General features: G+C 40.6%; 9 protein-coding genes across 13 annotated transcripts in view; 3 read left to right on the top strand and 6 right to left on the bottom strand.

Annotated features, from left to right (window-relative positions):
• Positions 1 to 875: 875 nt before the first annotated feature.
• nme9 (NME/NM23 family member 9) lies at positions 876 to 10,584 on the top strand. The gene is made up of 17 exons (XM_026295659.1): positions 876 to 1,044; positions 1,147 to 1,204; positions 1,943 to 2,046; positions 2,136 to 2,207; positions 2,933 to 3,049; positions 4,002 to 4,080; positions 4,235 to 4,317; positions 4,499 to 4,591; positions 5,230 to 5,384; positions 5,716 to 5,912; positions 6,167 to 6,311; positions 6,388 to 6,495; positions 7,175 to 7,326; positions 7,405 to 7,549; positions 8,785 to 9,047; positions 9,251 to 9,346; positions 9,765 to 10,584. The coding sequence occupies exons 1-17, from the start codon at positions 1,012 to 1,014 to the stop codon at positions 9,800 to 9,802; spliced, it is 1,938 nt and encodes a 645-aa protein (XP_026151444.1). The 5' UTR covers positions 876 to 1,011; the 3' UTR covers positions 9,803 to 10,584.
• On the bottom strand, positions 10,409 to 19,597 carry smarcal1 (SWI/SNF related, matrix associated, actin dependent regulator of chromatin, subfamily a-like 1). The gene is made up of 16 exons (XM_026295658.2): positions 18,530 to 19,597; positions 18,245 to 18,295; positions 17,892 to 18,152; positions 17,748 to 17,798; positions 17,479 to 17,662; positions 17,088 to 17,238; positions 15,633 to 15,794; positions 15,421 to 15,486; positions 14,420 to 14,560; positions 13,546 to 13,764; positions 12,485 to 12,555; positions 12,176 to 12,278; positions 11,691 to 11,873; positions 11,210 to 11,310; positions 10,899 to 10,995; positions 10,409 to 10,766 (listed from the first exon to the last, which is right to left on the bottom strand). The coding sequence occupies exons 1-16, from the start codon at positions 19,182 to 19,184 to the stop codon at positions 10,623 to 10,625; spliced, it is 2,640 nt and encodes an 879-aa protein (XP_026151443.1). The 5' UTR covers positions 19,185 to 19,597; the 3' UTR covers positions 10,409 to 10,622.
• A 12-nt stretch (positions 19,598 to 19,609) lies between these two features.
• Positions 19,610 to 33,169, top strand: marchf4b (membrane associated ring-CH-type finger 4b). Its single transcript, XM_026295660.2, has 6 exons — positions 19,610 to 19,795; positions 21,977 to 22,331; positions 22,705 to 23,411; positions 28,276 to 28,431; positions 29,242 to 29,434; positions 30,889 to 33,169. Exons 3-6 carry the CDS (start codon positions 22,980 to 22,982, stop codon positions 31,308 to 31,310), a joined length of 1,203 nt encoding a protein of 400 aa, XP_026151445.1. The 5' UTR covers positions 19,610 to 19,795; positions 21,977 to 22,331; positions 22,705 to 22,979; the 3' UTR covers positions 31,311 to 33,169.
• A 7,616-nt stretch (positions 33,170 to 40,785) lies between these two features.
• LOC113123253 (collagen alpha-2(VI) chain-like) lies at positions 40,786 to 51,335 on the top strand. 3 transcript variants are annotated; one of them, XM_026295091.2, is made up of 30 exons: positions 40,786 to 40,968; positions 41,150 to 41,195; positions 41,960 to 42,284; positions 43,313 to 43,474; positions 43,619 to 44,229; positions 44,347 to 44,367; positions 44,495 to 44,560; positions 44,663 to 44,716; positions 44,830 to 44,874; positions 44,975 to 45,001; positions 45,112 to 45,138; positions 45,254 to 45,298; positions 45,384 to 45,437; positions 45,709 to 45,771; positions 46,673 to 46,735; positions 46,818 to 46,871; positions 46,968 to 47,003; positions 47,098 to 47,160; positions 47,622 to 47,684; positions 47,996 to 48,058; positions 48,195 to 48,257; positions 48,353 to 48,403; positions 48,482 to 48,580; positions 48,968 to 49,030; positions 49,120 to 49,155; positions 49,243 to 49,288; positions 49,386 to 49,538; positions 49,825 to 50,280; positions 50,378 to 50,416; positions 50,488 to 51,335. In XM_026295091.2, the coding sequence occupies exons 4-30, from the start codon at positions 43,324 to 43,326 to the stop codon at positions 51,087 to 51,089; spliced, it is 3,114 nt and encodes a 1,037-aa protein (XP_026150876.1). In that variant the 5' UTR covers positions 40,786 to 40,968; positions 41,150 to 41,195; positions 41,960 to 42,284; positions 43,313 to 43,323; the 3' UTR covers positions 51,090 to 51,335. The 3 variants fall into 3 exon arrangements, with proteins under 3 accessions (XP_026150876.1, XP_026150874.1, XP_026150875.1); XM_026295089.1 differs by having other exon boundaries at positions 40,788 to 40,968; positions 43,313 to 43,483; XM_026295090.2 differs by lacking the exon at positions 40,786 to 40,968 and having other exon boundaries at positions 41,044 to 41,195; positions 43,313 to 43,483.
• On the bottom strand, positions 51,225 to 59,218 carry LOC113123254 (X-ray repair complementing defective repair in Chinese hamster cells 5). Its single transcript, XM_026295094.2, has 21 exons — positions 59,159 to 59,218; positions 58,730 to 58,843; positions 58,457 to 58,640; positions 57,061 to 57,109; positions 56,807 to 56,929; positions 56,476 to 56,655; positions 56,183 to 56,297; positions 55,908 to 56,046; positions 55,707 to 55,819; positions 55,522 to 55,584; positions 55,306 to 55,443; positions 55,118 to 55,205; positions 54,292 to 54,422; positions 53,887 to 54,083; positions 53,560 to 53,647; positions 53,360 to 53,429; positions 53,111 to 53,220; positions 52,807 to 52,903; positions 52,604 to 52,671; positions 52,402 to 52,476; positions 51,225 to 52,151 (listed from the first exon to the last, which is right to left on the bottom strand). Exons 1-21 carry the CDS (start codon positions 59,171 to 59,173, stop codon positions 52,137 to 52,139), a joined length of 2,172 nt encoding a protein of 723 aa, XP_026150879.1. The 5' UTR covers positions 59,174 to 59,218; the 3' UTR covers positions 51,225 to 52,136.
• Positions 59,219 to 61,552: 2,334 nt separating this feature from the next.
• Positions 61,553 to 65,125, bottom strand: tmem169b (transmembrane protein 169b). The gene is made up of 3 exons (XM_026295355.1): positions 64,932 to 65,125; positions 63,946 to 64,357; positions 61,553 to 63,575 (listed from the first exon to the last, which is right to left on the bottom strand). The coding sequence occupies exons 2-3, from the start codon at positions 64,217 to 64,219 to the stop codon at positions 62,944 to 62,946; spliced, it is 906 nt and encodes a 301-aa protein (XP_026151140.1). The 5' UTR covers positions 64,220 to 64,357; positions 64,932 to 65,125; the 3' UTR covers positions 61,553 to 62,943.
• Positions 65,126 to 69,763: 4,638 nt separating this feature from the next.
• pfkla (phosphofructokinase, liver a) lies at positions 69,764 to 79,141 on the bottom strand. Of its 2 annotated transcripts, XM_026295353.2 has the most exons (22): positions 78,779 to 79,141; positions 78,030 to 78,103; positions 77,831 to 77,908; positions 76,734 to 76,923; positions 76,347 to 76,512; positions 75,735 to 75,779; positions 75,523 to 75,631; positions 75,174 to 75,269; positions 74,752 to 74,844; positions 73,514 to 73,639; positions 73,355 to 73,419; positions 73,148 to 73,211; positions 72,893 to 73,039; positions 72,725 to 72,795; positions 72,554 to 72,641; positions 72,306 to 72,458; positions 71,808 to 71,972; positions 71,653 to 71,714; positions 71,070 to 71,181; positions 70,867 to 70,966; positions 70,661 to 70,766; positions 70,432 to 70,579 (listed from the first exon to the last, which is right to left on the bottom strand). In XM_026295353.2, exons 1-22 carry the CDS (start codon positions 78,861 to 78,863, stop codon positions 70,432 to 70,434), a joined length of 2,343 nt encoding a protein of 780 aa, XP_026151138.1. In that variant the 5' UTR covers positions 78,864 to 79,141. The 2 variants fall into 2 exon arrangements, with proteins under 2 accessions (XP_026151139.1, XP_026151138.1); XM_026295354.1 differs by lacking the exons at positions 78,030 to 78,103; positions 78,779 to 79,141 and adding an exon at positions 77,576 to 77,634 and having other exon boundaries at positions 69,764 to 70,579; positions 77,831 to 77,886.
• A 466-nt stretch (positions 79,142 to 79,607) lies between these two features.
• Positions 79,608 to 109,198, bottom strand: map3k13 (mitogen-activated protein kinase kinase kinase 13). 2 transcript variants are annotated; one of them, XM_026296328.1, is made up of 15 exons: positions 109,120 to 109,198; positions 97,849 to 97,928; positions 89,011 to 89,714; positions 87,943 to 88,126; positions 87,618 to 87,809; positions 86,621 to 86,779; positions 86,304 to 86,462; positions 86,097 to 86,205; positions 85,857 to 85,966; positions 85,472 to 85,588; positions 84,693 to 84,836; positions 83,796 to 84,528; positions 83,615 to 83,685; positions 83,108 to 83,399; positions 79,608 to 82,980 (listed from the first exon to the last, which is right to left on the bottom strand). In XM_026296328.1, the coding sequence occupies exons 3-15, from the start codon at positions 89,645 to 89,647 to the stop codon at positions 82,879 to 82,881; spliced, it is 3,009 nt and encodes a 1,002-aa protein (XP_026152113.1). In that variant the 5' UTR covers positions 89,648 to 89,714; positions 97,849 to 97,928; positions 109,120 to 109,198; the 3' UTR covers positions 79,608 to 82,878. The 2 variants fall into 2 exon arrangements, with proteins under 2 accessions (XP_026152113.1, XP_026152115.1); XM_026296330.1 differs by lacking the exons at positions 97,849 to 97,928; positions 109,120 to 109,198 and adding an exon at positions 96,739 to 96,816.
• Positions 109,199 to 110,709: 1,511 nt separating this feature from the next.
• trpm2 (transient receptor potential cation channel, subfamily M, member 2) overlaps positions 110,710 to 121,896 on the bottom strand; it is a 16,735-nt gene continuing 5,548 nt past the window's right edge. Inside the window, exons 7-35 of the mRNA XM_026294679.1 lie at positions 121,528 to 121,694; positions 121,249 to 121,429; positions 121,067 to 121,128; positions 120,795 to 120,995; positions 120,133 to 120,235; positions 119,556 to 119,677; positions 118,905 to 119,271; positions 118,580 to 118,713; positions 118,102 to 118,231; positions 117,873 to 118,018; positions 117,639 to 117,751; positions 116,862 to 116,960; positions 116,398 to 116,623; positions 115,947 to 116,065; positions 115,699 to 115,831; positions 115,369 to 115,540; positions 115,085 to 115,265; positions 114,718 to 114,899; positions 114,083 to 114,215; positions 113,532 to 113,619; positions 113,242 to 113,323; positions 112,995 to 113,128; positions 112,833 to 112,897; positions 112,524 to 112,553; positions 112,339 to 112,425; positions 112,174 to 112,252; positions 111,971 to 112,072; positions 111,433 to 111,549; positions 110,710 to 111,337 (exon numbers count right to left, since the gene is read on the bottom strand). Of these exons, the coding sequence (XP_026150464.1) occupies positions 111,221 to 111,337; positions 111,433 to 111,549; positions 111,971 to 112,072; positions 112,174 to 112,252; positions 112,339 to 112,425; positions 112,524 to 112,553; positions 112,833 to 112,897; positions 112,995 to 113,128; positions 113,242 to 113,323; positions 113,532 to 113,619; positions 114,083 to 114,215; positions 114,718 to 114,899; positions 115,085 to 115,265; positions 115,369 to 115,540; positions 115,699 to 115,831; positions 115,947 to 116,065; positions 116,398 to 116,623; positions 116,862 to 116,960; positions 117,639 to 117,751; positions 117,873 to 118,018; positions 118,102 to 118,231; positions 118,580 to 118,713; positions 118,905 to 119,271; positions 119,556 to 119,677; positions 120,133 to 120,235; positions 120,795 to 120,995; positions 121,067 to 121,128; positions 121,249 to 121,429; positions 121,528 to 121,694 (3,872 nt within the window). The 3' untranslated portion in view covers positions 110,710 to 111,220. The remainder of the gene's footprint in view (positions 111,338 to 111,432; positions 111,550 to 111,970; positions 112,073 to 112,173; positions 112,253 to 112,338; positions 112,426 to 112,523; positions 112,554 to 112,832; positions 112,898 to 112,994; positions 113,129 to 113,241; positions 113,324 to 113,531; positions 113,620 to 114,082; positions 114,216 to 114,717; positions 114,900 to 115,084; positions 115,266 to 115,368; positions 115,541 to 115,698; positions 115,832 to 115,946; positions 116,066 to 116,397; positions 116,624 to 116,861; positions 116,961 to 117,638; positions 117,752 to 117,872; positions 118,019 to 118,101; positions 118,232 to 118,579; positions 118,714 to 118,904; positions 119,272 to 119,555; positions 119,678 to 120,132; positions 120,236 to 120,794; positions 120,996 to 121,066; positions 121,129 to 121,248; positions 121,430 to 121,527; positions 121,695 to 121,896) is intronic.

The raw sequence follows: 121,896 nt of genomic DNA, 5'->3' as shown, positions 1-121,896 counted from the left end.
GTTTGTGAAAGAATCTTCCAGGATAATGTCAGGGAGGCGATCCACCACCTAAAATAAATCTCCTACAGAACGACAAAGAAAATCTACCTTATAGAGGGGTCTAGTCAGAACCAAGACTTTACCCCAATGACTTCAAGGGGTCCTGAGATTATAGCTAAGCTGAAGCAGTTCTCTAAGGAAGCCACTACAGATGTTTGATTTCGTATTCACTACCATCAGGGAGGTGTCTGATTGGTCCCAAATTCAATCTGCAAGTCAAATATGAACCTCAAACATACAGCCACAATCCTAAAGAACTATCTTCAGTGGCAACTTCCTGATGTTTCAAGTACCTTGAAAAACTGTGGACATGAGAATTGCTACACTTTGTTTGAAGTTAAGTAAAACTATTGCATTACTTTTGATAGCATCCTCATTGTATCATATTGTATGATACAATACAGCATACAGAATCAGCACTGATTACTCAGTTGGTAAATTATTTAAAACTGGCTTATCTTATCTTATATTATATATACCTTATATTATGTCATCTTATCTTATATCTCATGTCATCATACGTCTTATATCTTATCTCATCTCATCTCATCATATCTTATCTTTAGTGTGATTTCAGTCCAGGTCCCCATGTCCGTCATCTTAATGCAAGAATAACAACATGGATATAACGTTAGTTAACTGGGCTAAGGCTTTGTTCCCTGTACAGCTTAAAGACAAGAGTTTTAATTACGACGTGTGCCATTTAGCCTAATTAAACTTCGCATGCATATGAAAATCCTACAAGAACCGTCTCTGATTAACAAAGATAAAAACATAATTTAACTTATCCTCATCTCCTCCGGAAGCGGAAGGCACCGTTGCCCAGCAACCAAGGGGCCAAACAAGCGGAGGTCGAGAACGGGACACGCTGTAATTAGCTTCTCCAGATTATAACATTTCCACTCATTTAACTGGTCTTTATTCTTTGTAACCCGTTATCATTTAGCGTATTTCATCTGACGGGCTAAGCAAATGGCAGGCAAGAAGAAAGAAGCCAGTCTGCAGGTTGGACAGCACATATTTTAACGTTGACTGCAGTCTTACCTTTGTGAAGGCCTGAGTTAATATTAGCTAGCTAGTTAACTTAATTTGCCTTTTCTCGTCCAGGCGTCTGTCACAAATCAAGAGCAGTGGGAGGAGATGCTTGCGACTAAAGGTCTGACAGGTAAAATCTTCAGAAGCAAAAGATTTGTGGTAAGATTGTACAATAAGGGAACAACTCATAAATGAAAGTAATGTTTAACTAAGGCATGGATTAATGCAGAATATATCATAAATCCATCATAGCTACTATTAACACTTTATGAAGACACTACAGCTTTGTCTTGATTCATGCATTTATTGATATGATACCAAAGTAGCTGCATTGCAATTATGCAAAAGTTCATTTCAGGTCATGCATTTAGAAGTATAAGGACAACAGAACGCGCTCTATTGGAAATATGACTCTGCAATGCAGCTTATTTAGTAGCATATCAATAAATGCATGAATTAATTGTGAACTAACATTTCTTGAGCGATGATCTATTAATTATGAACTAATCACGCAAAGCTGCAGTGACTTCATAAAGTCTTAATACTAGCTATCATGAATTTATGATATATCCTGCATTAATTCATGTATTGAGCCATTGTAAATCATGCCTTAGTTAAACATTACTTCCGTATATGAGTTGTACCCTTATTGTAAAGCGTTACCAGATTTGTTTTAGTGAATATTTACAATCACAACACTGAGCATCTGCACAATGCTGTAAAGTTCTGTATGAGCTCTATCTGTGTGATTGTAATTTATTGTATGCTGCTGCCCCACTGTGTTCACTAGAGTATCTGCAGCTTGCACCAATCTACCATTCTTCCTCTCCCTCTTATTCACCAACATGTACCATCTCCCCACCTCCAGTTGTAGATGTATATCAGCAGTGGTGTGGTCCATGTCGAGCTGTGGTTAGTCTGCTGCGAAAAATAAAGAATGAACTGGGTGATGACCTTTTACATTTTGCTACAGTAAGGCCAAAGTGAATTTAAACTTAAAGCATTTAGATTGAAACCAAAATTTGCATGGAAGCATCCCTACACACACGTGTGTGTTGCAGGCCGAGACAGACAGCATTGATGCTCTGGAGAAGTATCGAGGGAAATGTGAGCCCACCTTCCTCTTTTACGGGGTGAGTGTGTGTGTGGTCACTATATGCTGTATGTGGATGCATGTTTGTACAGTGAAAGTGTGTTCATGGTGCAGCACATATGAGCTATCAGGTTAGTTTCAGTAACATTTTCTAATACAGCTCATGATTTCAGGTCCCAATAAAATACTTACTGGTTCCTACTGGTAGTTAAATTGAGTTATAGTGGAAGAAACAAAACAACTTAAGTCACAAAAGCCCTTTTCTTACTGTGAATTAAAGAGAAACGGGGGGGGGGGGAGCGCAAATTATTTTTGCAGCCCACATACAATATTCTTACAATATAATGTTAAATGCATGTTGTTGTACTCTGTACACAATATAATACTGTGTATTATCACATTATTATATTGTGTTAAAGAAAAAGAAATATGGAAAAGGTGTGCTTCATTTAGAAGTTTGCTTTCAGCCATTGTACCTACATTTAAGTACCAGTAGGAGGCAGTAAGAATTTTATTGGTACCTTATTCATGCAATAAGATTACACAGTAAATTATGGGCAGCATAATTAAGTGTTAAGTGTTACTTTTCTCTTTTATCCTCACTCTGTATTGCTCAGAGGCAGTAATGTTTTCCTGCACCTGTACTCATATTTTTTGCTGCTCACTGTGTTAGTGTATGTTTGTAGAGTGCTTTTCTTAAGTTAAATATAATTTTTATAAAATGGTTAGAAAACACATGAGAAATTCTTTGTGTTGAATGAACAGAGTGGGGAGCTGGTGGCTGTGCTGCGTGGCGCCAATGCTCCTCTGCTTCAAAGGATGATTGTAGAGGAACTGGCCAAGGAGAAGCTGGTCCTGGAGCAAGGTGGTGAACGCAGAGCGGTGAGCAGAGACACGCACATACTCACACAGACTCATTCACACATTCTTTCTAGAGCTTTATCCCAGTAAGCCAGGGGAGTGTGATTGAGCAAGCATGCAAAGTTAAGGGACCCTCAATCCCGAAGCAGAAATTTCCCAGTATGATTTAAAAGTAGTAACTTCAAGGCTTCAAGGTACAATGTATAATATTTATAGTGGTCTATTAGGAGAAATTGAATACAGTATTGATCAATATATTGTCATTATTGTGTAATCACTGCAAAATTATTGCATTTTCTTAATCTTAGAATGAGCCTTGTGGATCTATAAAGGGAGCAGGTCTACTATCACAGAGGCTACAGTATCCTATTACACAGGCACCTGTGACAGGCACCATACCCACTTTGCACCTGGAAACAGGGTTGGGGTGTGAGCACCCCTATCTCAGATGGTTGCATTCTGCAGTCTCACTACTAGATGCCACTAAATCACATTTTACACATTGCACCTTTAAGTAGTTTAAATAAACCATACAGACAGGCATGCTTAGAGGGGCACATAAATCAATCTGTAATACTAAGTTGCAGCCCGTTGTCAAGGTAATTTACTTATTGACAATATCTGTCAATTTTAAGTACTTTCTCAATAGAAATACCGAATAATCTGTGATTTCAATTTCTCAGCCGTGTGAGGATTTGCTGCTTTTTGATATTTCACTGAATGTTTGGATTGTTGGTCAAACAAAGTTTGCAATTTTTTACAGATTATTTTAGGTTGTTAGGATTGCCAATTTATCTATTATAGTAGTTTGTACATCAAAAATATATATTTACATATTATTTAATATATTAGAATTATCAGTACGTGTTGCCATAGTTCAAGAGTGTCTGTATGCAAGTGTTTTTTAGACAGCCATATTCTGTTGAAGGGATTGAGTGATTGCAGATTTTGAACTGTTTATTGTCTCTGTCAGGTTAAAGATGATGGCCTGGTAGATGATGAGAAGAAAGAGGTGGAGGAGGTGCCGCAGCAAAATGAAGAAAACCTAATTGGTATTATGGGAACAATATAATGAGATTTGTGGTCAATTTTTTCTTGTGACTGGAATTATTGTTCATGTAATTACCACTGTTTACTCGTGAACCTGTGTACCGTTTTGCATTTTCGCCTACAATACTGATCACCCCTTGCTCTCTTCTTCTCAAGTTCCTGCTAGTAAATCCTACACAGTTGCAATCATCAAACCAGATGCTGTTGCTCATGGCAAGGCAAATGAGATTATTATGAAGGTACAAACAGACTAACACTACTCACATACTGAAAAGACTGGATTGTCTGAAAACCTTCTGCTGACACTACCTGTCAAAAGTTTGTACACACTTTCACACTGAGTTGAATGAGAAGGTGTGTACAAACTTTTGACTTGTATTGTTTATTAATTCATTATGCTAACGTTACTCCTCTGGCTAGATTCAAGATGCTGGGTTTGAGATCCTGGCCCATGAGGAGCGCACACTGGCTGAGGCTGAGGGTCGAGAATTTTACCAGCACAAAGCAACAGAGGTATGGTGTAGTGGATCTACTGAAATCCAAAAGAACAGTATAGAATCATAGCAAAAAATAATGCAGATGTATATCAAGACAGTACATTTGACAGATTCGGTCACTTATAGTTAAGCTTCACTATATACAGTACCAGTAATACCAGCTGATGGGTATAGCATATGTTTGTGAGGTTTTTCTGGGCAATCTGCATTCTGACCTAACAACTGAATGGGAAAGCAGCCACAACCAGTGCAAGAATCATTTCAATTAGTTTGCAATATATCATACTTTCATCTGCATTTCTGCACAGGGCTCAAAATAGAGCTGCTGTGTAAGGAATTCTTTTTTTTTTTTTTTTTTTGCTTATTGCGCTGTTTGTGATGATACTATGTGGTTAGAGATTCATAAATACAAAGTAATGTGGAAAAAGGGGGTCAGGTAAATCAATAATGCTCATGAAATTATAAAATCTTTTCGTGCAGTATATTTATTGTATGTTCCTATATGTGAATTTATACTTATTTTCTTCTCTCACATTTAAGTATTCAAAGAAGGATCATGGTATCTGCGTCATAAATCTGAAGGACAGACCTGTTCTATGTGTTTATTAGATTAACATTGTGTATCACTCTTATGTACTTGGTGCTGGTTTTTAGGCTTGCTTTGAAGACTTGATACAGTTTATGTCCAGTGGTCCCTCCCATGTTCTGATACTCTCTCAAGCAGAGGGCTCAGCCAATGTTGTACCAGCATGGCGTGAGTTCATTGGCCCAGCAGACATAGAGGAAGCAAGGAGAGAAAAGCCAGAAAGGTTAGTTACTGGAACATATACATATGGTCCATTTAGAAGAAAGAGTTCAGGAATGATCAAAATCATTAAAAACTATATGACGCAATATGATGAAATTATCCTTCATGCATTGTTGTAGAAACAAACCTTTGTTCGTAGCATAGGTATTTATTCATGCACCATTGACTGAAACAGTATGAAACATCCTCAGTCTAATGTCTGGAAAAGAGAATGAACAGCACATTCTTTCCTGCTCGGTCAGACACACCCAAACATTATGCTTCTCTCTGGTTGAGCACCAACAGAGCAACCATCTGCTCTTCTCTCCTTTCTCCCCCCTGGCTTCCTGCAGCTTGCGGGCACAATACGGCACACAGACACTGTTTAACGCAGTGCATGGTAGTGAGGACAGCGACCAGGCCAGCAGGGAGCTTGCGTTCTTCTTCCCCAACTTCAGGACGGCCTCAGTAACGGAGCAGGATGGGGAGGAAGAGCATGTGGAGAGGACACTGGCACTTATCCGGCCTGACGTTGCCAGAGAGAACAGAGGTGGGGCCTGAGCCAAATACAAAGGCACAAGTATACATGTATGAGAGCACAGATTCACAAAACAATGTAGTTCATATTAACAATGGAACTGCTCTTTGATTCCTTCCACAAACATGTTGAATGACCCAGGTGCAATTGCAGATTTTTTTGTAATTTGCAGAGACTGGAATATGTAGTAGAGACTATCGATATTGATAGAATAAATTACTACCGGTATGTATGTATGTATGTATTTCATATCTATTGTTTTGCAGAGGAGATTTTGGCTCAAATCCACAAATCAGGCTTCACAGTGGCCTTGCAAAGAGAGGTGATGTTATCAGAGGAGCAGGTCAGACAGTTTTACTTCCAACATACTGAGGAGGATTACTTCCCTGCACTGCTCCGAAGCATGACCAGGTAATTTACACATGCTCTAAAAAATGTAAAGAGTAGTATTACTGCAAAGGTTTATTTAACCTATATATATTTACAGCGGACCAGTGCTAGCTTTGGCTCTAGCCAGAGCAGGGGCTGTCCATCACTGGAAGAACATCCTTGGTCCTTCTGACATTAATAAAGCCAAAGAAGAGAGTCCTGACTGGTGAGTGATGTGTGGTTTATTCATTCATACACTGAAACAAGCCCAGTTAGACTGTAAGTCACAGCGGTATAATTACCAGTATAAAGATTTTCACTGCAAATCCATCTGACAGCTTATTAGAAACAATTAGGTACTTCTCTTTCAACCTCTCGTTTGAACCTTGTCCAGTTTTTCAGGTTATTCTAAAAGAATGTGAGGAAAGTTTGGACTTTGTGGTGACATTCTGCAATCACAAAGACAAAATCTTTTAGGTAACAGTTTATTTTCTGACAGCTCTGTAGTCACTAGACAGAGTAGAAGTTTAGAGACACAGTGGTGAAGTGGTTAGCACTGTCACTTAACAGTATAAAGGTTCTGAGTTCAACCTTTTAGTTTGCATGTTCTCCCAGTGTCTCCGTGGATGTTCTCCCGCTTCCTCTCACAGTCCAGACACATGCAGGTTGAGTCGACTGGTGGCTCTAAAATGCCTGTAGGTGTGAATGTGGGTGTGAGTGTTTCTGTCTGTCTCTATGTGTCAGGCCCGTCATTAACTGGTGATCTGTCCAAGGTGTACCCCGCCTCTCTGTCAGCTGGGATAAGCAGTTAGCTGATGGATGAATATATATGATGGATGGACAGATAGAGATGGTACCTAACAGTCTAATAACACCTGCTGGCTTCTGTGCCTCTCATCACTCAGTCTGAGGGCCAAGTTTGCTGTGGACAATGAGCCCATCAACCAGCTGCACGGCAGTGCAAGCCATGAAGAGGCAGAACGAGAGATCAACTACTTCTTCCCAAAACAACAAACGCTGGCTGTGATCAAACCTGACGCCATGGAGGAACACAGAGGTCTTTATAAGAATATTATAGAAATATTCAGATATACTTTTGTTTGTGTATAACATCTTATGATATTCACTCTAACAGAGAATATTTTGGAGGAAATCCGTGGCAGCGGTTTTTGTGTAACACAACTGAAAGAGATGGTGCTGTCAAGGCAGATGGCTGAGGAGTTTTACAAGGAGCACAGGGAGAAGCCTTTCTTCAGCCAGCTGGTGGAATTCATGTGTCGGTTAGTTTAACCCAGCATACACCCACAGGAGGAGGGGAAAGTGACCACAGCAGACCTGTGCTAATTCCTGCTGCTGCTATAAGTTTTGACAGCACTTTTAACAGTAATCCTATCATCTTAGAATCAAAGCAGCCTCAGGCAAGTGGCTAGGAAGTCCATTTCAATTTCCTCCTCAATTCCACATCTAGATTTTAGAGTTACCATCTGCTTCGATTAGGTCCTTTTCTTGGTTGTTATACAACAGCACAGACACTATTATTTTCCAATTAACAGATTTTTCCTATTAAAGTTTATCTGTAACCTTTTTTGTAACCTGATTTGAGGTTCTAAGGATAGATGGGGTTGTATGCTGTACAGATTATAAAACCCCTTAAGGCAAATTTGTGATTTGTGATATTGAGCTATATAAATAAAACCTCAGTTGATTTGACAATGGGCAGAAAGATGGCTGACCATTGGAAGTAGAATACTAAAAGAGTAGAATATTTTTCAGATTACTTAGCTAAGAAAATCATACCTTTTACGATGTCATCCATTAAGCGATAACTTGGTCATTTACAGCTACATTTACTCACATAGAGATACGGGTTAAAACAGCGCTAGATCAAATTAAGAGGTCTATTTTAGATGAATGAAAGGAAAGGTGTACAAGACCAGCAATGTTGTCTGGTTTAGAGACTGAGAAAAAGACAGGAGGCAGAGCTGGAGGTAGCAGAGCTGAAGATGTTGAGGTTCTCTCTGGGAGTGACGAGGATGGATAGGATCAGGAATGAGGACATCAGAGGGACAGCTCATGTTAGATGTTTTGGAGAAAAAGCCAGGGAAGCCAGATTGAGATGGTTTGGACATGTTCAGAGGAGGGACAGTGAATACTTTGGTAAAAGGATGCTGAGGTTAGAGCTGCCAGGAAGGAGGCCTAGAGGAAGACCAAAGAGGAGGTTCTTGGATGTAGTGAAGGAGGACATGAGGATAGTTGGTGTGGGTGAGGAGGATACAGAGGATAGGGTTAAATGGAGGTAGATGATGGCCTGAAGGGAGCAGCCGAAAGGAAAAGAAGATTTTGATGTGAAGCAGCCTACATTATTTGGGGTGATTTCTGTATGAAAGTCTTTTTGTGTTATGTTGCTAAATGTATATCCATAGAAAGAAAAGCAACCGTACTGTAGTCCACAGCAGAACTTTGGTCACAAAAGATGACACGATTCTGCTATACGGTCGTCCTGTTATTGTCTCAGGGGGCCCTGTATGATGCTTGTCCTGACCAAAGAAAATGCTGTGGAGGAGTGGAGGGCCATGATGGGTCCCACTGACCCTGACCAAGCTAAGGCAACATCCTCAAGCTCTCTGAGGGCTCGTTTTGCCTCCGACATCCTCCACAACTCAGTCCATGGATCCTCCAATGAGCAGCATGCAGAGGAGAAGATTCGCTTCATCTTTAGTGATATCAGTTCAGACACAGAGCCAAAGACGGACAGTAAGACTGAGAGAACCATTTCAGGTAATTATATGATATATATCAGTCATTTCCACGTCACACAACCAGGTTGTATATGAATAACAATTTTGTTGTGACATTTGTGTTTGTGTTGATTTTTATACCCTATTCCGGCAAAAAACGATATTTTAGTAAAGTATGCATGATATGAATTATATGTAAAATACTTTGAACTTTAGCTTGAAATAAATATCACATTTCTTCAGCAACAGAGCAAGACAGTTCGACAGATAAAGAAAACACAGAAATGTCGAGATCTCTAACTGAAGAAACATCCGATAACCATCACCAACATCAGGAAGGTATGCAATTAGTAAGAGCTTCACTTATTTATGACCATGATCCTTCAAGGTTTTCATTTTGAGTATTATACACGCTACCAGTATCTGCCTTTGCACTCCTTGGTAGTCCACAATCAATTGTGCACTAGTCAGCTTGAGCAAAGGCAATTTGCTTTAGTCATTACACCAACAAAAAACCCTCTTCAATTTGTAAATAAGGGAAACCAGGCATTAATTCTAGTTATATATGAGGTGATTCCAGGAGATACAAAAGACTAGTGCAGGGCCTTCTCATGAGCTCATCTTCCTGAAGTACAAATAGGTTTAGTAGACAAAATATTGCACTTGTGCAAGTTCTTTGGCTGAATTTTAACCATTCAACATTACTAATCTTTTCGTAAGTGGCAAGAGCTTAACCTGATCATTCTTTATTTTGCAGGTGATCATTTGACTCCTTACAGTCCACAGACAGAATGATGATCCAGAGCTCTTAATCAACACTCTAGTATTTTCACATGTATTATTGTCTTTTCCTGCAGCATTATGGGAGCAATGTCTTTTTCTATCCATCTTGAAAATAAATATGTGCCATTTACACCTTTTGTAGGGAAAAGTTCGAACCGACATGGTTGACAGCCACTAAAAAGAGTACTTAAAGACAATGGGTACAGTTCTCTTTGCTGTAGGGTACATGACTAACAGGGTTGTACAATCACCACAAAACAGCCGTTCACATAAAACTTTGCTCAATTCAGAACAGCCTGTCACCGTCACCTCAGCCCACAATAAATTGTCAGTATTAGTTCAGCCACTACTGTGCTGTCACAAGTGAGTGGGATTAGGCTCAAATATTCTCGAATGTTTTTGTTATTTTAGTAATGACAGAGTAGGTTAACAAATGAGGATAAATGGCTGAAACTGTTTTACCTGTTTGAATGTTAAGAGTAAACCTCTGAGAAATGCTTCATTATTGGCTGATCACTGGTGAATCAGTTGAACTGGGATTTATGAGTTAAACTACAAATTGTTTATTTCAGGGTTAACCTGAGCGAATGTCATCCAGTCACTGCAATAACCAGTCAGTTTCAGTTGTCAGTCAGACGTTTATTAATTATCTCCTAAAAATATGTTTGACTATTTGACTTCTATTCAAATTATTTACATATTTCTTTCCATTTACAAGTTAACATTAGTTAATCCTAGAAACTAGGATCTGTTCCAATAAGCAAACCAAAGTAAAATATTTCCACATCATTGTCTCAAACAGTCTGACTCTTTCTGCTCAGGATTTGGCTGACTATGCCATGTGTTGACCAGCAATGTCTTTAGATGGAATGTCGTCCCAGTCGTTTGCAACCTTCAGTAAGATGTCTTCGTCTACGTCGTCATCTGCAGTGAAAGATCTCTGGAACATCTCCGTGATGCTCCTCTGGTTAGGGTCCTGAACAAAATCAAAATAATCAGGTTCAAGACTGAATCTACAGACACACATTTGGTTTAGCTGTATAAGCTGTGCTGCCCTGGTAGTCTCATGTATCTATGCATTATACATATACAGTATATACATAATTACCTTAGAGTGGAAGCTGGTGTTCACTGCGTTGTCTGAGAGGTTTGACTCAGACAGACCAACTTGCTCCAGGACATTCATTTTTTCCTGAATCATTGGCCTGATTAACATATGAATAACAACAGAGCAGGTACAATTCAGTTTGCGGTCTATTCAAAAACATGCATTAGATAGGCCACATTAAAAATACCCCCCACTACAGTTTTGGCTCAGTGGCTAACGGCAGCAGAAGACTAGTAAACATGGGAGAAATCCCAGTCTGAAAAGTCCTGATATTCCTGTAGGTGGGTTACCGCCCACTGATTGACACATACCACAGGTGATCATCAGCAGTTCCCTTGGCAACCAGGTAGTGAATGTTCACATTGCTGGTCTGTCCAATACGGTGCACCCTATCCTCTGCCTGAATGAGAACCTGCAGGACAAAAATCTCCTTTATAGCAATGTAAAAGAACATCTGGGGTGTCTTAGTATTGCCAAATAGCATATAGGTGTCAGATGAAGTAGCATTCATCTGGAATAACCTGAAAGTTGTCCTCCCCACTTTTATTTAGGCTCAGGACTCCAACTCAACAGCAAAAGGTTTTACTATGTCTAATCTTTTCTGTAGTGTCTGAAATTGTGGTTTGGCAAGTAGATTAAAATGGGTTTAAAGCAGCTGCTTACAAGGTACAAACAAAAATAATCTGACTCTTACTTCTGGTATATATGTATGCCTTAAAAACCAAAAATGGGGCAGCAAAATTTTAGTTGAATTTCCTATTTCCTAATAAAGTGCTTACAATAACCACATACCCCAGGGTTCCAGAAAAGCTCAGCAAAGATCACCAGGTCGGCAGAGTGCAGGGTCAGACCCATGTTAGCCGCAGTGATGGACAGAACAGCCACGCAGGTCTTAGCCGAGTACTGAAAATTCTCACAGAGCTGCTGTCGCTCAGCTGAAGGAGTGGTCCCATCAATACGGATGAGACTGATGCTCTGTGGAGGAAATGAAAGGCCATTACAGTTGCTATGCCATAACAAATGAACAAACCAACAACCCTAACCCTTTTAAAAGTATAATAATGGTAAGTTATAGCAGTAGCACTAGGCTCAAACATGCTCAGATCTGCCCACACTTGTTCCCTGCAGCTACTGATTGAGTTGCCCTACGCGTTGACTTTAACTCCCACCAAAAAAAAAAAAATCACATCTAAGTAAAAGTTAAAATGTACGTCACAGCTGTATTCCTTTGCTTACATGGCCTTTTGTATAGTGTAACATCTGTTTGATTTACACACCTTTTTCCTCAGCTCAGAGGTGATATGGTCCAGCACTAACTTATGATGAGCGAACACGAGAAACTTCTCCCTCCCACACTCCAGCATGTCTGTGATGTACTCCCTGACAGTGACAGAAACCACACACAGAAACCGCTCTCAACTATTTCAAAGATGCACATTTTAAAAATTCAGTCTTTAAGGGAAAACTCTAAGTTATCGCAAATCCAATGACAGTCTGACAAAAGATTCTCATTCATTTTATATTTTAATCTCAGTGCTCATTAAATCTAAGCTGATTGAACTTGCTGATCCCCCATCATTACTTACATAATGGCTTGTAGCTTGGCTTCAGCTGTGTGGTTATAAAATACGAGGAGGGCTTCCTTCTCTTGTATTTTCTGAAAAGGAGATAAGGAATAACACAAGATAAAGGCTGACAGGAGATTCCGTTTGATGGTTCGATAAGACTGCCATTACTCTGAGGAGCAGTGTGATTATGCGCAACCAAGCTTGGCAACTCACTCCCCTCCGAAGTGTATAAACACTCCTTTATTTAAAAAAAAAAAGGCTCACTGGAATATTATGAGTCAGTTTAAAGACACTTGTGTGCTACTTGTGTTTGAGCCCTGAAAGGATTCACTCATGTGAAGAGGACAATACATCTGACATCCTTGGGCTCCATATGGATTCCTCAACTTTTTCTCAATTGTGATGCTTTTTATATACAGTACAACCTATTGTATATTATTGGGAGTGCATTTTATTTTGAAGAACCAGGACAAATTCTGGAATGTTGTTGAATTTTTAGATTATGAGATATACCTCACACCTGTCTATGTTATGTATAATGATCAATACAATGGTGTTTTACAAAACTGAAATATTAATGAATCAGACTTTAAAATCCTCCGACTTCACATGGAATCCCAGTCCTCCTCTTATATATCTCTATGTACAGGTGGTATATATAGGTAGTTTGTTTCCAGGTTTTTGTAAACATCATCTGACTTGTCAAATATAGCTTTCTTCATATTGACATTATTAGTAAAATGATTTAAAACATATCTGAAAGGAATGGGTTACAAAAAACATTTCAGGGAAAACAGGATCTTAGAATATTCAGTACTTAAAACAACTCACTCTGGCTTTTATGAAGAAACTGATGCAGCTGGTTGCCTTCTTTAGTTGTTTTACATCTTCCAATTTAGAAAACTAGGACATTTTGATAATACTCCAGATTGATTGTTACATTAATTCCTACAACTCCAACACTGTAAATATCTGCAAAGATCAGTTTCATGTTTTTGCAAATATTTATTTTTCAAAACTTTAAATTCTGGTACCATTTCTATGTTTTTCTGGGGTCCTGAGACTCATTTGTCACTTACATTGTGGTGTCCTTTGGCCAACTCCTTAGCAGCAGCTGACAAAGCCGCTTTTGTGCGGGTGTTGATCCCATCTATGGTCACTGTGACAACCTTGCGTTGTTTAGCAGGAAGCTGAGAGAGGACGTCGGACTTGAGGCGGCGCAACATCAGACACTCCTCCAGCAACAGCTTCAACTCCCCGAGGTTACATGATCCTGAGTAGTCCCAGCCCCAAGCTGACTGGAGAGGATGGGAAGGAGAAAAATACAGAAGAGATGGATCACAGTGGGAAGGAGTAATGGACATATCTAGAGTACTGAAGTTGTAAGTGTTCTATTTAGAAAGGGTTGAATATGAATATCAATATTTTTATCCTATAATGGGATTTGCTTTAATCAAACACAGGCCTAATTGGAAGACTGAAAAGCCCAGATGACATTTACTGAAATTAAATACGTTTCAATATTAGTTTTTATTGTGCCATCCACAATCTTCAGAATTAGTCATCATGACCAAAGTAACGATGTAATGGGCCTTTAAATCCATTATGCAGTATATTCTCTACTTGACCTCACTAAAATCAATTGAGGAAATGTAAATGGTAAAGAGGATGAAAAATCTAAAACCCACTTTAAATCAGTTTTTATGTATTTGCTGTTCACCAACAAACACTGAGATGTTGAGTACTTGTCATCAGCAAACTTTCCCACCCTAATGCACAAACTGGAGACCCTGTTTAAGGAACTGCAGGCTATATAATGTAAGTGAAACACAAGTTTTTTTAACCCCACACCTAAAATCTGCTCTGTCCTCTGAAGCTTCCTTTAATTGCAGCGAATTACAGCTCAACATTAAGCATCACACCTGAACAGACTAGTCTTCAGACTTAAGCTACCTGTTTGGCATCACAGTAGCGTGTCCCAAACTCGTGAAAGCGAGGGAAAAGTGTAGGTCTGACAGCGAGAATCTGGGTGTAGAGCTCAGCGGGTCGAGACATGGCAGGGGTCCCAGACAGAAGAATCACTCTCTTCGCTGCCTGAGGATGAAAAAGAAAACACCTCTCAGTGCTGACAAGGACTAGGAAACAGAGCCAGAAACACAAGAAATGAAAGCACACCATGAGCCAAATCCTGCATTGTTCTGGCTTTGGTTGGTTTGCAGATCTTTATCATTCATATACATAAATATATCTAGAGAGAAAACTGTAAAAAAAAAAAAAAAAAAAAAACTGATTCATCAACATTTTAAAAAGGTCAGCTGGATATAAAATGATACTCAGACATTTTCAGAAACTTCCGGAGAGCAGCACCAGTCCTACAGGTTATTTTAATGCAATAGCAGGTTACCATCTCATGGTTTGAATAGACAGTTATGTAAACCTGTTGTTTACATTTGGATGGACTTTGTTTTCATTTAATTGCATGTATAACTGCACAAACTTTGCCTCTGTTTTAAGTAAAAAAAAAGAAAAATATAATTGCTTAATGGCAGAAATCCCAGATTTGGTTTGCTGTGAAAATCGATTTAATTGTCCAACTGGCCAGAAGTCTATCTGACACTCAACTTTATGAAAATCTGGGGATTGTTCCAAAAGTTTTAATGACTTATCGGCTTGCAAAAACTAAGACACTCACATTAGATTTGCAACTTCATGTAAAGGAAACCTTTCCAGGCAACACTTACTAAGTAAAGTTGTACCTCAAAATAACACAATGGTTCGAAGCAGCAAAAGTACTGTACTTGGGTATTGTTTTTTTCCAGTGATGTATTTTTGAGATTTCCCCCTGAGAGCCAGGCAATATCACTAACAAGTAAACAAATGACTTCGTGGGTTTATGTTGTAAAATTGTGGAGAAAATAGAAAATTTGAGGAAAGAGAAAACAAAGCAAAAGCACCTTCAGCAGAGGCAGGGCTGCTTTACAACGAGCAGTCTTCATGTTTTTCAAGAAATGAGACTCATCCTGCACAGAATGACAGAAAAACACTATTTTTAACCACACAGTTCCTTTTGACAACAAAATCATTCCTTTAGCAGTTAATTAACCAGCTGTGATGATTAAGGAGGAATTAAGAAGCCAACAATGCACAGTTTAACTGTACCACTGACCATTATAAGAACACCGAAGGGGCTTCGTGTTTGCTGCTTGTCCATCCTACTCAGCAGGTCGTAGCTGATGATGTTGACCAGACCAGACTGCAGCCTGTCTTTGGCCTTCACCACGACGTTGATGCTGTCAGGACTCAGGGATGGGAGCCAGCGCCTGAAGGCCTGCAGGCATAGATACTTACTCATGTCAAAGAGAGAAGCAACATTTCTCAAAAGATGAGTATTGGTTGTCAGCCTGTACATTTCCCCAGACCACTAGTAATATTTCAGTCTTTAAATGTGTTAATCGTGGTCAAAGACAGTTGTTTTGAACATTAATATTGACTAATTCCTCCAATTATCTCAGTTTTTGGATATAGAAACAATGGTGGTCTCGAAAAAAACATTTGCTGTGGCCCAAATATTTCTGACAACTCACTCACTCGCTCTCCCACTCGCCTGTCAACCTGACTTAAACTCACCGAGTTGTCTCTCCCAAACTTTGCAGTAGATTTGGCCAAACACACAAGACTAACAGTGTAGATAAGAGCCAGGCCAGACAGAGTAAGTGTCCTTTAATGGGACAACATCCTGTGACTAAACTCTGCTCTGTGATTCCAGCTCCTGATTGGGGGACTGCATTTGATCCAAGATGTCTATTTAGAGGGGCAGACTGCTTTGTCTAGTCAATAGACAGAAGGCCAAGTAAAGCTCTTCTGAAAATTCACTGCCTATGAATGTGCAGCCTGTTTATTCTCTGCCTCAGTTGCAGCAGCATTGATGCCACAGAACATTAAAAAAAAAAAAAAAAAAAAAAAAAACACTTGAGATGAACGCTGAATTAGACCGTATTAAAACTGTAGAAGAAAATGGCAACAAAGAGGCACTAACATTTTAATAGTCACCAGTGTGGAGGTGTTACAGGGACTTGGTGGTACTGTATAAGATGTGTTGTGATGTTTTATAGAGGAAATGACTAATTGCTTGGTTAAGAAAAGAGTGATCAGATAAATGGTGCTGAGTTGCATTACTAGTAAACAATATATATGAAGCATTAATGTGGGAAAAACAGATACCAATAACACAAAATTCAACAGACAAATAAATAACCCCCATTGGTATTTTCATCACAGATCAATGTTTCACAACAATCATCTGCGCCCATGAGACAAAGAACGGGAAGCATGAAACTCTATACCACCATCTTCTGAAGATAAAGTACCTAATAGAGTGCAAGCTGTCCTTGGGGTACAGTATTAAAATTCCTCAAATGCAGAGAGCTTTAAACAGAAACCAGCATTAGGGCAGAGCTTTTGTCAAAGGGAAGTAGGAAGATTTCCTTAAGACAGCGCCTGCTGATTTAATGTACCATTAAATGAAAAAAGTGATATACTCTAACACCTACTAAGTCTTGAGCTTTTCCTCCCCTAAGCACAAAACCTTTATTGACTGAAATGGTCTTTCGACCAATTTTACCTCTGCCCAGGTGAATCGTACAGAGGAAGGAGCCACCACCAGTAATGGCCAGTCATTTCTGTAGTAGGCTGCTATGCAGATGGCCTGCACTGTCTTTCCCAGGCCCATGTCATCAGCCAAAAGGAGGCGGCCTTGTTTAGACACAGCAAAGCTATGGTAACAAAGAAACATCAAAATGAACAGCTACTGCAAGACAGTGAGATGAAGTCACACTGGCCAGTCCATTCCAGTCTACAAATGTGATATCACAGAGGAATGGCAATAAATACTAACTTATTACAATCATGTTATAGTAATAGTGTTCTAAGTATCTCTTCATTTGCACAAGACAGAGCAAATTGTAGATAAGTATCTGTCTCCTGGAACTGAGTTACTGGCTAAAGGCACCTACTTGACTCCCTCCCTCTGGAAGGGCATGAGGCTGCAGGTGAGCGAGGGGTCGATGCTGGAGAGGTCTGCCTCAGGGACGTCTAACGACCTGGCTTCACTCCCGTCAAACCTGGCAGAGAAAGCCTGGATTACTGCCCTGGGCAGAGGCTCCACCTCCACTGCTGCTACCCCACTGAGGAGATCCACTGAGTATGGAACACAGCACAGTCAGACAAGATGGTAAGTGTAACATACAGAGACAAACCTACAAAATAAAGGAACGCTACTCACTGAGTCCCTTGTAATCCTCAAGTGAAAAGCTCCACTTTCTTGTTTTCATGTCTGCCACAGAACCAAAAACAAGCCATAAAATGAAAATAATACAAAAGTGATTGCAAAAAAGACAGAAAAACGAATTTAATAACATCAAGTTACCATAGCTCTTTGTTGGCATTTGTTTGAACGCTGCAATGACATCAACATGATAACCAATGTCGACTTCAAATTTTGTCGGAGACACCAGGATGCACTGGCCCTGCAGAATAGCTCCAGGTTTCTGCCAACCACTACACAGCTTCAGCAGAGACCCGAGTGCTGCACCATCACGAGCTCGGCTGGCGGCTGCTGCGATGTCCACCGTTTCCATTCCCTCCAGAGGCCTCAAAGACACAGAGGCAATGGAGACTGCCTCCTCCACTGAAACAAAGGGTTGATACAGAGATGATGCAGCAGCAGGCCAGAGAAGACGCCTTTAAATTGAGGCTACTTCTGACAAATAGCATACATACTTAGATGATGATGGTCCTCCAGACTGAAGTTCCACATCTTTGTGGCTGGATCTAAAATAATGCAAAATACTTTAAGATGGTACAGACATTGAGATGACCATACAAAAACACACACAGTATAGAATAACTAGGTTTGGGAATCGGATATTATTATCCAAGAAACTGATACTGATTGTATTTTATACCAGAGGTATTTGTGGTCTTCCCAAAGGGTGAAGAATGGTTCGGGGCTGCAAAATAAAAACTGATCAGCTGCAAAAGATATATACACTGGCAGATACTTACCATAGTTCTTGGAGGGGATGGATTTGAAAACAGCAATGAGATCTGCATGGTAGCCCACTTCTACTCTGAAGCGGCCTTCTGTATGAGGAACACATTTTCCTCTCACGGAGATGGCAGGCTTTTTTGCACACACAGCATTTACAGTTGAGGTGTTTGAGGGATGCTTTGCCACAGGCCTGTGGGTAGGTTTACTAGCTGCTTGCTTGTAGAAGGAGCCAGCTGCACCAGCAGAGCTGTTGGAGGTGAGGTTAGGCATGTGCTGAGCTGGTTTCACACCAAAGCTTTGCCCACTACACAAAACAGGGTTTTTCACGTGTTGACTTGCAGAAGCAGAGCTACACAGCGTGCCCTGGTTGATTTGCCTGCCACTGCAAGGTACCTGCTGATACCCTGGGGCATGATTTTGGTTAGAGGTCGTCTGTGGTGCAGAAATCGGGTTGGATGTGTCTCTGTGATGAGCGAGGGTAGCAGGATCCGTAGCAGCGCTGTGTTTAGGAGGCTGTGTCTGTACCGAAGCAGAGCTACTGTTGAATCCTGCTGAGATCTGTTTATCAGTGCTGACAGTTTGTCCTAGTCTTTGGGCTCTTCTCTCCAGCGCCTTCCGCCGGTTCTCCTCAATCTTTCGCTTCTGCTCTGCAGTCAGCTGGTTAGACATATTCAGGGACTTCGCTGTCGTTTAACAGCTACGTTAATGCTAACTAGCGCAACTTCAGAGGACCACCAGTCACACCTCAGCACAGACGATGTATCTATTTACCTCCAGACAAATGATCTACTAGACCCATCTTTGAGAACAACTACGACGGTGAAATTATGCAAACGCACTACCGTAACTTATTGCACTGAAACTGCCCTGCTAACGATAGCGGCTAACAAGGTTAGCCTGGGCGTCAACAGTAAAAACAATCAACTAAATACATCACATCGCAGCATCACAGTGGTAGTACGCATATGTGAGCATTCATTCGCACAAGAGTACATGAACAACAGTGTGATCTACAAACGGGAAATATCGTAAAGTTTGTAACAAGGAAACAGGACAACGCTGGTTGTTTTGCTGACGGACTGGTATCTGCCGCGCAGGAAGTGACGTAGCAAAACAAGAAGGCACGTGGAGGTCGTGGTATCTTGGTGATGAAAAATAACCGTTAAAGATAACCGCGACTCAGTGTAAAGCTTTAATACTACTTTTTGTTTTTAAAGTTATTTGGTAAATAACTTTGATATATTAACTTGAAAATAATAAACGGTTTCACTAAAAACAAGGTAAGATAACCATTTAGTTAGCTGGGTTCAACCGTATTTTTAATGCTCTAGCTGCATTACATCGGTAAATGGAATCGTGAGGTAGCTAATGTAGCTAATTGTACTTTCCTCCAGTATTTTTGTTTTGTAAGATTTTACCCGCCGAACTAACGCTAATTCTACCTTTTACAGGGAAATATTGTTAACGCTGCTTTTCACTCTGCCAGCGTCACATTTTATACTATCCGACAGCTAACTAGTTAGAGTGTAGTTAGCTTGTACTATGCAGCTTTGCAAGGTTTTCATACTAATTAACGCCAACTCAAGGATTAACGAACATGGGGCATTTTAGTTTGTTTTTATTAAATCAGTTACCCACCTACCTTTATATAACAGGGGTGGGCAACCCTGTTCCTCGAAGGCTCCTATCCTGCTTGTTTTCCATCTATCTCTACCCTACCCACTGCTGATTACCTGGATCAGGTGTATTTGTAAATGAGAAACTGGACGATACCATCTCAGATGAGGGTGGAATGGGGGAATGCAAAGTAAATTGGTATCTTCCAGCTTCTGATTGACTAACACACCTGATCCAGGTAATCACAAATGGGTAACTTAGGGCAGCGACAAAAAGCAGGACATTGGCCTTTGAGGAGCAGGGTTTCCCACCCTATACCTGAAATTAGTTAGCTCCATATCGACCAGTAAAACGCTATACGTACAGATAATACTGATCCGTATCATAATAATGAAGTATGCATATGATATTAGTGTAGTTAGCTGTATTTCAGCTCAACAAGTATTTTCACTTTGATATTGTAAGTACATAGCTAATGTTGCTACCTATAATGGAGTATATTACACTGTGGCATTGTTAATTTTACCTAAGTGAAGCATCTGGTATCTTTCCACCATTGCCGTTAGCCTGTAATTCAGGTTTGTGTCTAATGTTCTTTTTTTCTGTATGCCAAACCTAAAGTGATCTGCTGTCTTGATTGATTTAGCTGTTTAATTTGGCACAACTTTACACCTGAGATGCAGTGTAAGCGCAATCACTAACAATTACCTGCCAGAATAGAAAAGCAGCAGGAGTAAGAGCGCCATGTTTAGTGTGTCAGTTCTCTGTTGGTAATCCATTAAGTGCTCCCCATGGCCACTAGCCTGACCAGAGTCTTATATAAATTTTGCCAAAAAAGAAACATATTTCTGCTGGCTGAGACAATCCAGCCACAGGTGTTGTTCATTTCAGTTATTCAGTCACCACAGCTGCCTTGACAAGCCATTTAATTGTTCTCCCCTGTGTCTGTCTTTCCTGTCCAGCTTCAGCTGCTTTCTTCTTCTTGTCCAAAGCCAGTATCATTCATCAGCAGTGAAAATGAAATATATGTTCAGTCAATGTCTGTACCTAGTGCTTATTTTTCAGCTTCAAAAGAACCATATCAACTTATATATTATGATGCATTGTTATAGATTAAACTGCCAAATGTTGCCTTTACAATACTAACACTGCCTACATGGTAATGCTTAAAGAGAATAATAATGCAATGAAATTATATAGCCTATATAATGATATAGCACTCGGAAAGGGTCAAATGTGTCCTCTGGTTTTCAAAATCATTTATGTTATTATACTCAATATCAAACCAAGTAATTTGAATAAGCCTACTGATATATTGTGATTATTATTGTATTATTTATCGTTTTCAGATGATATGATTATTTTATGGAAATTGTTCAATAGATGAATCAGTATTAAAAATAACTATAGTTTCAGCCCTGCTGCTTTAATCTAAGAATCTCAGTTCTTCTTCTAAACAGTGGTTTAATTATCACATTTTTATGCTGTTAAAAATGTGATAATTTAAATGTTTTAACTAATTTTTACTCTTTCAGACTTGATCATGTTTAAGGTTTCAGTCAGTTTCGACCTAATTGATATTTGTGTTGAGCAAAACGCCACTATTAAGCTGTTCTGTTCTGAATAATTTGTGTTTGCCTGGGATTGTTTGGTAATTGAATTGTTTAATTATTGATCACTAACTATTATACGCGAATTTTCCGGGGTCAGTTTGTATGATGAATGGAAATAAACATCTCATTTTTTAGGAAAAAGGGGAGAAATAGTGTCATCCTTAATTTAATGTCTCCTTCTATAATGACCTAAAATAAGTAATTAACCATTTTCCTGTGTATTGGTCTCAGCCCACAGTTGTAGTAATGAGTTGGCGGCTTGCATCACTGTGCGGTGGTGACGTGTGGCGTCTGGGAGCTGTCCCAGGAATCATGGTGCTGAAGCTGCAGCACCAGTTCAGCAGCCAATGATCACGGGAGAATCCGGGGCTACGGATGTTTTCACCCGGAGCAGGACTGTCCGGCAGTCGTGTTGGATTGTAACTGAGGGATGTAAACGGATCGGCTTGTTCCTCGGACACGCGAATTCGATAATTGGGGATGTAAGCTTCACACAGACTTGCCAGCGACCCGCAGTCTGGTTGGATCAGTAGGAAAAAAAAATCCTGAAACTGTGAGTCGTATAGAAATCGGTGTAGCTGCCCAGGTAAGACAGATTTCGCTTCCTAATATGGTACGCCATCGATTGACCAGATTTGCTTTGAAAGCCTTACTAGACGCGACAGTAATCTGAGCTTTGTTGATTTAAAATGTGACATTCGTTGTTATTAGGATATTTGAATTTTAAGATTGAGCGATGTTTTGTAGTATTTCAGTCCATTGTAGCGCAGGCAGATTGGATTCTTGGTTTCTACACTCGTGAATCTGGAGGGAGAAGCCTGTCTAGATAGTTTATGTCGTACAGAGCAGCCAGACTATTAGGGCCATGAGATGACAGTGGACACTGAGTGAACGGGCCATAGCCCTTATTACTTGAATACACATTCCTATCAATCTAACATTTGACTTTCCTTTCTTAGCTTTCCTATTCTTTGAAGTTAATGGCTTCAGACACTTGTTTGCATCGATGGGATTTATTTGCGTTTTGGATTTACATCCTCCTGGGAACACAATAAAAGACATTCAGTTAGAATATACGGGAACTAAAAGGGTAATTTAAACGCGCCCTGCATCTACTTTCCCATCCTACTACATATGAAGAAGTGTTTGCTCATGACGGGGACACATACAGTACGTGCTGTTTTCTTCCAGCACCTTTGCATGGTGCTGTGAGTTTCTGGCCGGAGACAGTCTGATGCTGCGCAGCCAGGGCATGCTGAAGAGCCGCTGCTGCGTCCTGCTCGGTGACCTGAGGGTGCTCCTGCTCGGGCCACCGGCACCTCCAACACCGCTGCCTCCGCTGACCCCCATGAGCGGCCAAATTACGGAAAGCCATGAGACAAGCGTTACCGTCCCCGACAACAATAACACGTTGATGCGGAGCCACCAGCACGCTGGGGACCGGACTGCCCCGCCTGCGGCAGGAGCCATCGGGCCACCGGGCGGAGAGCGACCGGTGACGGGCTGGGTTGATGCTGCAGAGCTCTCGGCGGCCCTGCGCGGCTGCAGCAGTTCCTCTGATGAATGCTCAAAGGGCAAACTAGAGGAGAGGTTTTCCCTAACCAGCTATACGGAAAGTGGCTTCAGGACGCCTGTGTGCAGGATCTGTTTCCAGGGACCAGAACATGTAAGTCGAGATAAAAAAAAATGTTAACATGAATGTTGGTTAAATAAACCTATGCATTAAATCCAATATTCTATGTAGGTGCATATAGTTTCACTTAAGAATAAATAGTTTGTGAAATGTGTTTGCCCATTTAACAAAGAACCAGGTGATGGTTCATATTTGCATACAGGAATCACCCCTTCCTGGTGGAGCTTATGTTAACATGCAGGCTTTCTTTTACCTGAAGATTTAGTGGCCAAGCTTCCTGTCCACTGAGAAAACCCACTCACAGTGTCTGCTTAAGGCAGCCATAAAGCTGGAAAGCCCCCTGAACAGGGATCACACTGCATTCTGCACGCTTCCCTTTGCATGACTTGAAAAGGCAGCCCTAGCTAAAAAGAGGGTAATGAAAGATTTTGTCCCCAAGGCTGACAAAGGTACAATACACAGTAACATCTCATTATAACCAAACACTGTAAATTTATATGGAAAAAAACAACAAATAACCTTTCACTCTGCTGCTCACATGCACCACCTAGAAACAGTAAAGGTAACAATAATAATGACAATAATGTGCACACGATCGAATGGAAGAGTTCTTAAGTTAATCACACTGTGCCTTTGCCTAAGGGGCCATATTGACAATAATGTCACAGTAAATCAGTCAGGAGAGGAAAAAAGTGAAAAAAAGATGGCTAAGGTGTGCTGCAATAAACATTATTAAATTATAACAGAAGCAGGCACTTAGCAATTTGCAGACACATTAGTTACACTGTTTGACAGAACCTTTGAGACCACATTGACAAATATGTCACACATCACCAATTGTAACAGAGGTAGAGAGGTTATAAAAATGTGACGCAAGATAACTGAGGTGTAGAACATAACTTTATATCCGACACCACCTACTGTTGCTTTTCCTTTACCCAAGCAGCAGATTTACTGTATCATTTTATGGTCATTGCACTGTCTATGGCCCATAATCTCTGTATGTATTATCAACTAATTACTCTAACAGCAATTTTGTGCATCATTCCACCTCTGAGCTTAGACTTTATAATTATTACTGACATGGCGTCTAGTTATGAGATTGGAAGACAAGGCCTCATCCTTGTTTTTTCAAGAACTCCACAGATAGTCAACATACTCTGCAGTGCATACAAATTACCCCCTTCAAACTTTGCAGTTTTTCCCATGGTCTTTTTCACCTCATCCCATCAGTGCTTCCTGGAGATATTGCAACTAGTCAATAGCTCTTGATTTCATGCCGTCCCATTATTATGCAAGTTCTTATCCATCACCAGCCTTCTTCTCATCTCGGCTGTTGGTTTGGATGAGGTCCAGATATGGGTCTGCTGTGCAAGTGGGTACAAGGAGAATGAGGCTTATTTGAAAAGAGAGATGAGTGGACTGTCTGTGTGATACAGGCAGTAGGGACATTAGTTTTCTTCTATTCTCCCGTAGCCTCTGGGATGTCACATAGACCAAGGCAGCTAGTATCTGATGTGACAATCCACCTCCAAAACACTTCCATCCCCAAGGCTGAGGCACCGAAGACAGAGTAAAGAAGGAGTGAGAAATATCGCTTTCCTGAAGTATCCCACTAAAAAAAGGGCCTTGATTGTCTGACACAAGCAACAATTTGAAAAATGGCTGTATTCTGATTTAATATGGCACCGGGCAATGTAATAAGTTTGTCCAGTTGAATTCATGTCAGTGGTTTTGGTTCCATTTTATTTGAGGTGCCCTTTGTGATTTATACCCAAAGTCCTGCTGTTTTAAAGGATAGGCTCACGAATTCCTTTCCAAATCTGTCTTAATATAATACTCATGCTCAAATGTATCCTTCAAAAGTGATTGGTTGCTGCAGTCATTCCTTGTTTGCTTAGGTAATATGAAGCAAATCAGTATCTGTGTGTTTTGCTCTCCGTTTCATATATTGAAATCACAGAAAGGGATCTTTCCATGGCCAAGATCAGTGACTACAGCAGTCAAGAAGTCTTTTAATGTGTATATGGCATAAGAGGATTTAAAAAATCTTAAACAATCCTTCAAGCCAGACTACTTCTGTTAGAGTTCATTCAGATCTCTAGACATACAGATTGTACAGTATATATTAATATCCAGTACCCAAGGCTATTCATCTGTTTTTATATACAGCTAACTTGAGACATATTTCAAATTGGTTCTATTTAACTAAAGGTCAGCAAAAAGCTATGTAGTGCACATAAATATAAGCAATAGAAAAAGAAAAGCCATGAAAGATTTCTGCATGTGAGGGATCCTTTCCTGAAGTGTCATGCACTATTAGACTGAAGTGGCCTTTGGGGCTACATCTCTGCTGTCCGGTCCTCTCTTCAGCTGAGAATACAGGAGTCTCTGCTGAAAGAAAAAGAAATATTGACTTTCCTTCCAAAGTCTTATCGCAGATAATCCACAGCATGTTTGTCTGTAGGACAATCAGAAGCCGTCAGGGATCACGCTAGCATTATTCTTTCTATAAAGGCAGTATGTTTTCCTATGCTGGATGTCTCCTCTGCCACTTGTTGGGATTGGTATATAAACAAGTTAGATAAGCACATGACATGTTTTGCTGAAATCTATAGAGACAAGCTGCTAATTCATGGACCTATATTATAAACCCTGGTTCCTCTTTGGGAATGTCCTCCTGGATGTGTTTTATTAACAGTTATAAGTAAACAAATTTGAAATGATATCACCTTCAAATTAATTTCATAGTGATTGGAGTTTCTTTCCTCTAACCTGTTGAATATAATTCAAATGCTTGGATGAAGCTGTTTTTCAGATGACTGCAGTATTGCAGGTTCTCAATTCAGAATCAGAATCAGTTTTATTGGCCAAGTATGTTAAGCACACAAGAAATTTGACTCCAGTACAGTGGCTCTCAATTTGCTTTCTAGTCAGCAATATAGTCAACAATAGTGGCATGAATGTCATTATAAAAATAACATTCATTCAGTTTCTGTGGGGGGTAGTTTATTATACAATTTCCATTCCTTCAAGTTAATGGCGTTTACATGCACTTATTCCATATCTTCAAGTAATGTGAATACCCCCCTCTAATTTGGTTTCATTGGTTACATCGGGAGTGGATCTGATCTTATAAGACAATTAAGTGCACCAAGCTGTTTTTAGGATAAGGCTACAGAAAAAAATGGAAGAATACAGGCACCTCTGTCAGATTTAGTCTTTGTAATACCTTTTTGTATGCAGTGTTTTTTTTGTTTTTTTTATTTCATTCATTTCATTGCTGTTTGATCAACAAAGGGACATTTAGCATCACTTTCTGTATGTGTGGGCTCTAATGCCACATTTGTTATCAGTCTCTCTTGCTCTCTCTCCAGCCTCAGTTGTACTGGAGTGATCTAGGTTTCAGCTCTTGGCTGCAATCGGGCCAGTCACAGTGAGCAGTCTGAGTCCCACTGGACACGGTAGAAGTGTTCTGGCGCTCCTGCCAATACACTCCCACCCTGGCCATCTGTAGATCGGCCTTTTCTCCTCTATCTCTGTGTTTTTCCCTCCTTGACCAGGGTGCTGCTCCGTCTGTCAGAGATGTCAGCACAATGATGCATAGACAAATAATTTGGAAACTCAGAGTTTTGTGTTTTTTGTTTCTAAATTAACAATACTATGGCTTAGAAATTTAATCTCTCAGTTTAGAAAGATATAGACCTTTTTTGCAGCTTGGCTAAGATATTTCTTCACTCAGCTTCTTTTTTTTTCTTTTTTTTTCAATTTGTTTTTTTGTTTAATTCCATTAAGCTCAAATCATCTATACAGGAGGGTGCTGCTTTGAATTTCATACATCCAAGTTTCTTAAATTGCAGGTCAGGACCTAAAAAGGGTTGTCGGCCTACATCTTTTGGGTCATCTATGTCCAGTATGACAATACCAGTAATGCATTTTAATGAGTTTGGGGCTCACGGTGAAAGATTACAAATCCCTAATTTGTTCTTCAGACTACATACAGCTTAAGCATAATGACAGGTTAAGAATATGGCTGTGCACATATTGCCGTTAAGTGAAATCCTTAAGATGACAAATTTAGTAAACTTTATATTTTTACTTTAGCTGATGGGTTTGAGAGTTGTCTATAGAATCTGTTTTGCTTTTTGTTTTTTTTGTTTTTTAATTCTGGATTTTATATTATTATCTTTAAGATCATAAAGGGAAGATAACGGAGAATAGAAAGAAAGGAAGAGGAGAAGTAAAGGAGCAAGTGTTTCTGATCATTCAGTTTAAGAGCTGCAGTGGCAGTCTACTTCCAATGCAGTGTTTTGCATCACTTTATGTGAGGGGTTTGCCATTAAACAGAAACTTCAGTGTTTATGCTTCCACTTTTCCAGTAGTGATAATAAACAAAGTGTAAGTGCTAATATGACTGTGTGCAGTAGTGGGTTTGTTAGTGCTTTGTATGCACAGCAAAGCGAGCATGCGTGCATGCACAGAGAAAATCAATAAGCCAGCAAAAAAATTGCAAAGAAATATAAATGTTTTTATTGTGTGACCTGTAGTATATTTATGTTAAATCAATATTTACAGCATCCAGCTCTTTGGTGTCAGGCCAGAATTATGAAGCAGAACAATTTATCAATTTTCTTATTTTTTGTAATCTTTTTGTGTGCTTCTGCAGAAAATATAACCCAGGTTGCATTACTGTATGACTTTTTTTTTTTTTTTTTTTTTTTACAGCTGAGCTTAGCTCAAGTTGCAAGGTACAATCCTGTTTCTCCAGCAGATTATGTGAAAAAGCTGTCGACGGAAAGTAAAAATCTGACATAAGGGACATATTTGTACATTTAAAACTGTTGTTCTGTTTTGATGCACCACTCCTGTTCACTGACTGACTGCGTCTTTCCCACAGGGGGAACTCCTGAGCCCGTGTCGGTGCAGTGGGTCAGTACGTTGCACACACCAGCCCTGTCTCATCAAATGGATCAGTGAGAGAGGTTCCTGGGCCTGTGAACTCTGCTATTACAAATATCAGGTCATTGCCATTAGCACCAAGAACCCACTGCAGGTAAGTTGTAGGTGTAAAAAAAACAATATACAAATTCTAAACGAAAAGAGCTGGATGATGTGGTGATATTTGAAAGTCAAGGATTATAATCAAGTTCAGGTAAGCTTTTTGGAGTTAGTAGGCTTTGGCAAGTTAACAAACAGATCAAAAACTCAAATCACTGAGCGCCAATGTGTCTGTTTTGCCACCTCAGTAGGACAGTTGTTGGGGTGTATGGGCACATAGCCCCTTGGTCTTTCTCTTTTGGAACTGAATTGGAAGCATTTTTGATTTACATAATATCGTATGGATATAAAAAAAAAAAAAAACAGCACTATTTTCAGGAATCGCACTTTCTTTGCTGCAGCTATAGTTCTACTCTGTTCATGAACTGAAGAATTCAGCTTGAAATGAACATTTTTGATTTAAACAGGACTTTTTCCCTCTGATCTCTAGAACAGAAAGATTTCAAAAGCAACATTTTCTCAGTTTTAGACTTTGATAATAATGTCATTTGTGAATGAATGTTGAAATTTTTCAGCTTTAGGCTTTGCGTTTTATATGGTGTGTCATTAGTTAGCTGAGGCATTCCCCAATGTTTAGTTCTTTTGTTTTGTTGGAATAAATCAGACCATCAGCCTGATTAACTTATAATATCCATTTTTAATACATTTGTTTAATCTGTAATTGTGTTCAATAACAGTGTATTTATTTTACTGGCACATATCTTTGTGAATAGCAATAGTATAGTATTTTATAGTAGCATTGCCAGTAAAAATAAGAATCATATACAAAGAGAAAAGCTGTACTGTGATCTGTCTCTTCTTGCAGTGGCAGGCTATCTCACTAACAGTGATAGAGAAAGTGCAAATAGCAGCAGCCATCTTGGGCTCCCTGTTCCTGATGGCCAGTATCTCCTGGCTGGTGTGGTCGTCTTTCAGCCCGTCAGCCCGTTGGCAGCGGCAAGATCTACTTTTCCAGATCTGCTATGGCATGTATGGTTTCATGGATGTCGTCTGCATCGGTGAGGTGCTACATTTAATACCAACTTATTACTTTATTTGATGTAAAGTCTATTCTACTTCTTTTAGAATTACTTTTTGCAATTTAGAGTAATATTGTGTCTGGTCTGGTCCTATTATTTTAGGTACATTATTCATTTAAAAGGCAAATCAAAATATAATGTCATAGGTTTTCAGCAGAGTCAATAATTATACCCATCGGCTGTGCATGAATGATTGGGAGTGCCACGAGCAGTTAACACTATTGGATATCAATGCAATTAATCTATTCCACATTGTCAGCAGCTTCCAAATCAATTTTGTGTCTATGAACATTTACATTTCGGGTCATGATATATATTGAATGCATGGTTGTTTGGCATATATTAATGTTGATAAAATGCTTATGTCAAGGCCTACTTTAATAAATTAAACATGAATGCTGAATGTTCAAAACTAAGCAGCTGAATTGTTTTTCACTACATATATTAAAATGCATAGTGTGTTCTTCACACTGTGAAGAACATCATGCACTGATGTAACAGAAGGAGGTAAAGGTGTGTTACAGCAGTTTCATCTCCATCTTTGAATTTGTTGTGGGTGTCCAAATTGAAATCGTAGCATCTGCTGCATGCCATTTTCTGGAGCCTGGGGGCTCTCGTGTTTTGAATGACTCTGTGATGGCATCTCGCTTTGAGAAAACTCTAACTGCGTCTGCAGCAGACAGCAGGATAAGAGGAAGAGGCAATTGATTGTCTCCGGTTTGGTGGCAAGGATTGACTGTGGAGTCATTAACTGTGCACTTTACAGAGATTAACTTGTCACCTGGCAGAATTTAAAGAGGGAGGACCTGACTTGCTCTCATCCACAAAGTCTTTGTGTGTGTGTGTGTGTTTGTATCCACTAATGGACGTATCATAAAAGAAGGTGAAGTTTAAAACTATATTAATAAACACTTCTTTATTTACAACTACCTTATAATGTGTTATAAACCATGTCTTAAGTGTTAATATACTGTGTAAAATGGGGGTCAAAATAAAGTGTTACCTATTACATAATACACGAGAAACCAAACATATTGTATTTCCTTCTAGAAGATATTAAGATGAAAAAATGCAGTAAAATCTTTAGGGCCGACCATCTCTTATTACACAGTGATTTAAATTTTCCAGAGACTGAGTTCAGGGAATATGAATCAATAAAAAAACAAAACAACCTCAGCACAGAATAGATCATATAAGCTAACCTAAATCTGAAAATGATGAGTATTGCTGTGTCCTAAGTTACAATATATTTAGAATTTTTCTTAGAAAGATCTTATCACAGTGTTGTGGTGCAATACCTTAAAGATGATTTGTTTTGTTCTGCTGCTCCCTCTCAGTGAATCTACCACTGCAGAGCTATACATCACTTTATAGTGTTATTAAGACTGCTGGCCAGCAGTGACATTGTCTAATTGATTCTCTGATATCCACAGCACTAATTGTCCACGAGGGACCTTCTGTGTTTCGTATCTTCCACCGCTGGCAGGCCGTGAACCAGCAATGGAAGGTCCTGAACTATGATAAGTCTCTGGACAGTGATGACCTGAAGGATGCCACTCTGGACAGGACTCTGTCTCAGCCCAGTCCGGGCTATCAGACTGGGGTAGGAGTGTCCACCTCCACCTCCTCGCTGATGGTGGTAGCCTCTACAGCTGCTGGCTCTACTTCTACAACTGTGGTGATGGCCGCAGGAGGACTGGGAACACATGTGGACCCCAACAGCAGCAGCACAGTGCCAGACCAACACTGTCCCTACAACATCCTCCACATCCTCAGCCACCTGAGGCAGCCTGAGGCCCGCAGCCAACCCACTAATAGCACAAGAGAGTTGGTCATGAGAGTCACTACAGTCTGAGGAGTCAGTTGAGGCCTTATCTTACATAGAGGTGAAAGATTAATGAACCAGCTGACAGTTGAAAAAAGACTTAACTGCACTGGATTAATACCGTGTTCCTGTTGGTCTCAAAATACGTCTGATGTCCTTACATGGATTAAATAAAAGTCAAAATTTGTTTGATTTGCAGAATTGGCTGGGAAAAGGTTTTTTAACTATAATTTCTAATATCAAGGATGGTCTTCATTTTAGAAAGAGAATATAAGATCAGAGGTCAATTTATAAATGATTTAAATATTTTAACCACATCATTATTGAGTGGATCTTTGAAGGTGCTGTAGCTGCTCTTGTCTTTTTCATAAATGACAAAGATTTTGGTCTTCATTTTGGGAATAGAATATAAACTCAAAGCTCAATTTACAAATGTTTTAAAGATTTTAACCACGTTAGTGAGTGGATCTTTGAAGGTGCTGTAGCTGCTCTTCAGTCTTTTTCATAAATGACAAAGATTTTTACCTGCACATTTGCTTCTAAGGAAAGGAACCCAGGGAGTCCAAACTAAAGCAGCCAATCCTCTACATTTGATTTTACAGTAGAAAATGTTTGTCATGCAAAGAAGTGGTAGATATTTAAGCAAGTGTAGTACATGTTTTTCTCCATTGCTCAGACACATTGCTTAGGTGTGTTGTTGTGTTAAGTCTGCCAATGCCAAAATGCATCCAGCCAATTTTTTTTAAGTATTTCTGGTTCTTCCCAGACAGTTATTTTTACTTTTCACCCAAAGTGAAATCATAGATACCTAATTAAAAAGAACCCGTTTTTGTGTGAAAATATGCAAAGGCACAAAATTCACGATCTTTTTAAAGTCACATGTAAAGGGACACACCAGGTCGGACAGGTTGTTGAAAACTATAAGCAGTGATGGTAGAAAATGCAGCTGTTATACATAATGTGGGAAAATTTATAACAGGCCAGCAGTTGTTAACGTTTGTCACATTCAATGGTGTGAGACATCATCACACGTAGGACATCAGTTTAGGCGATACTCTAATCGCGACAACATCAAATACCTTCCACAACAGCTGGCATTGATGAAAATGAGGAAATGTTTCTATAAATTCCATAAATTTTGTGACTGGGTCTCACACTGAAGTCGTAGATGTTTTCTGTGATGCTAACACCGCACTGAGAGATGCCAAGGTTGTGCATTAAAATATGTCCTGATGTAAATGGAAGGCAAAATATGGAGCAGTAAAAGGCTGCCTAAAATATTTTGTAAATCCCATTTCAGCTTTTTTCTTTTTACCACCATAAAATGAATGCAGGTTTGATGCACTGTTTTGAAAAAAAGGTGTTTTTCTATGTACTCTACTTTTCTTTTCAAACACCATTTTGTTATTTTGTTGATTGTATGAAGAGTTTTAAGCAATTATGAGAATGCATTTGCTCTTTTTGGAACACCATTTCTCTAAATGAGGCCTCATAGTATTTCTAACAATGCATCTGAACAATAGAGACAGACTGTAATAAGGACAGTCATCAGCTAGTTTGCATAATTGGTTCTGTCGGTATCTCCACGCATGAAAACATGTCTCTCCTCTAAAGCATTGGGGTGTCACTTGCAGTCCATTAGGCACATATTCATGTTCACATTTGGCTCACAAAGCCAGTGAATTCCCCCATCTCTTGGCTCTCAAATTCAGATATGCACTTTGATATTTCTTCACGGCTCTTGTTCCATGTCCATGAAAGATCAGTTTTATCCCAAGAGACACCAGATTTCTAAAGCATGTTGTGGGAGGGAAGAAAAAGAAAAAATACTCATATGGATGAAGATAGAGTTGGGGGTGGGTTGGTGTTTATTTATGTTCTTTTTTTCACAATTTGAACAGACTGACAAGTGTTTATTGTTCTACAGTTTTTCTTTTGGATGCAGTTTCCTAAAACGTTTCAATGCTAATATTATCTATTACAAGCAAAAAGCCAAAGTCAACCGAAGTGTGAGACCTTTGTTGTTTTTTCAGAAGCTTTTCCCTTTTAACAAAATGCTTTACATTGAAACACATAATTTGCTTAAAAATACATGAATCTTTTTTTTTTGGTGTATGTGATGCTTGAGTAAAGTGTCTTTTTTTTTTTTTTTATTCCTGTAGGTATTTGCAGCAGTACAACACTGTGACCAGGTTTATTAATATAAGGCTACTAAATAAATTAAATTGCTGTACTGAAGGATAAATAAATCCACATGTAGTGATACAAATGTCAAAAAGCACAACTGTGCAGTGCATCACCTGCCTTCTCTTTAGCCTTTAGTATTTTGTTCTAGCTCCTCATCACTTGGTGGAGCTGCTCTTTTGCAATCCTGCTATTCCTAATCATAATCAAATACCAGGAGTACAGTATCTGCAGAGAATCGAGTGGTTTTCTGCTGAATTATTTAAGCCATGAAGTGCTGATATCAATGGGGGGAGCTGCTGTATAGAACCAACTTGCAAGGATCTGGAAGGTTGCAGAGAGTTCACCATGAATCTGCTTGCCTCAGTTCTCTTCACACCTTGTCTCTTTGAATTCACAGGCGCATACACTTAGCTTTGATAAATACCAGGAAATAATCAACCAAATGCAAAGTAGTGATAGACAAATGTATGTGCCTCCTTCAGCATTAATATGGGTCACATCTATTTGCCAATATAAATATTAAATGTACTCTTGCACATGTTGAGGTCATAACTATTTCATGCTGTGTGCTCAAACTCAGTGCCTGTATATGTGTATGTTGCTGTGGTAGTGAGTGTGAGGTCTAACAGTATGTGGCTGTATTTTGCCCGTAAAGTTTTCTGTTCTAAATATCATTTTTTTTAAAGCAATCCACCAGCCCCTGCAGGCTATTAGTACCATTTCCATTCATTTATCAAATTTTGTTACTGGATAACCTCAACAGTAAGAAATAATATTGTCTCATCAAATGTATCACCATGGAAACCTAAGTACAATTGGATTTTGGAATTATTTGTTGTAGGAATCTTTCATGAAACCCATCAATCAGATTTTCTATCGAATTTTAAAGCATTTAATGTTTCTGACATTCTACCTAAATCAAATAATTGAGGCAATATACTAAGCGCTGACTTGTAAAATTCAAATGAATCAGTAATTGCAGAAGGTTTGTATTTCTCCTGGTTGGTGTATGGTGTAATAAAACCACTGTACACGTTGCTTTCATCTGCAGAAAATTGACCCAAACAGATTTTTTTGCAGACTACAGAGAACACTCAACCTTTGAAACTCAGTAAACTGCATACAGCTAATGTGCTATTGAAGCAGGTCGTCTTAAGTCTGAATCACACTGGCAGAAAGGACCACATTCACTCCCTGCAACTTCTGCTACCTCTGAAAATGAAAAGGAGCATTTTCAAGAGCTGCTCTTTTTCTTTAGGTGACATGAAATTATGAAAAAATGAGCGAAACTTAAAGCATCGAGGGTCAGCAGCTATACTAAGAGAAATTGCAGCAAGCAAAGACGGCCTAGACACCTATGGCCACAGTCATCTTCTTTCTGAATGCAGAGACACACATCTGTCCTACTTCTATACCCACGTACTCCTGTTCAGGGTCACAGGCTGCAGTGAGGTTGTATTCAATGGGTATATCAACATATATAAGCTGACACATGGGCAGTTTAGAGGTTCCACTTCAAATGTTTTTAGACTGTGGGAGGAAACTCAGGAAATCTAGAGCTGAGATTCACACCAAGGACATTCTTGCTGTGACATGACAGAACTAACCACCAGGGCACCACCGTGCCTCCATAAAGGGACTCTGTAAAAATGACTGGGATCATTACTTTATCTGCGATCTTTCATTATTTTCAAATAGACTTTTACAAGAGTGGAACCAATTAAAAAGATGAGGCACTCTGCGCTTGTCAGAAACGACAATTTTTGGATAATGAGCAGTTGGATGTTTTTGCAGCTGGCGCCTTATTCGCGTTCTGCTCATGAGAACTTGCTAAATAATGGCTACACTATCACATGTCTAGTCTGACACCAAAGAGGCAAAATGTGAAATGTGAGTAGAGATTTAGAAATCTGAAACCAGACAGCTTTGTAAATGGTTCTATCCAGCTGCATTAAGTGAACACGTTTCATGAATTTCTCAAAGGTATTTTCACATGACAGTTGCAATGATGAGACCTTACTCTGTAAACAGTGGACTGCTAACTGTAATGGATTTAATAGAGCACCGCTGTAAAACTATGATGACATAGAGTAGCTACATTAAATCACTATAGGTGGAAAGAACCAAGGCTAGCACTTTGACTATATGTTTTGAAGGCACTTGTATTTTTCTTTTTCTTTAATTTTTCCAAAAAAAAAAAAAAAAACACTTTATACATCTGTATAGGCCCAAACTACACGTCTTCCCAGAGCACCCCACACCACCAGAACTTTAGTAACTAGAAACTAAAATAATAATTTAAAAAATGTATTCAGCTTCTGTAAAATTGACATTGTCAAGATTACTGGTATCAACCTATCAAATACCTACCATGTGTACATTTTTGACAGAAGAATTAAGTTTTCTCACTGATTACTAAATCTCTACAGAAAACACAGAGGCCACGACCTCGGGGCCAACTGTGGTAGCTGTAGCCTTTAATTTGTAGATTCAGTTATTTTATATAGAAAAATACACGACCAGCTTATGAAACGTTATTCTGGATACATTTTTGTTAAAAAAAAATCAGTTGCTTTATTATGAATTAATATATCAGTAATATTAATAACTCAACATTATAAACACAAACAGAAATGAATGTGTTTTCTTACTAAGGTTCTTGAGTACATTGTGTACTGATTAAATACTTCTACTTAAAGCCACCACACAGAATGAAGGATTGGAAAATTGTTTACTTTGGTGTCATCTTGTGGTAGTACCAAAGAATGACACTGTCACGAATGTCGCTGTATCCCCAAAAACCGCTACTGTTTCAAACCAAAGCCTAACGGGTTATATAGGAAAACAGTATATTACATAGTTTATATAGTAAATCAGTACGTTTACAGTATTTGTAAAAGACGTAAAAGATGTTTTCATTGTGGTTTGACATTGACTGACAGTACCCTAATGTGTATATATATATATATATATATATATACAGTGGGTACGGAAAGTATTCAGACCCCTTTAAATTTTTCACTCTTTGTGTCATTGCAGCCATTTGCCAAAATCAAAAAAGTTCATTTTATTTCTCATTAATGTACACTCAGCACCCCATCTTGACAGAAAAAACAGAAATGTAGAAATTTTTGCAAATTTATTAAAAAAGAAAAACTGAAATATCACATGGTCATAAGTTTTCAGACCCTGTGCTCAGTATTGAGTAGAAGCACCCTTTTGAGCTAGTACAGCCATGAGTCTTCTTGGGAATGATGCAACAAGTTTTTCACACCTGGATTTGGGGATCCTCTGCCATTCTTCCTTGCAGATCCTCTCCAGTTCTGTCAGGTTGGATGGTGAACGTTGGTGGACAGCCATTTTCAGGTCTCCCCAGAGATGCTCAATTGGGTTTAGGTCAGGGCTCTGGCTGGGCCAGTCAAGAACGGTCACAGAGTTGTTCCGAAGCCACTCCTTTGTTATTTTAGCTGTGTGCTTAGGGTCATTGTCCTGTTGAAAGGTGAACCTTCGGCCCAGTCTGAGGTCCTGAGCACTCTGGAAGAGGTTTTCTTCCAGGATATCTCTGTACTTGGCCGCATTCATCTTTCCTTCAATTGCAACCAGTCGTCCTGTCCCTGCAGCTGAAAAACACCCCCACAACATGATGCTCCCACCACCATGTTTCACTGTAGGGACTGTATTGGGCAGGTGATGAGCAGTGCCTGGTTTTCTCCACACATACCGCTTAGAATTAACGCCAAAAAGTTCAATCTTGGTCTCATCAGACCAGAGAATCTTATTTCTCATAGTCTGGGAGTCCTTCATGTGTTTTTTGGCAAACTCTATGCAGGCTTTCATGTGTCTTTCACTGAGGAGAGGCTTCCGTCGGGCCACTCTGCCATAAAGCCCCGACTGGTGGAGGGCTGCAGTGATAGTTGACTTTGTGGAACTTTCTCCCATCTCCCTCCTGCATCTCTGGAGCTCAGCCACAGTGATCTTTGGGTTCTTCTTTACCTCTCTCACCAAGGCTCTTCTCCCACGATTGCTCAGTTTGGCTGGACGGCCAGGTCTAGGAAGAGTTCTGGTCGTCCCAAACTTTTTCCATTTGAGGATTATGGAGGCCACTGTGCTCTTAGGAACCTTGAGTGCTGCAGAAATTCTTTTGTAACCTTGGCCAGATCTGTGCCTTGCCACAATTCTGTCTCTGAGCTCCTTGGGCAGTTCCTTCGACCTCATGATTCTCATTTGCTCTGACATGCACTGTGAGCTGTAAGGTCTTATATAGACAGGTGTGTGCCTTTCCTAATCAAGTCCAATCAGTTTAATTAAACACAGCTGGACTCCAATGAAGGAGCAGAACCATCTCAAGGAGGATCAGAAGAAATGGACAGCATGTGAGTTAAATATGAGTGTCACTGCAAAGGGTCTGAATACTTATGACCATGTGATATTTCAGTTTTTCTTTTTTAATAAATTTGCAAAAATTTCTACATTTCTGTTTTTTTCTGTCAAGATGGGGTGCTGAGTGTACATTAATGAGAAATAAAATGAACTTTTTTGATTTTGGCAAATGGCTGCAATGACACAAAGAGTGAAAAATTTAAAGGGGTCTGAATACTTTCCGTACCCACTGTATATATATATATATATATATATATATATATATATATTTGTGGTATTAAGTTTAAAAAAAAAACATCTGATCTTAACTCTTCATCTCAAAAAAGGTCACATATACAATGTCAAACAAAGTCAAAATACAAAAAATATTTTGTCAGAAAAAAACTGCTGTATTTAACAATGGATTGAATGTTTCCAGCTGGTCTGGTGAGGAGTATTGTTATCAGAATACATACCTATATACATAACATACACAAACATTTAACAGTGTCAAAAAACCTAATCTTTCATACATGTTCCACACCGCTTGATGCACAGTGGTCCACCTAGAAATGATAACCTGGTTGCAGCACATGTATAAAAAGAGTGGTGCCCAGGAGAAAGACTCTGCCTGCTTCTCTCCTAATCGCTCACTTGCTCACTCAGCATCTCTCTGGAAGTGCACCCTACACACACACACACACACACACACTTGGGTGCTCTATAAACAGCAGCAACACTCTGTGAGCAGGTCGATGGCAGTATCACTGCATTTCTCTAATTGAGCCCCTGATGAGGGACTTCCTGAGCTTGCTGCTTTTGAACGTCGATAAACAGACAGTCATGTATACACTAATGCATTCCTGCTGAGAGCCACACAGTGTGACACTGCAGTGTATGGGATATTTCAAAGTAGGGCACATATCTATAAATGCCCAATCCCAAAAGTGTAGTATTCCCACATTTCTCCCTGTTGAACCCGACATCTTGTTTTGTTTGCACTTTGTATGACTGGGAGCATTTCTAAACATGGTTTCACAATAAAATCTGAGAATCAGCTATATCATTTCCACATTTAACAGAGTTCCAGTCAGTAATCCTTCTTGCTAAAAAAAAAACAAAAACAAAAAAACACCTGTTTTCACACTTTCTTTATGCTCGTCAGTGTTTGTTTTCAGACAGTGAAGATTCTGTTCTTCACATGACGATAAAAGGATTATGATGAAAATCTGGTATGTCCCAGTATTGATAGTTGCAGCCCCCAAAATGTAATGTGCATGATTTGAGAGCTAAACAAACAGCACGAGGTTTATGTGAGGGTCAGCTCTTCTAATCTCTTATCTCCAAGCTTGCAGCTTCCTCACGCTTGATTTCCACTTTATATCTGAGGAACTGCAGCTTTTGCTTAGAACACTGAGAATAAACTTAAAATATTTTTCATTCATCAAATGGCCAGAACCTGTAATCATATTAATACTTGCCTATAAATACCAGAGTTAAATGAAGGATAAAATGTCAGTCATCTGGACAACTGGGTGACATCACCACATTTACTGCAATGGGGACGTCTCTGCCTTTGACTTAATAAAAATAAATAAAATCATATTGGGGTGTGACAAGACAAGGTAGGTCATGGGTAATAATCTATCTAAAGTATCTGAAAGGGAAAATGTCCTTCAACAGAAAGACTGTAGGCTCATGATGCAGCATCTATAGTGCAATCAAATACAGAGAAAAACTAAAAACTGCTTTTACTCTCTGCTAATATCCAGATTTAGTCAGAGGGAAGCAAAATGAAATTAGACTTGCAAGGGAATATTAACTAATTAGTTAAACTAGTTCCAAGCACCCTGGTGCAATATGAACCCAAAGCCACCCTTAAGCTATTACACCACCATGTGCTCTATGAATTAATACACTGTGCTATGGCTCTATAACAATATGTACTGTAAAAAACCCCAGCCCAGAAATAAAGATAGCCTCACTCCTCATAAAACATTTACTGCAGCCTGTCTTATCATTTTCTCTGTAGAATGTCATTTATGTCACTTTAATACAACAGGTCCTCTGGAAGGAAATGCATGAATGCTAGACCTGCATGGTGCTCCCTTAAGGATTTTATATCTCAAGGTTTCAAAGGGTTATCTTATTTCTGATTGACGCCCCTGAGCCAAGGCAGGCTAATTTACCAAGCCGATCACTGAACTACCACACCGGAGGAAAACAGAGGAAACCCCCTGAAACGATCCAGACTGTGTGCACGTGAAAACACAGACACAAAGGTTTTTCAACCCAGACTTTCAGCAGACTTTACCCTGCAGGCTCCTTAGCGCAAACTGTGTGTGAGGTGCGAATGAGCGCGTAAGTGTTTTTGCGTTGAGCTGGTGGGCGTGTTGGTGCGTCACATGGCGCTGAACTGGAAAATCACGTACACCTGAGGGGGAAGCGGGGCGGTCACAAGTGGCTTCATAAAACCGATCTGCTTGGAAAATGGCGCTTTTACACTAGGTGGTACTAGAGGAACACAGTTGACACGACAAACCAGGCAATAGCTTTTAAAACTGTACTGTTTTGTTTAGTTAATTCACGCTCAACCACCTTCCTGTGAGGGGCCGAGCACATGTCGCGGCTTTTGCGCGCTCCCGTGCGCTTTGGAAAGAAGGAGAAATCACCGCTGCTCGTGTTTTCAGAACATATGAAAGGCCCCTAACAACAACAACGATGATAATATTACTACTACTACCAATAATAACAAGAACTAAGACCTAATTAAATGTTGTTTATCTTAATGTGCAGGAAGCAAAAAAATAGCAGAAAATGAATTTAGGCCCGTGGACTAAAACTTCTCATGTTCACTCCTCTAGTTTCATTTTCTTCCACCGACCACAGGGGGCAGTAATGCGTCAGTGGAGGCAGCGAAGAAGCGTGAATATCCTCGTGGCGGTAGTTGTTGGTTTGTTTGCTGAACAGGGAGATGGGTTCAGGATGTTTGTCTGACCCAAAGGATGTGCACAGTGTGTTTTAGGAAGAAACATATTACACCCAAACAGAAAACGAGACTGTTAAGTAAACTTTATAAAGTACTGATGCATTAGGCGAAGTAGCATCTTAGCTGACCAACCTTCTTTATTCTGCTGTTCAGGTAATCCAGACAGTGTGTTTATAAAGTGACAGAGTATGTAAAAAGCAGCCGGAGTTAAAGGAGGCCTCAGGGATATGTAGGACAACTGTTGGCCTCCTCACTCTGCTGAACTCTGCACCTCAGACTGTGTTTCTTGTGTGTGCAATGGGTTTGGTAATTGTGACCACTGTTTACACCCCAGGACCCGTGGGACTGACCCAGCTATAAGCCTTCTGGATGCTGTGGTGGTGAGTAATGAAACTCCAAATATGTGTTTGTTTTTTTAATGCAGCTGTTCAGACATTGATGTTAAAATACACTTTATAGTCGTCATTAACTGGCATATTCTTTTTATTGTGTGTTTTATTGGTGTTTGTCCAGTTTAATGGAGCTGGGTGGAGGTTAGCTGTCCTGGGTCAGGTCCAGGCTGGATGGGTGGCTCAGTTGTTGTGGGAAGGAGGACTTGGGTGAGTCCTCAGCTGGGTGCAGTTCTGAGAGGCTAGTTTAGTCTGTCGCCCCATTTACTGCAGACAACTTCATGTTCTGCCATTGGCACTGTAAACTATTACTGATTACCTACAGTACAAGACTGTTTGTAGATGCCTTTGAAATTTAATGATGTGTTTTATACTTTCATCTGTTCATTTGCCTCTCAGTAAACTTCCGGGGGCCTCCCTTTGTGGAATAATTAAAAAAGAAATAAAAAATAGTTGCAGATCCCTTCTCTCACGGAGCCAGATTATGTTTGCATTTATTAATTATAGGTTAATCGATTAATAAGGAATAACTGCTTTATGCATTTGGGATATTTGCCGCAGTTAAATTCCACCTTGACGTCTCTCGGGCTGTATAGACGTGAAACATAAACAGACGGTGACTGTGCGCTGCTCTGTCCATGTAAGGATGTGCAGAGGTGTTTGTGGAGCTGCTCTTTGGAGAGAATATGTCTGTGACACTGACATTTCATCAGTCAAAGCAGACACACGGACTATTTTTCTCATTCATTTTCCAGATGTACTTTTTCATGTCGGAGCTTTCTGCTTTCTGTCTGGACTCCAGCTGCTCCTTCACACAGCAGACAATCATCTAACCATCAGTGAAATCACCCGTCCTGTGCGTGCGTCCTGCGTCATTTTCAATAGAAAACGCCCCCCCCCCCCCTTCTTCACAGCCACCCCTGGACCAGGACCTGACCCGACCCTGACTGACTCGACTGATATGGGAACTTTCCGTTTGAGATGATTATCTGCAGTTTACAGTCTTTGGAAATTGCTTGAATTTCCTGACAGGCTCCAGGCGCCGCTTGGATTTTACCTTCTCGTTTAGTGCTGTCGGGGGTGAGTACACTTTTAGTGTTTTAACTTTTAGACAGGTTTTGTGCAGCGCAGTCTAGTGTGTGAGAGAAATATCACATTATAAGTCGACTCACTGTTTATCTTCTCTTGACTGTCTGTTTTTCTAAGAAGGAAAAGTGAGTCAGTTTTTTATTCACTGGGGTCTACTGTACTATATGGATAAATAGATAGACTGTTTAATCCCTGCATTCAACGTGTTACTTACATCTGAATAGAAGCAAAATCGAATTTTATTATATATGGGCCACAATTATTGCTGTGTATTACTAGTTTTTATTGCAGTAGCTGGTCAAGATTGATCTAATGTTGACTACATTGTTGTTTATAAAACAATCTTGGCTGTAAAACTGTACAGTAACTATAGGCCTGTGTGTAAAACGTATGTAGTGACTGTAAATTACAATATTCCCGTCTGAAATATTATATATTTATCTTATTTGAGCTCCACACCAATCAAACCAGCGCAACTCTTGAGTTCCCTACACATCGTCTGTTGTTTTCTCTCTTTGAGAATTCCTGCTGTGGGTTGAGGTTTCTCTAAACAGTTTAAACTGTGATTTTAGTTTTTATTTATTCATTTGCTGTTGTTGAGGAATTTTCTGGGTCTATTAGAAATATCCTTCACCTACAGCAGACACGTCCTGTCAGCTCATCACCAAACAGCTCGATACCTACGTGAAATTTCCTGATGTTTTTCTGTGTTTTGGGATTTTTAACGCGAAATAGTTTGGGAACCCTCAACGTGCATTTTGGGGTCACGGACCAGATGTCACACAACAACCAGCATTTACATTTCAGCTACAATTTAAATATTGTCCTTTATTTCCACACAGTGGGGTTATTCACTGACATTGTTTAAAACAACGATAAACATTCCTAAGCTCCGTGCAGACGCCTTCTGTGAAGACTCACTGTTTGACAGCTATTTCCTGCATTTAAAACCAGCTTTGGAGTAAGAACTGGGATTTCAGCAACTGTCCGGTTACACCTCTCTGTCTCCTTTGTTTTAGTTGCAGGGACAATGGGGATAATTTTAGGGTTCATGTTTTTGTGCTTGCTCCAAGCTGCAAGCCTTCAGGACATTCGTGGACCCAGGCCAGTACCTGGGCGAGGTGACAGTCCAGAACCCACACCAGCTCCATTCCCACCTGACCCCACACCAAGACCCGAAGGTTGTCAGAGTGAGTCTCATTACTTAATTTCCAGTTCATTAAATATGATTATGATGATGTATATATATTTTTTGCCTGGTAATTGAGGTCTTTTCATGTACAGTAAACATTGATGAACACTTTAGTAACTCTTGTGTCCTGCAGCCGGGATAATCGACTGTCCAATCAAGCTGTTTTTCACCATCGACACCTCAGAGACTGTTGCCTTACAGGAGTCCCCTCCTGGTATCCTGGTGGAAAACATCAAAGAGTTCACCAAGATCTTTGCTCAGAAGCTGGCAGATGAGGAGTACAAAGGCCAGATCCAGATCACCTGGTCCATAGGAGGTCTGCACTTCTCCCAGACGCAGAAAGTCTTCAGCCAGTTCACGACCAAAGAGAATTTCATTAGAAACCTCGGTAGGATCACATACCTGGGCAAAGGCACCTACATCGACTGCGCCCTGAAGAACATGACCCACCAGCTGACACACCACTTCTCAGGGACGAAGGCCGTCCTCTTCTCTGTGGTCATCACTGACGGCTTTGTGACAGGAAACCCATGTGGGGGGATCAAGCTGATGGCAGAGAGGGCCAGAGAGAAAGGGATCCACATTTTCTCAGTGGCAGCGTACCAATCCTTTGATGAAGTAGGGATGAGAGACATAGCTAACTCTCCTTCGGAACTGTACCGCGATGACTACACAGCCGTGGAAATTGTTGACGGGCGACCGAAAATAAAGATTGACGCCATCGACCGTATCATAAAAGCCATGGTGATCTAAAATCTTTTTTTTTTTTTTCTTTCTTGCCTTGAATGTATATTATTATTGACATTAAATTGCAGTATCCCTGTCTGTTACTTTTCACTTACCTTTGCCTCTTATTTACAGAAACATCAAGCCTATTTACAGGTTAGTGTGAGTTATTAGGAAAGGGGTCTGGATGTATTTATGCTTTTTAGATGCAACAAATCTTTCTTGTTTCCTATCTTTTATAACCAAACTTAATATGGTTTTATTTTCCTCACTGGTCTTCTAGTGTTACAGACATACATGCTTTTCGACTCCTGGGCTCCCTGGACCAAAAGGGCTTCGAGGTCCAAAAGTAAGTAATGAAAAGCTAAATATGAACAGAAATGATTTGTGTATATTGCAATTTGTGTCACAGATAATTTGTTAAAAGGGAAATATTTCTTCATATTTATAGGGTACAAAAGGAGGCAGGGGTCTTCCTGGCACAAAAGGTGAAAGGGGTAGACCGGTAGGTAGAAATTCCATCTAAAGGAATTTAACTAATCATTATTACACTTTAGATTTTATTTAGAAAGTAATCTATTATCATTTTAATGCTGAATACAATTTATTATATTTCAGGGTGATCCTGGCATTGAAGGTCCAATCGGACGACCCGGTCCAAAGGTTTGCTTTAGGCTCACTGACCAATGATTGTGTTATATATTTATTTAGACTTTTTTTTTTTAAATCTCAATAACATATCCTCCTGTGTTCTGATATATAGGGAGAGCCTGGTTTGAAAGGTGAGAAGGTGAGAAATAAATCTATATTTATATGTAAATCTATATTCTTGCCATTCTTTTTATCTGTCACATTCAGTTAAATTCTGTTGGGGTTAATGGTTTTGTTTTACCTTCACAGGGTGAAATCGGAGCAACTGGAGCTAAGGTGAATTATGTTTCTAATGCTCTTGCTGCATACATCTATAGCCTACTGGATTCAACACAGTCAGCGTTGACAAACTGAAGATAATTTCTGTCTTCTCTAACGTCCAAATCCTCAGGGCATGTTTGGAGTACCTGGCAGGAATGGGACTGATGGACAAAAGGTGAGTCTTTCCATAACAAAGCAAAATGTACAGTATACAATGACAAAATACTGTGATAATATGATAACCTCTGTCACATGTTCAGGGTAAAGTCGGCCGAATTGGAGCTCCTGGTTGCAAAGGTGATCCAGGCGACAAGGTTGGTCTAAGACAATACAAAATATTTTCTCACATGTTGCTCTTCACGTGTTAGTATTAACTGTGATGCAGAATGCCTGGGCAGGCATGTTAAATATGATTTATTCTGAACAAGGTGAGAAAATGTATCTTTGGTAGGATATTAATATGATTAACCACCTTATTTAATTGTTCCTATTAGATTCTATGTGTCCATGTGCCGTGGTCAGCCTTATACCTATAGAGATTCATTTACTGGATTACTGAACTTCTCTTGCTTTTGTCTCTAAAAGGGACCAGACGGTTATCATGGAGAAGTTGGTGAAACTGGGCCACCAGGTGACTTAGGACAAAAGGTCTGTCTAAAGTCAAATGATGCATTTATGGCTGATGGTATCTTTAGCTGCTTGTTATTTCCAGAGTGAAATATGTACATTCATTGGAAAACAATGTTTTCAGTGGAAACTATAAGTGTGCTTGTTTCATTTTGGTGCATGACATGTGGATCAACATCGTAACTCTAGGAGTGAGAGCAGTTTTATGATACTCCATTTGTCAGACAAACATGGGGGCAACAAATATAGAGCAAAATAATTGAATGAAACTGAGGAACAGAGGCTTTCTGAACATTTATGCACTACTTTGTTCTTTGTTGACCTTTCACAGTTGTTTTTTTTTTTTTTTTGGACCAGGTGTGTGGGAGATAGCTGACAGAAATTCCCATTACCAGCCTCTGCTTCCAACAGCCAGGCTGATATAAACCTCTTACTTTGCGCAACTGCCTGCAATTACAACCTCAATAATGGGACGTGACTGCAGCTGAAACAAGTACAGCTTAGATGAAAGTTGAGCTAATTCTGACAATGTCCATCTGGGTCTGCCTTGTCTTTATATGTATTATGAGGGATTTTGAGGTTTTCAAATTCTTGGCCTACGCTCACATGTAAATTAAAGCCTGGCTGACCACCCACACAAAATAATGTAAAAAGTGTGTTTTGATACAACCCCTGCTCGCTGTTAAGTGTAGATTTAACCATCTGGTTCAACTTTAGTTTCTGAAGAAATTCTTAAGAAGAGATCTGTTTGATATAGGGTTTTTTTTTTTTTTTTTCCCTCGTCACCCTCAGTTCAGACTTTTTGTCCATTAATGGTCAAAATAGTAATGCTGTCTTGCCATCCTTCACTGGGGTCAAAGACTTTTAGATGGGATAAATATACAGTGTGTTTGTGAAGTCATGTGTTTTGTTTATTGTTTAGGGAGAGACAGGCTTTCCTGGGAAGTCAGGCCCTCCTGGCCCTAGGGGTGAACAAGGACCAAAGGTAATGTTTGAATGAAATTTCCTCCTCTGAAAATTGTTTTCCTTTAGAGCAGAATCGCTGATCTAGAATCGTTGTTCTTTAGGGTGAAAGAGGAAATCCTGGAAATCCGGGGACCCCAGGAGAAAAAGGTTCTCAGGTACAGAAAAAAATGTAATTTCACTATAATGACTTCTGTTTTTCCGTTAGTCTGGTGTAACTGACTGGTCTCTAAAATACAATTTAACTCTGATAGGGGCTTAGGGGCTCACCTGGACCAAACGGCGAAGAGGTATTTTAACACTTTAATTACAGCACAGGTAAATAAAATATTGTCATTTTCAGAGTTTCCCTTAGTGTCATAAATTATGTCGAAATGTTACCAGGGAAGGAGAGGAGACTCTGGATCAAAGGGCGCACAAGGACCGGATGGGGTAAAAGGAGAAAAGGTAACTTCAGCACTCAGGGGAAAAACTATATTATATACTTTCATGAATGTAATCTGGGTTGCAAAACATACAGTATTACAGAATGTCAGCTGAGGTATGACTCTACTCATGGCAGCGTGTTTATAGAAACATTTGCAGGAGGGAAAGAGAGCCAGTGCTTGCGATTTGAAAGCCAAGTAGTTTATTTTAAAACTTGCAGTTTTTTATTGACCTTACGTGAGATTTCAACAGATTGAGACAGACAACACCCAGTTTTCTTTGCTGTGTTTTACTTCTCCAGAAGAAGATCACAAACTCTTCCTTTGTGTAATTTGTCTTGTTAAACATCATGTTCTCAAGCAAATGATTCACATATTTCACACTAATAGAAATACTGGCTCTCAGTAACTGTTGTGTTTTGTGTACACTAGTCGATGATTAATGGTGTGGTGCAAATACTGACACATTGTTTTATTTTAAAGGGGGATCGAGGGCTCCCAGGAAGCAGGGGTCAGCCTGGGGAAAATGGATTCAAGGGTGTAAAGGTGAGGTGGGGTCGCACTGTGAGTGGATGTTGGCAGACGGATGCCTCAGCAGCTTCTTAGGAACTAAGTACATTTTTCTTAAACCACAAATACTAAAGTTACGCCTTCATGTACTGGTACCCTACCAAAATAAGCTGCATCTGTTATCATTAAAACACATTTCCAGGGAAGAAATTCTGCAAAAAGAACAGCCTTTTTTAAGATGTGTCCTGTACTATGCATTGCCAAATTCACATCAGCATGAATAATACTATGTGGGCTGAACAGAGGGTGATGTGCAGTAATGTTTCCGATTACTTCCTCTCTTCCAGGGAGACCAAGGACTACCAGGACCAAGAGGTCAGCCAGGAGAACCAGGAGGCCTTGGAGCAGCTGTGCGTTATTTTGTAACATCAGCACAAACTGCACATTGTTGGATCTTCTGTTTAGATTGGACTCTTTACGAAACAGTGGTGTGAAATACACTGCAGGCAATGCAGCTCTAATTGGATGTCATCTCTGTGGTTGCAGGGTGACAGGGGAAATCCTGGAGATCCTGGACCAAGGGGAGACTCTGGAATCCCTGGACCAAAGGTGGCCAAACCTTTTTGATCAATAGTTTTCTGTAAAGAAATTGTATTATGCAGCTTATTGAACCATTTGATTATCATTATTTTTGTATTCTAAAGGGAGACAAAGGAAGACAAGGATTCAGCTATCCTGGCTCAAGAGGACCCACTGTACGGGTTTCTGTTTATTCATTAAATTCCTGCATGATTTAAATGTCTGTATCCAAGTCTAAAGTAACTCCGTTCCAGGGAGACAGAGGTGATCCAGGCAGGAAAGGACCAAGGGGCAGCAGAGGCGAATGTGGTGCCAAAGGAGAGCCTGGAGACAGTGGACAACTAGGAGAGCCTGTAAGATTCAGAAAACAAATAAAAGGGATGTAGAGTAACATAATGTGGCCAGTTGTTTATGTCGTTCTGGTTTACCTGGGAATACCTCTGGATATGCAAATAGTGGATTCACCCAAGTTATGAAAACTATCTTATCACTTACCATTACAAGGTATGGACCCATGCAGATACGTAGCTGAGTAACTTCTATTATCACAGAAATGGTTTCAGACAACAACATAAGAATACATCTTGTATGAAATTAGCTTGTAAAAAGTGCAGCTTCATATCTGGGGGGGCATGATTCCTGATGTTATATGTACCCTGGTTGTTTATTAATTGAGTGACTTACAAAGTAAGGCAACAATAAGCAGGAGTAGTAGTTTTCACTGAATGTTTTCTTTTTAGGGGGAACCAGGAGAGCCTGGTGAGCCAGGAGAGAGAGGCCCCAGAGGAGACCCTGGACCTGATGTAAGCAACAGCACAACCATTAAAATGATGACTTGACCAGGCATGCATATTTTCACTCTCTTTGTGTGTGTCTTTGTGTGTTCACACAGGGCGGCCCAGGGCCAATGGGTGATCCTGGGCTCACTGTGAGTAAACACTCCAGTTTTGTACATAATATATTAAGTACATTTTCTTGGTTGTGTAACTTATAACTTGTATACCTGTCACTGTAGGACTGTGATGTAATGACTTACATCAGGGAGACGTGTGGTTGCTGTGGTAAGAAAATATCACACAGACAGGCGGAATGAGGAGGATGAGCTTTATTGTCTGTAGCTTTCCAGGCGGTGATCCCTTTCTTGTGTTTTTGTCTCAGACTGCGAGAAGCGCTGTGGAGCTCTGGACATTGTATTTGTAATTGATAGCTCAGAGAGTGTTGGTCTGACAAATTTCACCCTGGAAAAGAACTTTGTTATCAACACCATCAACAGACTGGGATCTATGGCCAACGACCCTGCATCACCAACTGGTACAGTCAACCCTGTAAATTTCTTTGCAGTCTTAGTGGAAGTTGCCATTACACTAAATCACTTAGTCTGCCACTGAGTATACAGATAGAGCCAAAAAAAAAAAAAAACATGCATATTTTCAGCCATTTAAGTGTTAACAGTTAATATTTCAGCTTAGTACTGTAAACATTCAAACTGTAATCCATCTGAAACTGAACACGTGGAGAAATTGTGCAAGCCATCCTGATTCTTTGAAAACTGGGACTCATTAATTTGGAAACTTGCTGCTTGTCTGCCTCTTTTTAGGCACAAGAGTTGGAGTTGTACAGTTCAGTCACAACGGGACCTTTGAGGCCATTCGTCTTGATGACCCGAACATAAACTCCATGGCTGCATTTAAAACAGCAGTGAAGAATCTGCAGTGGATCGCTGGCGGCACCTTCACGCCATCAGCTCTCAAGTTTGCTTACGATAATCTCATCAAGGACAGCAAGAGAGCCCGAGCCAGAGTGTCTGTGGTGGTGATCACAGATGGCCGTTTTGACCCTCGTGACGACGAGGATCTGCTCAAATACCTTTGTGACGATGATAATGTGGTGGTGAACGCCATTGGGGTTGGTGATATGTTTCAAAAGGAACAGGATGATGAGATCCTGGGGTCGATAGCATGTGGCAAGAAGGAACGTGTCACCGAGATGAGGCGTTACATCGACTTGGTGGCCGACGACTTCTTAGAAACAATGGAAACTGTGCTCTGTCCAAGTAAGTCTCTGCCAGTACACCCAGCAGGACGACAGTATTGTACAATATTAGTCCTTCTGACTGCGTCTAAGTTTTGTCCATTTGATTTTCCTTCTAGCACCAGTAATCGTGTGCCCTGACCTCCCATGTAAAAGTGGTAGGTGATATTGTTTATCTGTTTTCTTTTATTTAAGTACTGCTTGGTAAAAGTTTTTTCTTATATGACAGAGCCTGACATTGCTCCATGCGTTGAGAGGCCAGTGGAGTTGGTATTTCTACTGGATGGCTCAGAGCGCCTCGGGACTGGGAACTTCCAGCATGTCCGTGAATTTGTGCAGAAAGTGGCAGGCAGACTGGGACTGGCCCGGAGTAAGGCTGATCGTATGCGGGCCCGCTTGGCACTAATAGAATTTGGCAAGGAGAACGAGAACCATTTGGCCTTCCCTCTGACCTACGACCCTACCATCATCGCTGACGGCATTGCACAGTTACCTTATCTAGATTCTTCCTCCAGTGTGGGCCCCGCTATCTTCCACACCATAGACAACATCTTGAGTAAAGGAAACATTCGCCAGACGAGACGCAACGCAGAGGTTTCATTTGTTTTCATCACAGATGGCATCACCGACGGCACCGGCTTGGATGAGGCGGTTAGTGCCATGCGTGGAGCACAAGTTGTCTCCACAGTGATTGCCACAGGAAGTGATGTTGATCAGGATGTCCTAACAAAGCTGGCCATGGGTGATCAGGATGCCATCTTTAAAGGAAAAGACCTGTCTGCTGTGACCCGGTCCAGTTTGTTTGAACGTTTCATCCAATGGGTATGTTAGAAAGACCATATTATGTGGACATGAACATCATACAGGTGCTACTGCTGTTAACCTAAATCTAGTATTTTAAACATGAGATATTATTTTACTATGATTCGACACTGCACTGTACAACCTGCAAATGACTTCACTGTATTCAACTGTATTCATCCTAGGTATTTTATTATGGAAAAATATAGTACAGTCAAGCATTCTTCAGCCATAAAGCTTTACTAAATTAAGATAATAAACTCACAGTTTGTTGGACACTGAAGTGCTGTCTTCTGTAAAGCCCCAAAGGTTTCTAATGCACAAAGCTTGACATTTCAAACAGACGTACAGTTTCAGACATGTAACAACCTTAACATAGATTTTGTAAATTCTACAGACAAACAGTTTTGTATGGTTTGTTTACATGTTTAGCGGATGTCTAAAGTACTTGCTAAACTTCACTGAAAGAATAAAGATGGTCGGTCTTGGTCCACAGTATTTTAAAACACTCCCCATAAAGCGACAAAAGCTAATAAATTGCATGTATTCATCGTTACTATCAGCGTCCAACCTGGCTTAGTTTATTCTTTTGTGCCACTCCGCTGTTCCTAAAACTTACGAAACAACTGTTGACTAAAAATGTTGCTCCAAACAGGCATGCAAACATTCATACAGCATCTGAAGTTAAGTGTCAGCTGCACATGCACAAAATCTGTGTGAGAACTTTGTTTACAGTGCGCTGGCCTTTGGGGCAACATTTTTAACAAATATTCAGGTCACATGTTTATGGCACAGACAAATATGATAATCCAGTTTGAAGACTGACAGACATTAACTGAGTAGATGCATTGTTGGATTTAGTCTCTGTATGGGATTTTTAAAAATACTGATATAGAAAATGACCAGCCTTATTCTTAAAGTTTCATCTGTTCTGTATGTTATGCATGTAGTTACTCAGTATCACCAGGGGTCTCCAAGTGAGAGGTGGAACAATGGATGGCTGGATTGGTTTGGCCTGGCTGGGCTGAATGGCAGCATTCTTCTCATTTCTCTGTATGTCCAATGGAGACAAACTGCTTACATCATGTCCAGCTGCACAGGAAGAAGTAGGGGGAAAAAATGAAGACTGAAGAGTTTATATCAGTGGCCTCAAAAGGCCAGGCACATCTTTCTCACTCACTCACTCACACACTCACACACACTCTCTCAAACACACAGACACACACTGACACACATCCAGCAAATATACAGGAAATGACTTGAACATGAGTTTGGGGCATATCAGTTAAATATTTAAAACCTGAAAATGGCTGTCACAGAAAAGATCCACATGAGCTCTTACCAAGTCATCAACGTCGCCGGTATCTTCCGCTGCTGATGCAACAGCCTCTTCTTTCTTCTCTTCAGCAACCAGAAACTGTGGACAAAGCAGGCTTCAGTCAGAAACAACGGCAGTGTCAACGTCACCTTACTTTAAAATATAACAATCACTCATCCCTCAACGCTTCACATAGGTTTGAATGGGGGAGTTTTCAGTGGGTCACCTGATTAGCTTCATTTTTGGACACTGTGCTTCCTTGCACCTCATCTTTGCTGATCAGGGTCATGGAATCTGTCAAACAGCAATAACTGCATTCAGGCCACAGTGTGTTTTAAACCATATTTATTTTTTGCACTCATCTCAAGAGAGGAATGTGAAAAATACTGAGAGAAGTCCTGCAGCTCTAAGTAAAGAGGCTTATCATACCTTGAACAAGCAGGTCCCAGAAGACCTCTAGCCCTCTGCTTGGGATGCTCCTTTTCAGAGACTGGAGGTAGCTATTGTACAGATCAGCATTTCCCAGCTGCATTACAGAAGATATGAAACACTCAAAATCCATTGTGTCTCCTAAAAGACTCCCAACACATGCCTAAACATAGACACACACTTTGGCCTTGGTTCAAGTTGAGAACTTTTTTCAATCTACTGCAGCTGACTATGCAGTTTTACAACAAAAATCCCCACATCATCATGCATTTCTAAAAACGGAAGATGGTAAACGTTTATTTACCTTAATGGACTGCTCTCTGAAAACCTTGATACACTTGAGGCTTTTCATGTAGTAGTTTGTGTTCTTGTTGCTAAGCAACTGCTCTATCCTGTGAGTCAGCTGCTGACAGACTGGGAAGGACATAAGAGGTCACCACAATCAGAGACACACAATTACAAGGACTGAACAATAGTGATGATGCTTTATAACACAATCGCCAAATATTTATCAGCCCTGCTCGGCAGAAAAACAACAAACGCTGAACCTCACCCTCTCCAAATGGAAGACTCTTCTGCTTGATCAATTTGCAGAAGTCTCCGTCTGGATCCACACTTCCCACCTGATTAAATGTAAAACGAAACTTTCAAAGAATGCCTGTTCAAACAAGTACTTTATGTGGAATTGTTTGTTTTAAAAATAAAAAGTGATACTCTAATATTATTATGTCACCCAGGTCCCCTGACTCTCACCGAAGTAACACTGCCTCCAGCAATGTCAGCCAGATTATACTCTTCCTCTTCGTCTGCTTTCGCCTCCTTGTCATTTGGCTCCTCTGACCTGTAAATGACAACAGGGTCAACTAAAGTACTGGAAACAGTTTAAACTATTGTTTTGTAATCAATAAACGCATAGCCACAAACAAGCATCACAAAAGGGCATAATATTTTTCCACACAAAGAAGTGCAGTAAGCAGTCTTCTAAAGAAATACTTGGGACTACACAAATTAATTTGGCACATTCCTAACAGCCTTGGTCATGATACTCAATAACCCACCAACATACTGAAGCAAACTTACTCTTTGCCAAAGATCTGAGCACTGGTCTTCAACTTCTTTTTCTTCTGCACTTCTACAAGAGGAAACTTTCTTTTTATCTCCTCTAGTGGTGCTTGGCAACGTTCAGTGATGATCTCAGGGGGCTCAAGGACAGCCTTCAGCCATGGCTCCAAGGGGGGGAGAGGGGAACCAGGGCTTACTGCCCGATGATACAGGCACTGTAAGAAAGGTTGAGTAAGAGAGGTAAGAGGCTTTGACTGAGCTGATGGGTGGTGAAGTTCTAGTCAGACAGATAAAAGTTTTTTTCCCCCTTTCTTACATTACTGAGTTGAAAATGACAGTCCCTTCTCCTCAAAACCTTGCCATCTTCCTCAACTCATAAATAGAAGGAGCGCTACAGGTCAAATACAAATTCTACTGCAGTACCTGGAAGTGCCTCTGGAAAGCAGGATTGGGGATATGATGAACCTTCAACATGTCCTTGTAATCTCCATTTTCATCTTTCTCTACCAGCATCATTGAGTCAATGAGAGAGTCCACAGCAGACAGTTGTGTATCTAAAAGAAATCACAAGAAACAGTCTGTTCAAATCAATTCTTTACTGATTTGTCTCTTAACACAGATACAATCTCAGTAATCTAAACAACTTGAAAGCTCTGTAAATGTCAGTGTTGTAAAGTATAATTAGGTACAGTATTTAAGTACAATTTTGAAGTATTTATACTCTGCTTAATTATTTTCATTTTAGGATTATTGATATTCAGATACACATAGGTAAATATAAATTTGAATGCAGCACTTTCACTTGTAATATATCTTTTTATTGTGTTATTGTAGGGGCCATACAATGTCTGTCTTCAACTCCAGTTGCAGTGTCTCAACCTGTCTCTATGTTGCTCTGTGTGTGAAGCATGGACAGGAACAGTAGAGCAGAGCAAAGTCAAAAAAAGCTCATGCACCACTGAATGAAATGGGTGCAAATATAAATCATGGTAATTCCTTAACACAAAGGTTTTGTGCTGTGTTAAAACTGCATCATATTTTGCATTTTCTGCCCGTCTGAGCCAATCATGCTTATATTGCTAGTCTAAACAGCTGTTGTGGACTGGTCTGCCAAAAAAAGGCTACATTCACATTACCGCCTTTATTGATTACTGACATACTCAGCTCTGGTATGAACACAGGTGAGATGCTAACCTAACTGTCAGTACAAGTTACTGGTTTGACTAAACATGACATGCAGAAACTGTACCTGATGGAGTGAACTTCTTGCTTTCAAGAGAAGGAAATGTAAACTGTCTGAGGTCTTCTGCGAAGGGTAGCTGGACGTACATCAGACACTATAGAGGGCGGAAGATGGACAGACGTTAGTTCTGTGCTACCTTACACAGATTGAGTGAACAAACTTTAAACAACATGTCTTGGGGTTTAAAATCTCACCTCATAGTCACGCTTGATGCAAGGGAAAGCTGCACCGATTTGAGGGTTGCTACGGCGGTCATAGGCATAACGTACAATGGCCACCATTTCAAGCTCATCCAGTGCCCGGATTACGGCCGACAGTGCCACTCCTGCATGCTGTTCAAAGAGAAGAAACAGAACATGTCAGTATCAACACGTAGTCACCGACAACATACTGATTCTGTCTATTCTCACCTCATCATCTTTAGGAGCAAATATCTTGATGACCTGACTTCCCATGAACCGGTGACGATGTACCTGCAGTCAGACAGTAAAAACAAACAGAATAAAGTTGACTGACTTTTAGGTGTTCTTTAGATTTGTTTTATGTGCATACTTCTTAGATGCCACATTCAATCACAGTCATAAAAGTACAATACCAGGTTTTGTTTGGTAAAGCCTAGAACAGCAAAGCACTTTCCGTCATGCTTGTATTTCATCTGCTCTTGATCAACTTTGGAGAAGGGAACAATGTCACTTCCGTAACGAAAACCTGAACAGAAAAGAAAACTTAAATGATGCATGTATTCAGTGAGATTACAATGGGTGCTGAGGAGTAATATGAGCGACAACATGCTCACCTTGAATGATGTCATCCTTCTGCACCTCTGTCTCATTGTCATCGTCCAGACAGTAGACGGTCTCTCTTTTGATGTCATCTTTCTGGAGAGTTTGAGCGTCAATTGTTATCCATGTTTTCTTCAGCTTCTCTTCTGTCATCTGGTGCGCGAAGTATGTGTGGATGAGAAAACCTTCAGCATTTGGTTATTAGCCAATGAGAACTGAACATTCACTAAAACCATATAATAAATCTGTAATATATATTTTGATCTAGTGCACTTAACAGTAAACTTACTGCTTTGTATCCAACTATACGTATGGACAGAGAGCTCCCAATGGTCAGCTGACAGGGCCAGGCCATGGGTCTCCTCTCGACACGCTTGAACATACACAGCTGCTCAATAGCCTTCCTACAAAGAAGTGAAGCACATGGAAAGCTAATCAGATCACATCATCCATCATGACAAAATCATTAGCTTATTATTTTTAAACGTAGAAACAATGTTGTCAATTAGAACGACAAACATGACAAAAAGCTGAAGTAAGACATGAAAATTATCATCTGGTGTTTAAAAATAGCCCTCCAACCTGAAGGTATAAATTTCATCCAGGCCTTCCTCCTCATCCAGACACTGCATGATCTCTTTCACCATGTCCAAGCCGTTCTTTTGTTCCCTGGTCGGGCCTTTGCCTGCGCCTGGGTGACCAGGACCTCCTCTGTCCGCATCTCCTCCACCCTCTTCACTGTCCTCCATGGTGAATGGCAAACTGTAAACACAAAAGCCTACAGTTAAAGTCAGAAAAAAGACAACAAACAGCAGGGATAGTGGAAAAATGTCATGCAGCTAGGACGAATGAAATTTACAAGAGATCCGCCTTAACAACAGATAGAAAGAAATATATCAACTTTGAACCTTACAAGAATTGCAAGGTGATGCCAGCTTCTTGCAGGTTTTTAATAATAACGTCCAGGTGATCTGCTTTAGCCTCTGTGCTGAGATCAGTCAGGACAGCAATGTTGCGACGATCAAACTTCTTCTTACTGTTAAGATATCCCAAACACAGCGTCAGTCACGCCACTGGAGGCCAGGAATCCATTCAGCACAGTCATCACTGAGATGCATGGGAATGTGAACAACAACAATTAATCATGAGATTCAGGAAGCTTCTTACTTAGTTTCATTCTGAAGTAGATCCATACAGACAACAATAGCATCCAGCCCTGTGGAGCAGTAGTTAAGGAGCTCACACTTTCATATAATAATAATAATACATTTTATTTATAAGCACCTTTCTAGACACCCAGGGACACTGTACAGAACACTCAAAAATAGATAAAACTAATAAATAAATAAAAATGATAAATCAATGTAATCTCAGTTATGGTGAATATGCAGTCCCAAACAGGTACGTTTTGAGTCTGGATTTAAAGCTTTAAAGGGTCGGTGTCAATGTTTCTAATGTCCAGTGGGAGTGAGTTCAAGAGTTTGGGCACAGAGCAGCTGAAAGCTCTGGTCCCCATGGTGCTGAGGCGAGCCAGGTTCACAGTGAAGTGGATGGAAGAGGAAGATCTGAGAGAGTGGGAGGACGTGGCGATATGGAGATCAGACAGATATAGGGGAGCAAGGTTGTGGCTGGCCTTGAAGGTATGCAGGAGGATCATGAATTCTATTCTGTATTTAACCAGAAGCCAGTGGAGTAGCTGTAGGATAGGAGTGATGTGATGAAATGAGGATGTTTTGGTTATAATGCAAGCAGCTGAATTTTGAAGCAGTTGGAGTTTATGGAGAGATTAGTGAGAGAGGCTGAAAAGACGAGCATTACAATAGTAACAGCAGGAGGGGACGAGACTGAGCAAGGATGGAGGCACTTTTGGGGGGGGGGGGCATAGACAATTGATATTTTGTAAATGGAAATATACAAATCTGGTGATGCTATTGATGTGAGGTTGAAATGATAATGAGCTGTCGAGGATGACACCCAAACTCTTAAACTGAGAGGAGGTGGAAACAGAAGAGCTGTCAATTGTAGGGAAAAGCTGTCGACTTTGGATAAAATGGATTTTGTACCAGTAAGGAGTCCTGTTTTGTCACTATTGGTTTTTAGAAAGTTTTAGGAGGGTGGGACACTACATGAATAAAAACATCACATATGAAAAATCACAGAATTGATCTATTTTGTTGTACATGAAAAGCACATAATGAAACGAAATAAAATGAATGCAAACATTACTTTAAACCCAACAATATAAATAACTGCACTGCAATATTGATTATTTATGTTGTGCTAAACTGTGAATCTGGAATCTAAAGCAGCCTTTCCTTCATAAAAACACGGTATATTAATTATGTGTAATGGACTCAAAAATGTTAGATCTTATACTTGTCTAGCACTCAAGTCCACTCAAAGCACTTCTACACTATTTGTCCATTCGCCCATTCACATACACAATCAATCGCACACTCATACACTGACAGAACAGCCACCGGTGTCAACTTGGGGTTCAGTGTCTTACCCAAGGACACCTCAACATGTGGACTAGTGAATGGATTAAGTGCTAAAAGGATACAGTCAGCCTGCTCATTCTCTGGATGGATCTGATTCTCAATCTCCTCCAGAAACCCAAAATCGGGCATCATGAGGTGGCGATGGATGGTGATGTGCTGGTACTGGCCGTCCTGGTCCAGTGGGTTTTTGGTGGAGTCTGTGCCAAACAGGACTAAAGCCAGTTCATCCTTAGTCTCAGCAAAAACCTGCCAGAAGACAAAGGATAAATCCGGTGTAAGACAACAGACAGAAGTAGTTTTGTTTGGTGGGTTGTTTTATAAATGTTGGGCTGTACCTGGCGCTGGACAAACTTCTGCAGTACTTTTTTGGCCAGTTCAAAGGTAGACTCTTCACCCGGGGCCGAGTTGGACATGGAGAAACCCACATCCATGCACAGCACCAAGGCTGACTGCAGAGCACAAACAACACATCTCAGGGTCCACATCTCTGCGAGTTGTTTTGTTCCGAACATTACAGATGACAGACATTTACATTTTTCATAATTCTTAGGCCACTGTTCAAACAAGAAAGAGTCAAGATGAAAGAGGAGTGACGCTGTTTGTTTCAGTCTGAACATGTCCCAACATGTCAGTCCGTCGTCTCAATTCACAGAGAACAAACTGTTTCTAATCTTATTTAGCTACCAGTGGACGGTTACTAACAGCTCTGCTCACAGCGGTGAGTTCATTTATTTCTTTGGAAAATGTAAAAGAAACGAACTTACTTTACTCCCTGCCATCTTCTTTTTCCCTCGTCCAGAGATTAGGTGTCACTTCGTTACAGCTCCGGGGAGAAAGTGGTTGCCCAGAACAAGGTTCCTATTCAAAGCGACAATTGTTCCGCAGTTACCACATGGATCTTCAGGGGCAGTTGCTCACATTAAATTACCATAAATCTGTTAAGTAAAATATATACTTGGTCTGTATACGATGCTATTTTTGGTGTTCCTGACCTTATTATTGCGTTGAAGTTCAATAGTTAGATGTAGGTCAAACACCCTGTAGCATTTCAGCAGCGTACTGTGAAATTATGCATGGTCAACTCATTTCACGGATGTCAAGGATTTGAGGTCAAATAAAAATGAGTATGTAAAAACGACTCAAAACACATACAAATAGGTATAAATTAATAAATATACTCAACGTTAACCAAAAGTTCACACTCTAGAATTTTGAATTTACATTTACACAATTTACCTTAAATTTGTGTGTTATTTTCACACCTAAAGCTAGGGAAATAAGGTAGTTATATAAACCCTTTTCACACTGCTAGAAATAAAATCCTTTTTTGAAACTCTAGACTGCCAGAAAAATTACAGAGGATAAAATTCACATCAATAAAAAACTGACTGCAAAGAAAAAACCTCTTAAGCAGTTAACTAAAAGCAGATTTCAGGAATTTATCTGATGATCATTCTGCATGCTTGCAAGAAAAAAGTCCAGGTATTGACCTTAAATTGTTTTAAAATCGGTGTAACTAAATTGCAGAGTAAGCAGATCACTACAAGTTAGGAAATCTGCCTTCCTCTAACATACTGTATTTGGTACACTGCTGATCTTGCATTGGAGCATATGGATTTTTCCTCAGTAAGCATCCCAATGTAACACCAGGGCGCTAATAACCAGATCTGAAAGCACTACTCCCCCATACTCCAGGGAGCCATCTGCCTCTGTGTACGCCATGCACAGATATATGCTGACTTTTCTAAGGGCGAGACTATAGAACCACAGGAAACAGTGGCATCCTGCACAATGCTCTATAACAACATGAGACAAAATGTTTTGCTTCACAAGATTTATTTAAAAACTTTAGCACAAAATTGAGATCAACACTTTATTTCATTTGTGTTATTCTTTCCTTTGCATCCTGTGGTTTTACAATATGTAATGTGGAACACAGATTCAATCCACAACCACAGACACATGGCTTTTCCTGTATGAAAAATAAAATTGCATTACTTTCTATAGGCAGGTCAAATCGTAAATATTTCAATGTTCAGATATTTAAACCATCTGCTCTACTTAAACCAACCACACCTGCTATGCATTTTAATCAGTTTTCAATAAACTGATTTCAAAGTGCCAGAGTGTAAAACACCTAGCTACCACAATTGTAGGAAAGTGTATCAGACTTAAATAATTATAATAAATTAAAACAAAATTAAAATATGACTATATTTTCCTTATGTGTGGACCAAAACAGGTAAGACAACACAAGTGGTTCACAAACATCTATTTTTATGGTGCCTTCAAAATATATAAACATGACAATTAATACATAAGCAAACCAAAGAAAGGTTTGATTTGTCAACTTGCCCTCACCATGGCTCCAAATCATGGCTGAATTAACACCCTAATTCAACCTTTATGGGTCTACCTTCCTCCTATTCCTTCCTTCTGCATTATGTTCTCAGTCAATTCCATGTATCTTTGAAATGCAGGGCACACAGCAGCATACACATGCAGCTTAGTTTTACTTAGCCCAGACACAAGTACTCACAGGCTGGAATGCTAGTACTAGGATCAAACCTGCCCCCAAATGGTGTTTTTGTTAGTTTGTTTAAGATCATTTGATTGGACATTTTTAGGAATATGCATAGTTGTAGGTATAATATCATCTGGACTTATGCATATATTAAATGATAAGGCATTAATATTCTAGGTTTCTTCATTGTCAACAAATATTAAGAAAAGATGAAAGTCAATGGAGTAATTCTTCTAACAAGTAAGTCTAGTGTAGCTTATCCCTCTATGTCACAGACTTGTTGTTTTCCCAAAGAAATGTTACAAACACATCAGTGAGCTAAACCATGGGTAACATATTCATTCACTGCCATAAACACACATTGCAGATTATATTTATTCACAGTCCTGATATGTATTATTTGGTTACTGAAAATAGTCAACACTAATGTACTATCCATCCATTATCTATACCCACTTATTCCTATTTAGGGTCCCAGGGATCTGCTGGAGCCTATCCCAGCTCTCTTTGGGTGAAAGGCAGGGGTACACCCTGGACAGGTCACCAGTCCATCACAGGGCCACACAGAGACAAACAACCTCACACACTCACACTCACTCCTACGGGCAATTTAGAGTCACCAATCAACCTGACATACATGTTTTTGGACTGTGGGAGGAAACCAGAGTACCTGGAGAAAACCCACACAAGCACAGGGAGAACATGCAAACTCCACACAGAAAGGTCCCTGCTGGGTTTCCAACCAGGACCCTTCTTGGTGCAAGGCAACAGTTCTAACCACTAACCCACCATGCTGCCCACACATGTACTAATTATTCCTATTTAGATAGCATTTGCTATAAACTGTTGTGCCCAGCTGAAAAGCAATTCACTGCTTTGAAAAATTAAACAATAGACTGTATATAGCTATATGTTTCAGACCTAGTTAGATTTTACACCTTCAACAAGTTGAGTGACACCAGACAGGGTAAAGAAATCCGATTTTTTTCCGAGGCAGGCTAACATGTCAGTCTTTTCATTGGATTTGTTGACAATAAGAAAAATAATATCAGCCAGCCCTATCCTTTACAAGCTCGACACTAAAACAGAGCCCTTTTGCAAGATATTGCCCATCTCCAGATGATTAATGTTATAGTCAAGGTTGTGCTCAGTGGTGCATGTTCCCAGTGAAATTTGTAATTGATCTAATTTCCAGAGTAAGTGACACAGTAAATCTGTGGCCCTGGGGCAATTACCCACTTGTCCCAGCTGATATTCCAGCCTTCTTTCAATTGTGACTTCACTGAATGATAATGATTACTTCACATACCTACAGTGCTGCCTTGGAAATATGTGACATATTTTTTTTTGTCAGAGCACAGCACAGTGATCACAAACATTTAATTACAGATATTTACAGATGAAGTAACACTTGGTTTACCTTGTACGTCTCCAATAATGTCTGTCTCAGTGTCCACAGCCAGTTTATGAAAACCATAAGTCTATCAAAAGATCTTTGAAATCAGAGTGTGGTACAGTAATTACTGGTGGCCACTTATTGATCTGAGGAGAGCTGTGATGACCGTAACAAACCGTAAGTAAAAAAATGAGCCATAATAACCACCGCCATGCTCAGAGTTCAATAATGTTGATGGTATTAATAGTTGAGCAGCGAGGGAGAGGCAGTGTTTATTAATTTATCATTTACAGAAAGGTATAGTGAAGCACCACACTTCAATCAATACTTCCCTGTTATTTTGACAAAAATTCTTATCAAAAGGTCCTTTGAATTAGTTTCTTCTGGAGCTTTCAAAAAGGCTCACGGCCTTCATCAGCAGATGAAGTTTTCTAAATTAATCAACTAACTTGACCTTGATATAGGAGTTTTTATCAAACCTTTCCAACCATTAGCTCAATTATTTGTAACTGACTTGAACTGGCAATTTCTGTCCTCTACTACCAAACAAATCTCAAAAGCATTTAAAAGCATTTGCAACTTTAAATGCTATCAGCTGTGCATGCCTTGGATATCGCTGCCACCCTGTTTCACACTGACGATGTCTGGGCGAGTTCACTGGGGGCCTTGCTCTGCAGAGTGCCAGAAACAGTGTCAGAGTCCAGCAGCTCCACTATACTGTAGGGTGAACAGTCCTCCAGTCCCAGCTTCCCACAGGCCCAGCCACAGAAGCCTTTCTCCAGATCTCGCACCGCCTGCCACCACTCGCTGAAGGCCCAGGACACCTGTACCACAGCAGAGTACAGCGCCAGAGACAGCGCCATGGGCATGATGAGCATTGGGTAGAAGATGATGAGGAAGGGACATATTGTAATCTTGTGCCAGAACGTCCGCTCTTCATTGTACACCAGGAAGACATTGTACCAGGTGAGTGTGCCGTAGTAGAAGGAGGTAATGAAGGAGAGGAGGAAAACTACAGGGAAACATGAGATGCTCCACAGGACAACATGTGGTCCCTGGCACACACCCAATCTGCAGTTGCGTTTCGAGCCCTCCCCCGCCTCACACTCCGCATCAAGACGTTCCTTTGACTTGGCCAGATCCCTGAGCTCCTTCTCTGTCAAAGTGACATGTATGTCCACCACCTGGCCCTTCTTCTTTCCCCGGGTGATGGTGCCGGTCAGAGTTACGTAGCGGCTGTCTGGAGGAAGGTTCCAGCTTCCTGTTGAGATATAATGTGGCATTAGACCCATGAGACAGACAACAGAAATAATTTCCTTCATCTGTGTAACCTGTTTATAGGTGCTGAACAACACAGTAGGTCCATGGAAACAATGGGATAGTGTGCACATCAAAAAGTTTGTTTGTCTGTTTTTGGTCTACAAATCCTTGGTGCAGACATGTAGTTAACTTCTCTTCTTTAAAAATAGTTCATGGCGTGCCATAGCACCATCGGCAAAGTTTCACAACAATTCATCATGATCCTTCTTTTACTTTTGTTCAAATATACTTGATTTGGACTGTATTGTTAAAATGAGACATCCTTTGGTTTATGTCTTCCTAATTTTAACAGACTATTACACCTCCCTCACCTTCGCTTGTAGGTGTGCAGAGGAATTTAGCTCCCTCCTCAGTGCTCCTCTCTGCTCCCTCCTCACTGGCTTGGTCCTCCCCTGGTGCCCTCTCCATTTCAGAGCGGTAGACAATAATGGACTCTGGACGCGTGTCTTTCTTCTTCCTCCTCTTCCTCCTTATAGAGTGTCCGACCTCTCCATCATCCACATGATTCTCTGATATGTCTGATCTTAAGGATATCATCTGGGGGCTACCCTCTCCTTCGGTGTGAGACTCCTCTACCTGCGCCATGATTTTAGCTGATCCAGGAAACTATTTGACTCTGGGACTACTTTTCAGTTGGTTATATATGGATACTAATAGTCAGGTCCTCAGCAGTACAAGCAATATCCATCCATTGTGTTAAAGTTTTTAATCCAAGGAAGATTTCTGGTAGAAACCAAAAGGATAACAGCACACAAACACAAACAGAGAGAGCACCATTAGACAGCAGGCTTGCTGTTTTTACAGTCAGTCATTTAATCCTCCATGCACAGTGATGCTGGCCTAGATTCTGCACAGTGAGCTCTTCTGGATGATGACTGATGAAATTTACCAAATGTCACGTTATCATCGATCAGATGGCATTGAAGCATCTGATCAGACAGGGACCAAATCATACTAAAAGAGATGACACACAAAGCATGACAGATTTGTTCTAAACGGGGGTTGTTTCTCCCTCTTGCAGCGTAAAGATAGTGTCAGTGAATGCTTTGAGCGCTACTGCACGGACAAAATCCTCTCTACACACATAATAACAGAAAACATAAGACGATTCATTCGCAGATCGTGGCGTTCACCCTGAAGAATGCATAATTTGATAAGAGAGGGTGAAAACAACAAAGCAACCCCTTCTTCACACAGCTGATCCCCTCCCATTTAAATCCCACCCATGTCCGCTCTTTTGTCTGCAGCCGGCGAAGGAAACGTAACGTTACTATAATCGTAAATGCATTTACCTTACCTTAAATATACTGGACGAGAAGATGTACTATGCGAGGATAGATCAGTGTATTTGTCGGACACATTGCAGGAGTCCACACATCGCACCGCTGTGTTTTTGCCGATACAGATGCGCTTACGCAAAAGCATTTCCAGAATAGCCGTAAACCCGCCCCTCCAACCAGCTCCGTCATGGTGTGAGGATGGGAAGGCACTCCAGCGTCTTGTCTCAGTTAAACATTTATTTTAAATCAGTTGTATTAACTGTGCCTCAGGTTTTGTATGGGCTTAGTTAAATGAAAAAAAAATACATAAAGTCACTGTAGGTTAAATATGAAATATGCGTCTTAATTAGCTAATGTTAACTTTAGTTTTAGCTTTCATGTAAGATTCAGTAAATTGTCATTTGTTTGTGTTTAACATATACATATATATATATATATATATATACATTTGGTAAATATATATATATATATATAATATGAGCAACAACAATTTTATTAGCTGATTGATTATAAAACTTTTCCCAGTTAACGTTAATACTTAGCATTAGCTACCTAGTTAAGCTAAACTAACGTCGGTGTCCAACGGTTACAGAACCGGTTAAGACCAGTTTATCCAACGTCTGAGCTCGGTGCTCCGGTCCAGATACAGCAAATGTTGTAAAATGAACAGCCAACCTTCACTTAATAATATTGACAGCCTTCTCTTCCAGTTAGGTGAGTTCACTTATTAAGTTTATTGTAGGTGTATAGCTAGTTGCTGTCATTTCATGTTTGCTTGGCTTGCCGTGTAGCTAGCGTTAAATGTTTTATGTTAGTTAGCTAGCTGCTTGGCTAACGCATGTGTTTAAACTAATCCAGGTGAAATAAGGATTTTAGGAATCAGATTAAAGCACTTAAAGTTTGATGTAACGCTAAGATAACAATGTGTCATTTGTAAATTATAGCTCTTCAAACCAGAGAGCTTTCCCAGAAGAAGAATGAAATCAACCAACAAATTAAAGGTACGGACTAGCTAATGTTATTTTAACAGTAGCTAAACTAAAAGGTTTGGTCTGTTGTAACAACAAATTAAAGGTAATGTCTGTTGTAAGTTAACTAGCGTTATGTTAACACTAGACTTTAGCAATAAACACTGGCTAAAACAGTTTAACAAACTAAACTGAAGGCATAGCTAATTGTCATATAATGTAGCTAGCTAGGTTAGCTGAGGCTAACGTTACATGATGCTAATATAACGTTAATGTCATTTTGTGTCCTGTTAAATGTTGTATTTATGTGTTGGACTACAGATTGCAGAGCTGACATTGCCGAAAGGAGATCTTATATTGAAACAATCCACAAAAATATCAAGAAACTAGAGGAAGAAATCAGGATTAAGCAGAGCACTGTGATACATAATAAAACACATGCCCAAAGGTATGAGGACTGGGTAATATGGACTAAGCAGACTAATCAGATTATAGATATTACACACAGTGCAGTTTTATATGCATCTTCTTATACTGCTTGTCATCCATGTTACTTCAGCATGAAATCAACTAACAACCTGCTGCTTCAGTATGAGCAGACACTGAGGGCAGAACTGGAAACCAGAAAAGCCAGCTACAACCATGACATGTGGGTTCAATTATCTGTTGTGCTTATGTTTAATACTAATTAATCTTTTGTGTGCAGTGGTAAATAAGGAAAATTTGCTTTTTATGTGTGAACCAACAAGGGAAGAGTACGAAGAGAGAATTGCCAAATACAGAAAAAATTTCCAGTCACACAAAGAAATTTATTGCCGAAATCCGCTGGCTCAAAAACTCCTAACACTTCAGGCTGAAAAAGAGGAGATTGAGTGTAGGATCAAGGCCTGTGATGACCAAATTACAATGAAACAGAAGGAGCTGGACCATCTCACTGGTAACAGACATTTATATTATCACAACATGCTCTGGTAGAGTTGAAATTTTGAGGGCGCTTTATACAGTTAATGTAATTTTTGTCTGACCAGGTGAAGCAGTGAGTTCTTCTATGGAGAATCTACCAGATGGGTATCTATCAGTGATTGTAGATAACAGAGAATAATGACTCATAACCTCCAGCAAAGCTTAATGTTTCTGATTGTGACTGTTTTTCTTTTTAGTGTTGGTTGTCAACAGCCAATAACAGAAGCAGAAAAACAATTAGATCCTCAGACAGAGGATGACAGTGATTCCTCTGTTGACATCTCCTCTCTTCATCTTAACCAGGAAATGGTACTTGAATGCCATAAGTCAAAACTAATTCATTTCAAAGCTGTTCAAACTCTAGCAATTGTAAAATACTTTCATAATGCAGTTGTATGTTTAATCTAAACACTTAAGCTAAAAAAGTCATAGCTGTTCATTCTTAATGAGCATCATATTGTAACTGTGCCTACATGGTTAAACATGAACAGAAGTTGCAGAGTGGCTGTGAGATATCTCCAGAGTTCAATACTGGAGATATTAATAAAGAAAACAAGGTCGAGGAAATGATCACTGGCAGCCATCAACCAGAAGAAACAAGCATTGAGATGTTGTCTTATGAACATTTTAATGGCAAGTAGAGCAAAGTCTAATGTCTGACACAAAATGCCACGTTTTTATGTTTTGGTGTTTGTGCTGCATAAAATCTCATCAGGAAAATGTTTATTTCCTTAGAACAAAGTGAGACAGATGAGACTCACACCAGTGAGCAAGAAAAGGAAACTGAAGTACAGGACCAAGTCTTGGTAATGGTTGTGTAATATATCCATACAGATCTTAAAATGGCCACAATTTACCAAAAAATACTTTCCCTCTGACTCCTGCTCATATCTTGTCTAGAGTATCATTCATGTACTGGTTTTGACATCACAGAGACTACAGTAACCACTGAAAGGACTTTCTTTACAGGAACTTTCACATGTAAAGATTAATTCAGTCAACATATGGACTACTATGCAACAAAAGTAACCTTGATTACACAGTAAGGGTTTTAATTAAATACACTAGAAAATTTAGGATGTTTTGGGGGTTTGATCTTTACTAGTAACTAAAAGTCAAACTATGTTGGTATGTGCTGCACAGATTTTTACCTTTTTTTTTAGTCCCAACTTTATAGAATTGAAATATTAATTCACTAAAGTGCTGCTTTGTGGCCCTTACAAGACTGTGAGTCTGAAAAACTAAACTAAAGAGTTTTATAATCAATCAGCTAATAAAATAGTTGTTGCTCATATAAAAAATATATATATGTTAAACACAAACAAATGACAATTTACTGAATCTTACATGAAAGCTGACAACTAAAACTCATCAATAACGCTTGTGTTCCCAGAATACATTTCAGGTTACTGAAGAGAATCTACAGATGTCACTGTGAAAGAGTATTCATTAAGAACTACTTTTCTGCAAAAGTATAGACACTACTGAAAACTCATCAAGATGCCTGGAATGTTTCCTGACTGATATTGTGATCATAAAGAGATGTTGCAAATTAGTTTTTTTCAGTAAATTATCTACATGAGCTATGTTTTATCAATATAAAGTATCAGGGAATTAGAAGTGCATGTCTACATTGCAAATGTCAGAAGATTCCACTTTTGTAAGAAATGCTTTTACACTCAAGCTGTCTTTTGCACAGAAACTGCAAACCACTGTGTCAGAAGTTGAGGAGGCAGTGGAGGATGAGCTGGAGGAAGGAGTAACTATAGATGAAGATAATGCACCATGTAACAAGGACAATGAGGGAGCAGCTGCTGTTCCTCATTCATCATCTCCAGAAATGAATCATCAGTCCTCCCCAGCAAAATCAACAGCTGAGCATTCAACCCCAGCATTTACATTTAAGTAAGGCTTTGTCTAAGTTGTCCAACACATTGAATCACTGGCAAAACAGCTTCTGAGAACTGTTGTTCATGTGTTGCCTGCAGCTTTACCCCTGCCAGCTCACCATGCCAGGGGACCTCCGATATAAAATCGCCAGCTTTTCTGTTCTCTCTGAACCCTGATCCTAGTACCCCAGGCTTCTCTGGATTTGGATTTGATGTGGCCTCATCACAGGATGAGGTAGGAAACGAGCAAAAGGAATAAATGATCTTGACAGAAATGAATGTTTCTTAATTTCAGAATTACCTTCAGATTTCTCTACAGGACTCATCTTTCACTTTCACTGGCTCTTTCTTCCATGAGAAGGTACTTCTTTGTTACCGTGATCACTTTCTATTATACAGTATTAATGGAGCAATATAAAATAAAATACTATGCTCTGTTCATCTCTCACCAGAAAACTACAGAATCAAATTCAACCTGTAAGTATCAAGTCTTTTTTTTTTTTTTTTTTGATGCATGGTATCTGTCTTGAACTACAACTGTGTATATGATTTAGCAGGCCCTGGGTTCCTCTTTGACCAATCAGAGCAAAGCGAAGACTTCCAGTTTACCTTCACACCCAAGAGCCCTCAGATAACTAGCAAAGATAACACCAGGAGTGATTTTCCATTTTCATTCAGCTTTTAGGATTTGTTAAAGAAACAAAGAAAATGCTTAGAAACGTTACTTCTAAGACCGGTTCCTAGCTTAAGTAATGTTCAGGGTTTAGCCTGATTATAAAACTAAAGCAGTTCAAAATGTAAGTAAAATTTGCCAGATGTGATATTGTGTATTAAAACATTTTCCATTTGTGTTCTGGCTGTTGTCCATTCAACTAATTTAAAAAAAATATTCAGACTACAATTACTACCTAATATTACTGACTAACCAATTATTGAAGATATTGCATTACTATCAAATACACAACTTTATTTTTCATTTTTTCAAGTTCATTTTTCTAACTACAGATTTACAGTAAGTAAGCACAGCACTGAGGTTTATATATATTATATTTTAATATACTTGTGAATTTGCTGGTCAGTTTTCATTAATCACAGAAACAGTGTATAAGTGTATCTGCAGTGTATAAGTAAAAGAAAATTAACATCTATCTGGTCCCATGTGTCATACAGTCACATTCTGACAAAGTGAGATAAACAAGTATCAAAAGAGTATATCAACCCACCAAACCTTTACCCAAATTATAGACAGTTTCTGAAAATGTAACTTTCATTTATAGCTAATGCGAAATATGTTACATTTCTTAAGGTTCTCAATCAGATTATTTCAGGCTCAGTTTTTGTCTCAGTAAAGATTAAATTTATCTTTTATGGGATTTTGGAAGCGAACCATTCATACAACTTGCCCTAGTAGTAAAATAATATGTTAGCTCCATGGCACAGCTGGTTGTCTTTATTTGACGGTAAAATAATTGGTTTTGGCACAAGTAATAGCAAAATATTGAATTTCTTAATCAATAAATGAATACTTGAAGTACACCTTTACATTATGTAAAACAGCATCTACTATAATACTGACCGACTGAGATCAGTGCTGGCTTTAAAAGCATAGCAGCAAATTAAAATGCTTTCCAGAAGTTTGTAATCTGGATGGACAGATACGGGTTAAAAGGTGAAGGTAAACTGCAGTTTCAGAAAGTCTAGAACCCACAGTCGGTGCTGATGGAGCGTCGTGTCACATGTTCAATCTCACTGGGGATATATTCACAGAAGCTGGTCTGGTACTTAGCCAACATTTTCAGCATTGGCCGGAGATGAAACCACCACTGGTCTTTGGGCATCCGGTGCCTGAAAACCAGGAATAATTTACTTAACACACATTAACAATGGACATTCATTATTTCACAACACAGTAACAATATTACTTACTGAAAATCAGTTATAGCCTTCAGGTCAGTGACAGGGCTGAATGAAATGACCTTCTTGTTGAGGCCAAGCACACACGCTGTATTTGGCGAGTTGGCGAACACACGGCCTGATTGGAAAAATGGCAAAATTGTTAAAACACTGGTTTCACTTTGGGTTTACAAGCAAATTATTTATGTATATTTTGAATTTTTATATAGTAACTCTACCTTGTCTGTAATTTTCTGTTAGTTTCTCTGAAATCCATTGGATAGCTCTCACACCCAACTTAGTGCCAAAATTTCTGTCAAAGGGAGAAGGTACCCCTCCCTAGAGCACAAATAAATACACAGAGTGTAAATATGTTGCAAGACAAGTCACTTCATTTGTGTGTTATTAGGGTGAGTTTGCCAAAGTGGATGAATCCTCACACCTGCTGAAGGTGTCCCAACACATTGACTCTGCAGTCAAAGATGCCCTTCCCTTCAGCCGAATACATCCTGTAGATGAAATCAGTAGTGTAGTTTTCATGGGAGTTTTCATTCCTGTTGTGAAAGAGAAAATAATCAAAGGAAAAGCTACACCCAACAATATTTAATATATTGAGTGACTTTTTTTTTTTTGGATAGAAATAGCCATGTTCTATGATGCAGCAATCCTGAGGCTTAACATGAACTAGTTCTTATGTCCAGTTTGTCCCATACTTTCAAACCAGTCATTCCCATTAGCCTCAGCTGTGCCTCATGCTTGGAGAATGGTAACATGCTTACAGGCTGCGCTTATAAATATTACCTGCTAAACATCAGGATGTTAGCATTGTCACTGTGAACCATATGCTGTGGGTGTGTTAGCACACACATTTTAGCATTTAGCTTCAAACCTCTCCCATGAGTGCAGCCTAACAGAGCTGCTCGCAAGACTGTCGACACTTAATCTTGTTTCAAAGGATCACAACAAAAACATGAAAAGATGCACAGACATGTTTTCCATTAGCTTCTTCAATCTGAGTGCTGTACCTCAGCACTAGACCCCGCTGGATGTCCTTCTTCATCTTTTCAGTTAAATGCTCCACGTTGGCCTGTCAAAGAGCCAGATAGTTAAACACTCAGAAAGCCATAAATTTTACAAAGAAAAGAAACAGCACAGATTTTTTTTTTTCTTTAGGCCTTACTTTCAGGTCGTGGATGGTGAAGGGGTCTTCAAAGATGTAGGCCGCGTCAGCACCCACAGCTATACCAGTGGAAGTTGCCAAATAGCCACAGTATCCACCCATAGTCTCCACCACAAACACGCGTCTCTTAGTCCCAGAGGCAGACTGCTTGATCTTGTCGCAACCCTGATTAGGAAGATTAAAATGGCAGTGGGAAAAGGAGACTTTGGCAGTGGAAGGTAGCATGAAAGTGTGGGTGTAAAAATTAAGAAAGACTTAGCTCTAACTTCGTTATTTCCAGGAAGAATGAAAATGAAAATACATACACAGCTCCTCACAGCAAGGAAGATAACAACTAAACTCATCTCTGTCTTTGTTATGTACAAGGAGCCCAAAGTCTAGCTCGGTAATACAGCAGCTCATATGAGACGCGATTGTCTCCTGACCTGGCTCGGTCTGTTTTTTGAAATCCTGAAACATCAAAGTCACACTGCTCATGTGCCATCTGCTCAGCATTACCTCCATGGCAGCATTGACGGCGGTATCTGCTCCCAGGCTGAAGTCAGTTCCAGGGACGTTGTTGCTGATGGTGGCAGGGATTACACACATGGGGATGCAGAGCTCGTCATAGTGACTTCGGGCTTCAAACAGCTGCAGCACACCTTCATACCCCTTTGAAAATCATCAAAGCCTATGCTGAAAACCCATTCTGATGTAATACTGCCACTATGAATTAATATACTCCCTACACATGGCCAATATTCTACCTCAAATCCTCCAATTACAAGCAGAGCTGAGATGTTGAATTTGGTGATGGTTTCCAAAAGCTTCTCCATGTTTTTGTTTGGAAGTGTTCTGAAGAGGGACATGAAACAGACATTACAAAAGAAACATTAAATCAGGTTATTTTATTGAAATCAAAGCGTCTTGTTGCTCACCGTTTTGTCCCCAGCTTCGAGCCTCCTTGTCCCGTCCACCCGGCCACATCGTGCCAATCTATCTTAAAAACCTCGGCATCAGGGCAGAGTGGTTTCCTCTTAGTCTCTTACTTTGTAAAAACCTGTGGTTGTGTAGTAAAGATGTACTGTAGAGGAAGAAGGACTTACCTCTCCATTCATTAGTCCTTCAAATCCATCATGGACAGCATAGATCGTGTGTCCATGAGAGATTGCTAATCTCACAGCCGACCTCACCGCTGCGTTCATCCCTGCAGCAGGAGCTCCCACATTCAGAATGGCCAAAGAGAAATTACTCTGAAAAGAGCATAAAGTCAGGTGTTATAAATAGGCACATTTTTATTTAAACTTTCACATGTGCTAGTACTGTATGTGTGTGCAGGCACGTGTTCATGACAGACTCACCTCAGACTGAGCAGGCTTTTGGAAGGCAAGAAGCTTGTAGATGTTCCAGTTGTTCTCGAAACTCCTGCAAGAAAATCATTTATGTTAAGCTTGGCCTTGTTTTTTAACACACACAGGAAAAAACTTGCAGTGCATCGAGGCAGTTTTGCGTAATTATATACGATTGATATAAGTCCTCTCTACACATGAATAAATCGCAGCTCTCACCCTCCACGCAGTGTGATAGCCTCATCAAACCTCTTCTCATTCATGGCCTTCTGTACCAACTTAGTCTGTAGTCGACGGTAAAAAAGTGGAACACTACATCAACCTCCCGCTGTTTGTATCTATATTCATTGCAATCAGTTTCAGAAAAGAATGGCTCACCATCTCCACACACTCCATTAGAGGCAGGCGAACAGGGTGGTTACCCGACAGGCCGATGACACAGGCTGGGGTGTCAGGAGAGGCCTCCAACAGGGCAATCACCGCCTCCACACCCAACTTAGTGCTCTAAAAAAAACACAAGTGTGCGCATAAATGTCCATAATAATGTTAATTGGAGATTTTTCCCTCATGCTGATTACCATAATTAAATGTATATAGTACTTTGATTTTTCTCTGTCTATATGTAAATCTGACGATATTAAGGTTTACCGAAGACATGTGATTAGTACTGCAGCAGGAAAATAAGTGTGTAAAACTGGGCGGTGTAAAATGGCCAGGCCATTATCACACATCATTTTTCTCCAATACTGGGATTTGGGATGTTGAGGTTCTGTCTGGGAGTGACGAGGATGGACAGGATCAGGAATGAGGACATCAGAGGGACAGCTCATGTTAGATGTTTTGGAGAAAAAGCCAGGGAAGCCAGATTGAGATGGTTTGGACATGTTCAGAGGAGGGACAGTGAATACATTGGTAAAAGGATGCTGAGGTTAGAGCTGCCAGGAAGGAGGCCTAGAGGAAGACCAAAGAGGAGGTTCTTGGATGTAGTGAAGGAGGACATGAGGATAGTTGGTGTGGGTGAGGAGGATACAGAGGATAGGGTTAAATGGAGGCAGATGATTTGCTGTGGCCTGAAGGGAGCAGCCGAAAGGAAAAGAAGAAACTTGTTTTCTAAACTAACACTACAAAGTCTTAATTTCTCCCTGAATCATTTCTGATACACAAGAGACTTCCATTATCACACTGTCCCAAATGATAAAGATTTGATGATCTTGTTAGGTTTGATATCAGGACATGCACTGTGTACTGCAGCAATAACACAGCAGCCACTTATCACAAGCAAAAGGAGAAAATTCATAAAAATAGTTGAATTTCAGGGCTTTACAATGGTTACCAGTAGTTAACCTTGCACAATGACTTACAGCAATGATTAAACTGTTGCCTAGATCTTGTGGTGTTTTATTAAAAGATCAATTTTAATGGGAACTGCCACCTTTTTCCTGTCAAGGGTTAGATGTTTATATAAGGCCGCGTGAGGCTTGTTCTCATTTTGCCAGTTCAGGTCTGTAGTTTATGCAATAAAACATTGAAATTATTCCTAAAAGAGAAAATTATATTACCTCAACATTTTGTTGAGGCAACAACAAACGAAATATAAAACATGTTGTCCAACTCACCAGTATTCGGTCAAACGCTGAGGGAGTTCCTCCTCGCTGAACATGGCCGAGTACTGTCACTCTGGTGTCGTAACCCAAACGCTTTACCACGAGCTTCGTGAAGACATGGAAGCATTTCAGTGTATTATGTGTTTGTCATTGAACAGGTAAACAGCAGAGAGAGAAACTTTTCCAAAGCATTTTACAAATCAAACCTGTGGTTACATTATCAACAAAATGTATACAAACGTCACAGTCCACTGTCTGCTGATATGGAGCGAATATCCTAAATTTACCACATGCATTTGTGCACTGAACAGAGCTTCTTTCTGCTAGTTCAGTATTCACCTGTTAAACATTTAAATTATAATTTCAATCTGCCTCTTGGTTGGGTTAGGGCAAGTACAGACAGGCATCCCCAGTCCTTAACTCTTTAAACTTACATCTTTTATGTAAGTGGAGGAGATGGGCTTGCCATTTATGTCGATGGCTCCTTCTGCAACAATTATTATGTTGAGTCTGGACCCCTTGGTGCGGCTCTGGAGGTAAACAGTTACATATTCATTAGCTGGTTAGTCAGCAGGCACACTGCTGCTTCCAAGTACTGCATTTTAGGAAAGGTAACCCAGCCTGCTCTATATGTAAAGTATAAGTACCAAAGAACATTTCTCCTACTTCAAATGAGAGAATGCTCTGATGTGAATACACACATATATGGCTGATTATGTGCCTGAGGTGCAGTCTTGACTAAACATACATATTATATACAGTCATGACTACTTTTTGTCTTACCGACTCTAGACGGGCACACATACAATCTTCCCAGTCCTCCTGTGCAGCAGCCTCTGGAATAAACAGCCAGTCAGCCCCAGATGCCAGTGCTGACACCAAGGCCAGATATCTGGAACAATAGCACAGATTAATAGCAAAATATATATATTTTTTTATTTACTGGCAGTACACACATTACACATTAGCAAAACAGGTAACAGTGTGTTACTCACCCACAGTGTCGACCCATGACTTCCAGAACAAAAGTGCGCTGGTGGCTGTAGGAGATACATAAGACCAATGCTGAAACAAGCTTAGAGACTTTCAGAGCAAGACAGTAGACAAACAGTACATTTCCAGTTTGCAGCAGCATGTTGAGATGCAAGGGGGCAAGACCAGGCAAGCACGAAGACATCATGCTCCATAGGCAACAATAAATCATTACACTGTGCAGGTATGCTTAGACTGCCACTTAAGAGAGGTTTGTTATAGGGCTGCAGCTAACACATCTTTCCATTATCAATTTATGTGTGTGCATTACATTACAATTAATCAAATAATCATTTGATGGGCACAGGGTCACATCTTCACATTGCACATTTTGTCCAAACAGTTCAAAATCCAGACACATTTTTCTGTTCTATACTGTAAGAGATGTATCTGCTTACATTTTCTCCAAAGAAAAACCACATGTGCCCTTGTTACATCTTTATATACCATAACTTGTTTAATACAAATTTTAAATGAATTGATTTTACTTTCATCAGCGACCTAGAGATAATCACTCTGATGAAACACCAGCTGCGTCAGTGGCTGTCGCTGTTCACTGTCACACAGTGTCTGACCTTTGTGCAGTGGTCATGATTGCGTCAATTATCTCCATGATGCGGTGCAGTGCAGAGTCGGCTCCGATGGTCATGTCCGTGCCACAGAAGTCGTTGTCTATAGATCCCACGAGCCCAACGATGTTCAGGTGGTCATGCTGCTTGGCCAGAGTGTCTGTGATCCTTCCTGAAATACACACATACACACGCACAATGTCTGACATGTAGTAGCCAAATACACACACACACGAACAAGGTTTATGACGTGAAATGATGCCTGAAAGCACTTTTCCCCCAGAGAATGAACTTCTGTTTACATGACTGTTTCTAATAATCATTTAGAGTACAAAAGGAGGGTGAACTATTCCTAAGGCTTAAGTTGAAAATGTTTTCTTGATAGCACGTTACCTTTCTGTACGAGCTCAGCCAGCAGACTACTCCACTCGCTGCGAAAGATGTTGGCTCCGGTGAGGCTCCCGTCTCCCCCGCACACACACAGGTTGGTGATGCCTTTCTTCACCAGGTTGAAGGCAGCGGCGAGCCTGCCCTCACGGGTTGTGAAGGCCTTGCACCGTGCGCTACCGATTACAGTCCCACCCTGCAACAACGGAGACATCAAATAAGTCACAAACCAAGTCACCTGAGACAGACAGGGTGTCATTAAAAAAATGTCATGACCAATAACAGAAACGTGTTTTTTTGTACCAGATATTTCAGATAGAAGTGTCTGATTAGATCAAATGTGAGAATAGAAACAAAACCAGATGAGAAGTCACACCTTTGTGATGCAAAAATACAATCCAGATCTATACAGCTGTGGTTTCCAAATTGTTGTCCTGACCCCCACAAGAGGTTACAACATGAACCTAAGCAAATCTGCAGTATTTACTCTAGTAGCATATCAAAATAAAATACTGTTACACAAAATTTGGTTTATTGCTGAAACTTTTTGAAAATGACAAATGAAACAATAAAGAATGGTTTGGGAACCAGCAATGTACAAATCTGAACTGATCTGAACACAGGATAGTATGAGGTTAAACACACAGGTTTGCTTTAGAAAGAGTAACACATGCTATTCCGTCTATTTGCTGCATGAATTCGGCTAATGCAAAAAATAAATAAATAAAACATAAAAGAGGACAGTGGGTCTGCTTCTAATTTTCTTTTGAAAAGTGCAACTTGCTGCTTCTCCAGATAGCGAGGCTTAAAGCACATGCAGCAAGACCCCTTACCATGATGGTACCTACATTAGACAGGCGGGGGAGAGAACAGACGGACGAAGGAAATTGCTGAAATAATGCAATTCCTAATAAAACCATAAAAAAAGAGAAATAAAGAGAGATTTAAGACCAGAGAGAAAGAACAGCGATTCAAAATGGGAAAACAATTAATGCACAATGTTTTGTTTTTTTTTCCACAGTTTGACATACAGTAAAATAAAATGTTAGATATCATGTCCTAACATAATAAAGCCTAAAACTAATCTGAAGATATTAACCTACCAGTTGGATGATGTTGGTCACACTCTGCCAGTTTGCCAGTTTGATATTGCCTCCCCCATCCACCAGGCCCTGATATCCCTGAAAAGTCAGATCATTTCCCGATTAGAAGTCAAATATCATTCCAGCCTTTACGACAAGACCGATGAAGACCGTTCAATGGGGCCACATCAGCACAAAGAGGATGAAAGAGCTTGTTTACCTCATAAATAAGATAAACCTTGGCCCCGACATAAATGCCCATTCGGGTCACAGCTCGGACGGCAGCATTCATCCCTGGGTCACGGACAAAGAGTTTAATGTGAGGAATATTAAAATCTACCTCAAATAAAAGTCTCAAATCTTTAATAAATTATTGGATAATAATTAGTGATGCAAGTGTAAAATCACATTAATGGTGCAGCTGCTAAAGGTGCAACTCATTTTAAGTATTTAGTACAGAGCTGGGTAGATTATGGATTTGTCAGGTGAGATCAGTATCTTTAATATCAATATCCTCTAATCCAGCCTTTAAAAATATGTCATTTATTTGTTGATTCGATTTTTAAATCTTATCCTGCATCTTAGCAAAAAGTATAAGAAGTATAAGAATATTTTCCTGTGATGTAACAGAGAACACAATTATAAAGCAGGACAAAATAAAAGCATCCAGTTATAAGTAACACCTCAGATCGATGCACAGTAAGTACATGTTATTTTCAATCATTGTATGCCTGCAACCTACACATGACCTTTGACCCCTGTGCAGACAGCCTGCAGTAAATAGTGGTTCATAGGTGAAACAGCTGACATTTGGAGCAGATTGTCAGACTGGCCTAGTCTTTTGTTTTTATTTCCTTCTTATACAAACACGTGTTGCAAATAACCAAGTTTCAGATGTGTCTATTCACTTTAAACTGAATAAAACTGAAAAAGCTGCATTAAACACCACCTCGCCTCAGCTCGTCTCACCTTGTGCATCTCCACCGCTGGTCAGCACCGCCATGGCCCGACCAGCCCCGGACATCTTCAGCTTCTCCAGGTCCATCGAGCACATTTTTAACGTCCTCAGCCTAAAAGCACAAACTGCAGGAGAAATGAAGAAACGTCCTATAACAAGTGAATCCGCGCCGTAAATCCGGGTCAATCCAGGCGGCACTTCCTCAATGTCAGCAGGGTCCGCGACTTTCTCCTGTGGAGGACTCCGCCCTGTCAGAGCCGAAATCCAGGAGCACAGAGTGCGTTTATTTTAGAACCCCGCACCCTCCGGCGGCTCTCTTCGCCTTTCCATGTAAACCCCGCCTTCTGGTTAAGCCCTGAAGAAAGAATAACAACACGTACGACACGGAGCAAACTCCGAGTAGGTGTGAGCGATCACCACAAGAAAGCCCCACCCCCAACTATTCACTTTACCACTACTACATTCACCTACTGCGCCTAAATACAGTTTTGAAGTATTTCTACTGCAGAATTTTCATTGTATACTATTTTATACTCTTCACCATATTTATTTGACAGCTCGAGTTCCTGATTTGCAGATTGAATACAAACTATGATCACAACATAAGTGATACACAAACGACTACACTCCAAGCTCCAGCCCTGTGTCACATTGTGTTTACTTGTTATATAAAAGCTTAACATCTACACACTTAATTTCTACAACGTAATGAATCTTGAAATAAACAAATGAGTGGATAAACACCAATAACCTTCTTGACCACAGAAGAGAGACACCAGTGTTTTGGGTACAGTACATCAGCATTTATTCCATGCAGTTGTTTGCTCTGATTTTATTCTCCCAGATGTCCATTGCACTGTACACTGAATACTAGAGGAAACGGACAAGATTGGTTGATCGTAATGCCATTCAAGAGGAAAGAGAGTAAATGAGAGTAACAAAACAAAAAAAAAAACAATTGTTTGATACATGGGATGAGGCAGCATTATGTCCACAGTTAGAGACAATTTCACAGAAATTCAGATGTAAGTAATTGGTGTTTTTGTCTAAAAAAAAAAAATGAGGGCAAGGGCTCACTGCAGATGTAAAGGAAGTAAAGAAATCAACATTTACCACATTTACCCTGCTGTGACAGTCCACTGACTGACTTTTGGTTGAAACAGAAGTGATTCCTGAACTTTAGATGTTGCTAATTACTGATGTAAAATCTGCTAAATCGAAGCTGATCTAAAGGACGAGTGGTCGCCTGCAGGGTCAGTTACATGATAATTGCTTCTGTTCTCGCATACAAATACTGTCCTCTTCCCATACCGATTCATTGTGCTTCCTTTAAATAATACTTTTCAGCAGAAATCATAGGTCATGACATTTCCAAAGCTGCCTGAAATTAAAAAGAACACTACACCTTACCAGTCATTCATAATAAATTAATTCCATAATCATGTAGACCAGCTACAAAGAAAAAAAAAATTAAAATTAAATTAAAACCTTACAACAATCATACTTCACAGGATATATGCCAGAAAGACAATGTTATTAACAGCTTGATCAGATTACCCAGTCATTACAATACACTAGGTTATTTCACACCAACGTAAACAGAGTGAAGGAGGTTGAAGGAGGCTCGGGGAAAGGCAACAACTGTTTTCAGTACCAGGTGTAAGCCTTTCCAAAGCTTTTCAAGCAGAAGGTAATTTATCCATCAGTACGATTTTAGATTCACTTTGTGCTAGTTGGTTTGTATGACTCATACCCTCCTGCAGGGCCCAATACTGATGTGATACAGATTGAAGAATTCCCTGCTCATTTTCAACAAGTCGCTGTGCGATATGTTAAAGAGAGAACAAAAAAAACAGGTCACATTACATTTACGGATGTTCAAATACAGGAGCAACTAACACTGAGATGAGGTTGTTGAAAACCAAGAGCAGCTTAATTGCTCTGTGGCCTTTCTCTGGCTTATATTCCTTCCTTAGAATCTCAGCCGTCTGCGTACACTTGAGCCGACATCTTGACATCATTATTGTTAAATTCAACCCTGGCTGACTATTTTTCAACCGTAAAATTGGTACAGAGAATGACAGACACTCAAATGGGGACAACAGTAAAGCTCACACAGATGCAGTATCCCTTTTCAAAGACAATCAGATGAAAAAAAAAAAAGTAAAAAAGTAATATTGCTGGAAATCTAGGATTTGGATGGTTACGGGAAACATCAGATAATTGATCTTTAACACAAAATATAATAATAGTATTAAAAGAGCCAGTACGTTTAAATAACACAAAGAAAAATAAGTCACTGTAACTGTCACCATCTAGTGGCTGTTGATATATTGCTCCTGCTCTCAATCTACAACATACAACCTGAGCACCAAGCCCCAGAAGGTCAAGTTCACAAAAAAATAAATAAATAAATAAAAGGGACATTTGAAAATAGCACAACCAATAATAAGCTGTTTGACTCTTGCTGCTCTCCTCTAGCCACCAGTCACACTGTGTTGTGTCTAGCCAGCTAGACGCCTTGGATCCTGAGCAAGCAACTTCTTTCTCACCTGAGGGTTAACCTACATTATTGCTGTGTTATTCACTACAGCACAGAAATGAGAAATCTTTTTTTTTTTTTGTTTTGGACAATACATATCAGAAAGTATAAATTACCATGCGAGAAAATGGTACATGAGAGAAGCTGCACTTAGTAATTTAAAGAAATGGGATACTGCACCTGGATTGCAACTAAAACACTACGTGTCTACATCTGATATTAACGGCTGAACATCAAGGCTATCCGTAAGACCTTTTAATAATATTCCTGCATGGTCCATAATATGTGCAGCTCAAAAAACATTCCTACATACGGGTATAATTGGTCCAGTCCAGTTTCTCACTGTCCTCGAGCAATCCTGAGATGAGTCTTGAAACTGTAATATCTAATGAAGGGGAAAGGGCTTTGTGTTCTATCACTCACACACTCACACACTCACACACTCACACACTCACACACTCACACACTCACACACTCACACACTCACACACTCACACACTCACACACTCACACACTCACACACTCACACACTCACACACTCCAATAACTCTGGTCATGACATCTGATTGATGATGACGATGACATTGGCGTGTCTTAGAGAGAAGGATGACCACGGTCGGAGAGGAAAACTTTTTTTTTGTTGTTGTTTTTCTTTATCTATCAGTCCTCATCTCCATTTCTCTACTAGTTTGTCCACGTCATGCAGTCGTCTGGCAGCTTTTGCGAGCTGCACAAGCATGCTCGGACAATTCTTTGGGGTGGGGTCCTGATGGGTAGACGGGTATGGTGGTTTTTTAGGGAATCGGGGGCAGGGGGGGGGTCTTGCTGCGAGGCAGGTCGTTCATGCTGGTGATTTACATTAGCTCCCTGTTCACTGTTGGGGGCGGGATGGAAGCAGAGAAGGCGGCGTATGGGGGCTCTGCACTGTAAACTCATGATAAAGCAGGTTGGTCAAGCTGTGGCATAAGAGAGAGTGCTTGTTGGCTGGGGGGTTTGGGTCTAAAATAGTAAGATGCTGAGAGCAGCCAAATCAAAAGGCTTATAGTGACACTGCTAGTCTGCGTCAGTCACCTGAGAGACCAACAATCGCACAGGTGTAACTTCCCACAGAAACAAGTCTCACACAGTTCAGCACTTCAACACATACTCCTCCTCATCATCATCAGCTGATCTTCGTGCAGCCTCAGTCTCATCCCTCACAGTTAGCCCAAACGTAGTTTCAAAATGTCAGTATTTTTTTTTTCTCTGTTTAGATCAGAGAATATACAGAAGTCCTGAATTTTCCTTCAAAAGTCAGACAAAAATAAATTATGAATGTTACACTATCTATTGTACATTATCATTCAAAAGGGAATCCCTGCCATGGGTTGCCTGGACGCTGTGCTAGAGCTGAGGGGTACTGGGGTTCATGAAGGGAAAGGCAGAGGGGCGACTCTGGGAGAGACAGCATGGGGCTTTGCTATAGGGAGCTTTGTTTACAATGTCTTCCTCTTATTGCTTATTTTCTGCAGGGCAAAGGGGGATATGATGGCCTCCAGGCAAAAATAGAACTGATTCCTTGGCCGGGTTTCACCATGAGGAAGGAGCCCCGACTTTGTTGTTTCTAATTGTGGCATCGGAGCACTCAGCTTCTGACGAATCACAGTCTGAGTCTCCAAACTGTAGTGGGTTCTATGAAAAACATAAAAGGTAAGAGAGAGAGAGAGAAACATTAGAGACACAGATATGGTATCACAGACTGCTTTAAATTTTTGGTTTTACTTTTTAAAATGAACCCCCTAACACCCACAGCACTGACCTCATAGCTGTGTTCATCAGAGCACAGCTTTCCCAGAGAGATCTGGGTCTTGACCCTGCGTACAGCGCACTCCTTGTCAGAGAGACCGTCTGACTGAGTGGAGATGTCAATGGGGATTTCTGGCGTGTGCGACAGCAGCTCATCCAGGTGCTCCTCCTGACTGGTGCTCAGCCTTTCCAGTGGTCCGCTGTGGGAGTGGTCACTGGTGTTTCCCTCCTCGCCGTCAGACACCGACAGGTTCTCTGAGCTGAAGGTTGAATAGGACTGAAAGCTGCTCATACAGCGATGAGGTCTGCGAGGGAGTGGATGAAGAAAAGTTAGATGTGGTTTTCCTGCAGCAGTTGCTTTTGAGCTGGGTACATACCTGGCTAAGTGTATGTAGGAATAGTCAAAACCTGTGTTACGATGGTGTAAATGGTCTGTAATTTTCTGTTATTGTGCCACGTGACATCAACTGTGTTACTACATTAGTGAAGGTTAAGTTTGACAGCACCAGCTGTTTTTTACCTCTGTCTTCTTGGAAACTCCACTTCACTATCCACCTCTCCCTCTTCCTCTTCAGAAGACTCATCACCACCCTGTCAGAAATCCAATTACAATTGCATGCAGTTACATTTCCTTAATCATAGTTTCCTTGACACAATCACACGTCACAGATTCAATGATGTAAGCGTCCCGCTGTGCTTACCTTCCTCAGTGGTCTGAGAGTGCGGGGCAGTGCGTGTGTGTGTTGGGATGCTTCCTGTTCCTGTTGCTCAGTCTTCTTTGTGGCCTCTCCATCAGAGCTCAAATCTTTGGTAGGTGCCCCTGAAGACTGAGTCCCTTCTTGAGGAGTGAGCAGTGAGTAGTGGGGTAGCTCTGGGTGACTGGACACAGTTAGGGTCTCCTGGCAGTGCAGGCAGCCAGGGAAGGGGTGTGCCTGACAGCAGGGGCACAAAGAACCAGCACCAGCACCCGGGACAGGATTGGAGCTGGTGGATGAAGTCCGCTGTCGTGTGTCTGCGTCCACTGCAGTAGAAATGAGGTCAGGGCTGGACCCGGAAACGCGGCGCTGCAGGTGGTCTGTCTGAGGGCTACGGAGGGCAGCAGCGGGGCCAAAGTAGCGCAGGTTGTTGGCACAGTTCACAACGGCCTCCTCACGGCCCTTCAAAGGAAGGAAGGGCCCTTCAGATGATGGGTAGTGGTGGTGATGGAACTGCTGTTCCTGGAGAGACTGGGTGTCCTCTGGTGCTCCAGTAACAGGCTTCAGCACCCCAGGGAACTCATTGTGGCTTCCTTTGCTGTTGGCGCGGCGGTGACGAGGCTTGCTTCGGTAGCGAGCTTTGCCAGGAGGTGTGGAGACCTTTGGGCTGGCAGATAGTGGCGAGGGGGAGGGGAGAGGGTCAACACTGGGGATGCCATCAGAACGTAGCAAGTCTGGCCTGAAAAGGTATTCACCATCATTAACATAATGTATTGACCACAACATGTGTTCTAATGAAGAATAATCCATCTAACTTTACCTAAGTGTGACTTAAATAATGGATAAACAATTGAAACTGCAAATATGATCTTTTCTTTTGCTTTAATTAGCTATGGCCCAGACCTTTTGGTGGGGGGCATCCCAGGTTTGTGGGAAATGCTGCCTTTTTTCTTGATGAGCTTCTCTACGGCGTTGGCCCTGACGATGGGTCGGACCAGGTGCCGCTTGTAGGTCCCAGGATATTTCTTCTCCACTGCCTGCTCTCTCCTACAAGGACAGCATAATTATTTTGGAGTTATATAATTAACATACAGTTCTACAGAGAGTTGTCCTTTATTACTCCAAACTCTAGAAGACAGAAACCAAGTACTAAAGGAGTATAAATCTACATACAGTCTGTAAAAACCTATGCAGATCATCTTATTTTAATATGGTAACCACATTTTTTTCTTTTGAAAGGGGGAGACAAGATGACATACTGTACAACACAATCATTCAGAAGAGAAAGGAAATCCTGGCTTGTGAAAAAATAGGTCAAGTGGCTGGCATTAAATCAAGAAACTCACTCTTAGTCAAAACAAAAGCCTATGAAACTTTGGCTGAAATGTGAAAAAATATCTTCAAACTGATTGTGAATGTGTTGTTGTAGCGAATACAAACTGACACAAAAATGAGACTATATAAATTATGTTCTTATGACTAGCTCAACATATTTTCAGTAGTTTTGTCTGATCATCACAGTAACTTTAAATATTTGTTACTGGAAATGCCCTTAGAGAGGAGTAATTAGTGATGGCCCAGACCTTTTGGAGGAGAGGGGGGCACAGCTAATTATGGGTTTGTTTACTGACAAACCCATAAGCTAGCAGATGACTACTGTGATAAAATGCTTATTTACATACTTCATTAATTCCTTCTCCCGGACCTCCAGCTGCAGCATGATGGCACTGAGCTCCATGTAGAGATTGTTGGCTCTCTCCAGTTTCCTCTCATAGTGCTCCCGGATATCCAGTGCATGCCTGAGAGAGTACAGGAGACGCACACTTATCTTCAACAGTTTCTGCTTCAATTTCAAAACTACTTTTGTTGTTGTCTATATTTTGTTTTGTATTTTGGATTGTCTGTCACGCAAAATCCTTCAGATACACTTTAATGTAATGACCCACCTGTACAGACTGGACAATGAAAGTACAGCAGCATGTTTACTTGTTACTGACAGGCAGAGAGAATCCATGCAATCAATGGGTAACGTGTCATCGCTGCCTGTAGCTCTCATTTCATACACACCTGAGTTCATCCCTTCTGCGCCGGATCAGCTCCTCATCCAACCTGTGGATGCAGGTGCCTTCACTTTTGATCTTCTCAAAATGTTTCTTCACTTCCTCCCTCCATTCTGACTGTAATATGAACAGACACAGTCAAAACGCTGACAACCTACACTGTTATTCTTAGTGATATCTGTGTACAGTTCTGTGACTTATACAAAGTGAAGGTGATTTGTTTGTGTTTTACAGCAGTAGTGCAGACCTGAGACTTGAAGTAGGTCTCCTGAGGAGCTCCAAGGACATCTGCAGAGGCAATGTCAAGGTGTAGGAGGATTTGACGGAATGACGGCCTATTCCTCGGCTTGCCTTGCCTGGAATTAGCAAAGATTGAATTAAAAAAAAATTTCAAGTTTGGATCAAAAGTGGTGGAGAAATATATTACTGCACTTAATGTGAGGCCCATACTCACCATGTTTGTTTCATGAGGATTTTGAATCCATCAGGGCAAGTGGAAGGGACAGGAAGGTGCAGACTGTTGCTGCCAACACCCCAAATGATGGCTGAGGAGTCTACATCTTTGTAAGGAATCTCTCCAGTCAGCAGTTCCCACAACACAACTCCAAATGACCTGCAACAGATCATCAACAGAGGTGTCTTAAACTATTAAAACTTTATCATTGACAAGTAACAGTGGAATAATGGCCTAACTTCTTTCAAACTTCATTCAGAGATTATTATACTGACTATATTTATTATTGTTTAAATTTGTGTTGTTTTAGTACTTACCAGATGTCTACTTTCTCAGAAACAGGCTCATTTCTTATCACTTCTGGGGCCATCCAGGCCACCGTACCTGCAAATGACATCTTTGTGCTTTTGTCACTGAGCTCTTTGGATGTTCCAAAGTCAGAGATTTTCACAGTGTCGTTGTGGGTGACCAAAACACTGAAACACACACAAACGGAAAAACATACACAAATGGAAAACACACACAGGCTTGTTAGCAGGACCAAAACAAGAACAGCAACAACTACAAGTTTTCAGTAATCATACAACACACTATGTTTAGTGTTCTCTAGTTATAGAAACCCATGTCCACATTTTCAAGTCAATTCGAGGACGTTAAAGCTAAAATTAACCCATGCAGTGCCAAGTCTTTCGTATGACATTCTCCTGGTTTTAAATGGGTATGAGTTTTTTTTTTTTTTGCAGCATTTAAAATCAATCTCCAAGCTGAATCACCCCATTAGCCGAATGAGACCGACCTTTCCAGCACATTCAGTCTGCTATAATTCTGCTGACTAATACAGTGTTTGGGACTGCTGCAGCATGATGATATTGATTAGAGAAAGAACTACAGTGTGCAAAGGACAAGAGCAGATGAGCAGGATGAGACAGGACACTATCTTACATTAAGGCGACTTTTATTAATTCCAAGGCATTTGAGTTACTGTCACACTACTCAAAGTTGAAAGGCTGAATTGTTCTTGCTGCTGTTGGCTAAGTCATCTTAAACAAGACTGCTGAGGCTTGACAGATCGGCTTTAAGAATGTGACCAGAGCTCCTGGGTCCTGTGCTGAATTACAGGACTGTTACAAACCAGGAAAAACATGCTCTATCAACATTTCTCACACACATTTTAATTGAACTGTATTTCTAATGTAAAGACAACTACAAATGATGCTGTGGCTTTAAAGAGGCTTTTGAGCTGAAATATTTGCAGGGTAAAAAAAAAACTGTAGAAGGTAAAGTACAAACTCTGGCAAGCATCAGGAAACTCACTTGGGAGACTTTAAATCTCTGTGGATGATCTTGTGCAGGTGTAGGTAGTTCATGCCACTGGCGATGCCTGAGGCCCAGTCCACCAGCAGCCTCGGGGTCACTTTCCTTCCTGCCCTCAGTACCTCATACAGCTGGCCCTGGGCACAGTACTCCATGATGATGCAGTAGCATGGTGCCTGAGTGCACACACCCCTTGAGAGTAGATAAAACATAAAACACCATTTATAGACTAATGGAGAAACCCAATGTCTGTCAAGCATGTACACTAGAGCAGGACTCAATTAGAGCTCTGCCAGATGAACAAACAAGGTTGCAGTCTTCTCACTTGAAGCTGATGATGTTGGGATGCTTGAGTTTTCGCAGGTGTTTGATGTCTGTCTCCTTCTGCTCACGGACCTTCTTGATGGCCACCTCCTCAGAGCGGAACTTGCCCAAGAAGACGGCTCCTTGTGCACCACTGCCCAGCCACTGCAGCTCAGAAATCTCCTCAAATGGGACCTCCCACATATCTGGAAACAGGTCAGTAACATTTTGTCAATGTGACACCTGCATAATGTACATTTGAGAAGCAGATATGGTCTTGACTTTTTGCCACCTGTACTTTTTGCACTATCACATTTCCTGTTACATCTCTGCCAAGAGCAGGATGAAGTACCTTCATACCACTTGCATGTCCATACGGTAAATATGACGCTACAGCTAACAGCTAGTTAGTTTAGCTGGAAACAAGTTAGCATGGCTCTGTTTGAAGGTAAGAAAATCTACCTACCGGCACCTCTAAAGTTTACTAAATAACATATTATATGTTGTTTGTTTAATGACTACAACACTGAGACGTGTACTGGCTGGGTTACTTCCTAGAATCTCACAGTGAAGATAAGATTCTCTGAAGTGAAAATCTAAATATGAAAATTTCAATTCCTTTTAAAAAGGGAAAAAAAAGATCTGAGGGAAAAACATCACCAGTGAATCATATGCTGTTCCATCCTTGTTATGTGATTTTGAGAAGATATGCCGCAAAAATATCTAGCCCACTACATCTGAACATTAGCTGACCAACCAACAAGACCCAGCCCAGCTCTGTCTGACCTTGAATTGTATCCTGTAGCCTGTGTGTTCAGCCTGTTCATGCAGCCCTGCAGCAAGGTAAGTTTACCTTTACAGTGGCCTCAATTGAAACTGACAGCCATACAGCCTCACCACAACAGCAAGATGGTGAAGAGTGTAGATAATGGCTATTAAATTACAGTTTCAGACTTCCTTAGGAGAAACAAGAGGGAATCTGAAGTTTGTTTCTCTGAAGTCTTAAAGAAACAGGGGTATTAGCATTAAACACAGAGCATTTTGTTTTCTGAATTGGCTCCATGCAAAAAGACAAAACCCAGGAGCTAACCTTGCTGTTGTAGCTTGTATTCTGTTGAATATGTCTTCCCTATAATGTTCCAGACTGGCCGAAGGCAGCCAAACAGTCCCTCTAAGAAGCCCCCTGTCCCAGGCCCTGCTCTCTGGAAGTGCAGCTTGATGTCATCGGGGTGATGTGGGTGGTTCTGTCTCCCCTCTCCACTGTGGTCCATGCGACAGTCCCCTTCTCCCATCTGTTCCTGCATCCCACTGCCACATCCGCCATGCTCACAGGACGCCGGCGATGCAGCTTCCTCATGCTCCTGCAGTTGGAGAACACTGTTGTCGAAGTTGCCACCCTCACTCCGTGTCGAGTCCACACTCAAGGCTATGTTTTGGGGGCTTACACACCCCAGGACCGAGTCCTCCTCTTGGCCAGGCAGCTGCAGCGTCTGCAGGGGAACAGGCAGGTGTGTGGGCGGGGCCAGGTCTGTGATAATCTGAGGAGGTAAGTTAGATTGAGGGGCCTGAGGGGGCTGAGGCTGGGAATTCGGATTGTTTGATTTCTTCATGGCATCTCCAACCACAGTGAGTTTAAGCTCCTCCTTCAGTTTGCCCACAAGTAGACTGGGGCAGGAAGTCCACGAGAGCACCTCGGGAGAACTACCCATGGTGTCATGCATGTGCATGGACTTCCCTGTGATGATGAGTGGGACACTTCCTAACACACTGGTTTGTCTGAATGCTGACAGTCACCTGCAGAGTGTAAAGACAGGGATACAGAACAAGAGAGACACATTAGCTTAATTATAGCATACACGAAAAAATGAACTGCACAGTAAAATAAAGTTAATGTGGATGGATGATCCCACACACCAGGTACATGATATTAACTGTTTCCTCAAATCGAAGAGCTAACACCTCAAGTTCTCTCACTGATTTATGATAATTATTTTAAATATAGAACACAAACACAGCAGAGTGGAGAATGTCAGCAAGAATGGATGGGCTTTACATCAGTGCATAAGAGTCATAGTTGAAAATATACAGTTGGTCTAAACCAATCTCACACTCACACACACACACACGCACACACACTTTACTATGATCTCTGTGAAACATCTGGCATGCACAAACCATTTTCACTGCTTAACCAGCACAGCTAGACACAGACACAGCACAGACTCATAACCAGCCACACAGCAAATATAAGTCACTGAACGACACAAGTTTCCAAGAGTCCAAATACAGAGGCCATGGAGTAAAGTGGCACACTGATCAGGTGATACATGGGAGAAAGCCTATATCATAGAATATGATATTAATGTAAACTTTCTTCGAAATTAACTGAGAATTAGTTTGATTTAATAACCAATCCGAAGCAAATCAAAACCTGCACACTGATGAAAAGTCTATTTTAAATCCTATGCTGCCATATGACCTTTTTACTGATTTACAACATTTCATACAATGGCCAAATGCACCCAGAGATATTAAATGATATATCATACTGTATTATGTGATTATGTGTAGATTTTATCACTGTCTACTCAACTCATTACTTCTGAACTATCAAATATACTTTACAGTCGTCAGCCTTTAGAACGAGAGCGGCAGAGAAAAAGAAATAACGTGTAAGTTAATAACTGAATAAGACAATACAAGCCTGTATCAATATTGAAGGAATAAGGTTGATGTTAGTCTGTTGATATCCTACAAAGAGAACGGTGTATGTTTAATTGAGTTAAGATAAACAACATTGGCCATGTATGTCATGTTAAAGAAACATGTTGGTTTGAATTTATTCTGCTTGTACTTCTGGATTCTTTATTTGTAACCTACGATGCACTGCACTTCACAAAGGAGAATGTTGCCAAAAATGGTATGTTGGTAATAGTTTACAAGCACTTATGTGCAGCATTTATACATTATTATAACATCTTACCTCAAACTTTTCTGCTAGTTGGAGACAACAGTGAGTACCACTGCCTGCCCCAGTGTCTTTTTCAATACTACCACTGGGAGTTGCCAAAGTCAGATATGTTCATATCCTACAGACAGGGCTTTAATTTGTTGAAAATGTGGCATACTGGGTTTTCACAGTATGCAGACAAACAGATGGCCTTTTATCCACAGTCTGACTGTGCTCCTTTACCAATATTGGCAAAAAAAATCAGCAGAAAGCTGTTAATAAATTGCTGTTTGAATGACACTTGAGTTTTTCCTCTTTAGAGCCATGGCCTCAGAAATCCAATAAAGTTTTAAGGGAGCAGTAGAAAATAGAGAGTGCGGGACAGAGAGAGGGAAAGGCTGTACAGTGTGTACAGTTGGAAACAGGAGACCAAAGTCCAGGAGGGAGGAGTCAGTGTGGCAGAGCGGTGAGGTGGCTCTGTGGTACGTGGAAGTTAAATCGAAACACCCTTCGTTTATCTTGCCCTCTGCAGCAAGCGCTGGCACGAATGTACAGTTCTTCCACTTGGCACGGGTCAAAGTATAATCAAGTCATGACCCATCTGATGCTGCAAGTACTTAAAAGCTACCCAGTCTAGGTGTCACACCCCGACATGTGTTTTTAAATCATATGTTATATGGCTTTTAGTTTTTTTGGATATATGACAACAGAGTGAAAGAAAAAGTTTGGAAGACAGAGAGAGGCAGATGCCATACTTTAAAAAAGCTCCTGACAGGACTCAAACTAAAAATGTTCATGTGTCCTAGTCTGCTGGTCCACATGGATGATGCTTCCATGTTTATTCCAATGCATGTACTGTATCTTTGTGTATCTTCTGGGGGTAACTTGAGCGCTGTGAGAGTGTGGTGACTGCCAGGAGCTCATCTATAATGCAGGCTCGTCTCTAAGCAGGTTGCTGAGAGTGCAGGGGAAGGAGAGAATGCTCTCTCAGATATCCAATAAATCCGTCCCTTCCACAGCCGAGACAATCGAGCTGTGCGAGTAGAGGCCCGTGCTGTAATTCCACCCCACAGATGATTCTCAGAGCTGGGCTTCTGACGTTGGCCGCAGTGAGTGGATGTGGTTGGCTGCATAGAAACATGCACATGAGCACACAAGCCCTCATACACAGTAACTTCTAAAACCCAAAGAAAAAGCTACAGTTATCTTGCCTGACAGATTATCTGATGTCTTTGAGCTTCATATCATCCCCCCCCCCCCCATTTGTACACTCTCTGTCCAATTTCTTTTCTCTTTTCAAACAGACAGAATCTGGCCTGAGTCTATGCGTCTATATCTGACACCAAGAACAGGAAACAGACCTCTCACCCCCCCCCCATTAATATCTAATGGAAGATCTGTAAGGGCATAGAATGCCATGAATAATGTCTGTGTCTCACCAAGAAGGGCCCAGGGTTTCATTTACGCAGTCATTTATTTACAGAACTTTCCGAAAGTGACCGTGACTGGGTAAAAGGACATGCTGACCGTACCTCTGATGTGAAAAAACACTGTTGGTGTAAAGTAGATATTGTTTCAGAGGACACAATGCAGAAGGGAAAGAGAGAAAAAGATAGAGAGAGAAAGAGAGAGAGAGAGAGAAATTATCTGGGGCTGATCCTTTAATCCCTCTACAGGGCTCTAGAGACAAGCTTGTACAAACACAGACCCTATTTCACCCTCCCCCTCCATGTATCCTCTACACAGTTCCTTTCATTCTTTGCTTCTAATGGCAACCTAACGCCAATGGCCAACACTGCAATGCATTATGGTAAGTACATCTTAGTATATGGACACACTTATAGGTGCAGAGCAGTAATGACAGAGACATCCCACTGGCATTGTTACTGCATCAATCTGTATGTGTGTGCATGGCAGCTGGTGATGCAGGGGGATCAGGTTCAGATAACACACACACACACACACACACACACACACACACACACGCCTAGGGCGTGTCTGGCCGGATCCAATAATCCCACTACTCCCAGCAATCCACTGGGGAAGGCTGTTATTTTTTGTGTTACTCAGCAAACGCCAATATGGTTGTTTAGCTTGTATTTCAATGCAATGTACTTTCACAAAAGCAACTGGGCTGGACAATATATGAATACAGCAACAGGACAAGAGGACGTTAACCTATACAGACATGCACATTGCCTTCATGCTCAAACTCATAGACACAGGATCAGCAGCCACAGAGTCATATCCATCACTCTGTACCTCATTAAGGGAAGCCCTGCTGGGCCCCATAGGGGGAACCTCCCTTTAGGTGACAGCTGTGCCAATAACAAAGACCCAATTTAGCCTCTATCCCACCTCTTCCTTCTCATGTTACCATATCAACACAGCATCCATCCTGACCTTCTGCTACCAGTCACACTCACTCCCATCCAACACTCAGATTTGGAGAGGCCAAAGCCTGGAGGTCACTAACCACTACTAAGCTTCAGATAAGGAAAGCAGAACAGCTTGTTGTTTGAAATAAACAAGAGCACAGTGGTGTCCAGTATGTTTAAGGAGGAGTGGGTAAACCAGTTAAAATATCTTTCTGAATTTAAAAGAAGTTTTTTTTTTTTTTTTTAAACCAACAGAGTGTTTGTTGTAGGTCTTCACATCAAAAGATGGGTTTAAATCTCATGAGCTACCCAAACCTGTTCACATATCCTCAGCGATACACCATACAGTGACATAAGTGCCACAGTCAAAACTCCAGCAGACTGTTCTACTCCATCACTTCATGCTTACAGCTGGGAGGGAAGATAAATACCTTTTCCAGACCGTTTCCACCCCCACTGACCTCCTTTCTTAAAACAAGCGGAGCAAAAAATGAATACAGAGAGCAGGACTCACCTTGCCTCAAGGAAGCAATAAATGAAGTTTAAACGAGAGAGTTTAAAATCAGAAAGGACTCAATGAAGACAAGTGTCTTATCAGTAGCTCAGGAGTCTCTATGGTCTGAACTACAGTACACACTGACCGTCTGTTATTCTGGGTCACAGTTGAACAGTTGCACTCTGGTATCTATACTCATCTCCCCTGTCAATTCAGATTACAGACATTCATGGCTGGTGTTCACTGTGTGCATAAACACTGTTATGAAGCAAAAATCTGGGAACAGATTTCTCATAGATTCCTTTCTTGTCTGTGAAGCATACAAAATTATAACTTGTTTAGCAATGAATATCAAAAACAGAGACCTTGGAAACGTGACCGTGCCAACAGAACTGCCCAGTCCTGATTTGACTGTCGGGATGTGGGCCGATGTCTAAATCAGCTTTTTCCCTCGTTACCATGGCCATGAGTCCTGCCAGAGGGGATTGGATAGCCTGCTATAGGTGGGTGAAAGTAATCTGCTGGTGCAGGCACAGCGCTGGAAGGGAAAATAAACAAATTCTGGCACAGCGTTCAAGCATCTGCTGTCACACGGCTGACACTTCCTTTAATCTTTCTCTCTTCATATTCTGATTCCCCCTGGTGACAGACCTGGCCTGACTTAAATACCTGGTTGTGGCTGGCAGGGCACAGAACAGTAATCCCCACACATCTACCTGGTTGCTCGGGTTTTGACTGGTGTTGCTGGGAGGATAGGAACAAGGTCAGGACTACTGCTGAAGCCACAGGGAAAGTGGCAGGTGGAAACACGTGGAATGTGGATGTTTTGTTGTGAAGATTTAATAGGAGGGAGGTGGATTAACGAACCTTGCCAGAAAGACCTAACTAATAGGAGGCTGAAATAGCATACAGAAAAACAACCAACTACTCCGCAGTTGCTTCTTCTCAAGTCCAAAACGAACGTCTCTCAGTGTGTGGTTTCCTAGTTTGTCAGTGAAATCAACAAACCAAATACGTACCATCGGATTACAGCTGACCAACGTGTTCTCTAAGAATACGTTAATGTGGCTGAGAATCATTAGCACTCCAACCACACACACATAATTTGTTCCTCAAATAGACTCAGCCGGTACCAGCCAGAACTGGAGAAAATAAATAAGTGAAGAAAATTGTGTGCGCCATCGACACGTCACACACTCTCCCTCCAGCTTCATTCTCCCAGCCTTTTAGTGAGGCTGCAGCCAGCACTGCAGCCAGGGCACACAGCTTCCTAAAACCTGCAACTGTCACACATACCCTCCTCTAAAAAAGCTCACAAAGCTTTAATATCAGTCTTTTCAGTCAAGCAGACACTTATGCTTAATAATAAATCTTTACAGAGCTCTATTTATGAATGCTAGCCAAATCCATCGAGATAGATGATGAGTGCAAACAGACAGAGATGGATGGTGAGGCCAAGGAGACAGTGGAAAGAAAGAATGGGTCAAAAAAAGAAGAAGAGAAAAAGGAGATTATGGTGACAGAAAAAGGACACAGGGGGATGGGGGGGGTGTGGAGGAATATTTATAGCAGAGAAAAATCAAAGAGGGGGAAAGAGAAACTACTATTCTTCTGCTGCGGCTGCTTACGGCACGATACTGTACCGACCATGCTCCAACGAGAAAGACTCCCAGAGCGACAACAAAGGACACAAGAGGAGCCGGCTCCATGTGAACTGGGCCTGTCTGCCCTGCACGGCCAGGAGACAGCAGCACACAAACACACTGACAAAAACACACTCAACAGTGCACACTGAGCAGCTGCTGCCACAACAATCCCCCTTGTGCTCCTTTAATAGGGGCAGCCTGCCTGGCCCGCCAACACCAAGGGCTGAGGAGTGAGACAGACACACAAAAAGTGACACACAAACAGTCAGACAGATGCATATTGCAGGAGACTGGCTGTGGCTGACACAATTTTAATGGTTGTAACATGAAAATTCACAAAGCTACAAAGAAAAAAAAAAAGTGTGACGAGAGGCTGTGGGTGTTGTACTACATATTATTTCTTCTGCCTGAAAACAGACTACCACAGCAGAAAGCTAGAAAATCAATACACATTAGTACTTGTATTAGTTCCTGTGTTTATAATATCCCTGTGTGCTCTTAAATTAACCGCATCATGCAGCTCATGTTCATCTAAATAGTAACTCTTGTGCTCAAAGCAGTTGAAGTCAAACACTCAGAGAAAACCCAAATGGCAAACTCCTCTTGGACATGAACATCACACCATTATTTTGTGGTTCTGTGGAAAAAGGATGGATAAATGGAACTCTCCCCTCCTCCACCTCTCCTCGTCTCCTCTAAAGCCCGGCTGCCGGCTACTCATCCAGTGCAGTTACATAAACATGCTTAGTAGCAGAGGACAGAGGTGGGCACACACAGAGCTTTCCTGCTGCTAAGTACATAAAAAGATGGATGGGGATGCAAAGTGGTGGAGAAAAGTCAAAAGTAGTGAGAGAGGCAGAGAAGAGAAGACTGTGAAAGGAAAGTGAATGTGATTTGTGTCTCTGCCCATGGTTGCTCGCAATACATGTGTGCCCTACCAACGTCTCATCTATGAGCATCAAAATGTTATAATATCTCAAAAGTGTTGCTCGTTTCATTTTGTCGCTGCTCTATGCTGTTACCTACATATCAACCTGCCCTTCAGAGGGCACAGAGAAGTACTGCATCAAAAACCAGCAGCATCACCATCGCCGAGCCTAAAATAGCTCCTGCACACACCGGTGCACGACCGCTCACCACACTCCTGCAGCACTGCTACTGAGCAAACACTGACAGTCGATTGACATGCAAACAGCACACACAGACAGACAATAATGTGTGCTTGCCCAAATGCACGATGAAGGATAATCTGAAAACCACCACAGAAACATCATACACATAAGCAGAAGTACGTCTACATCACGCAGCTTCCACTCAGATGTACAGCAAGCATCAGCAGATTACTCACAGCAGACAAAGCTCAGATTCATGGTCCTCTCTCAGCTCTGAGGCAGGGATAAAGAGAAAAAAAAATGCTCGGGGAGAAAGACTGAGCTGACAGTCACGGCGCAAGAAAAAGCGAGGACACCAGGGAGAAAGAGAGACAGAGGCTGGAGACCGACAGACATTCCTCTGACTCCCACAGCACCTGCGCTGTGAGTGGGTGGGCGGAAGCGTCACCGGCTCTCTGAAAACCTGCTCACGTCACACTTTTCATGAATGGAGCTGTCTGACGCAGAGAGGACGCAGCTCAGAGAGCAGAGGAGGGGAGGGGTGGGGTTTTGCTGCTCAGACTCAGCAAGGAGGAGCAAAGACAGATAAAGAGGAGAAGAGAAAAGAAGGAGGAGAGGGGGGATGTATTTCAAAGCAGCACCAGCTGGGAACAGCAGGTTAGACTGCAGTGGTGTCTCTGTAAGTAGGACAGACTGTTTCTGCACAAGAGAAAATCCTTTTTGTACCAAATCCATAATCAGTTTTCTGCATGCAAGTTGTATCAACATCCCACATGAGACTGCACACTGTATCAAGTATCCAGTACATATTGCTTGGGCTATTCATTAGTGACAAGTATTTAATACAATGTTAGGCTCTGCTTTTTTAAAACATTTTACCAAACAAATATCTCCTGCTTTATAGTCACATGTAGCACAAAATGTATCCTCTGTGGCTCCATGAGGAAAAAGAATTACACTTATCACTATAAACTGTAATGGCTAAATCATGTGCTAATAGATCATGGGCAGCTAATAAGTTTTCTTGGTGCATTAATCATTACAATTTAGATAATTTGCCCATAATTTGCTTATTATTCAAAGCACTCGACCCTCAAAACAAAATGACAGGAGTTTGTAATCAGAAAAAATAAGAAAGTTTGAGCTTCAGGACTACGACAGTCTTAGCAAAATCGAAAGGTCAGAGTAGAAATATCAGAAAAACTGTTCTTTTCTCTCCCCAAAAGGTCATTTAATGTCTCTCACAACCTCTCACGCTTGCCGTCAGCATAACTTCTTTATTAAGTTATTCAAATTCTCAGCAAATGTGTGCAGGCTTGTTTGTGCACATGTGGATTTGAGCTCACCTGTCAGGTGATTCTTGAGCATCTCAGAGGCCTGCACAGTGTGATCTGGGTTCAAGTTTGGCCGCTGTCTCGCTCTTCACCTGCACAGACACACATACAAACAAATTCATATGGGTAAGCAATGTGAAGGTAGACAATGCGTTGCAACCAGTATGCACAGTTGGAGCACTAACAAAGGTATTTTACATTTCCAGGTCGACAATAAGAAATTGACTTACTAGATAACAAAAAGTGGAACGGCGCTGCAACACAGCTGGTGGTAGCTATGTTTTTGTGTGTTTTTCTGTCTTCATATACAGTATATTTGTGTGTGCGTGTGTGTGTGTGTGTGTGTGTGTGTGTGTTTGTGTGCGTGTGAGCGGTAAGAGCAGAGCTCGAGACTGACCGCGACCAGAGGGAGTATCAAAAGAGGCTGTTTGAGAGGGAGGGCTGGCGGGTGAAAGGAAAGGCTTGGGGAACAGATGCTCCACACTGGACTTGTTTCAGACCTCTGGGGAAGATGATGGGGGTGGGAGGCACGGCATTGTCCAATCTCCATCCTCAAGCCGCACCCCAGCAGGGGACACTGCCAGAGGAGGAGGTCTGGTATCCCGGGGTGAGGCTGAGGCGGAGGCGTCTAAACACTGCCTATAAATGGCGTGAAATGACAGTCAAATGAGTCATGGTGCAGATGGCCGAGGATGCTGGCTCTAATGGGACTGACAGTGGGGAATGGTGAGTGTGCTGGCTGGTTGCGGATCTGTTAAAACTACACCTTTGTGATGCAAAATCCTACATTAACACAGCCTCAAGCACTCCTCAAGAGAACAAGAGTGGGTGTAAACGGAAGTAATTATTCTTGCCATGCCTCTGCAGACACGCTCCTGTAAACATGGACACTGTATACACAGAAACACAGCAGGGGAATTCCCCAAAACAGAGCTCTAGTTAAGTACATATATTAGATATCCACAGGAGTATGGAATTCAAATACCTGACCTGTTTGCTTACCGAGCACATCAAGCTCTTGTCTGTGGCCCAAATTCCAAAGGTCAGCAGATCACGAGCCTGTGTGCTCATGTAGAAACAAGCAAAGCCACATTGTATTACAAAACAAACCAGAAACACCTCTAATCAAATCTTCTTAAATAGAAATAAAAACACACACATATAAGTAAGTGTAAGTAAACATAAGCTCAACCACACTACACTTCCATTTAAAAATAATACAATTATTATATGACAATACAATTTTGAATCATATAACATTTTACTTAACATACACTGATATTTTTTTTTTTTAAACAGTCAGATATCTGACCACTTCAGTAATGAATGCTTTTCTATACAAGTGGTATCAAATATGAGGTAAAATGTCAATATGGTCTATGACTTCTCTACATTTCTTAAAAAAAAAAAAAAAAAAAAAAAAAAATGTTGCTGAGAAGCTACTTGTCTCATCTCAAAATCACAACACCACGATTACATGACTCAAATTTTGTATTAGCAGTAATATAACATTAAATACTAGTTATATTTATATATTGTCACGGTTATATCAGACCTGACTTTTTCATTTAAAACCTAATGTCATGTACTCATTGGTTCTCCTCTATCTTCCATTTTTGTGGAGACCAACTTAATTCATTTAACTTTAATTAAAAGTTTCAGATAACTTGGGAGAGTGAGGAGTCGAGCAGCTGAAATCTGAGCTTATTTGTTTCCACTTTGATCACAGCTTCCTCAGGTAGAAACTATCCTTCAGTGTAGTCTAGTGATAAATGGTTTTAATACTCATCACAACATAAATCACAAAATAAAGACACGTCTCATTATGATAAGATCACTACACAGCTATTTTGTGCTCACAAGGACACAAAACAGAAATGACTACAGTGACACTCTGGTCCTCTGAATACACCTCTGCTGAGCTGACCATCTGCCATGTTTTCTTTTTCCTAGAAAAACACTATCTCCCCGACTACTTGAGGTGACCACGCTGTGCCCTGGTTTCCTCCAAACTCCACACACATAATGCCACTGTCTGACAAGCTGCTGTCATGAAAATGATCACTAGCTGTAAAGCTATAACATAAAATGAAAGGTATCATAACTATTTATTATACATTGTTATTTGGTAAAAACTGCACCAAGTCAAAAAAAAAAAAAACATAAGACAACAACTATTACTTTAATGTGTACAGAATAGTAGGACAGCAACTATCATTTACAGAATATATTTAAAACCTGAGAACATTTGATGCTTTTGCTTGGGGGGAAAAATTGACATTGTGTCTTGGAGGTTAGTATCAAAACCACAAACACTCATAATACTACAATCTGACTTTGAAATTCAGCCAAAAGTTTCTAAAATGTCTCTCATGCATCAGTTTTCCATTAAACTCAAAGGAGACACTATTGAATCCAAACATTCATCCATCCATCTATTATCTATACCCGCTTATTCCTAACCAGGGTCACAGGGATCTGCTGGAGCCTATCCTAGTTCTCTTTGGGTGATAGGCAAGGGGTACACCCTGGACAGGTCGATTGAATCCAAACATTTTTTTTTAACATTCCCTTTGTCCAAGCCTCAACATGATGCCTGTACAATAGCCATTACCATAAATGATTAAAAGTTCCCTTTGTTTCATATCCCTTTTCTCTCAGTTCTTACAGAGTTTAGACACATGTTGAAATAAACTCCAGACTTCTTTAAACATTTCCAAATCAAAGCACATAAAAACAGTCTGACCTCAGTCCTTCAATTACTTTAAATCCAGCTGTGGCCAAAGCTTCCTGGTTCGCCGGCACGCAGACCTGATGTGCAGCCAGTCAGAGCTCCATGAGCTCTGGCCTCATCTCCAGAAGTGTAACATTGCTGAAAACCACACTGCCTCAGCTTCGTTATACACACTCATTACTATTTCACCAGCAGCGGAACAGCAGCACTGACAGCTCCTGTGTCCCCCGCATTAATAAGAGAAAAAGCACCATCAGACACACATACTACAGTGGTTTACCTTTCCAATCTGCCATCACACACAACGGCCAGGTACAGACACGTGCTCAGCTATGATTACTGATGACAAAGAAATAAGACTTCGATGGAGGCCTGCTCACTGCCCCAGTGTGCTATAATATGGCATCCTGTGAAATGATGATACAGTGATTGGTTGAAAGGGTAATCAAAGATAAAATGACTTACCATGAAGAAAAGCATAGTTTACCTTCAATGGCCAAACGCTTTTGTTTTTTGATATGTCAATATTCTATTGTATTTTAATTTACTAGATTTACTTCAAAGTAATTATTAAGAAATAGCAGAAAGCAGAAAAACTTTCAATCCTTTCTTTATGTCCATGTAATCTTTTGTGCAGTTATTACTCTGCCTCTGTAGGTACAGCTGATCTTTATTTATTTGAGGTGGCTGTTGTTCTCCACATGCCTCCTTTACTTGCAAAACATATTACTTTCACTTGTAGCCGACATTTTTACTGTGCCAAAGAACCTGTGACCAGATTGTGTGATAGGGTGTTGGTAGCCCCATTGTCAACACTTTCACCCAACTTTTTCTCATGTGTAATCTGTAAATCATGCAGCCATTGGAACGAGGAATGGTTCTGTGAAAATACAAAAAACCGCATGCACAAGGACAACCCTGTTTGGCTAAGAAGGATGTTAGCAACAGGCCGGCCTAGCTGATTGGTTGGTTTTACAAAGGCAGGCAAGGATGAGTGAGTCCTGCACACAACAACTGATGCTGAGAGACACATAATGCTTGTGAGATTACCATGCTGAACCCACCAACAACCCACAGCCTGACCAATCCGTGCCGAGAGAAAATTACATAACAATGACTGTTCAGCACTCGGGAAGGATTCTGCCAGCACTACAACAACAAGCCATCAAGGCCGATTTTCTCTTTATCATGAGTTGTCAGAGTCAGAGATGACTGCAAGAGCAAATTGATGAGGAGCAGCAGACGGAAAAGCCTGGCCGTACAGTCCTTTATGCACCTGCTAATCCCAAGCATGATTTATGGAATTGCATGCAGAGCTGTAACACAGAGCCCAGCAGCAAGTCTTAGATAGCATAAAAAAACTCTCCAACCTTCTTACTTCTAATCAATCCACTATAAAAAATGACAGAAGTTGGAGGATATTAACACAAGCTGAAACATCATACATACACTTCCTCATCCTGCTACATCCCAACAGAAGGATATATGACAATATGGGGCTGTAGTGGGTGGCAGGCAGTTGTAGCCTGAATGAGAATACAGCTGTGTTGCTGTGGGTGTATGGTGCTGCTGCTGCTCGCTGGGGTGAGAGGTTACATGAATATCTGAGGTTACAGCTGTACAAAGACAAGTAGAGACTGTACATTATGCAATATCTCTGGTTGATGGTGCTTTTCTTTTTGTCCCAGGAAGTCAGAGGGTGGAGTTGAGGCCTAATGCGGCACCATGGGTGGTCCTGGCTGGGCTGTGCCCTCAAGTCTATAAATCAAGAGTTGCAAGATCCTCTCCCGCTCTTTCAAACACTCACCCATACAGACACACATATGCACTACTGACTTGCTCACAGACATAACCCACTGCATTTCACTGACTGTCTTCACTGACTTTGGGCCAGTTAATGACACATGAGTTTACTGCATTTGAATGAATAATATTATTATATTTAACACAGCTATCACTTATCGTCACCCAGTGGTTGGAGATATTTATATATCAGACATTGCTTTACTCGTTTCATCATTTGCATTTAATTGTCCAAACATTTTATAAAATCTAAATCAATTAGATGCAAATTATTATTTGTAAAATGTTGCAAAATACCCAGATCAAGTTTGCATATTCCATATGGCATTTTCAATTGACTTTTTAGTTCACCCAACAGAAAAAAAAAAAATCAATTTAAAGTTTTATGAGAAGACCCAGAGAACATTTCGGATCAAAATTAAATTAAACAGATTATCAATAATAATAATAATTTGACTATTTTATTTTCAACTGTTTATGGAAACAACATATTTTATAATACTTTTTTTTTTAAATGTGCAACTTTGAAAATTTGTTTCAACTTAAAAAGCATGCATCACTTGGGCTTTAGTTTATATACCGTACAGTTTGTGTCTTATTTAAGCTTGTGACTGCTCCAGTTTAACATTTGTTTTGGTCACATGTATGTTGCACATCTACACCTTGTGACTAATATAGGGAGATCATCCTTATTGCATTAGACAATCATTAGTCACAGATACACAAAAACACATTATACTATGATCTATGACTAACTATGCATCCTAGTTATTGATATAATATTTTACAGATGCACACATCAGAGGTCTCTAGACACATACACAGCCTGTATGACTTGTGCATGTGCTCTCCACTCGTGTGTGTTAATATGCTCCCCATGAGACGCTGCAGGCTGTGGTAATTATAGAAGCTCAGCTGGCAGACACATCGCAAGAGAGGAGTACATTTAAAGCCATGTGCAATTGCATGAAAACACTAGGCTACAGTATATGCACACTGCCAAAGCAAGGCATACATAAAACAAGCATCCACATAAGGTGCATCTTGGTCAGTCTTTCTTATGTAAATAGATTTATCATGGTGTCGCAAACACCAATAAATAGTGTAGATGAATGTATTATTTTTCTAAATACAACTATGGACTGAAACTAATCAGCAGCTACAGACCATTCTCCCAAATTCACAGTCCATTGCTTTGTGAAGTAAAGCCTACATAATATTAGCAGTAAAGCCTGGGCTTTATTGAATTTAGGGTTTAAAAATGGTGAGTTGATCCAACCCCCTCACAGTGACAACTGTAATACCCCCACCCAGATATAAAAAGACACTGGGCTTAACCCACTTCTCAACAGAATCCCTATTCACAAACAAGATGACCAGCAGAGCGCCAGCAAGTGTCCAATAAATTCTCTGGCTAATGAGAGTTTCAGGAGAGCAACTAGAAAAAAAAAAACAGGAGGCTGAGAATTAATTTGTTAATCAAGCTAAAATGCTCTTATTGGTATTTAGTGGTCTGATATAGATGTGGGGTACGACAGGTGAAGGGTGGGGGGAGGAAAAGAGGGCAAAGACAGGTGAAAAGAGAAAGAGGGAAAGGAACAACACATTCAACTTCACATTCATCCTTTAATTTTGGCTTTATCCACTCAACTGCACACCATGCTGTGTGAACATTCAACACATAAACCTGCAGTATGTAGGTGTCTATTTGAAACAGCTGCTAAAAATTCATTTAGTAATCTCCAATAGGCACAGCCAAAACTAATAACCTTTTTCACTAAAGGTGTTTTCTTAGACACAAAGAAATTTATTTGAAATCCAGAAGATTTGATTTGCTGCTGTATGCTGGGTGAAGCACTATAGCTAATGATTAGCCATCAGTTATTTTTTCAGTTAATAATTCATTTAAGCTAATGAAAAGTCAAAAACATCTGAATTTTGTTCAATGACAACATTTTTGAAAAAAGCAGAAACCAGAAAATGATTACCATTTCAATCACTGAGGATCAATTTTCTCTAGATAAACCGATTAAAGGCTAAAACAATTATTTTCATTACCACTTAAAAAGTACTGAATTAATAGATTAAATGTTTGTGAAATAGTTGGGTGTGCAATATACAGCAGAATCATATTGTATCAGTAGAGGGTCATGGTGGGCTGGAGCCAATCCCAGTTGACATTAGCTGAGAGGCGGGGCACACCCTGGACAGATACCTCTCTATCACAGGGCTGATACATAGAGACAGACTCACATAAAAACACTCACATTCACACCTACAGACAGTTTAGAGGCACCAATTAATCTAATGCTAATCTGCATGTCTGTGGACTGTGGGAGGAAGCTGGAGTACCTGGAGAAAACCCAGGCAGACAAGGGGAAAACATGCAGACTCCACACAGAAAGCCCCAGTCAGGTTGTGCATCTCTTCTCAAAGACAAAGAAATTTCACACTTCATGTAAATCAACATTATGGTCAAAGGCAATGCCTATAAGAGAAATTGTGTTTTGTTTTCATGTGCAAACGCACCAGTTACCTGAGATTCCAGAATTAATAAAAACAAAACTGTGAGCTAAAGCCCCTGCACTCCCACACTTTTGTTTCCGGTTACTCTGGTTGACAACTCTGGGCTTAATAATAGCATCGAAGCTAACGAGAGTGATGGAGATGTCAAGCAGTGTGTACCACCCAGTGGCAGTCCGGAAATTAAGTTTAATCAGTGAAAAGTTCAAATATCGTTCGTGGTGAGCCATGGCTGCGTGGGGGAGTTAAATGAAGGGAAATCATGCAAACACACAGCCTTCCAATCAGACGTCAGTATTTACATCATGGCCACCACAGCACCTGATGGTTGTAATGGATCGTTATCTAGAGCAGCCACTGGTGACACAGGACATGACACTTGACATGTTTCATCCTATGAAACACAACAACGAGCTTATTCATTAGGTCTGACAGGACGTGACACTGACTGAAGCCACCTCGTTACAAATGTGAACCAAAGTGAACAAACCGAGTCTCCAGGGCTGGAATTAGAGAGATCAGACCCGCTGTAAGGCTACACTGCTGCTGTTGATGCACGTCAATTACATAAATACAGTTTCAAGCATCAGAATTGACCCCCTCCTCCTCTCCTATGCCCCAGCTGGTGCTTTGCTAGACTTGGGACCTGATAGCTCAGATGTGCTGGTACTCTTGGCACCTGCCCCAGCCACAGCATCACCAAAGCCTTTACAAAAAGACATATAGGATGAGGCTCTTGAAGGATAAGGCTGCTGTTATTCTATACGTTTAATACTGTCAACAAATCTGATCAAAACCCAAATCTACAATGTGTTGGTCTGTCTATAGTTTTTTGACTTACTGTATGTGAACTTAAGGTTGACTGATATGACTAAACACTTGTCATAAGATTATTTTGTCTACTGCTGTTTGCAAGAGTGTGCTTTCAGTCTCAACAAAACTAGATTTCTTAGTTATGAACCAAAGTCATTGTAGATTTTACAAAATGTTACTTGGACAGAAGTGAATAGTGCCTTTGTCTGGGACTATTTTCAGCTGTGGATGAATACATATTGCTCTAGTGAGTACATGAAGAGAGTATTGTTTGTGTGGGACTAAACCAAAATAAACAAAGTCCATGTTTGCGGTAATAAAAGAATAAGCCAACAGTGATTTTAATCATTCCTGAACAACTGTTTTAGTGCTTTCATGGCAACTGTTGACAATAAGAAAAATATTTTCACATTTCAACAATTTTCAATAACGAATAATTCGTCAGTGATTTGTTTTATCGTTGGATAAATAAATTAAACTTCAAAAAGGTATAAAATCACCATCACAGGCTCTGAGAGTCCTATGTCATTTCATTAAGTTTTATTTTATCTGACCATCAATTTACAACAAAAAAAAGTAATTTAAAAAACTAAAGAAGCAGCTGCTCTCACTTGAGAAGCTGGAACTGAAATCTGCCAACATTATCCTCTAACCATCATATTACAGTCACTGCTAATGGAAAACAGTAGAGGAAACTCTACAACTTCATTTCTCTGGAAAAAGGAGATGGATGTTGTATTTTATGCTAAAATGAGTCATGCTTTCACTGCCATGTCCTCAAAGGAAAAATAATCTGCACATTTTCTCATTTCTTGTCACCAACACTATCACTGTCCTTTCATAAGGTGCTCTTCATACATATATGACATATATTAACATATATGAATAATAATATATAACATATATGAATAAGTTAAGAGCTTTAAAGGGCAAAACCGGCAGACGTGTTGTCGCTCACATTTGCTGTTAACCGGATGTGCCTACGTGCCTTAGTTAGGGACACAAGAAACTCCTGAGGTGTAGCCATCAGCCCCAGTGCTGGTGGGGGACAACATTTGGCCAAGTGGTGCCGAGCAGCAGTTACATGAGAGGCAAAGCCACATGTGGACACTTAGTGGAAATGTCCCACTCAGCACAATGAAGGTGGAACACAATACTTCTGCTGTGACAGCACACAGCATCCCCCAGTCACACATGTAACGCTTCCCACCGAGGGCTGACTGTCAGAGCACGTGGGACAGAAATGAACCAGAGCCAAATCATAACGCAGACAAACGATCGACTCTGATGTGTCTCAGATGGCAGCTGAAAGTTGCTGAGGACAGGGTGAAAAGTGACCTATCCCACAGCTGAAAGGAGGCAGAGACGATCACTGCACATCACCTGTGAAGCTGAACATCAGTAATTTAGTTTATCCATCCATACTGCTTATCCTGTAGAGCAGAGGTGGGCACTGAGGGCCACAGACCTGCTTGTTTTCCAACTACTCCTGCCTTACCAATGCTGATTATCTGGGTCAAGTGTATTCTGCCAATCAGAAACTGGAAAATACCAATTAATTTTGTCTTCCCCCACTTCCACCCTCATCTGAGATAGTATGTTCCAGCTTGTGATTGGCTGAACACACCTGATCCAGGTAATGAGCAGTGGGTAGTGCAGGGATAGTTGGAAAACAAACAGGGCAGTGTCCCTCGAGGAACATGGATTACCCACCCCTGCTGTAGAGGGTTATAGGCACATACCAACTGACCCCAAGCTTCATTTGTGTTTGGACGGTGGGAGGAAGTTGGAGTACCTGGAAAAAAAAAAAACCTATGCAGAAACATGGAGAAGATTCAAACTCCACACAGAAAGGCCCCAGTCAGGTTGTGTACCTCTTCTCTTGATTGAAAACACTTAACACTTCATTTGGCACTACGTGTACTGTACATCAACAGTATGAATAATATCAATGTCAAAGGGAAATCTTGCAAACTGCACATAGGTTGGCCAAACAGGGTTCAAACTCAGAACTAACCGCTTTTCCACCGTGCCACTGCTACTTTATTAGCCACATCTAGCTACAACTAATGCAATAGTGCAATAGAACAGTCCTGAGATGAATCACACATTCATCAGGGTGATAACGTGGCCTCGACTGTGTTTTTAACAAAATCGAAATTGATGTTTTTAAACTACACACAACTACAACTGAGTCTTATTTCATAAAAACAACTTCATATTTGAAAAGGCAATATTTATTTACAAATACACTTTAAAAAACTGTTAACTATTTCATTTAAAGGGTGCAGCTGACGATCATTCGTGACTAGTATTGATTGATCTGCAAATTATTTTGCCTGTTAATGGATTAATTGATTTGTCTCTAAAATGTAAAACAACAGTGAAATTCTCCTCTAGTCCAAGCTGACGTCTTCAAACGTCTTCTTGCTCCAAACAAACAGGCCTTAAACACCCAAATATATCCAGTTGTCCATCTGGTCCGACAAAGAAAAACAACAAACCATTTTCTCAATATGTTTGGTATTTGTTCTAAATGACTAAAACAATGATTAATTTGTTGTCAAATCCTTTCCTGTTGATCGACTAGTTGTTGCAGTTCTAGATATAATAAAGCAAAAAGCTTCTAGTTTGTAAATAAGCTCGATTATGTTGCACAATACCTGGAGTTGTTCCCCATGTTCCCTGGAGTTTAACTACAGCCTCAAAAAAAAAATAAAAAATAAAAAAAGCATGAAGAATCATCTGAAGCCCTTTATCTAAACCTGGAGGTGCATTAGTTTAAGCCAGCTGGAGCTCACCAAGTGAATATATTCACTTTATAATATCTCCAATAAAAAAGAAATAATAATCTACTGAGTGGAGCCACATGGTCAAAAACACAAAACAGAAAGAGAGTAGCTCAAAAGCAAACATTTCTCCACCAGTCACTATAATTTTGCCTCCTCTCCTGCAACAGCAAAGAGCAGCCTATAATTTCCTCCTCCTCCTCCTCCTCCTGGTCAAAACAGAAAAGACTATTTATCTCTATTTTAAGTCTTTGTGACAGTTTTCCCCAGCACTGTCCACTTCTTGGTTACATAACTAAAGCAAGCGAGCCGACCTTTTCCAACAGGACTCTAACAACTGTGTCTGGCTCCTGCTGATAAAAACTCGTCGTGCAGGTTTTGCTCTGTGGGCACCGGGTCGTGATGCTGATTTATGGCTGATGGTTCATTCATAAACAGTGTGAGGAGTCGGAGCACCTCCGTCCTTAAAGCCTACAGACCGCAGCTGACTGACAGCGGCACACTCAGCTTCATCCCGCGGTCAAGCCAAAGCGCTTCTCGTCAAACTGTCCCCCCGTGGAGCTTTGACTCTCACTGTGCTGCACCTTTTCGCTAAATGTCACATAAAAGTGAGTTTATTACCGTTTATTCCGCCTGAATCCCTCTGAGGTATCGGTCCGCTCCCTCTCGGTGGATCTATATACCGTCCACTGTAATATTGGCTTAGTCTTGTGAGTGTCACACGTCACTTCCGGGCACTCTGGCCCGTTCACCTGTACCCCGGCGCTCTCAAAGATCGTCTAATGAACAGATGCAGACCAGAGTCTGGAAAAACACGTATCTGCTGTCTGAATAAGGGGAGATTTCTGTCCATTAAACAGAGTATATACAGCTTTTGTTATTTCATAATATAACTAGGGGGAGAATACAACACTGCTTGGTACAAATACATGTTTTTTTTGTTGTTTTTGTTTTTTTGCCATTTCACAGCGACGCTTTGTGATGCTGCTCTTGGTATCGTGAAATCAGAACAGAGTGGGAGCTCTTCTTGCTCCTCCTCTTTGATGTCATGGTTAAAAATACTCATCAATGGCGACGAGCCACCGGGGATTTACGGGACAAATAATAATCAGAACAATCAGACACAGATGACAAAACAAAAAAAAACAGTGTTTTATTATTTCTTATTAGATCAGTTCACTTTATAATTAAACGTTTTTACTTAGAGCAACTCTGGAGTGTGGAGTTTGACACAGAAAGTCGCACCTCTGAATATTCTCACAGACAAACAGCAAGTTGTTTTTTTTAAACTGATTTATTGATTTCTTTATTTTGACTTAGGAGTAACAGTGTTGGGTTATCTGTAGGAGCGCAAACAGCAGGGGAATGCGGAGGGTGTGAAACCGATACTGCGCTGTCTGGCCACCTCTGGCTGAACCAATGAGCGCGCAGAGGCTGCTCCGAAACCAAAGCACGGCTGCGTGCTTGGCTGCTGTGGAAAACATCAGCAGACGGCAGACCCAGACCTATATGCGCTGAGCTCGTAGATGAATAACAAGTCGCTCAGATTGAGTTTAATATATCTGCAGAATAATGTCAAGAGACATCGCAAGTCAATCCGAAGCAGCTTTTTAATAATTATGAAGGCCACGAGTGCTTAATTATATAAAGGTCATACGTGAAAGAAAACAATTGCCCCGCGAACAGGACAATTACACACAGGGAATAAGATAAAGAAATAAAAGTCTTTAGGTTTATATATACTGTGTGTCATATTATATGGTTATTAATGTTAATGCATTGGCATGAAATATATTGTATTTTGATATTGCAGTTGGTCCAGCTGGAGCTCATTAATTACTTTGTGTAGTGCTGGGCATTTTCATCTACAACAGTTTATCATTTTTACAAGATAATGAGTTTCAATAACATCTTATTATTAAGATAATAAACCTGTGGCACCTTTCACTATGTTTAGTTATTACTGATAATGATGTGCATTTGTATTTTTTGTATTTAAAAAAAAAAAAGACAGCTGTCAGGTAAATATAGTGGAGTAAAAAGTACAGCATTTCTCCCTGAAATGTAGTGATATTGAGGCAGGATGCAGCACAATGTACAGTAATATTAAGAAAGTATTCAGACCCCCTTCTTTTCTCATTTTTGAACAGAAATACCACCAGTATTCAGACTATTTACAACATGTAAAAACTGGCTCAGACACCTCCCATTTCTCTTGATCTTTGCTGAGACATTTTTACAAATTGACTTTAGTTGCTGCTTCAGCTAAGTACTGAGTAAAGGGTCTGAATACTTAGAAAATGTGATATTTCAGTTTTTCCTTTTTAATACATTTACAAACATCCCTAAAATTCTCTTTTCACTAACATACTTGTCATTATGTGGCATGGAGTGTAGATTAATGAGAAAAAAATCAATTTAAACAATTATAGTATCAAGCTGCAACATCACAAAACTAAAAATAGTGAAGGGGGTCTGGAGACTTTCTGAATGCACTGTAAGAGTACAGGTGTATGTCACAGTGTGGAGTGCAAAATATCAATGAACCGTACTATGATTTTTGTGCAGTGTGTTAAAATAATCCACAGTGGCATACACTGTGGCTTTACACTTTCTTGTCATTGCTTTCAGTGCAACAGAACAAATCTATGTTGGCCTATTGAACAGGCAGAAGTACACTGGGGGATGAAGAGGCACATTTGCAGTTCCAGCAGTGTGAAAATCAGAACTTCCTGTTGTGCAGCTCTGCAACCTGCTGCAGAGAGTCTATTTGGCTTGGGCTAAGTCTCGTTTTGCTGCTCACCTCCTGCCACTGAAGAGGACCGCTGCTGCTTGCCACCTAAGACGAAGGAGATGATGACAATGCAGTAATATTAAGGCTATCACAGCAAGAATCACAACCTAAACTTTTTCCCTAAATATCACCATACTCACCATATTATTAATATCCACCATGACCTGGTTTATTCCATCCAAGTGGATGTTGAGGACGGTGTTTTCCACCCAGGCATTATCTGTGTTCCTGCAGTCATCAACATAACCCTCAAACACCTAAAACACAGTAGCACATCAGCTGCATGTCAGAATTCACTCATTTGTCAATGTCAGTTTTCAGAAAAGCATTTTAAATGTATCATGCATTTTATTTCATTAACTCTGTAATAATCATATTCGGCAGTCAGCATGTCCTGTCAAAGGTTCCTTAAAGATGGTTCAGCACAACTAATTTGTCTAAAAAATGATGCATCCCGCCTGTTACCAGCAGCACAGGGCTGCCCCCTGGTGCCTGGTTTCTCTTCACCGCTTTGTCCAAAAGGTTCAAGTGACCAATAACATTGTGTTTGCATGTCTGCTTCTTTGAATGTTTTTTTTTTTTATTCACTGCTGTACTTCATGTATTTATTATCCATTTAGCTGCTGCATGAAAACCAAATTCTCTGTCTAGTTTAGCAAAAGCAAACCAAAGACGTACCTTTATTCCCTCTGATACTTTTGCATCTATTGTTTCATACAGCTTTTTTCCCATGATTTCCTTCAGACTCACTGGCAGGTGATCAGCAGATTCGACAGGTCCCTGAAGGTTTCAAATCACAGCAGAACTGTATGTATGTGTGAACAGCTCAAACAGTAAAAAAAAAAAAAAGAAAACAACTTCAAGTGAACAGCTGGTCTCACCCCAGGTAAAACCATGGTTCCCTGGTTCTCATCCCAAATTGCCAGAAATTCCAAAGCAGATCTCTCGTTGCTTCTGCAACTAAAAATCCATTTTGAAGTCTTAGATTGTGCCGTGCAATTGAGAAAACCTTTTCAAAAGCTTTGTAAGGACATGAGATGACTTACCGTGTAAGCACAAGGTCTACGTTCAAATTTGGACCCAGGCGGCTGAGTGCACCTTTTCCCCTGATGCCCGTCCTCCCTCCTGGGTTTCTAATGACAGAGGAGAGACATATCAGATATAAGGAACATTCTTGTTAGGTTACTGCAAGTGCCCTTTGATGCTTTCTGTCTCTTATATTGTATCATACCTGTATTTATTTAAGGTTTCTGATTCTGATCTGTGGGCAGAAAGAAAAATGAAATTGATAAGGAGATAAAGAGGAAGCTGCGTTGTAAACAAGTAGTAGAACATGTCTAGTGTAAAAAAGGCTTGTTATTGTAGCTATACAGTTCAAAGATGAATAAATATAAAAGCTAATATGAGGTATAAAAGGGTCACTTCATTATCCACCCATGAATTTCAAATTGGTTGATAAAAGCCACTAATTATGAACCATCGTTAGCTGTAAATATATCCACACATAAAGGCTGTTGTGTATGGTCTAGTCAAAACGTACCCATCCACATGGTCCCCACTGTCTTCAGAGGAATAGTAATGTGGTTTGTATAAGCGGTACCTGACCTGGAAAAAAAAAAAAATAGGACAATGTGGATCCAAACAAAACCCAGAACACCTTTGCATGAACAGCTGGTGATTTCATCTTGGAAATCTGATATACCTCCCATGGCACCTTCTCGTCAGGCACAGGGAAGCGTGTCAGCTTGGTGTTCGGATAGAAAAACTGACGGGCGTTCACGTGGAGCCCATCCTCTTCCTCTGGCGTGTCAGGGGTTTCATCTTTGGTAATTAAAGCTGCAGGGATGAATACAAGTGAGTAAAAACTGCAGGAAGGTGACTGAATTGAAAACTGAAGACAAAAATATGTAAATTAACAAAAATAAAGAACAAGTATGTTGGTTACTGACTTGGAACTTGTGATTCTTTTGCAACACCCAGAGACTTCAGGTTGTCCATAATCCACTGCAGGGCTCTGGATGACTGCAAGACCTGATGAGAGAAAACAAAAATTTGTGAAATTCCTTTCATAACTGCTTGTGTGACATTGAAGATAACCATGATTTCACAGGGGTCATCTTGAAATACAAACAAATAAAAACAAACACATGAGTGTGCCATCACTCCTGTCTCCCAGAGTATAATGAAATGTTGCAGACAGAAGTGCAACAATAGTCAAAAGCAAAAATCAGGTCGTAACCTGGTTCTCTAGTCGGGCCAGTCTTTTCTCCAGGGGAGTGGAGCCCGTCTCCTCGTCCCTCTCCAGTTGGTCGGATATGGTGCTAACCCTCAGGAAACAAACAAGTACAGGATGCTATTTGTTTCAATACCACTCCCAGATTAGTTGATGTTATATACTCATTGTGTTTAGTCAAAATAAAATATTAACTTTATCAAACCCTAAAAATATAACCTATCAAGTTACAGGCAGTCAGAAAGCATGAAATGAGTAAATCAATACTAAGCAAATGTAACATCTAACTCTACCCTAAACAGTCAGACATGAAAGTGATCATCTAATTAAAAAGAGGGTTGTAAGATGCTGATAAACAGATACAGGAACATCCATCCATCCATCCATCCATGCAATGTGCTATAAAAATTCTGAATTTATTTTTCAGAGTTTCAGAGTTTTTTGTTGCAAAATACAGGATAATCTCTACTAGACTAGAAGGTATAGTAAAATTACACTGTGTTTGACCTGCTAAAAGTGGGATATGGGGTCTCACTGAGCCACATCTGGAATATTACTTTTGGGCAGTGTCCAGGATGCGTTGCTCCATGCTCTGGCTCTGTTCCTGCTGCGTGGTAAGCAGGTATCTGTCCTTCATCAAGGACTCCCAGGACAACAGCTCCTCGTCTTCTGCCTGAGGAAGCTCATTTTCTGAAAAACAGTGTCACGTACTGAGCGTCAATACCTAATACACCACATCTGCATATACACAGATGCACAGAAAGTTCCATTTAAACTGGAATTGATTGTTTGTCAAAAAAAAAAAAACCTTTAACATGTAAAAATCTCGACTGATATGGCATAAGCAGCTGGAGATGCTCAGTTGCTATGCAGATTCTTTCATTGTGGATCTAAGTGTGCAATGAACTGTACATGAAGTAAGCAAGATTGTAAAATCAACTCCAAAAACCATCCATCTCTCAAATGAAGAAAATGCTGATTCTGCTAACAGCAACGTGGGAAGATGACATGTTTTCTCCAAGAACTTGACAATAATGACAGTAATTTAGGTCATGAATGCACCAGTGTAGTCCAGCCAGTAAGAAAGTTATTGTATGAACAGTGAAGTTTTTAGCTCTAACAAGGGAGGAAATCTGCAGTTTACCATCATGAAGTCTACTTTCTGCAAAGAAACATAACATTCAGTGCTTACTGAACTCCTTGGATGTGGTGGATTGCCTGCACATCACCATTTTACTGATCAAGAGGTAAATATGGCTGAGGATGATAAAAGGTGGAGGAGCGGCAGGACGGCTGTGATACTCCTTAATTAGCTCGTATCTCTGAAACTTCCATATTCTGTCTGTGTTGTCCTGCACTTCCTCGAACGTAAAGCTGTGGAAGGAAGCAAAGGACACGGCGGATAAAGCAGTGACAACACCATGATATCATCATCATCATCATCATCATCATCATCATCATCATCGAAGCTATGTTTACAACTTGTTAGGCAGCCACAGGTTGCAGTGAAAAGCTGACACTTCTAAAACGATGACACAGTGATGTTGAGGAGAACTCACTTGAAGATTGCAATCAGCAGGTTGAGCAGCAATATGTTGGCAAAGAGCAGGTAAACACAAAGCAGGGTGATGGTGAGCCACTCAGGAAAGACCGGGTTTTGATTGTCATCTAGCACAGGACACTTGGGCTTCAGAGGATCTGTGCCACTCATGCTGCAGGAGTTTATGTCAAATGTAACTTCTGCAGAAGAAACAACGTGGTTAAACAAATATCTTAAGTGTCCAAAGTGTTAAGACTGTAACCTTCTTCAAACAAAGCTGTTTTGTTCTCCAGATTCACTCACTATCAATATTAGTGGGGAAATTCCCAAATATGGTGAGGTACGGCTCGTAAACAGCCCCGCGGAAAATCCAGTCCAGCCGACTGTCGTTGTTGATGAGGATGCCTTGTTTGGCCACACCATATGCCACCACCCAGATGCTCAGCAGGAACAAGAAGAAGAACATATCCATCATCTGTAGAAAAGGACATATCTGAATACTGAGATCACTGACTCATACAGTATGTACATTGACTTTAGTGACTATATTTTTGAGTGGGTAACTTTTATTGTGGTCTGTTCCCACAACATATCTTGTCACCATTCAGTAGGTTTTGTATGTAACCCTCTCACCATCCTCTTGACTATGATGATTTTGGGTCCCAGAGTTCGACTGATAGTGAAGATGGCCATGAGACGAAGGCAGAACACCACAAAGTCGATGCAGAGAACGATTTTACCCGCATAGAATAACGTGGATATAAGCCTGAAGAAAAAAAAATTTAAATGTTGGTGATTCATAGATTCAGCAAACAGATGAGCAAGCAGGTGGAGAGCATTAGCATGGCCTAGAGTGTTTAACTCAGGGGAAGGGATTTTACCTAAATGCAAGACCAATGATAAACAGGAGGATGGACAGAACATCTAAAATATTCCACAGGTCTTGAATGTACATTGTGGCTTTCTTACGAAACCCAAAGCCATCAGGATCATGAAACAGCTAAGATGAGAAAAAAAACACAAATTATTATTTTGAAAGACTGGGATTTTGCAAAGACCAGTAACTAAAGAAATACAAAACATGACGTCTAGTATGAAATGAAATAAAACAGGGAGCTATGATTTTGCTCTCTCCATCCCAAGATATCAGATAAGATGGTCACCATTTGAACATGAACCCTTAGGAGTTGGTGTGATCAAATCACACGACATTCCTCTAGGCCCAGACTTCTAAGGGTTAAAGAACAGGCTGCTGCATCAGTTTCAGACCGACACATGTATATTTATTCCTTAAGATCTGTACACCTGTGGGTCCGGGCTACAGCCCCTCACCTGTCTGACCTCTTCACACACTAGAGAGAACAGCCAGATGTAAAGCAGCACCTCCCATGCAGAGGGCGTAGCCTGGAAGTCCATCATCAGCACCACAGCAAACAGTAAGAGGAAGGCAAAGTAAAATACAATATTCCAGTAAAACTTGACCTGCGGTGAGCTGTACAGGCACACCAGCCTGGACCACATGCCCAGAGGTGTCAGGCGCCACTGGCTGGCGGGCTCACTGTGGACAGAGAGGTCAGTGGCATTAGAAACAACTTTGAGGTTTTCATATTTAACTGGATTCCCACCAAGTGACATGTTGGAACATTTACTTCTTGTTTCCCTAAATGTCCTGCTACTGACCTTTGACTCATATCACTACAAAATTGTAAAATCTCAAGGTGTCTATAAACTCTGAGACACTTTATGTAGACGGAAAGTGATCACACATACTCTCAGTCTATAACCTGTCTACTCACAGGTCAGCATAGTTAGTTTGAAGCGTACTTCCCGTCACAGTCGCTACTCTCTTTATCTCCTCACTCTTCTCAGCTTCTCGCTGGATGACTTCATCTCGTCTGTGGAGAAGAACAACGCTGGTGATCAGCACTATGGAAGTAATATAAGGAGTAAGACAAAGCAACAGTACGTGGCCCTGCTGCCACCAGGTTGTGTGCACTGCATAACACTACTATATTACAGCAGATTCATGATGCTATGATGAATGGGATTACTCAGTACAGTCTGTTGTCATATGCAGTATAGGTCCTAATCTACTGTAAATGAAATAAAAATGTACAGTCTCTTTCTCCATTTTTTGTGCTGCCAGAAGTTTATGACACTGGTTTGATTTTTTTTCTTGTGAAAAAAAATAGTTCTATTAATCATTTGAATTCATGCAGATATCATAAAACATCAGCAATTTAGATTAATATCTGAACATCGTGAGGTTTTTAGTACAACCATGCAGAACATCAGAGACCATTGGCCAGACTGTCTTTAGCAGATGGCTGCTGTTACAGTGTCTTATGTGTAACTGTTCGAAAGAGACATCATGTTTGTTTTTCCAAATGTAAACCCATCTGGATGTTAGTTAACTGCCGTGCGACTTTACTGGTCCAGTTTAGCAAGTGATGTTTATAAATATTTTCCCCCATTGCAACTCTGTGTTGTCAGTTTTTTGATGCCTGTTTACCTAAATGAGATTATTAAACACAGTGACATCTGCAAAGTTTCACCAAAGCGCTAAGAGTGACCTGAAAACCAGAAACTTGGTGTAGATAAGAGGGAAGAAGACCATGCAGGTCATCACTCTCCACACAGGGTTATCCACTGAAAGCCCACCGCACCAGATCTGAGTCAGAAGATTCTGGAAGACAGGGCATGTTAGCAGGCAGACACATGCTGTATATGAAATTATACATGCATATCAAAATAAAAGAGGTTTAAAGGTTTGATGATGAGTGGCACAAATGATCAAGTTGCTCTACCTGAACACCTGACTGAGCTACAAAGCTTTTATCATTAGCTTCCAGTGCCAGCCTCAAGCATGTGGTCCTTCCCCAGAGTGGTGACGCTCGAACCAACAGTTTCTGAGCCCGCTCTTGATCACTGTTGTAGCACTCACTGAACACACCTGAGACACACGCATAGATAAATGCGAACCTTGTCAAATATTTTACATAAGTTAAAGTAATTTAGATATGTGTGGGATTATACCAATGGCATGTTTCTCATAGTGATTGGCGAGCTCTTTCATTTCTTCTGCCTTGTCTGTGTCTTTTATATCCTCTGCCATTTTCTTCAGGATTTTACTGGCGGCCAGAGCAGCGGATGTGCAGTCTCTACACTGGTGTGATACAGATACAGATACAGATACAGTTACAGCTGCTGTTGTGGCCTGACCAGCTCTTAGACATTTAGATTCAGATGAAGTCATTCTTTAATATTTATATGGAATACATTTGATACTTGTCTTTTAGCTGCTAGATCACTTCGAGAATCAATTTAGAGTGTGATGGTTAATTCTGAGGTTTAATTTGTGTTTATTGTGTTTATTGGTTGATGATTGGGTTTTTGAATTGGTTTTCAGCTCATTGATATTGTGATGTGCACACAGAAAGATGCAAGGTCACATTCACACATCACATAAATAGCTGTTTTTAAATTTTGCACAAGTATTGTTTGTTTTCATTACCTGCTCCCAGGCAATTTCAGCCAGCTCCTTGTTGCTCTGGACAACAGCCCAAAGGAAAAGGTCTTTGCCTGGGTCCCTCTCTTCGACAATGGTAGCTCGCAGGGATCCTTCTGAAACTGTCTGATTTTTAGACAGACAGATGAAAAGATAAGGAACTTAAGGAATTGTATTCATTTTTGATAATAAAGGTGTCACAATACTGGAATAGGCTTGACATCTTAAACATTATGACCCTGATGTGATGAGTGGTTAGAGTGTATAGTATAGGGCATACTTTAGTTTTGTCAAACTACAAAGAATAGTAGATAATGAATAAACATGCTCACTGAGAGAGATATGTCCTCTATAGTCATTTTGAAGGGGTATGTCATGGTGGACGAAGGGTAGAGGGGCTTGGTGAAACTGCCCAGCAGGTGTCGCACCTCATCAGACACATGACTCATGGTGATGATTTTCTCTTGTCCTAAGTGACTTTGACCCCTGGTTTTCAATAACTGTTTCCTTGAACTCTGGACCCGTTTGGCCAGTTTGCTGAGAAAGATGCAGTTGGGAAGCCGTGTGTAGAGCTCACGTAGAGTTTGCTCATCCTGCAGGAACTCCCTCAGACTCACACCGTTCTCCAGCAGCAGTCTCACAAACTCAGGCTTGTTACCAACCAAGGCTGAGAACATGGCCCAGTGGAGTTCACTGGACTAAAAGACGAGAACAAGAAAGAAAAGCAAGACGCAGTCCCAGATATCGGTTTTTCTGCAGCTTGTTATTTACTATTTTTAAGAAGTCTGATATCTCATACTGTAAGGTGATTGCTGACTACAAAGAGGGAAAATACTTGCAGCAGAAAATGTAAGGGGTAAGCAATACTTATGTTATCTTAATGTTGACGAAGAGGATTGCAACACAGGTTCTTGTTCAGAGGATGGCTGCTTCTGTGACATATTGCTAATGGTGTTTGTGTCATGTATATAGGCAAACCCACCTCCCACTGGCTGTCCTCAGTGAAGATCTCAGTCTCAGCTATGTCCACTCTGTTCCAGGCTATAGCCAGCTCCAGCTGGCTCTTCCAATACTCGGTTCCCTGTGACTTATTGGTTCTTGAAGCTAAGCAGAGAATTTTTTTTTTTTTTGGACACAATTTATTTGTGGAGCCTTCTGTTAACATTTAATCAAAAGACTGGCTGATTGCAAGTGAGTGCAAACATTATCTCCATCTCAACAGCTACGTGGCATGGTCAAGCAGCAGGTAGTAAGGCTTTACACCAAAACAAATTCTACTTTGGACTTTGAGACCACAAAGGAAAGGAGATGTAGCCAAATGTACCCACATGAGCAGGATGACTATCTGACAATGGATGATAATTACTGCAGTGAAGCTCAGTGTTAGAAACAAATGCTGTGCATTAAGCATGATCTAAATTTCCAGTCTTGGTTCATTTGATAACACAGTCCAGTAATTACATTTTATAAGAGGCAATTATATTATTATACATGCAAGAGCTGGACTGGTTGCATGTCTGTCTTCGTGCTTAATGCTGCACTGAAACTCAAATCCCTACCTTTAAGGAGAGCTTGAAGAATAGCCACATCCACATCCCAGTGACATTCCTCACTTACTCTGAAGACTGTCAGCAAGTGTGGCCTTCTGATGATGTCCTGAATCTTTAACATAAAACAAACAGGATGTGATACAGCTGACAGATGTGATTGGTGGCTAAACCTAAATTAGCCTTAAACATAATCAGTAAAGTTTTGAGATAGTCAGCCTATCACAGCCTGAAGACAAACAGTCACACTCACATTCACACCTACAGTACTTGACAGGTAATTTGGAGTCACCACTTAATCTAACTGGCTTGTGTTTGGACTCTGGTATGAAACCAGAGTACTCAGAAAAAATAGACATCAATTTGATTTCATTTCAACATTTGAAAATATCAAACATCAAACATCAAACAATATCAAACAGCTGGTGTGACAAGATTGCTATTACCAGGCAATGCTGGTACATATAGAAGAATGTTGTTGGCATAAAAATAAAACCAATAATGTTTTACGTTTTACATTCTTGAGAGAGAACATGGAAAGAGAAAACATTATTGGATCTGAAACTGAGCCTTGTGGCACACCTTTAGTGGCCAACCGTCCTCCATGCTACACTAAGGTCCAATAATACCTGCATTTGTCTGTATGTGTTAAGTTCTTCACTCTGTTTACATACCATCTTGGTCCATGTTATGATCTCAAGGTCAGTAAAGTTGTCATATGCTTGGCTGAAGAACTTTTTCATCAACTGGTGGATGAGCGCGATAGTGATCTGGGACAGTGGTAGTTCTGCCACATCAGCAATCAAATCCGCTACTCTCCCAGAACCCTCCAGGACCACACATGGTGTACCATTCAGGATGGTGTTGTACATGGTCTGAGGGGGGGCACAAAAAGTCAGGCATGACAAAAACAGAGAAAGAAAGGGGCTTTAAACTGACGACATACATTCAATGTTCCTGGTCCACCATCCAAAACCACACACACCACAGGGATGGTCGCACCGCTTTCTGGAAGTTATACAAGAAAAAAAATCAATCATAAAAACCATTCAGATAGAAAGAATAGGGACATAATGTGCACTGCCTTGCTGTATCAGCAAGCTTCAAAGTGCATTAGATATGTTGAACCTCTATTGCCAAGATGCTTCTCAGAAATGCATTTCTCCAGACGGCTACGCAATTCAATCTCCACACCATAATGTCCATGGGTCCCATCATCCACTAACAGGAAGTGGGTGTGGTTGTTATCGAGGTTGGACAGTCTGCCTTGGCCCTTGACATCCATCACGTACTGGGCTGGAAAACAACCCTGCAGAGACATAGAACAAAAGGAAGTTATAAAAAGACTCTATGATGTGTAGATGATGAGTCACAAGACACACAAAAAAGTAAATGTGTTTACTGCACCTCAGAATACACCAAAGAGTCCCTGTTGTGGATTATCCCCCATGTTGCCACGCCAATAGCCACAACGCGACCCTGCGTGGAGCTGCAGCTTAGGACGTTGTCCCTCACAGCCTGGCCTACATGCTTCATCACACCTACGTGGGTACCACCGGTGATGATCCATGCTCCTGCAACACAGCACAGCATGTGTACAAATTCAATCTTAAAAACAGGTGGACAACTACACTCCTCCTGGAGTTTCTAGTCTTTTTGCTAAGCTGGCCATCTCTCTGCTGTAGCCTTTTATGTGATCTTCTATTCTCATCTGATCTCCTCCTTTCATTTGGCACAGACGCACACACACCTACATAACTACATAAATACACATGT

Source organism: Mastacembelus armatus, chromosome 21, assembly GCF_900324485.2.
Source record: "Mastacembelus armatus chromosome 21, fMasArm1.2, whole genome shotgun sequence".
In the NCBI taxonomy this organism is placed as follows: domain Eukaryota; kingdom Metazoa; phylum Chordata; class Actinopteri; order Synbranchiformes; family Mastacembelidae; genus Mastacembelus; species Mastacembelus armatus.
This window is presented reverse-complemented; position numbering and strand designations above follow the sequence as displayed.

Bases quoted from the DNA above. Each gene is read 5' to 3' on its own strand.
- nme9 (XM_026295659.1), top strand. From the start codon at position 1,012: ATGGCAGGCAAGAAGAAAGAAGCCAGTCTGCAG. The intron at 3,050-4,001 runs GTGAGCAGAGAC...TGTCTCTGTCAG, and splicing joins AAGGTGGTGAACGCAGAGCG to GTTAAAGATGATGGCCTGGT. The intron at 5,913-6,166 runs GTGGGGCCTGAG...ATTGTTTTGCAG, and splicing joins CGTTGCCAGAGAGAACAGAG to AGGAGATTTTGGCTCAAATC.
- smarcal1 (XM_026295658.2), bottom strand. From the start codon at position 19,184: ATGTCTAACCAGCTGACTGCAGAGCAGAAGCGAAAGATTGAGGAGAAC. The intron at 15,795-17,087 runs GTAAAATTGGTC...CTATGCCTGCAG, and splicing joins TACGATTCACCTGGGCAGAG to GCCTTCAGGCGCTGGCTCCC. The intron at 13,765-14,419 runs GTAGCTTAAGTC...CATCCTCTCCAG, and splicing joins GCTACTGTGATGCCAAACAG to TCAGCTTGGGGCTGGGACTA.
- marchf4b (XM_026295660.2), top strand. From the start codon at position 22,980: ATGCTGCGCAGCCAGGGCATGCTGAAGAGCCGCTGCTGCGTCCTGCTC. The intron at 28,432-29,241 runs GTAAGTTGTAGG...CTCTTCTTGCAG, and splicing joins GCACCAAGAACCCACTGCAG to TGGCAGGCTATCTCACTAAC. The intron at 29,435-30,888 runs GTGAGGTGCTAC...TGATATCCACAG, and splicing joins CATGGATGTCGTCTGCATCG to CACTAATTGTCCACGAGGGA.
- LOC113123253 (XM_026295089.1), top strand. From the start codon at position 43,324: ATGGGGATAATTTTAGGGTTCATGTTTTTGTGCTTGCTCCAAGCTGCA. The intron at 44,561-44,662 runs GTAAGTAATGAA...TCATATTTATAG, and splicing joins AAGGGCTTCGAGGTCCAAAA to GGTACAAAAGGAGGCAGGGG. The intron at 49,031-49,119 runs GTAAGCAACAGC...GTGTTCACACAG, and splicing joins GAGGAGACCCTGGACCTGAT to GGCGGCCCAGGGCCAATGGG.
- LOC113123254 (XM_026295094.2), bottom strand. The intron at 57,110-58,456 runs GTATCCTTTTAG...ACTGCTCCACAG, and splicing joins AGAGAATGAGCAGGCTGACT to GGCTGGATGCTATTGTTGTC. The intron at 53,221-53,359 runs GTGAGGTTCAGC...TGTCCTTCCCAG, and splicing joins GAGTCTTCCATTTGGAGAGG to TCTGTCAGCAGCTGACTCAC.
- tmem169b (XM_026295355.1), bottom strand. From the start codon at position 64,219: ATGGCGCAGGTAGAGGAGTCTCACACCGAAGGAGAGGGTAGCCCCCAG. The intron at 63,576-63,945 runs GTGAGGGAGGTG...ATATCTCAACAG, and splicing joins CTGCACACCTACAAGCGAAG to GAAGCTGGAACCTTCCTCCA.
- pfkla (XM_026295353.2), bottom strand. From the start codon at position 78,863: ATGTGCTCGATGGACCTGGAGAAGCTGAAGATGTCCGGGGCTGGTCGG. The intron at 76,513-76,733 runs GTAACGTGCTAT...TGTGTATTTCAG, and splicing joins GGCTGAGCTCGTACAGAAAG to GAAGGATCACAGACACTCTG. The intron at 75,632-75,734 runs GTGAGTAACACA...CTATTGTTCCAG, and splicing joins GTCATGGGTCGACACTGTGG to ATATCTGGCCTTGGTGTCAG.
- map3k13 (XM_026296328.1), bottom strand. From the start codon at position 89,647: ATGCACATGCATGACACCATGGGTAGTTCTCCCGAGGTGCTCTCGTGG. The intron at 86,780-87,617 runs GTGAGTTTCCTG...TGTGTGTTTCAG, and splicing joins AGAGATTTAAAGTCTCCCAA to TGTTTTGGTCACCCACAACG. The intron at 83,400-83,614 runs GTAAAAAACAGC...ACTCCCTCGCAG, and splicing joins GAGTTTCCAAGAAGACAGAG to ACCTCATCGCTGTATGAGCA.